Genomic DNA, 144,179 nt, shown 5'->3' on the forward strand with positions numbered 1-144,179 from the left:
CTTTGAGGAATTTGACCAGATGAGTCTTGAAGATTTTCACTAAGCGTTCTTTGTCTTAGGTTCCAGAGTTGTATAGATCAAAGATCCACACAATTGAGGAATCTTGAAGAAAAATGATGCTTAGAGAAACGAATCAAGAACAGATGACTTGTGAGGTGTTCAGTGTGTGAAGATATGAAGAAAAACACTTTTGAAGATTTTGTAGATAATCATTTGAATCAACGAGGGCAGTAAAAGTAACTTTTATTTACCCTGGACGAAGAACACGACGAACTAGAGTGAGGAGATGTGAAGTTCGTCTGTGCAGATCTTCCACGCCCTAACTTGGCGGAGGAAGACGGCTACGGCGGCGGCGGAGTGCATATGTCCGCGATCGGCGCGAGTACGTCGGCGATGAGGTCGAGGCAGTGAAGCTCTTCCTCACCGGCGGCGATGAAGTAGCGGCGGCGCTAGGGTTTGAGAAGCTCGAGCTGGAGAGAGAGGTCGAGCGGAGTAAAATAAGTGAGGAAGGAAAGGAGGGGTATTTATAGCCACGGTGAAAAACTGCTCGCCCGAAGAAATTGGACGAACGTGCCCCTGACCCTTCTCATTTGCATGACATGTGTCACCCACGTAGTGAGATGTGGAGATCGTGTTAGATCGTGGGTGAGTGGATAAGTGTATCATGGGATGCGGAACGGTTCGAGCGGCAAAGCCGAAAATTTAGATAAGATAGATTTTAAAGTTCCATTCGCAATTTCTTCAGCTGACAAGGACACAGTGAAGATTTTGAACGAGTTTCAAATAGAATGCACATGAAGAATTTGTGAACAGATTGGGTTGAGTATAGCATAGAGGGGAAGGGTCCGATCACATTCACTTTGTAGAAAACCAACTTGAAGAAATAGCAATAAGTGAATGCTGTAGAGGACATAAACTCATATATATATATATATATATATATATATAGCCAATGAAGAAAACGACGGAACCAGTGAAGACTATGCAAAGTTGAAGAATATGAATAATTTGAGGAATTTCAACTTTTGGTGGTGGCGTGACCCACCGTATAAGAATGATGATTTCAGACACCGCGTACAATTATTGTAGGGTTCTGAGAATAGAATTCTTCGTTAATTTCTTCACACTAAGAGTGTTATTCTTCATTGATTGAAGTAAAACGTTTCTTCATGTGTTGCACATCTAAGTCATCAATTTTGCATAAGTGTTAGGATGAGTGTCCTTTTCATAGAACATTCGAAGATTCTAGTATATTTAGCTCACACCGCAACTTGCTAAATCTCTTCTCATCCAAGTGTTGGTGTGTGAGCTAGATATCGAAGAATATGCTTCACAGCCTTATGGTGTGATTCCTTCGGTGCAGCTTGAAATCGGGCACACATGCAAACACTAAGCATTATATCTGGCCTAGATGCACATAAGTATAATAAGGAACCTATCATGGAGCGGTATACCTTATGATCGAAGTCAATACCATTTTCATCAGTGCACATATGGCCATTTGTGGGCATAGGAATTTTGACGCCTTTGCAATCTTGCATGCCGAATTTCCTCAGTACATCCTTGAGGTATTTCTCCTGAGATATGAATATGCCATTGTGTTGTTGACGAATTTGAAGACCTAAGAAGAATTTCAACTCTCCCATACTAGACATTTGATATTCTTCACTCATCATATAGGCAAATTCATCACTATAACGTTGGTCAGTACAGCCAAAGATTATATCATCAACATATACTTGGCACACAAACAATTCACCATCATAAGATTTTGTGAAAAGAGTAGGTTCGAGTGAACCGGGTTTGAAGCCTTTATTCATGAAGAGTTCCTTCAAAGTATCATACCAAGCCCGTGGGGCCTGCTTGAGGCCATAGAGGGCCTTGTTGAGTCTGAAGACTTTGTCAGGATTCTTTGGATCTTCAAAACCTGGGGGTTGAGCAACATATACTTCTTCCTCAAGCTTACCATTGAGGAATGCACTTTTCACATCCATTTGATATAGAGTGCTATCATGATGGTTAGCATAAGCAAGTAACATGCGAATAGCCTCAAGTCTAGCAACAGGTGCAAAAGTTTCATCGAAATCAGTTCCTTCAACATGTGTGTAGCCTTGAGCTACAAGCCGTGCCTTATTCCTCACCACAATGCCATTTTCATCTTGCTTGTTGCGGTAGATCCACTTTGTGCCGATGATATTGTGCTTGCGAGGATCTGGACGTTTGACCAGTTCCCAGACATTGTTGAGCTCGAACTGATGTAATTCTTCTTGCATGGCCTGAATCCACTCAGGCTCTAGAAATGCTTCATCTACCTTAGTGGGCTCTGTAATAGAGACAAAAGCATACTGCCCACAAAAGTTAGACAAATGTGAAGCTTTTGAGCGTGTGAGAGGACCTGGCGCTTTGATGTCATTGATGATCTTTTCAACTTGCACTTCTTTTGCAATGTGAGGATGAGCTGGTTGTCGTTGAAGAATTTGATCAGCATTTTCTTCAGCACCATTTTCTTCAGCATTTTCTTCAGGTGCATTAGCCCGACGTTCTTCATGTTCTAGAATGAATTCTTCAGCAGATTCTTCAGTAGGAATGACATCCTCAGTAGCCTTGAACTTGATAGTTTCCTCAGGTGCTGGTTCATCTATCCCAGTAGGTAGGTGCTCTCTTTGCGAGCCAGTAGTTTCATCGAACCGCTCATCTATAGTTTCAACAACTTTGTGAAGAACGTTGTTGAAGACTCTGTAGGTGTGCGAGTCCTTTCCTTAACCAAGCATAAAACCTTCATGTGCTTTTGGTGCAAATTTTGAGTTGTGATGAGGATCTCTAATCCAACATTTAGCATCGAAGACTTTGAAATAACTTACATTGGGTTTCTTATCAGTGAGGAGTTCATAGGCAGTCTTTTTGAAGAATTTGTGAAGATATACTCTGTTGATGATGTGGCACACAGTATCAATTGCCTCAGTCCAGAAACGACGAGGCGTTTTGTATTCATCAAGCATAGTGCGAGCCATCTCAACAAGAGTCCTGTTCTTGCGCTCCACGACGCGATTCTGCTAAGGAGTGTAAGGAGCAGATAACTCATGAGTGATACCAAGTTCATCAAGATAGTCATCGACACCAGAATTCTTGAACTCAGTGCCATTGTCACTTCTGATGTGCTTGATCTTCACACCAAAGTTGGTTGAATCCCTCGAGGAAAATCGTTTGAAGACTTCCTGCACTTCATGTTTGTAAGTAACAAGGTGTACCCATGTGTAACGAGAATAATCATCAACAATAACGAAGCCATATTGAGATGCTTCATTTGAGATAGCAGAATAATGATTAGGACCAAAGAGATCCATGTGAAGTAATTCAAATGGGCGAGTGGTGGTCATGATAGTCTTCACTGGATGCTTGTCCTTGGTCATCTTCCCAGCTTCACAGGCTCCGCATAGGTGATCCTCGAGGAATTTGACATTCTCGATGCCAATGACATGCTTTTTCTTCGCAAGAGTGTGCAAATTCCTCATGCCTGCATGACCAAGTCGTCGATGCCAGAGCCAGCCTTCTGAAGCTTTTGCAAGTAAGCACACGGCTGGTTGTGGTCCTGTAGAGAAATCAACAATATACAGGTCTCCTCTCCTAAAGCCTTCGAAGACTTTGGAATTGTCAGCTTCCATAACCACAACACAACGGTACTTGCCAAAGACAACAACCATATCAAGATCACAAAGCATTGAGACAGACATAAGGTTGTATCCTAAGGACTCAACAAGCATGACTTTGTCCATGTGTCGATCCTTTGTAATCGCAACCTTACCTAGACCCAATACCTGACTTTTTCCTTTGTCAGCAAAGATGATATGCTTCAGATGCGATGGAGCATCCATCAATAGATTCTTGTCACCAGTCATGTGGTTTGTACATCCACTATCGAGGACCCACTCAGTGGCTTTGGGTTGATCATCCTGCAGACGAATTAGTGCACTTACAAAACTCATATACTTCATCAGTGAAGGATATGACATCAACTCATCAGATCAATTTCATCAAGTAAAAGAACTGATAAAGCAATATGAGGACATGAGAAATGAAAGTTAATTTCTTCATGATTAGCCTGCGTCCTATCAGGCATGCTCGGGTCTCTAGCAAATTATTCAGACGATTACGTGCGTCTGGAGACCTGACCCTGCAGAAGAGATTAGTTCTTTTTCTTCACCACCCACATCTGAAGGGGTGGCAAAGAGTTCATCATTCTGCGAGCTCCATACGAGAAGGATGGCATAGAAGCCAGTCCATTTCGTTTCACATAAGAGGGGTTAGAGTAAGCATAAGAGTATGCAGAGAAATTCTTCAAGGACTTATGGACATAATGATTTGAAGAATAATGCACATATCCATAATCCTTAGATCTTCCCTGCGAAACAGAAGGGTTAGCACGATGATGTTCATATGAGGACTTTGATCCTTTTGAGGAATTTGATCCATGTGAGGAGTTTGGTCCTTATGAGGACTTGGATCCATACGAACAATTTGATCTGGGGTTCCTATTCTTCACAGGTTGCGTCATGATGACATTCACCTGAAGATTTTCAAGGCATCTTTTGGGAACCCAGATTTTCTTCATAGGGGGACCGTTCCTACAGTTAGTGCCAGCATATCTAGCAAATACTTCACCATTCTGATTTTTGAATAGTTTGTAGTTGGAGTCAAATGACTCATCATCAGAATGAGGAGATTCACATGCATATCCAGATAGGTCAAATGGATCAACTGGAGGTCCATTTGTAGCAACCCATGTAGTTTTGGGGTACTACTCAGGCTACCAATATGTACCATCAGCCTTGAGTTTCCTCTCAAAGGCGATACCCTCTTTCCTAGGGTTCCTGTTGAGGATATGCTTTTTAAGCACATCACAAAGCGCCTGATGCCCTTTGAGGCTTTTGTACATGCCTGTCGTGTACAATTCCTTCAGCCCTGCATCGTCAGTGATACTAGCAATGTCCTCAGATGAGGAATTAGTGATAGCAGAGGCATGTGAAGAATTTGAAACATTAGCAGCATTTGAACATTCAGGTGAAGAATTAGCAGATTCATGTTCAATGCACTTCAAGCATGGAGGAACAAATTCTTCCTGAGATGCGCTGATTTGTTGAGCAAGTAATGAATCGCGCTCCTTCTGAAGATCTTCATAACTCGCTCTTAGCTTCTCAAGGTCTTGCTTTCTTTGAAGAAATTCATAAGAAAGCTTCTCATGATCTGATAAGAGAGTGTTATGATGACTTTGAAGTTTGCCAAGCTTGGACTGAAGTCTCTGAAGATTTTCAGTCAAAGTTTCATTGAGATCCATTTCTTCACCCAACATATCATCACTTTTATTTAGCATGTTTTGAACCTTTTCTAAAGCCCTTTGTTGTTTTAAAGCAATCTTAGCAAGTTTAGAATAGGTGGGCTTAAGATTTTCATCAGATTCATTCTCACTTGATTTAGATGAGGTATATTTGAGTACCTTGGCACCCTTTGCCATGAAGCAGTAGGTGGGAGCGTAGTCATCATCCCCTTCATCAGCTTTGTTGGTGAGGTTATTTTCTTCAGTTTTGAAGATAGACTTGCTGACGAATGCAGTAGCGAGAGCTAGGCTCGCCACTCCGGATTCGGACTCCTCAGATGACTCCTCTTCCTCATTTTCTTCAGATTCAGCTTCAGAGTCCATTTCCTTGCCAATGAATGCCCTTGCCTTCTTGGAGCTGCTCTTCTTGTGATATGAAGGTTTTGAGGATTTTGATGATGAGGATTTTGAGGATTTCTTCTTTTTCTTCGCATCATCAGAACTGTAATCCTTGTATTTCTTCTTCTTTGATTCCTTTTCCCATTGAGGACAGTCTTGAATGTAATGTCCAGGCTTCTTGCATTTGTGGCAGAGCCTCCTCTTGTAGTCACTTGATGAGGAATCATTGCTCCTTGAGGGTCTTCCAAGGCGACCATGTCTTGAGAACTTTTGGAACTTCTTCACGAGCAGAGCCAGATCATGGCTCAGTTCTTCAGGACCACCAAGGCTGCTATCAGAGTCTTCATCTTCGGACTCAGATACTGCCTTGGCCTTTAGTGCACGTGATCTGCCATAGCTTGAACCATAGAGATCTCTCTTTTCAGCAAGTTGGAACCCATGAGTATTTAGCCTCTCGGGAATATCAGCGGGATCAAGTGACTTGTAATCAGCACGTTCTTGTATCATCAATGCCAGAGTGTCAAATGAGGAATCAAGCGATCTCAGCAATTTCTTCACCACCTCATGGTCGGTGATGTCAGTGGCACCAAGTGCTTGAAGCTCATTTGAGATGTCAGTGAGGCGATCGAAGGTTTGTTGAACATTTTCATTGTCGAGTCTTTTGAAGTGGTTGAAGAGATTGCGAAGAACATCAACTCGAGAGTCACGCTGAGTTGAGACTCCTTCATTCACTTTGGACAACCTGTCCCAGATAAGCTTTGCTGTCTCCAAAGCACTCACTCTGCCATACTGTCCTTTGTTCAGATGGCCACATATGATATTCTTCGCTTGAGAGTCAAGTTGCTTGAATCTCTTCACATCAGCAACATTCAGAGAAGGTGTGACTGAGGGAACACCATTTTCCACAACATACCAGAGATCGTTATCAATTGCTTCAATATGCATTCGCATCTTATTCTTCCAGTAGGGGTAGTCCGTCCCATCGCAGGTAGGACACCCAGCAGAGACCTTGAACATACCTGCGGTCGACATAACTAAAACTCCAGGCGGTTAAACCAAAATCACACAGAACAAGGGAGTACCTTGCTCTGATACCAATTGAAAGTGCGTTATATCGACTAGAGGGGGGTGAATAGGCGATTTTTATGAAATTCTTCACAGAGGAATTTGCCGGCGAGGAAATTCCTTAGCAAAGAACTACTAGCAGCGGAATACGTACTCAAAAGTAAACACAACAGAATACAAGCATAGTCATCATGATGAAATCAAGACAGGCACAGAGTACATGAAGCATAATCACAGGATAACACAGGATGAAGACAAACAAACTGAAGAAATTGAACTGAGGAAATTGAGAAAGTCTTCAGTCAAAGTCTTCAAACACAGATATGAACAAACATAGAGCACAGTTATGAGGAAATGAAAGAGTTGAGGAAATAGAACCAGTAAGCTTGGTGAACACAATGATTTGGTAGACCAGTTCCAACTGCTGTCTCAGTTGTACGTCTGGTTGGAGCGGCTGAGTATTTAAACTCGAGGACACTCAGTCCCGGACACCCAGTCAAGGACACTTAGTCCAAGACACCTAGTCCTCACCGTATTCTCCTTGAACTAAGGTCACACAGACCTCGTCCAATCACTCGTGGTAAATCTTCAGGCGACTTCCAAACCTTCACAAACTTGGTCACCCGGCGATCCACAATTCCTCTTGGATGCTCTAGACCATGACGCCTAACCGTCTGGAAGAAGCACAGTCTTCAAAGGTAACAAGCATCGGATCCACTCAACATCAATCTCTACAGTGATGCTCAATCACTTGGGGTTTGTAGGTGTTTGGGTTTTGGGTTTTTCCTCACTTGATGATTTTCGCTCAAAGTCCTCGGAGGATGGGTTGCTCTCAAATGACAAATGTCAGTTTCTCTCGGAGCAGCCAACCAGCTAGTGGTTATAGGGGGCGGCTATTTGTAGCCTAGGGAGCAGACCGACATGATAAGACATAAATGCCCTTCAATGATATGACCGTTAGGTGGTTTAGATATTTTGGAACAGCTGGAGCATAGCACAGCAACGGTCAGAATTTTGAGTAGCAAAATCCTCAGGGCTATCATGTTCCTCACTGTGTAGGCAATCCGCACTGCCGAATTCCTAACTCCTCAGTCAGGACAAATTCCTGAGGGACCACAAGAACTTCGTCTCTGTCACTGAAGAAATTGACTGATATGTAAGAGATTTCCAATGGCTTCACTCAAAGGGATTGGTAGGTGTAGGATTTTGAGTTGAGCATCACATGGAAATTTTTCCTTAGTATTTCCTCGACCCCCTTTAACAGTACGATGTTTCCTATGACTCAAGAAAGAGAAAAACAAAACTATGAAAACGAAAGTCTTCAAGCTTCATATTCCTCGCATGAATATCAAGTCTTCACGGACACACCAATTTCTTCACTTTCAAAGTCTTCATGAAAGTCTTCAGAAATACCAAAATCTTCAGTCGAAGATATTCATTTTTAGGGGTCAACTTTTCCTGTAAATATCAAACTCCTTATAGACTTATAGACCTGTGTGCACTCACACATGCATTAGTCCCTTAACCTATAAGTCTTCAATACACGAAAATCACTAAGGGGCACTAGATGCACTTACACGCCTGCCCGTGCCGAGGAGCCCTTCCACGCCTCGAAGCGGCCGACAGCCACCTCTAACCAGTCGGCAGTCCGACTAGGGGTGCGCAGAGCTGGAATGCCTGGCCAGAGGGCGGAAACCACTTGGGCTCCGATGCGCTGCAGACGGCGGAGTGCCCGATGAGCCGGCTGGAAATGAGTTTGAACGGCAAGAAGCTGCTCGACAAGGGTCCGAGGGGCGTTGGGCACAATTTCTGCTCCAGCTTGTCTTCGCTCGCCGGGACGAGCTTTGATGGCTTGGCGGGCAGAGACGGCGTGGCCAGGGAAATACTCTGCCCGAGAAGAAAAGAGAAGCATGAAGCCGGAAGCCGACTCATATGACAGTCGGCAGATGAAAGAAAGGAAAATGATAACTTACCATCGAGCATGTCCTCAATCTCGCCGTAGCCGTCGGACAGAGGTTTCTCCGTCTCGGCCCAGCCCGAGCGTTCAGTCTCGAACTCGGCCTGGAGGGCGGCCTCGTTGTCCTTCACCTTCTGGAGGTTCAGCTTATGTCGGTCTGCCTGGTCAGCCATCTCCTTGACCAGGCGGTCATGCTCCTGGGCTGCCTTCCTGCACTCCTCCTCCTTGGCGCGCAGTGAAGTTTGGGCTTCGCCCAGCTGCTGCTGCAAGGTGGCGCTAGCTCCTGCAAAGGCAAAGAAAATGGGACAATCAACAAGTTGACCAAAAAGAAAAGTGGTTGCAGGGAGATCCGGCCAGACTGCTCAGCAGTCGGACCGAATCTCGGGGGCTACACCCAGCGGGTGCGCTGACGTGCCCCCGCAAGAGAGAAAAGTTGGATGCTTACTCCGGCTGTCGGACAAGGCGGTGGTCCGCTTGGCCAGCTCCTGGACTTGGGTGTTGAAGGCGGCCGTGCAGATGTTGTGGTAGTCCTATAACGAAGACAACAGAAGGAAAGAATAAGTCAGCACTCGGAACTTACCTTTAAGTTCCGAGCCGCCTGCTCAGCATCCGCCCCGGAACTCTGGCGCCCCCATGGAATATTGCAAGAATCAACAATAAAGCAAGGGAGCATACCCGTACGGCCGCTCGTATCGACAAGAATGCCTTCATGAGTTGCTGGAGGGCGGCGCCTTGGGCCTGAAGCTGGGCTTGAATGTCTTGCGCCGCCTTGTTCAACACGCCCGTCCCGCCCCAGGCGTCCATTCTGGCGGGATAGCGCTGGTGACCTTTGCGTCTGGGCCGACGAGCTCGCCGCCTCAATCTCATGCGGCCGTGGCGTTGAGGTCGCCTTCACCATGTGCCGGTGTATCGGAGTGCGCGCCACGGGGGTTGCCCCCACCACTAGCTCGCCACCGACCGGCGGCGTAAGTGGCATGCCTGGCCGAATGCCTTGGGCCTTGAGAGTCAATGCTTGCGGGGGCGCCTCCGCCCCCAGGATGATGGCGTCTCCTCCTCCCCTCTCCACGACCGGCTGTTCGTCGTCGGCTCCTCTAGTCGGCGCCTGGGTGTTTGGAACCGGTGGCACAACACGCATAGGGATGACGAATTGCGGAGCCTGGCCACGTGCGACCTCTTCCACTTGCGCCTCGGCGGCCGCATCCGCCCGGGCCTTGGCTGCGGCATCCGCCTGGACCTTGGCTGCGGCGTCGGCTTGGGCCTTGGCCGCCGCATCCGCATCCTCCCGCGCCGCCTTGGCCGCCGCTGCCTTCTGCCGCTCCGCCTCCTCCCGCTCCTCGCGCGCCTTCCGCGCGTTCCTCTCTGTCGCCTACCAGAGGTCAGCAAGTGGGTCCACGTGGCGGGTGTTGGTGGAGCCCTCCGCCACCCCGATCATGGAAGCAGAGGCGGCCCGCTCAAGCGAGAGCGGGGCCCTGCTCAAAAAAGATAAGAAGAAACTCAGAAAGGAAGAAAAGAAAGAAGAAAAGAAAACGCAAGAGAAAGCAAACACTTGCGCGGACACCATCAGAGGCTACATCGGGGCCCTTTGAAACTGGGCCGCCTTCGGGGCGGCCTCCCGCCGTCTGATGGCAGCGGCCGTGTTCTTCGGCTTCTTCGGCCGGCTACCGAACAGTAATGACTCGGCTCCGCGCTTCGGCGCGCCGTGTGGTGCAGTTGGCGCGGCCAAGGAGCTCGCGCCTGCCTTGTCAGCGCCGTGCAGGTGGCGCGGCTCTGCCTCCTCCTCGTCATCATCTAGCCAACCCTCGATGCCACCTCCTCCGGAGCCGCCTGCTCTGCCACCGCCGACTGTGGCTTTGTCTTCTTCCAGGGTGGCCGCCCCCAAGTTCAGGTCGTCCGCGTCTCTCACTGCCCGGTCCGGCAGGTACTCGTGACCCTGCTCCTGGGCGTCGGCTGCCGACTGGGTTGTGAAGATCTTCATCGTGACCGAGTGATCAGGTGGCAAAGCAGAACCCGACAAATAGGGAGAGAGAAAAGAGCTAAGGACTTACCGCGGTCGGCGGGTGTGCGTGGGAGTACATCCGCTTGCCGAACTGCCACTCCGCCTCGGAGAGCTTGCAGTTCAAGATATGGTTCACCAGTCGGGCCACCTCCGTGTCCGGCATCTCTTTGGTGCACATCCAGCACGGGTCTCGACGCCCTCTCATCCGACTGATCATGTGAGGCCGAGATTGAAGAGCAAGCACCCGGCGCGCCACGAAGGCGGTCAGCAGGTTCGAGGCGCTGAGGCCCTCCGACTCCGTCATCACCTTGAGCCGGGCAATGGTGGCGGAGGAGGCGGCCGACAGTGTCTTCGGCCGGAATGTCCAGTTGGCGCTGTGCTCAGTCGGTAGGCCGACCGTATAATCCGGCAGATTGACGAAGTCAAGCGTCAGGTGGACGTTCTTGACATAGAAGTAAGATTTTTGCCACAGCTTGACTGACTCTGTCAAGCTGATGGCTGGGAAGCAGTTCCCGGCGCCTGGACGCCACACCGCGATGAAGGCTCCGCACTGAGCCACCTCCTTCTTGGTGGCGGTGCCAAGCTTGGTGTAGAAGAATTCCCCCCAGAGCTGGAGGGTGGGGAGAACACCGAGGTAGCCCTTGTAGAGCATGACGAAGGCCGACAGCAGCACCACAATGTTCGGTGTGAGGTGTGGCGGCTGGAGTTGATAAAACTGAAGGAAAGAGCAAAAGAAACTATTCGCCGGCAGGCCGAGTCCGCGGAGGAAATGTGATCGGAAGACGACGCGTTCGCCATCTTCCGGTGCCGACGAGATCTTTGTCTTGAGCGGAACGCGAACCCGTACGTATTTCTCGCCAGGCAGCTGGAAGTGCAACTATCCCTAGGTGGTTTTCGTAATTCCTAACAACATATAGATCATTGAGCTAATGCTATTTCAAGATTAATATTTCAGGAAAGCTCAATCATTGGCATATCATGGATGAGAAAAGTGGACCCCTCAAAATGCTAAAGACAAAAGGATTGGCTCAAGCTCAAAGCTCAAGACTCTACATTTTCTATTTTAGTGATCCAAGATCACATTGAGTCTATAGGAAAAGCCAATACTATCAAGGAGGGATGAGGTGTTGCTTAATGAGGCTCTTGCCCAAAATGCTTAGTGATATGCTCCAAAGCAATCAACTACTTTCTCACATCCACATATGACCTAAACCAAAAGTCAAACTCGGCCCCATAGATTCTTTCTATCCAGCACCACCGAGTTCAGATGTCATAGCCACTGCCACAAACCCGAGGCAAATCGGTCTCACCGAGATGGGACTGTAATCTCTCTGTTTCCCTTTGTAACATTTCGGTCCCACCGAGATGAGCGATCGGTCCCACCAAGATTGCAATGTAAACTCTTTTCCTTTCGTAACATTTCGGTCTCAATGAAATGAGCGAATCGGTCCCACCGAGTTTACGTGACCAACTCTCTGGTTAGCTTATTACCAAAAATCTCTCTCACCGAGTTTGTGTAATCGGTCTCACGAGATTACGTTATGCCCTAACCCTAACCATATCGGTCCTACTGAGTTGCATGTCGGTCCCACCGAAAATTCTAATGGTCACTAGATTTGCTGAATCGGTCCGACCGAGTTTACCAATTCGGTCCCACCGAGATTGGCAAGTTGGGTGTAACGGTTAGCTTTTGTGTTGAGGCTATATATACCCCTCCACGTCCTCTTCATTCATGGAGAGAGCCATCAGAACAAACCTACACTTCCAACTTACTTTTTCTAAGAGAGAACCACCTACACTTGTGTTGAGGCCAAGATATTCCATTCCTACCATATGAATCTTGATCTCTAGCCATCCCCAAGTTGCTTTCCACTCAAATCTTCTTGCCACCAAATCCATATCCTGTGAGAGAGAGTTGAGTGTTGAGGATACTATCATTTGAAGCACAAGAGCAAGGAGTTCATCATCAACACACCATTTGTTACTTCTTGGAGAGTGGTGTCTCCTAGATTGGCTAGGTTGTGGAGTTGAACCAAGGAGTTTGTAAGGCCAAGGAGATCACCTATTTCGTGAAGATCTACCGCTAGTGAGGCAAGTCCTTCATGGGCGACGACCATGGTGGGATAGACAAGGTTGCTTCTTCGTGGACCCTTCGTGGATGGAGCCCTCCGCGGACTCGCGCAGCCGTTACCCTTCATGGGTTGAAGTCTCCATCAATGTGGATGTACGATAGCACCACCTATCAAAACCATGACAAAAACATCCGTGTCTCCTATTGCGTTTGAATCCTCCAAACCCTTCCCTTTACATTCTTGCAAGTTGCATGCTTTACTTTCCGCTGCTCATATACTCTTTGCATGCTTGCTTGAATTGTGTTAAAATTGCTTGACTTGTCCAAAGTTGCTAAAATCTGCCAAGAACTAAAATGTAAACTTTTATTTGGTCAAGTAGTCTAATCACCCCCCTCTAGACATACTTTCGATCCTACAAGTGGTATCAGAGCTTTGGTCTCCATTTGCTTTGATTTCCATAGCTTTTGGTAGTCATAGCCTTGGTTTCACAACCTAGCAGAGTATGGCGTCTAGCGAGGGAGATTACCACTGTAGAGGTCCTTACTTTGCTGGTACTAATTTTGCTAGTTGGAAGCATAAGATGAAAATGCATATTCTTGGACATAACCCCGCCGTATGGGCTATTGTGTGTATTAGCTTGCTAGGTGAATTCTTTGATGGGAGAGAACCGAACCGTGAAGCTACCACAGAAGAGATGAAGATGCTGCAATACAATGCTCAAGCTTGTGATATCCTCTTCAACGGATTGTGCACCGAAGAATTCAACAAAATCAGCCGTCTTCAGAATGCAAAGGAAATTTGGGATACTTTGATTGATATGCATGAATGTACTGACTTCATCAAGGAATCCAAGTTGGATGTGCTTCAAAGTCAGCTTGACAAGTTCAAAATGAAGGATGGTGAAGTTGTCGCTAAAATGTACTCTAGGCTTGCTCTTATGACAAATGAGATCGCCGGCTTAGGAAGTGAAGAGATGACCGACAAATTCATCATCAAGAAGATCCTAAGAGCTTTGGACGGAAAATATGATACCGTATGCACATTGATCCAAATGATGCCCAATTACAAAGATCTCAGGCCAACGTTCATTGGAAGAATTGTTGCTCATGAGATGTCACTCAAGGATAAGGAGGAGCTCCATAACAAGTCAAGTGGTGCTTACAAAGCCTCATGTGAAGCTCCCACATCATCAAGTGAGAAACAAACCTTCAATGAAGAATTGAGCCTAATGGTGAAGAAGTTCAACAAGTTCCACAACAGTAGAAGCAAATAGAGAACTTCCAAGTCAAGGTCCTACAATGACAAAAGATCTTCTATTCGAGAGAAAAATTGATACAATTGTGGAAGACCCGGACACTATTCCAATGAGTGTACGTCACCCTACAAGAGAAGAGAAGATTCTCCAAAAAGAAGAAGTAGAAGAGAAGAATCACCATCAAGAGAGAGAAGGAGTAGAGATGATTGTTATGAACGGAGAACATCCCAGAGAAGCAAGGATTCAGAAAGGAAGGACAATTCATCAAGGAGCTACACAAAACGAAGACATCAACCTCATGTTGGTGAATGGGTATCCAACTCCGACTCCGACAATCACTTTGAGAGAAGCTATCACTCTGATTCTGAATATACTCAAGATGAAGGCGTTGCCGGTCTAGCACTTGTGTCAACCAACTCCTATGACATATTTGATTCACCAAATGAAGGACTTGGAAGATGCTTCATGGCTAAAGGCCCAAAGGTATCACACCCCGAGTATGTTGATTTCAATAGTGATGAAGATGACTTGTTAGGTGATGATGATTTACTTGTTGACAACTCGAGTGATGAATAATATGATGAAACGTCAATTAATCATGCTAATCAAGATAAAACGAATGACAATGATAAGGAGAAGATTCAGTTACTAAATAAAGAACTAAACACTCTTAAGTTAGCTCATGAAAATATCTTAGGAGATCATCGAGAACTTTTAAGGACTCATGAGAAATTACGTTTTGAAAAGCTCAACCTTGAGCAAGAGCATGAGTTCTTAAAGGCAATCAATGATGATCTTCGCAAGAAAAGTTCTTCTTGCATTGCCAAGCGTTTACTCTTATCCACTTACGTGCCTCAAGTCAAGTCTAGTAACAAGAACAAGAAAGATTCTTCCTCTAGTAGTAACAATAATCATGCTAAATCCAATGTTATTGCTTCTAGTAGTTCTCTTGATTCCAGTAATGATTCTCTTAGACAAGTTACACTTGAGCAAGAAAATAGCTTATTGAAGGGAATTATAGAGAAAGGTGTTTACAAGAGCCTTGCCAGGAGTAAGAAATTCGAGGAAATTGTACGCAAGCAAGGAAGGCACCGGAAGAACCAAGGTGTTGGTTTTGAACAAAAGTTCAATGCCAATGGAGTTGAGTGGGAAGAGGATCAATACCCCAAGACAAAGTTTGTTCCTAAACAAAAGAAGTATGATCCTACTTCCTTCAAAGGGACACAAGCTCAAGATGATCTTCCACCACAAGACCACAAGCAAAAAGGCAAGGATAAGCTTCAAGAGGAGATTAATGCATTTGAAGAAGCTCCTAAGGCCTTGGTCAAGTGGGTTCCCAAGACTACATCAAGTTCTACTTCATCAAGTACGACTACAACTCCAAGGATTCCCATCAAGATGATGTGGATCCCGAAGAAGAAGAACTAGAGAATTCCTAAGGCTGACTCCGCCAACATACTTCAATCTTATCATTTTGGCAAGAACAAGTGCAATCAACTTCCACATCTTGCACTAGTTCAAGGAGTCACAAACCCTCTTGTTGGTAAGGCAAGGGACAAGGTAACCTAATGCTTTCATAGACATCATCTTGTGTGTGCATCACTCTATGTCTATGGATATCCTTGTTTGTTCCTTGTCGGACTAACCCGTGTAGGTATTGAAAGTGCAACTCACTCCAAAGGATTGCTCCAAATGATCTACATCAACATTGAGCATCCGCATCTTCAACACCTACATGAAGTCATCATCGAAAAAACCCAAGGTTAGTTCATCCCTCTTAGGGGGGGATCTCACATCTAGGGTGAGCTTTACTCTAAGAATTGAGCTAAAGCAACTCTAATGGTGTGAACACAACAACGCTTTATGTAAAAGTGGTAACTCCACTTGTGCTTAAACGATGAGTCTGACCTATGATCAAATGTTCTCATTTGACTCCTAAGTCAATATACTCATATATAGATGACCTAGTCATCGCCACTTGCTTGATAGATGCTAGAATTGGTTGTGCATGCTTTGCCACATATTTCATTTGCCATTTTATTGTGTGAGCATGTTGGTTGCATAATTTACTCATTCAAGGACATCCACTTGTTGTTTTGATTGTTTGCTTCCTTTTTCTTTTGCCAAGTGGATGGACAAGAACGCCTAAGAACCTTCTCTAGCCATCTATGCTTTTCTCGTCTCAAACTCTATTCATGCTACATCACAAAGTTTGATCAAGTCAGATTCGAACCACTCTGTGTGAGGAGCACTCGGAGTCCCCGATTCATCATAGATTTAAACATCCAAAACTTCTTTGTGCGTTGGTCTGACTGATTCATCCATTTCGGTCATAGCGAGATCACTAAATCGATCTAGGTTTTCAATCTCGGTGCAACCGATTTGAACTTTTCGGTCACACCGAGTTGCAGTAATTGCTTGCAGTTCTGCATGTCGGTGCCACCGAGTTGTTCCACTCGGTCACACTGATAGGGTCAGGCTATATATATCCCCAGGCCAAAATTTGGAAAATTCTCCGAACCCCTTCGCCCGCGCTTAGCCTTCTCTGCCTCCCTGGGTCTCCGGATCTTCCTCCTCATCGCCAGCTGCCTCCCGCCGCTGGTCTCCGCCGCCGTCAACAGAAATCGTCTCCGCCGTTGCCGCCGTAGCAGGTCCATCGCCGCACTTAGGGTATGGACTTGATCCTTGTGCTAATCTCACTCCGATTCCTATCACATTGTTTTGCCATGTATCTTGCCACGATTGAGATCACTCTATCCAGCGAAATCAGTCCGTAGTTTAGTTGGGGATTGAAAATTTAGGGTTAGGTTTCCGCCAAAATCATCTCGGACCAACCGACTTGTTGAAATCGGTTCCACCGATTTGGCTAAGGCCATTGCACATGTGATTCTCGGTCTGACCGAGAATTGCAAATCAGTGTGACCGAATTCAATTCTTTGTGAAACCCTAGCAGTCTCGGTGCCACCGAACTGTGACTCAGTCTGACCGAGTTCACTAGTTTAGGTTCCAAAAGCTGCTTTGGTATCACCGAGTTTTCAAATCGGTAGATCCGAAATGCTTTTTGTGGAAAACTAAAACTAAGCTTTTGACTCATTCTTTTGCAAAAACCTCTGCACTTTGTGATGCTCATCCAATCTATCTCATCTATATCAATTCACAGGGTCTGCTGTCAGTGTTTGCATCATGGCAGACCAGAGTGATAGTCAGAACAAGTCTGAGGAGCATGTTCACATGAGTGAGGGCACTAGTCCCTCTAGCAGCTATGATGATGGAAGCAGGAGTACACCCAGCAACTTGCCTAAGGCAGCCACCAGGGCCAGAAAGAAGAGAACCTCAGATTCTGAGGATGAGGACTATGTGGCTGTTGAGGAAGAGGCCACCTCAAAGAGGAAAGTTCTAAAAAAGGAATATGGCACTGCTACTACAACTAAGCCAGGAATGAAAACAAAGATTCCAGCAAGAAGACAACCCATGTCTCAGGCAAGGAAAGTTGCCACAGGAGAAACAATGGAGTTCACTCTTGAACCCAAGGAAACTGGAGATGGTAAGAAGAGGAAAGAAAGGGTCAAGAAGACCATTGCCAGAGTAATTGGGAAGCCCTCAATGATGGAAGAGGTAGAGGAAGAGGTTGTTGCACGAGCACCTAAAGCTCAAAAGCTTATGGGAGATGCTATAAGATCAGGGGCTGCTCCATCTAAGCACAAAGAAGCTCCCAAGGCAACTGCTCCAAAACCCAAAACTGCACCCAAGAGGAGTACAAGGAATATTCCAGCTTCAGAGAAGAACAAGGCCCCAGTGCCTAAAGCTGCTATAGAAGAAGAAGATGATGAGTCACATGTCTTGAGGAAGTTGAAGCCCAAAATTCCATATCGCAATGATGCTCATCCAGTAGCTGAGGACATGAAGCTCAGGAAGGATGCAGGACTCAGACAGTGGAAATTGACTGGTCCCTATGCAGTCAGGAGAAAAACTATTGTGGACTACAGGTTCCATACAAAGGAACAACATGACTTCTAGAGACAATGTTGCCTGACAAGAAGCCTATAGTCTGTGATATGAGATGGGTGGACTGGGAGTACATCAGGGAAAATGGACAACACTATCCTGGAGTCTATGATAGTTTCAAGTCTTGTGGAGTAGAGGACTTTGTTGGGCAGAAGCTCACAAAGTGGAATGATGAGCTTATTATGCAGTTCTACTCCACAGCTCATTTCTACCCAGATGGAAGGATGTCTGAAGGTACTAGGTACCAGTCAACAGTTGAAGAATGGGCAAAATTGATCAATGCTCCTAAGGAGAATGAAGATGACTTGGATGTCTATGCCAAGAAGAAGAAGGATCACAACACCATGGCACCTATGTACAGAGAGATGCCAGATGCTGCTCTTGAGACACACAAATTTGGCTCAGTACATTACCTTCTGTCAGGTTTGCCAACAATCAACTGGATCCTCAAGAACACTCTATTGCCAAAGTCAGGTGATCACAAGATGATCAGAGGCCATGCAATTAACCTGCTTCACATATTTGATGTGCCTCAAAAGTTCAAAATCATGAGCCTAATTGTGGAAACTATAAAGCGAATAGCTATAGATCAGAAGAGAAGTTGTGGGTATGCCCCATAGATCCAGGAGCTAATAAACTCCAAGATGGGCACTGGCACATATCTCTTGGACAAGGAACATATGCCCATCTACCCAGACTTTGAGGACAACACTATGGTGATGGATGAGAATGAACCATCTTCTGTGCAAGCACAAGCAAAGAGGGAGAAGGCAAGACTGAAAAGGCTGCAAAGATGCCAACCATTGATGAGGCATCTCAGTATCTTTTGAAGAGCAAGCGAGATTAGCTTGGCTACTTGATTGCCTCCACTCTGAGGATTGAGAAGGGATTGGCCACCCTGACTCAAAACCAGGAGAGCTTGGAGAGGATCATGGAGCAGAAGTTCTATGATTTAGATGTGAAGGTCGCAGAGATACAGTCAGTTGTTGAGCAACTTCGGGATGAAGTGCAGGAGAAGAAGGGCAAGTCTACCACTGATGCTTTTGCTAGAGTGCCCAGAGGACAGAGATCTACTGCAGTGCCAGTTACAGACACCAGAGCAACTTCATCTGCACCAGCTACAGCTTCAGTGGCACCAGCTCCAGCACCCACTCCACCAGCTCCATCTACATCAACTGATGCCTTCATCCTTGGAGTTTTATCTACACCACCACCTGAAGACCAAGCCTGAGAGTCGATCTAACACTATGCATTTTTATGAACTTTTTGGTAACTTGTTGCCAAAGGGGGAGAAGATGTATAGATCATAGACTTCGAGAGGGAGTGTTGCTCTTTGTTCTCTCTTGTTGTTTGGTGGTTGAACATTGTTATTTGCTTGGTTGAAATACTTTATGCTTTTGTGTGATACTTGGATGATCATGTGTTTGATCATGTGCTACCTTAATGCTTGTTGGATGACATTATCCTTTTATATCCCCATATGATCATTCACTTTGCTTGGTGATGAGTGCATGTACTTAATTATTATCATTTTGAGCGCTCCACCAAGATGTATGTGACATGGAAGAGTAACCCATGATCCTAACTCATTGTGCATTTGCAGTCCAAAGCAAATCTTAAACTATGCACAAATTTAGGGGGAGCTCTTGCTTTTCACATACTTCTCAAAGCGACAATGTTTTTCATTCTTATTATCATTTGTCGAAGCTTTGATCTATATGTTGTCATCAATTACCAAAAAGGGGGAGATTAAAAGTGCAACTATCCCTAGGTGGTTTTGGTAATTCCTAACAACATATAGCTCATTGAGCTAATGCTATTTCAAGATTAATATTTCAGGAAAGCTCAATGATTGGCATGGCATGGATGAGAAAAGTGGACCCCTCAAAATGCTAAGGACAAAAGGATTGGCTCAAGCTCAAAGCTCAAGACTCTTCATTTTCTATTTTAGTGATCCAAGATCACATTGAGTCTATAGTAAAAGCCAATACTATCAAGGAGGGATGAGGTGTTGCTTAATGAGGCTCTTGCTCAAAATGCTTAGTGATATGCTCCAAAGCCCTCAACGACTTTCTCACATCCACATATGACCTAAACCAAAAGTCAAACTCGACCCCACCGATTCTTTCTATCCGGCGCCACCGAGTTCAGATGTCATAGCCACTGCCACAAACCCTAGGCAAATCGGTCTCACCGATAGGGATCTCGGTCTCACCGAGATGGGATTGTAATCTCTCTGTTTCCCTTCATAACGTTTCGGTCCCACCAAGATGAGCAATCGGTCCCACCGAGATTGCAATGTAAACTCTTTTCCCTTTCGTAACATTTCGGTCTCACCGAAATGAGCGAATCGGTCCCACCGAGTTTACCTGACCAACTCTCTGGTTAGCTTATTACCAAAATCGGTCTCACCGAGTTTGTGTAATCGGTTTCATGAGATTACGTTATGCCCTAACCCTAACCATATCGGTCCTACCGAGTTGCATGTCGGTCCCACCAAAAATCCTAATTGTCACTAGATTTGCTGAATCGGTCCGACTGAGTTTACCAATTCGGTCCCACCGAGATTGGCAAATTGTGTGTAACGGTTAGATTTTGTGTGGAGGCTATATGTACCCCTCCACCTCCTCTTCATTCGTGGAGAGAGCCATCAGAAAGAACCTACACTTCCAACTTACTTTTTTTGAGAACCACCTACACTTGTGTTGAGGCCAAGATATTCCATTCCTACCATATGAATCTTGATCTCTAGCCTTCCCCAAGTTGCTTTCTATTCAAATCTTCTTTCCACCAAATCCATATCCTGTGAGAGAGAGTTGAGTGTTGGGGAGACTATCATTTGAAGCACAAGAGCAAGGAGTTCATCATCAACACACCATTTGTTACTTCTTGGAGAGTGGTGGCTCCTAGATTGGCTAGGTGTCACTTGGGAGCCTCCGACAAGATTGTGGAGTTGAACCAAGGAGTTTGTAAGGGCAAGGAGATCGCCTACTTCGTGAAGATCTACCGCTAGTGAGGCAAGTCCTTCGTGGGCGACGGCCATGGTGGGATTGACAAGGTTGCTTCTTCATGGACCCTTCGTGGGTGGAGCCCTCCGTGGACTCGCGCAGCCGTTACCCTTCGTGGGTTGAAGTCTCCATCAATGTGGATGTACTATAGCACCACCTATCGGAACCACGACAAAAGCATCCGTGTCTCCTATTGCGTTTGAATCCTCCAAACCCTTCCCTTTACTTTCTTGCAAGTTGCATGCTTTACTTTCCGCTGCTCATATACTCTTTGCATGCTTGCTTGAATTGTGTTAAAATTGCTTGACTTGTCCAAAGTTGCTAAAATCTGCCAAGAACTAAAATTGGGAAAAGGATAACTTTTATTTGGTCAAGTAGTCTAATCACCACCCCTCTAGACATACTTTCGGTCCTACAGCAGCCGCCGTGTCTGGCGGAGGAAGGCGAGGTGATCCTCGTGGACGGTGGAGCCATCCCATGCGCCCGGCCTCTCGCGCGCCATGAAGGTCTGAGCCCGACGGAGGCACGGTGCGGCGACGAATGCGCGAGCTTGCAGCAGAGCTGTGGCGCTACAAGGAAGATGGGTTCGGCGATGGCGGGCTACTGCAGCACTTCGGCAAGAGGCAGAGTGCTGCGGCGGTAGTGAGAGGAAGGAGAAAGGAGAGGGGCGAGGAGGGCACGCGTGCGTCTGACGTCCCCTCCTCCCCCTACTTATAGCCCCAGGCAGCGGAGCTGGGGAGGCGCGAACATGGGGGTCATGGGATTAACTGCGCCCACTCCCCGCACGATCCCACGATTGTCACGCCAATTAAGGCGCGTGATAACTGTCGCGGGAGCACAACCGCTCACCTCGGCCGCACCGGATCCGCGCGCGTGCCGAGGCCCTATAGTGGCAGGCCCCAGCCTGCGGCGACGTCCCGTCGCGCGCATGGGCTTGCAGGTTGGCCCAGCCTGCTGGCACCACATGGTGGGCAAGCAACGGGCGATGGGCCAACCATCCGGTTGGCGAGCCACCCGACTCACTGCGAATGTTTCGAATTCACTAGGCGGCCTGCTTGAATACGACCGACTCCTAGCTGCCGGCACTCCAAAAGACGGATGAAGAAATACTTTTAGACCATTTGGAGTAGGAAGCTGCCCGGGCTCCTCGCCCCTTCAGCCGCGGCTCCCCACCAGCCTCGGGGACTACTGTCGGAGTAAATGACCACGGGTAGCCTCATCTGCCCCCCTTGGTATTTCAAGACATCGGGGCCGGCTGCGCCCCTCAAAGCCTCAAAGACAATGAGCCGCCTCCTTTGGGTCAGCTGGTCCAAGCAGCCGGCTGCTAGAAGGCAGTGGAGCCTAGAGGGTGGCCATGAGGTGGGCCGATTCCAAGCAGGAGGCCTCCAAAGAGGCCTGCTCCTAGCAGGCGGCCCCCTCCTTTCCCTTGAAGTTAGCACCTAATAACGATGACGAGATGAGGCGTGGCCACAGTGTGTCCTGCTACCCCCGAATCCAGGGCAGAGCGAGCCACAATGCTTCATACTGGGCGGACATCCCTCACTCGATGCAGCACTATTGCCACGTAGCCCATGACGTCACCTACGGCCTAGGGGGCGGCGCCCCCACAACGGGCTGTCGATACGGCCCGCAGGCGGCGGGCCCTACCTGTGCATGAGAAGCCAGCAGGGGGCGGGCCCTGACCAGCCGGCACGGGGTTGGCTGACTCCTAGCAGGCGGCCCTCCCCTTCCCTCAAAGTCTGTGCGCCATTAATCAGAAGAGATGGGGAATGCCTACAGTAAACGCCCGCCAGGCGGCGGCATTGTAGCCACACTCTTCTCGACAAATCACACATCATTAGTGGTATTGCTATAGTACCAAGCAGCCGGCAGGACCCGTAAGCGACCGGTGCGGTCCGTTATCCAAGTACAAGATAGCTGGCGGGACCCACCAGGCGGCGGGCCTGTGGCACCCGATCCGCATGGAGCAGGGGGCCTTCGCACGTCAGCCCAGGATAACACTTGACACACGATAGGTCCATAATACAGCATTCCATGTACAAGAATATTCAGCAAATACATGTATAGAAGATTACATCATTGACGAATACAATTATCTGGCATAGCTCTAAGGCTATTTAAATGGCAGCGGAAATCTATTTAAATGGCAGCGGAAGTCTTGGTTTGGCAGCATAACAACTCTGGCTCGGCTCCACAACTCACAGGACTAGCAAGGTTACGGCCTAGCACGACGGGTCAAGTGAACACTTCGGGTATGACCTACAAAACTGGCATGCCACACCAGGTCAGTACATTGAATGTACTTGCAAGACAACCAAATACATAGCATCCAAACAAGCATAAGACAAGGCAAGAAACAAGTGCATGCAACAACCTATCTCATATAAATTACTAACCATGGCATGATCAAGATCAACTAATCTTGAACCTCATAGCATCTACTATCATGGCAATAACATGGCATATCAAAACATGCTTCTAACATGGCAATAGCAAAACATAGCATATCATCTCAATCATGGCATAATCCATCCAAGCATGGCATGGCATCATGAAACTATGCTGAAAATAAACTACCGATCATATTCAATGCAGACATAACATGTTAACTTTATGCAGCCATCTTCTGTTCTGCCATGGTTCTTTAAATGCAAATGACAACATATTACTCATGCAATGCAATCAAACTTGTGCACTGAGTCCCTCAGACTCTCTTACCAATGGGTTGCCTCGCAACCAAATGGTGATTTTTCCGGCGATCACAACCACGACCAACACTTGGTCTCAAATGGTGATCTTTCTGGCGATCACAACCATAACCAACACTTGGTCTCCAACACTCTCCGAGACCTCATCTCGTGATCATATCAAAACATCACCGTGACTTCTCACGACTATCTCATAGTCCAAATCACCACATTCTTGTTATCACATTAATTTACTTAATTATTTTAGGTTTATCCTCCATTTCGACCAGGACCCAATAGTGTGACCTACTACGAACTGTTTTGCTATCGATAGACTTTATAAACACTCTGTAGAGGTACCGCACTGTACCCACACCATGGAACCCATGGCCTCATCATCCCATTCGGGTGGACCAACGACATTCCGAATCCGACCTACTGCAATGACACTCTCCCAGCCACTCCGACTCACTCCCCACTGGGCTAGTCCTGGGTGGCCCCGTGTCTACCAAAGACACAACGACTACCGTCATGGACAAAACATAAATGGTCCCAAATGGGGACCCGGTACCATAACAACAACAATGGGCACACAAGGCTTATGTCCACCTACCTGATTAGGGTTGCGCGCGCCCATAACCTTCCCTCTTTGGAGGCACCGGTGAGAGGCATGACAATAGATCGCATTAAGGCCTTCCCATAAAGGCAAAAGTGTCCACTGAAAAAGTTTGATTTGATGGCACTATGACTCGATCCCATCGACGACGGAGGAGGTTGTTATCTTTAAGTCATTTTTATTATCTTCTCCATCATCATGAACATATTTAACATGAATGCAACAATGAGCATGCATCATACAAATGCTTGAATAGAATACCAAGCTTTTCCAGTGAACAACTATAGCACAAAGAACATGACACTACAAAGTACTAGCATATCAACGGTGCCTTACAATCATCATGGCATTTTATGACGATGACATCAAAATAAAGTAGAGTAGTGACATGGCATTAACAATAACAACATTCTAATTAGCATGGCAAAAGATATCATGAAAACACAAGCATGCAAGATAAGCATAACGGAATGACTACAAATGAAAATGAAAGGAAACAACTGCAACTACACACACACAAGGTGCAAGCAAAGTCAACATGAAAGTTCGGGGCTCATGATAAGAGGTTGGCTTGCCTGGGGGTCGACAAATACTCCGGAAGAAGTGTGAAACGATCACGGAAAGATTTGCCGGAAACAATTCTCTCTCGGAAGGGGCTGTTTACGGGCAAGGGCAAATGGTCATTTTCAGAATGTGCAAACATCAAGAAAATGGTCCCATCGAAAAGGGCTCGACAAACAGAGAAATTGACCGTTGGAATCACCTCATTCGGAGTTACGGGTAAAAAGATACGGACGTTTAAAGCTCATGGACTAGTCTATAAAAATACTTCTACAAACTGTCCCTGTTAGTTTAAACAGAACGTGTCTTTTCTGAGAATACGTTTTCCAGAGAGGAAACCGTATTCCCGGCCGAAGAAGAGGAAGAGTACGTTTTCGGCGATTGAAAGCACACTTCCGAGGAATACGCTTTCGCGTGGGGAAAGCGGCTTCGCGGCGGGGGCGCCACCACTTATCCACGCTAGCAAAACCGGGTCAACAAGGCAGCTGCGAGGCCGGGCACCTGGGTCGCTGCCAAGTGGGGTCGGGGAAAAGGCATGGGGCCCGCCTGGCCAGGTCAACGCCTCCTCCTGTCTTCTTCTTGCTCACGATGCCGGTAATAGAGGGAGCCGGACGTCGGCCTGGCCGTCGTCTCGCTGCTCCCAGGGCTGGCCGACAAGCGGAGGGGCTCCGCCACTCAACGCCGCACCCACCAGTGGCCGCGGGGCCGCTCGGTAAGGGCTGCTGCGCAGGGACCAGGGGAAGCCTGCGGCGGCCAAAACCTTCAATGGGGAAGGCACGCCGACAGGGCTTCCCGGAGTGAAGAAAGGGTGGTGGCGGCTACACAAGATCCATGGGAGGACTGAGGGCGCAAGGGAATGGAGGGGAAAGGCCACAGTGAAGAAACGACCGTGGGGGATCAGTGGCGACGGTTCGGCCATTGGAGGGGACATGGGAGCTCCAAGGCTTCGAGGAGGAGCTGTGGGGGTTGGGAAGGGGTTCTGGACTGCGAGGGAGCCCTGGGCGTGTTTAGATAGCCACGGGGAGGGCTCGATGAGGAGTGGAGGAGGTGGCACGCGGCATGCGACGTGTCTGTGCGTCAGCAATGGTGTAGTGTGGGCAGGCGCGACCAAGGCTCACGGGAAGCGGCGGGAAGGCGACGAGGAGGAAGCAGCCGAGCTGCAGAGGCTCACGGAGCAACGGAATGCCAAGGAGGCTCAAGGAGGAAGAAAACAGAGGAGGAAGGTGACGGTGCACATGAGTGCTCACTGTTCGGTCATTGGCATGGCTCACCGGAGAAGAAAACGGAGGGGGCAAATTGTCCAGCGGGAAGAGGACGGCGAGGGGGAACTGTTGGGCATTAATGGCGAGGCCAGAGCTGGTCGGAGCAGCGACGCCGACGCGAACAGTGGCTAGACCACCGTTTTGGGCTGGTTACACCCGTGGTCACCATGGACAAGGCGCGCTCCGGAGTTTTCACTGATGCCAAATCATGTCTACCGCATAGTCCATTCAAGATAGATTGTTACTACGGTAAAGGATCAGGCAGAGACAAATGGGGCTGAGTAAACCAAGCTTCACAAGTTTGTTGTTGCAAACTTGGCCACACTCTAGAAAGTAAACCAGAGAGGGTAAAAGGTAAATTTGATGTCTGTGAGGCTGAGGGTAGCAAGGACTACGGTTCTAGAGATTATGAGGTAATTTGGACAACTATTTACCATAGTTGCTGTACAACTACCAAATCTGACCCAAAAACTGAATCATGAAAAAGCACTCACTAGGAGTGATGGATTGAGCTAGAACTTGCAAAGCTTGATGATTTGAACATGCCCTGATGCTGTACAAATTTCATACCAAATGGGCTTGCCAAAATGGTATTTCCTTCACAGCTATTATTTCTGCCCAGAAAATTCAGAAAAACCCTCAGGGAAAATGGCTAACTGAAATGACCCAAAATATTTTGGGCATGGATCATATAGATAGGAGAAATCCAGGGAATATTTTCAGCCATAATGGAGCAAGATAAAATGCACTTGCTTCACGAACTGAGAATTTTGACAGAAACCAAGAATTGCTCCTGTGCTCTCATAGTTCAATGAAATGAACTGAATTTAGGTGGACGCTAAAGATTTGAGATACTTGAGAAGACGGAAAAGTTTCATCCCATTTGGAAACTCTATGAAGGTACTACCTTCACAAAGTTGTATTCCGGTCAGAAACTTTGAAAAAATTGCACAGGGAGCTAGGATGAATGGATTGAGCTCATATTTGGCCTCCATGGGTTATTTATCCATGTTAATCACCCTGCCAAATTGCAGCTCCATTGGAATTGGGAATAAAGCACCTCCTTTGCAAAATTTCAGAGAATGCAGAAACTTGCATTGGATCATGTGCCCAATTTTTGATCTGTCGAACATGAGATAAGGATGGAACTAGTGATTATATAGCAAGGACAAGCTCCACAATTCATGTGGGAATTTTCTCTGCTATAAAAATAGTAGTTCTTTTGGAAAATGGCAGAAATGCAATATTGGCATTAAATAGAAAAAGGCAATTTTCCTTATATAATTATGGCCAATATATTTGCCAGAGCTTGGATTAGGCATAAGCATCAACTCCACCAATTCTCATAAATTTAGGAGATGGCTAGTTATGCCTTTGGATTTTATACCTCAGAAAGGCAAGAAAGGAATAAATCACAATTCAAAAATATTGCATGGGACTTAGCAATATTTTTGCACATCCAAGCATCAGAAAGATAGGAGGATCTCTGGGAACAATTGGGAGGATCAACAGATAAAGGAAAATGATGGCTCCTTTGTAAGCACAGAGGACATATTCAAATTCCAAAAATTTGGAATTAGGGTTTGAGAGGGTTGATATGATGTAAATGAGGGCTTGCCCAATGACAAATACATGAGCAAGGTTTTTGAAAGGTTGAAAATGACAAGAATTGTCAGAGTCATCCAGCAAACTCAGGAGAAAATTTTGAAAAATGAGTGCCAGAAAGGAATAACAGCACAAAAATTGATAACCCAATTTTGGGGCTGTTACAACTCCCCCCTTAAAAAGAATATCGTCCTCAAGATTTCTAGGGTTACAGCACAGCTGAAACGATAACCACTCCAGGAAAAACTGCGGGGTTAATTTTAACACTTTGTTAAAATTCCAACGAGATGGGGGCACTGATAATTGGTACACCTGGGGAGGGATATGGCAAACCTGGATATATCCACTGCTAGGGGCACTCGAGACCAGACTCCCGAAAAATGCTAGATGCACCCAATGAACAGTGGTTTCATCTGCTGACACGTGGGTCCAGGGCCCACTGGCAGCCTCCTTCTTCGACCTCCAGCTTGCTGCTTCTTCTTCTTCGTCGCTGCTCCATGTGCAGCTTGGCGCAGTGCGCATCTAGATCCTAGGGCGATGAGGACTCTAGTGCCATAGTGCGCGGCGTGCACGGCGCCGGTGCAGCGAGCACTCACGTCACGGGCCAGCACCTTGTCGGCACTGCTCGCGGATTTGCCTCCTAGACGCTGGTGATCGAGCGACGAGCGGTTTTCCTGGACCTCGCTCACCATACACCAGGGTTGGGCCATAAAAAAGGGCAGCGCGGCTCTCCTCCAACACACCAACACAATGCCGTTGTACTACCTCTTCGGTTTGGACAAGATCGAGCCGAGCTCCTTCGGCGAGGAAATGTTCTTGGCGGCGCTGCGGTTGTTCCTTGTGGCGCTGCTGGGAATGCTCATCGGCTCATCGATCCTCCTGCTGATACTCATCAGGAATGATCGGGCTCGGGACAATGCGCGGTTGGGAGCGGTGGCTCGAGATGCAGGAGAAGGTGGTGCGCTGCATGGTCCTCTGCCACGCTTGATCCTCCGTCGCTTTGCGCCGGCGGAGTAATCGCGTGTGGGGGTGGAGCGGGGTGGCAACTTGCCTGCGCCACGCTAGGTACAAAAGATGGTGGGGATGGGGTCCAGATGTAGGTGAGGTGGTTGCGCCAGCTCCGGAAGCATATGGTCATCCACCCTTGATGAGTGGTCTATTTTTTACTAAATCTTGATAGTAGTGATACACATGTTCATAGTATTGAAGCCAAAAGATGCAGAGTTGATAATGATAGCGCAACTTATTTGTGGCACTGCCGTTTGGGTCATATTGGTGTAAAGTGCATGAAGAAACTCCATTCTTATGGACTTCTGGAATCACTTGATTATGAATCACTTGGTAATTGCGAACCATGCCTCATGGGCAAGATGACTAAAAATCTGTTCTCCGGAACAATGGAGCGAGCAACAGAGTTATTGGAAATCATACATACTAATGTATGTGGTCTAATGAACATTGAGGCTCGTGGCAGATATCATTATTTTCTTACCTTCATATATGATTTGAGCAGATATGGGTATATCTACTTGATGAAACATAATTCTGAAACATTTGAAAAGTTCAAAGAATTTCAGAGTGAAGTGGAAAATCATTGTAACAAGAAAATTATGTTCCTACGGTCTGATCGTGGAGGTATATATTTGAGTTATGAGTTTGGTCTTCATTTGAAACAATGCGGAATAGTTTGGCAACTCACACCACCTGGAACACCACAACGTAATGGTGTGTCTGAACATCATAACCGCACTTTATTACATATGGCGCGATCTATGATGTTTGTCACTGATTTACCGCTATCGTTTTGGGGATATTCTTTAGAGACGGCTGCATTCACGTTAAATAGGCACCATCAAAATCCGTTGAGACAACACCTTATGAACTGTGGTTTGGCAAGAAACCCAAGTTGTCATTTCTTAAAGTTTGGGGCTGCGATTCTTATGTGAAAAAGCTTCAACCTGGTAAGCTCGAACCCAAATCAAAGAAATGTGTCTTCATAGGATACCCAAAGGAGACTGTTGGGTACACCTTCTATCACAGATCCGAAGGCAAGATATTCGTTGCTAAGAATGGATCCTTTCTAGAGAAGGAGTTTCTCTCGAAAGAAGTGAGTGGGAGGAAAGTAGAACTTGATGAGGTAATTTTACCTTCTCCCTTATTGGAAAGTAGTTCGTCACTTAAATCAGTTCCAGAGATTCCTACACCAGTAAGTGAGGAAGCTAATGATGATGATCATGAAGCTTCTGATCAAGTTACTACTGAACCTCGTAGGTCAAACAGAGTAAGATCCACACCAGAGTGGTACGGTAATCCTGTTCTGGAGGTCATGTTACTTGACCATTATGAACCTACGAACTATGAGGAAGTGATGATGATCCCAGATTCTGCAAAATGGTTTGAGGCCATGAAATCTGAGATGGGATCCATGTATGAGAACAAAGTGTGGACTTTGGTTGACTTGCCCAATGATCGGCAGGCCATAGAGAACAAATGGATCTTCAAGAAGAAGAGTAACGCTGACGGTAATGTTACTGTCTACAAAGCTCGACTTGTTGCAAAAGGCTTTCGACAAGTTCCAGGAGTTGACTACGATGAGACCTTCTCACCCGTAGCGATGCTTTAGTCCGTCCGAATCATGTTAGCAATTTCTGCATTTTATGATTATGAAATTTGGCAAATGGATGTCAAAATTGCATTCCTTAATGGATATCTTAAAGAAGAGTTGTATATGATGCAACAAGAAGGTTTTGTCGATCCAAAAGGTGCTAACAAAGTCTGCAAGCCCCAGCGAGCCATTTATGGACTGGTGCAAGCCTCTCGGAGTTGGAATATACGCTTTGATAGTGTGATCAAAGCATATGGTTTTATACAGACTTTTGGAGAAGCCTGTATTTACAAGAAAGTGAGTGGGAGCTCTGTGGCATTTCTGATATTATATGTAGATGACATATTGTTGATCGGAAATGATACTGAATTTCTAAATAGCATAAAAGGATACTTGAATAAGAATTTTTCAATGAAAGACCTCGGTGAAGCTGCTTATATATTGGGCATCAAGATCTATAGAGATAGATCAAGACGCTTAATTGGACTTTCACAAAGCACATACCTTGATAAAGTTTTGAAGAAGTTCAAAATGGATCAAGCAAAGAAAGGGTTCTTGCCTGTGTTACAAGGTGTGAAGTTGAGTCAAATTCAATGCCCGACCACTGCAGAGAGAAAATGGAAGTCATTCACTATGCTTCAACCATAGGCTATCATGTATGCAATGCTGTGTACCAGACCTGATGTGTGCCTTGCTATTAGTTTAGCAGGGAGGTACCAAAGTAATCCAGGAGTGGATCACTGGACATCGGTCAAGTACATCCTGAAATACCTGAAAAGGACTAAGGATATGTTTCTGGTTTATGGGGGTGACAAAGAGCTCGTCGTAAATGGTTACGTCGATGCAAGCTTTGACACTGATCCAGATGACTCCAAGTCACAAACCGGATATGTATTTTTATTAAATGGTGGAGCTGTTAGTTGGTGCAGTTCCAAGCTGAGCGTCGTGGCGGGATCTATGTGTGAAGCAGAGTACATAGCTGCTTCAGAAGCAGCAAATGAAGGAGTCTGGATGAAGGAGTTCATATCCGATCTAGGTGTAATACCTAGTGCATCGGGTCCAATGAAAATCTATTGTGACAATACTGGTGCAATTGCCTTGGCAAAGGAATCCAGATTTGACAAGAGAACCAAGCACATCAAGAGACGCTTCAATTCCATCCGCGATCAAGTCAAGGAGGGAGACATAGAGATTTGCAAGATACATATGGATCTGAATGTTGCAGACCCGTTGACTAAGCCTCTCTCACGAGCAAAACATGATCAGCACCAAGACTCCATGGGTGTTAGAATCATTACAATGTAATCTAGATTATTGACTCTAGTGCAAGTGGGAGACTGAAGGAAATATGCCCTAGAGGCAATAATAAAGTTGTTATTTATATTTCCTTATATCATGATAAATTTTTATTATTCATGCTAGAATTGTATTAACCGGAAACTTAGTACATGTCTAAATACATAGACAAACAAAGTGTCACTATTATTCCTCTACTTGACTAGCTCGTTGAATCCATGATGGTTATGTTTCCTGACCATAGACAGGAGTTATCATTTGACCATAGACAGGAGGAAGGAGAGGCCGGCGGCTGCGGTCCATGAAGCAATCGAGGCGCGGGCTCCAGGCCATGGCGACGACGAGGCGGGTCGAGGGCGGCTGCGCTCCTGGTCCCAGCGAGAGGAAAAGCATCCCAGGCACTGCTCGGGAGGCTCGACGAGGGGTGGATCGATGATCGGGGACGGGCGCGTCCTGCTGGTGGTCGGCGGCGCGGCGCCATGGCCGAGGCCGAGGTCAGGGCCGAGGGAATCGGGCGTCGCCCTTGGAGGCGCTTGGTCGATCGGGCACGGGAGCGAGAGGTGGGGGGTATCGAGCAGGGAGAGAGATGGCGGCGCGTGTGGGAACGAAGGTTGGAGAGATCGAAGGAGAGGGGGTCGGCCTAGGATTTAGGAGGGGGGTTCGGCTGGGACTTGGCCTAGTGGCCGGCGGCTACAGGAGGCCCAAGAGGTTTGGCTCGGCTCTTCCTCTCTCCCTTATTCCCTTTAGAAGAAGAAAAAAAATAGAGAGAGAGGTCAAAATAATTAAGAGAAGAGACCATGAACAAGAATTAGATGGTGGGACATATTTTGTAGGGCTTAATGAAATATTTCCAACCCAACAAAAATGGTTCCGGCAAAATCAGGGAAGTTAAATCCAAAATTATGTAACTTGCACCAAAGGAGTTTGAATGGAGTCTAGGATTTTGGCGTGTCCAAAAATGTTGAGAATTTAGACAGAGCCTCGATAATAGGGAAAATAAATTATGGGCAAGGGTAGAGAGTCAAAACTTGAAGAAGGAAAAGCCAATGAATTTAACATGCACGTGTGTTGTGGTAAATTCCAAATTAATGGAATATTTAGAATAGCTCTCTAATAATATTGGGAGTGTAAGTTATATAGAGAAATCACCATGTGAGTTTCCTCAATTTAAATAGATCAAAGATCTATGCATTTAATTTAGTTGAGTTTAAAAAAAATGAAATGGCATGATGGCATGATGACATGATGCAATGCTCAAGATGCAAAGATGAATGCAACAGACAAAAGAAATCACCCGACGAAACTCGGAAAACATGGAAGGCATCTGAAGCGTCGGTCTCGGGATGTTACAATAGGTTAGTCCCAAAAATCATATAAAATAGTATATTAATGCATATAAAACCCATAAATCGCGTGTGTACATGCAGCCACGCGAGGTCGTTATCAGGACCACTCGTGCCCACATGATTCGTGCTACTACAATACGCCATTTCCGTATAACATTTTCCGGGTCAGCGTACACCAGCTGGTATAGTGCTCGTATTGCCACTACAACCCCAGTAAATGGCCCACATGGCAGCCTCATGCATTGAAACGATAGACGCGTCAACGGGAATTGATTGCATGACATTAAAGCCTCATATATTGATGACCACCATTCCGCAACGACAACTTCACCGACAAATAGTTTTTCTCCTCCCACCTTCATCACGCTGCAACATATCTCTTATTTACTGTCCTTCTCCTGTTCATCTCCTATCTCTCTCTTTCTCTCTCCCCCCCCTCAATGCCTCATGACAGTTCGTTGGCTCCTGCATCACTTCTACTCCTCTAGCACAGGCACGACCATGGTGTTGTGTTTCTATAGCACAAATCCTAATCTCAAGCTAGTCTACGTGAGAGTAAACCACTAAGATTGGAAACTGCTGAACACTGAGAGCAGTTGCTCTGTTCAAGGATCCAAACCCAGCTAGAAAAGAAGTAAAAAAACCACCAATCCATACTCTAGACTCACTAGAATATCTCCTAGCCTAATAAAAAGAACAACAGTTGAACGCACTACTCCATACTCCACTGACCCATGCCACTAATCCCCGTCTGGAAGCTTAATGCCATGTCTACCTTCTTGTTCTTGACTCTTCAAGTGGTAGGTTGATGATGGATGTACAGTGAGGTCTTGGGTGACGACAGGTGCATGCTACAATTTGTCAGTAATTTTAGTTTTTGCTTTACAAAACAACATTCTATCATGCACTTCGCATGCAGAAGATACATGCTACAGTTTCCTTTATTATTATTTTCATATTCTTTTCCCGAACGGATTTGTTGTCTAAATGTTGGAACCCTTTACTATGGAATACTCATCTTCCAAACAGATCTGAAGGAGAAAAATATTGATGCGATTCAATTTAATCGCCATGCAAAGGACAAAACAAAGAGAAGTTACTTTGGTTCAAGGAGACTTGCTTTTGTTGTAATGTTGTTAGCACAAGTTCAAAACCAACTCTTGCTAGCAATAGAACATGAGGGATGCAATTTTCATCTGGTCAAAAAAAGGTTGCTTTGGTAAACCTGCTATTGCAATACAAGGTTGTGGGTGAACATGCATATGCAAGCAAGAACTGGATCAACCACTTTCTCTGTCCGATGAACTTGATCCGATGTGCTAGGTTGACGAAAAGGTTCTGGGTGAGTAATTTGTATTTAACTAGGAGCATGCCTCATTTACTATGGCCCAGGTCACAGACGTTAATTGCATTGAATGGTAACCTACAGCCCTGCACCCTGATCATAAAACACACCAGTAGTTGGCCCACGTTGAATGTATTAACGTTGTGTACTTGCTAGCTTATCCTTGTGTATTGCCGTAGTATCCAGTTAATCACTATATTAAGTGCGAATCGCTAGCATCAATCATCGGTCAGGATAACATCCTCGCGTGGTACCATGTCCCAAAAATTCGCGTCAATATAAAACATCCAAAACAGATAATATAATAGCATGGAACAATCAAAAATTATAGATACTTTGGATACATATCAGGCATCCCCAAGCTTAATTCCTGCTCGTCCTTGAGTAGGTAAATGATAAAAATAGAATATTTGATGTGGAATGCTACCTAACATATTTATTAATGTAATTCCCTTTATTGCGGCATGAATGTTCAGACCCGTATGATTCAAAAAAAAGTTTAATATTGACATAAAAACAATAATACTTTAAGCGTAGTAACAAAATAATTATGTGTAGTGACCCGACCTCAAACGGTCAAGTCTCTGTGCTTCAGTGTCATCCCAGGATCGGTAATGCTGACACACACAGTACTCGAGGATTTATAACAGAGTAGCAATCACACATTTATTACATCGAATGTCTTCAAAGAGAACTTATTACAATAAATATGGCTTAAGGCCATCTAATACAATAAGAGCGGAAGGCTTGGAAGATAAAGTGAGTCCATCAACTCCAACGGCATAGCTGAGCTACACGGCAACGACCTAATGAACCTTACTCTTCGTCTGAAAAGTCTGCAATATAATACGTTGCAGCCCGAAAACGGGTCAGCACATGGAATATGCTGGCAAAGTAACACAGTAGAGCAAGAACAGAATAATGCTATCACTACATGCATATTTGGCTGGTGGAAAGCTCTATGGTTATAGTTTTTGCGAAAAGCCAATTTTTCCCTACAACAAAGGAATAGATTTTAATTTAACTATCATGGTAGTTGAAACATCATTGAGAAGGTTCCTCCAACTCAATCCCAATTAAGGTAATTAACAACCCAACAATATTAATTTAGAGTGATGAGATACTTAAGATACTCCAAGTACTAGATACTCAAGATTGTCCATAACCGGGGACACGGCTAACCATGATTAGTTTGTACACTCTGCAGAGGTTTGCGCACTTTTCCCCACAAGACTCGATCGCCTCCGTTGGATTTCTCGCACTACATGGTGTTTGAGAAATGGATGACCGAGACACAGTCTTTCAGAGACATTAACTCTCTACTCTGGGCAGACCATACCAAACCTACAATCCCACTACCTGCTGATGCACCTCTTCAAGAGCTTCACGTAACTTACTCAACTATGCTAGAGCCCATAATAGCTTGTGGCTGCACACGAAAGTTTCTAGCATGAATAATCTCAGTTCCCTTTGAGCCTGGGTGGCGGTCCATAGGAAGATCACACGGGTACTCTGGGATTTCCAAAAATATACATGCAACACTGGGTACTCCAGGTGCCTCAATCCACCCAGATGTGTATTTAAGTTGCCACCTTAAGTTGAACCATTAATTAACAATCTCACATCTGTCATGGATTTTACTCTGCCAAACCACGTCTACGAGCATAGCATAGCAATATAAGCAACACGTAGAAGTAACTCCCAAGGGTTTGTATGTAACAGGGTAATAGGTTCTACCTCATCAACTACTTCCCATCCCACATGTTAATAACATCCTAGTCATGCAATGTTTGAGGATTGGAACTAATGCATAAAAACTGGGTGATAAAGGGGTATGATCAAAGTGTTACTTGCCTTGCTGACGATCCGCGTAACCTAGAGACTCCAAATAACACGCTTCGCACTCCGGGAATTCTGTCGCAAACAAACAATAGCATACATAAGCAATCGAGCAAAGAAGCACGGGTAAAACTCAAATAAGAGGATCTAACTGGAAAATTCAACTTAAGAACTCTGGTTTGCAAAAAGAATCAAATCAAACGGAGCAAGGAAACTCAAACGGCGAAAGAAACAAGATCCGTTTACTAATCTAGACCTAGGTCTAATTTTACAGTAGCAAAAACTTGTGCAAGTTGGTTAAGCGGAAAGAGGGTCTCGAGGCGAAGATCTAGGCGCTTGAATCGCCTTATTCCGACTAATGAGCGAAAAGATAAACTAGAACGAAAATCGGATCAGAAATCGCGATCAGAAATAACCGTGAAAAATAAATCCGATAAAGAAAATTGACAAATAGGCTAACGAACGAGCGTTCGTTATCTGTAACTAACGAGCGAAAACCGTTCGTTTAAACGAACATCTAGACGAACGTCCGCTAAAAAGAAAAAGCGGAGAAAAAAAACCGGCGAACCGAAAAAATGGGTTAGGGGTTTTCTAAAAAAACCAAATCGGTTTTCTAAAAAACTGACGGCGACGGCCCGTTACCTTGTCGGATCCGGCAGGGTGCGGCTCCGGCGGGGATGGCGGGCGGCGGGGCTCAGGCGGCGGCGGCGGCAGGCGGCGACGCGGGTGACGGGGCTCGGCGGCGCAGGCGGCGGCAGCGGGGCTGGCGGGCGGTGGTGGTGGCGAGGGGGTGGGGGCGGCGCTATTTAAAGGGGGTGAGGGGGCGGCGTGGCTTGGGCGAGGGGGCGCCCGGGGAGGAGTCCGGCTCGGACTCCCCTCAACGTCCGTGCTACGCACGGCGGCGCGCGCGAGGGATACGGCGGCGGAACGGGCCGGCTGGGCTTCGGCCCAGCTTGGTCCGGAAACTTTTTTTAAAAAAATTCCGCCGAAACTAAGAAAAATCCTAGAAAATAAATTAAAAATCTAAAAATGCCAAAAATAAATTTTCACCGTCTAAATGAAATATTTAGAACGAGATGAACATTTTCTTGGCCCTAAAATGCAATTTTGAAAACGTGCAATTTTTCTAATGCAAACAAAGTTGCAAATAAAATCCAAATAAAAACAAATATTGATTTTAATATTTTTCCTCCAATATGTCATTTATTTTGGAGAAGTCATATTATCTCCTCTCATATATTTTAATAGGAAATATTTTTGGAGAGAAAAATAATTAAAACCAAAATCCTCGTTTCGAAATTTGATACAATCAAATTTCAAAACCGGGGAAATCCCCAACTCTCTCCGAGGGTCCTTGAGTTGCTTAGGATTCGAGGATCGCGAGACGAAATGCAATAAAATATGATATGCAAGAATGATCTATGTATAACATTCCGAATTGAAAATTTGGGATGTTACAAACCTACCCCCCTTAAGATGAATCTCGCCCTTGAGATTCGGGTTGGCTAGAAAATAGGTGTGGGTGGTCTTTGCGAAGATCATCCTCTCGTTCCCACGTGGCTTCATCCTCGGTATGGTGGCTCCACTGAACTTTGCAAAACTTAATAACCTTGCTACGGGTGACTCGACCGGCAAACTCCAAAATCTTGACTGGCTTCTCCTCATAAGTCAAGTCATTGTCCAACTGAATCACCTCCAAGGGTACGGTATCTCTTAGCGGTATGTCGGCCATCTCAGCATGGCACTTCTTTAACTGGGAAACGTGAAACACATCGTGAACTCCTGACAGTCCTTCAGGCAACTCCAACTTGTAGGCCACTTCTCCCATCCGTTCCAAAACACGATACGGTCCTACAAATCTCAGGGCTAACTTTCCCTTAACTCCAAAATGTTTCACTCCTCGCAAAGGTGATACTCGCAGATATGCTCTATCTCCAATTTCATAGGTTACCTCCTTGCGGTTCGAATCTGCATAACTCATCTGTCTGGACTGAGCTATCTTTAGTCTATCCCGAATTAGTTTAACCTTCTCCTTAGACTCGTTGTATTGAAATCCAATCTCGTTCCCAAAGTCTGGTGCAGGTGATGCCAAAACTTTGAAGTAAACTATGTTCCTCTATCTGATACGATGGTCCTCGGAACTCCATGCAGACATACGATCCTGGTCATATATATCTTGGCCAACTTGGCACTGGTATAAGTTGCTTTCACTGGGGTAAAGTGTGCCACTTTGGTCAAACGGTCAACTACTACCCATATAGAATCATATCCTGATTTGGTCCTGTGAAATCCGGTGATAAAATCCATGCCAAGTTTATCCCACTTCCATTCGGGTATCGGCATAGGCTGTAAGAATCCTGCTTGCTTTTGATGCTCTGCCTTCAGTCTCTGACATACATCACATACGACCACATACTCGGCGATATCCTTCTTCATCCCTGTCCACCAGAAACGTTCCTTCAAATCCAAATACATCTTGGTGTTTCTGGGGTGTATCGAGTTTGGTGAGTCATGAGCCTCCTGAAGTATTAACTTCCTAATCTTTGTGTTATTGGGCACATAAACACGATCCTCAAACCACAGGGTGTCGTGGTCATCCTCACGAAAACCTTTGGTCTTTCCTTCGCTCATTTTCTCCTTTATCTCGGCAATCTCTTTGTCACCCTTCTGAGCTTCTCGAATTTTTCCCAACAATGTAGACTGCACCTCCATTGTTGCAACAAAACCTCTAGGAACAATCTCCAATTGAAGTTCCCGAAGATCCTCTACTAACTCCTTCGGCAATCCCGTGCTTATTAGGGTATTAGCGTAGCTCTTCCGGCTCAAAGCGCCGGCTTTGACATTGGCCTTGCCTGGATGATAATGAAGCTTCATGTCATAATCCTTTATGAGCTCCAACCATCTTCCCTGCCTAAGTTTCAGTTCCTTCTGGGTGAAAATGTACTTCAAACTCTTATGATCCGTGTACACATCACAATGGTGTCCAATAAGGTAATGTCTCCAAGTTTTCAACGCATGCACTACGGCTTCTAGATCCAAATCATGCGTGGCATAATTTAACTCATGTGGTTTTAGTTGTCGTGAGGCATACGAAACAACTCTTCCGTCCTGCATAAGCACACTTCCAAGTCCTAGGCGAGAGGCGTCGCAATACACTTGAAAATCCTTACGTATATTTGGCAGTGTCAGCACTGGGGCTGTAGTCAAACGTTTCTTCAGCTCCTAGAAACATGCCTCACAATCTTCCGTCCATTTAAACTTGGTATCCATCTTCAATAATTCTGTCATGGGCTTCGCAATCTTGGAAAAATTCTCAATGAATCTACGGTAGTATCCTGCGAGTCCAACAAAACTGCGGATCTCGCTAACTGAAGTGGGTGCCAACCATTCAGTGACTGACTGAATCTTGGTGGTATCTACCACTATACCTTCTCCCGATATAACATGTCCAAGGAATCCGACTTCCTTCAACCAAAACTCGCTTTTGCTGAACTTAGCATACAACTGATGTTCCCTGAGTTTATCGAGAACTAAACGCAAATGCTCCTTGTGTTCCTCTTTGTTCTTCGAATATACCATTATATCATCAATGAACACCACAACAAACTTATCCAAATATTCCATGAATACTTTGTTCATCATGCTCATGAAATAGGCAAGGGCGTTAGTCAGTCCAAATGACATGACCGTATATTCGTATAGCCCGTACCGTGTGGTGAAGGCTGTCTTTGGTATATCCTTTTCTCGTATCTTCAACTGATGATATCATGATCGCAGATCGATCTTCGAAAACACCTTAGCTCCTTGCAGCTGGTCAAACAGATCATTGATCATCGGCAATGGGTACTTGTTCTTAATCGTCACTTCATTCAAGGCTCGATAATCAACAACCATTCTTAGGGATTTATCCTTCTTCTCAACCAAAAGCACTAGGGCTCCCCATGGTGATGAACTCCGTCGAATGTAACCTTTCTCCAATAACTCCTTGATATGTTTCTTAATCTCCTCCAGATCATTCGCGGGCATCCTATATGGTATCTTGGATATTGTCCCTGTGCCTGGCAATAGCTCTATCAAAAACTCAATATCTCGGTCCGGTGGCATGCCTGGTAACTCCTCTGGGAAAACATCCGGGTAATCCTTTACTACAGGCACTTCTTCCTAAACAACTCCCATGAGGGTATTTACTTGGCTACTTCTTGGCGCATGCATGGATACATACTTGATCCTTTTTCCCTCCGAGGTGGTGAGACAAATTGACTTACTAACATAGTCAATGCTTCCTCCGTACCTTGACATCCAGTCCATTCCTAATATCACATCCAATCCTTGTGACTCCAAGATAATTAGGTCGGACGGGAAAACATGGTTGCCAATGGTTAAGGGTATCTGGTCACACCATCGACTAGCCATATACTCTGCTCCAGGTGAGCTTACTAACAGAGGGGCCCTAAGGGTTTGGGTCGGTAGTTTAAACTTATCCATGAATTCCCTTGATATGTATGAATGCGATGCACCAGTACCAAAAAGAACAAGAGCGGTAAATGACTTAACCAAAAACATACCTATAACCGCGTCTGGCTGCTCTTCAACCTCCTCCACGTTAACGTGGTTCACTTGTCCTTTGTTGAATGGATTAGGCTTCTTCCCAGCGCTCCCATTTCCATTTCCATTCTTCCCTTCAGGGCACTCCGTGGCATAGTGTCCAGTCTTCCCGCACTTGAAACAAGTAACGTGGCTTAGGTCTCTCTTGGTGGGTGTGGCTGGATTGGGGCGGTTCTGATTGTTGCTTGCTCCATTCCCATTCCCATTCCTAGGGCCAGTATGATTATGGTTACTTCCTTCATTATGGGTGTGGCCTCCATGGTTATGAACAAGTCCTCCCGTGTTCGGGGTTAGGCGAGGCTTCTGCTGAGCTGCTGAGTTATACCTCCCTTGTCCATACTTCCTCTTACGGCTCTCAATCTACTGCTGCTTCCCTTCAATCATAAGAGCCTTATCTACCAACTCTTGGTAGTTGGTGAATGTTGCCACCATCAACTGCATACTCATCTCATCATTCAGCCCTTCCATAAGCTTCTCCTGCTTTGCGGCATGTGTGGCCACATCATCTGGGGCATAGCGAGATAACTTGCTAAACTCATCTGCGTACTAAGCCACAGTACGGTTCCCATGGCGTAGGTTGCGAAAATCACGCTTCTTCAAATTCATGGCTCCCGTTGAGACATGGGCTGTACGGAAAGCTTGCTGAAACTGGTCCCATGTCACCGTGGCTATAGGGTAGGTGACAGTGTAATTCTCCCACCATGAGGCTGCTGGTCCATCCAACTGATGTGCGGCAAAACGCACCTTCTCAGCATCAGTACATCCTGCAGTGGTTAACTCCCTTCCAATCCAGTGGAGCCAATCATCTACTACTATAGGCTCGGTGCTACTTGAAAACACCGGCGGCTGCAACCTCAGAAAATGGGCTAAGTTGTCCACTGGTGGTGGTGGTGGATTGTTGTTGTTGTTGTTGTTGTTGCCTTGGTTCTGAACTAACAACTGCATCAGGGTATTCTGCTGCTGGATCAACTGAGTGAGCTCCGGTGGGAAAGCAAATCTGGGGTCACGTCTCGGAGGCATCTGATGGGTTTAGAGGGGAGAGATTAGAATAGAATGAGGTATAATGAGAAAGCACTACCCATATGCACATGAGACAAACACAAACATTTCACTCAATCAATCAAGCAAGGCATACAATCGGTCTAACTATCATAAAAGTGCTCGGACTATACTATTTACATGGTGTAATATTACTACTGATGTGGTGGTCTACTAAAAATATTCCTCGGTTGCAGACTCCATGATATCTGCTCCAGCTTCGTCTTCAAAGTCATCATCGCTAAGGTCGGAGTCGGTGTCGTTGATGATGATGTAGTCCTCCGGGCGAATCTCCTTGGGTTCTTCGTCTTCTTGTACTGGTGTGGGGTCTCCCATGAATATTCCGATCTTCTTAATCAGGTCGTCATTCTTCTCCACTAGTACGACGATTTCCTCCTCATAATCTTCACACATAGCCTTGAGTTCCTCCACCAGTTCCGTGATCCTAGTCATTGCCTTCTTCAGATCTATCATGCCTGCGCACATCTGGTTCTCTTGGCGTCGAATGTGCTAGTTTTAGTTCCTGGATGAAAGCTGCAATTGATCTATCCTTCCTGGTGCTGATCATCTCCCATTGCTCATCTCGGCGCCCACATATCTGGTAGATAGTATCCTTAAGTTCCTTGTGATAAACTTCTCCAATGCGTCCCATGGTGATGTGAGCTGCCATACTCTTTCCTAGACTCCAGGTTGGTGCATCGAAGGAAAACTCTATGGGTTTAGTGACAGGCATGAAGGTTGTTCCTGTAATTTGAAATTGAATCATCCATCGCTCCTCTTCTGGTAAAGTGGCGTTGTAGGTCCCGATGAAGCTTGGTATTCCTATGTTCAGGTACCTAGTGACTTCCTTCAAGTGTCATCCAAAAGGTGCTTCTTCATTCGGTTGTGCAAACTTGTTGATTGCGTCCGCTATCCTAAAGAGTAGAAAATGGAGAGAAGTCAGAAATGAGAAGAGAATAGTGATCTATGGTTTTAGCTTAGTGGTCGTGTCCTACACTCGGCGTGTGCTCTGATACCATCTTGTGGCGACCCAACCTCAAACGGTCAAGTCTCTGTGCTTCAGTGTCATCCCTGGATCGGTAATGCTGACACACACAGTACTCGAGGATTTATAACAGAGTAGCAATCACACACTTATTACATTGAATGTCTCCAAAGAGAACTTATTACAATAAATATGGCTTAAGGCCATCTAATACGATAACATCGGAAGGCTTGGAAGATAAAGTGAGTCCATCAACTCCAACGGCATAGCTGAGATGCACGGCAACAACCTAACGAACCTTACTCCTCGTCTGAAAAGTCTGCAACATAATACGTTGCAGCCCGAAAACGGGTCAGCACATGGAATATGCTGGCAATGTAACACAGTAGAGCAAGAACAGAATAATGCTATCACTACATGCATATTTGGCTGGTGGAAAGCTCTATGGTTATAGTTTTTGCGAAAAGCCAATTTTTCCCTACAACAAAGGAATAGATTTTAATTTAACTATCATGGTAGTTGAAACATCATTGAGAAGGTTCCTCCAACTCAATCCCAATTAAGGTAATTAACAACCCAACAATATTAATTTAGAGTGATGAGATACTTAAGATACTCCAAGTACTAGATACTCAAGATTGTCCATAACCGGGGACACGGCTAACCATGATTAGTTTGTACACTCTACAGAGGTTTGCGCACTTTTCCCCACAAGACTCGATCGCCTCCGTTGGATTTCTCGCACTACATGGTGTTTGAGAAACGGATGACCGAGACACAGTCTTTCAGAGACATTAACTCTCTACTCTGGGTAGACCATACCAAACCTACAATCCCGCTACCTGCTGATCCACCTCTTCAAGAGCTTCATGTAACTTACTCAACTATGCTAGAGCCCATAGTAGCTTGTGGCTGCACACGAAAGTTTCTAGCATGAATAATCTCAGTTCCCTTTGAGCCTGGGTGGCGGTCCATAGGAAGATCACACGGGTACTCCGGGATTTCCAAAAAAATACATGCAACACTGGGTACTCCAGGTGCCTCAATCCACCCAGATGTGTATTTAAGTTGCCACCTTAAGTTGAACCATTAATTAACAATCTCACATCTGTCATGGATTTTACTCTGCCAAACCACGCCTACGAGCATAGCATAGCAATATAAGCAACACGTAGAAGTAACTCCCAAGGGTTTGTATGTAACAGGGTAATAGGTTCTACCTCATCAACTACTTCCCATCCCACATGTTAATAACATCCTAGTCATGCAATGTTTGAGGATTGGAACTAATGCATAAAAACTGGGTGATAAAGGGGTATGATCAAAGTGTTACTTGCCTTGCTGACGATCCGCGTAACCTAGAGACTCCAAATAACACGCTTCGCACTCCGGGAATTCTATCGCAAACAAACAATAGCATACATAAGAAATCGAGCAAAGAAGCACGGGTAAAACTCAAATAAGAGGATCTACTCGGAAAATTCAACTTAAGAACTCTGGTTTGCGAAAAGAATCAAATCAAACGGAGCAACGAAACTCAAATGGCGAAAGAAACAAGATCCGTTTACTAATCTGGACCTAGGTCAAATTTTACAGTAGCAAAAACTTGTGCAAGTTGGTTAAGCAGAAAGAGGGTCTTGAGACGAAGATCTAGGCGCTTGAATCGCCTTATTCCGACTAACGAGCGAAAAGATAAACTAGAACGAAAATTGGATGAGAAATCTCAATCAGAAATAACCGCGAAAAATAAATCCGATAAAAGAAAACTGATGAACAGGCTAACGAACGAGCGTTCGTTATCTGTAACTAACGAGCGAAAACCGTTCGTTAAAACGAACGTCCGGACGAACGTCCGCTAAAAAGAAAAAGCGGAGAAAAAAACCGGCGAACCGAAAAAAACGGGTTAGGGGTTTTCTAAAAAAACCAAATCGGTTTTCTAAAAAAACCGACGGCGACGGTGCGTTACCTCGTTGGATCCGGCGGGGTGCGGCTCCGGCGGGGATGGCGGGCGGCGGGGCTCAGGCGGCGGCGGCGGCGAGGCGGCGGCGGCGAGGCGGCGGCGGCAGGCGGCGGCGCGGGTGACGGGGCTCGGCGGCGCGGGCGGCGGCAGCGGGGCTGGCGGGCGGTGGTGGTGGCGAGGGGGTGGGGGCTGCGCTATTTAAAGGGGGCGAGGGGGCGGCGTGGCTTGGGCGAGGGGGGCCCGGGTAGGAGTCCGGCTCGGACTCCCCTCAGCGTCCGTGCTACGCACGGCGGCGCGCGCGAGGGAGACGGCGGCGGAACGGGCCGGCTGGGCTTCGGCGCAGCTTGGTCCGGAAACTTTTTTTTAAAAAAAATTCCACCGAAACTAAGAAAAATCCTAGAAAATAAATTAAAAATCTAAAAATTCCAAAACAAATTTTCACCGTCTAAATAAAATATTTAGAACGAGATGAACATTTTCTTGGCCCTAAAATGCAATTTTCAAAACGTGCAATTTTTCTAATGTAAACAAAGTTGCAAATAAAATCCAAATAAAAACAAATATTGATTTTAATATTTTTCCTCCAATATTTCATTTATTTTGGAGAAGTCATATTATCTCCTCTCATATATTTTAATATGAAATATTTTCGGAGAGAAAAATAATTAAAACCAAAATCCTTGTTTCAAAATTTGATAAAATCAAATTTGAAACCGGGGAAATCCCCAACTCTCTCCGAGGGTCCTTAAGTTGCTTAGGATTCGAGGATCGCGAGACGAAATGCAATAAAATATGATATGCAAGAATGATCTATGTATAACATTCCAAATTGAAAATTTGGGATGTTACAAACCTACCCCACTTAAGATGAATCTCGCCCTCGAGATTCGGGTTGGCTAGAAAATAGGTGTGGGTGGTCTTTACGAAGATCATCCTCTCGTTCCCATGTGGCTTCGACCTCGGTATGGTGGCTCCACTGAACTTTACAAAACTTAATAACCTTGCTACGGGTGACTCGACTGGCAAACTCCAAAATCTGGACTAGCTTCTCCTCATAAGTCAAGTCATTGTCCAACTGAATCGCCTCCAAGGGTACGGTATCTCTTAGCAGTATGTCGGCCATCTCAGCATGGCACTTCTTCAACTGGGAAACGTGAAACACATCATGAACTCCTGACAGTCCTTCAGGTAACTCCAACTTGTAGGCCACTTCTCCCATCCGTTCCAAAACACGATACGGTCCTACAAATCTCGGGGCTAACTTTCCCTTAACTCCAAAACGTTTCACTCCTCGCAATGGTGATACTCGCAGATATGCTCTATCTCCAATTTCATAGGTTACCTCCTTGCGGTTCGAATCTGCATAACTCATCTGTCTGGACTGAGCTATCTTTACTCTATCCTGAATCAGTTTAACCTTCTACTTAGACTCTTTGATCAAGTTTGGTCCAAACAACTGTCGGTCTCAAACTTCATCACACATCAACGGTGTTCTGCACCTTCGGCCGTACAGGGCTTCAAACGGTGACATTTTCAAACTGGCTTGGTGACTATTGTTGTATGAGAACTCTGCGTAAGGCAAATTGTCATCCCAACTAGACCCATAATCTAGCGCATAGGCTCCCAACATGTCCTCCAGAATCTGGTTGACTCTCTCGGTCTGTCCATCCGTCTGCGGGTGAAATGTTGTACTGAACTCCAATCTCGTTCCCAAAAGTCTGGTGCAGCTGATGCCAAAACTTTGAAGTAAACTATGTTCCTCTATCCGATACGATGGTCCTCAGAACTCCATGCAGACATACGATCCTGGTCATATATATCTTGGCCAACTTGGCACTGGTATAAGTTGTTTTCACTGGGGTAAAGTGTGCCACTTTGGTCAAACGGTCAACTACTACCCATATAGAATCATATCCTGATTTGGTCCTGGGAAATCCGGTGATAAAATCCATGCCAAGTTTATCCCACTTCCATTCGGGTATCGGCATAGGCTGTAACTAACGAGCGAAAACCGTTCGTTAAAACGAATGTCCGGACGAACGTCCGCTAAAAAGAAAAAGCGGAGAAAAAAACTGGCGAACCGAAAAAAACGGGTTAGGGGTTTTCTAAAAAAACCAAATCGGTTTTCTAAAAAAACTGACGATGACGGCGCGTTACCTCGTCGGATCCGGCGGGGTGCGGCTCCGGCGGGGATGGCGGGCGGCGGGGCTTAGGCGGTGGCAGGTGGCGGCGCGGGTGACGGGGCTCGGCGGCGCGAGCGGCGGCAACGGGGCTTCGGCGGGGATGGCGGGCGGCGGGGCTCTGGCGATGGCGGCGAGGAGGCTCGGCGGCGGCGGCAGGCGGCAGCGCGGGCGGCGACATCGGGGCTGGCTGGCGGTGGTGGTGGCGAGGGGGTGGGGGCGGCACTATTTAAAGGAGGCGAGGGGGCGGCGTGGCTTGGGCGAGGGGGCGCCCGGGGAGGAGTCCAGCTCGGACTCCCCTTGGCGTCTGTGCTGCGCACGGCGACGCGCGCGAGGGAGACGGCGGCGGAACAGGCCGGCTAGGCTTCGGCCCAGCTTGGTCCGGAAACTTTTTTTAGCCAAAACTAAGAAAAATCCTAGAAAATAAAATAAAAATCTAAAAATGCCAAAACAAATTTTCACCGTCTAAATAAAATATTTAGAACGAGATGAACATTTTCTTGGCCCTAAAATGCAATTTTGAAAACGTGCAATTTTTCTAATGCAAACAAAGTTGCAAATAAAATCCAAATAAAAACAAATATTGATTTTAATATTTTTCCTCCAATATTTCATTTATTTTGGAGAAGTCATATTATCTCCTCTCATATATTTTAATATGAAATATTTTTGGAGAGAAAATAATTAAAACCCAAATCCTCGTTTCAAAATTTGATAAAATCAAATTTGAAAACAGGGGAAATCTCCAACTCTCTCCGAGGGTCCTTGAGTTGCTTAGGATTTTGAGGATTGCTAGACGAAATACAATAAAATATGATATGCAAGAATGATCTATGTATAACATTCCAAATTGAAAATTTGGGATGTTACATTATGTCTTCTCAAAATGACATGGGCAAAGAAAGCTTATCCCTACAAAATCATATAGTCTGGCTATGCTCCACTTCATCACACAAAATATTCAAATCATGCACAACCCCGATGACAAGTTAAGAAATTGTTTCATACTTTTGATGTTCTCAAACTTTTTCAACTTTCACGCAATACATGAGCGTGAGCCATGGACATATCACTATAGGTGGAATAGAAGGTGGTTGTGGAGAAGATAAAAATAAGGAGATAGTCTCACATCAACTAGGCGTATCAACGAGCCATGGAGATTCCCATCAATAGACGTCAATGTGAGTGAGTAGGGATTGCCAGGCAATGGATGCACTAGAGCTATAAGTTTATGAAATCTCAAAAAGAAAACTAAGTGGGTGTGCATCCAACTTGCTTGCTCATGAAGACCCAGGGCATTTTGAGGAAGCCCATCATTGGAATATACAAGCCAAGTTCTATAATGAAAAATTCCCACTAGTATATGAAAGTGACGATATATGAGACTCTTTCTCATGAAGATCATGGTGCTACTTTGAAGCACAAGTGTGGCAAAAGGATAGTAATATTGTCCCTTCTCTCTTTTCTCTCATTTTTTTGGGCTTTCTCTTTTTTATTTGGTCTTTCTCTCTCTCTCTCTTTTTTATTTCCTCACATGGGACAATGCTCTAATAATGAAGATCATCACAGTTTTATTTACTTACAACTCAAAAATTACACCTGATACTAGAACAAAAATATGACTCTATATGAATGCCTCCGATGGAGTACAGGGATGTGCGATGAATCAAGAGCGACATGTACAAAAAATGATGAATGGTGGCTTTGCCACAAATACGATGTCAACTACATGATCATGCATAGCAATATGATAATTATGGAGTGTGTCATAATAAACGGAACGGTGGAAAGTTGCATGGCAATATATCTCGGAATGGCTATGAAAATGCCATAATAGGTAGGTATGGTGGCTGTTTTGAGGAAGGTATATGGTGGGTTTATGGTACCGGCGAAAGTTGTGCGGCATAAGAGAGGTGTGAGTGTGTATAATCCATGCACTCAACATTAGTCATAAAGAACTCACATACTTATTGAAAAAATCTATTAGTCATTGAAACAAAGTACTACGCACATGCTCCTAGGGGGATAGAATGGTAGGAAAAGACCATTGCTCGTCCCCGACCACCACTCATAAGGAATACAATAAAAAAGTATCTCATGCTACAACTTCGTTACATAAAGGTTCACCATACATGCATGCTACAGGACTCACAAACCTTAACACAAGTATTTCTCAAATTCACAACTACTTAGCATGACTCTAATATCACCATCTTCATATCTCAAAACAATCATAAGGAATCAAACTTCTCATAGTATTCAATGCACTTTATATGAAAGTTTTTTATATCCCTCCTAGATGCCTATCATATTAGGACTAATTTTATAACCAAAGCAAATTACCATGCTGTTTTAAAGACTCTCAAAATAATATAAGTGAAGTGCGAGAGTTCATCAATTTCTATAAAATAAAACCATCGCCGTGCTCTAAAAAGATATAAGTGAAGCACTAGAGCAAATTTGCCTAGCTCAAAAGATATAAGTGAAGCACATAGAGTATTCTAATAAATCATGATTCATGCGTGTCTCTCTCAAAAGGTGTGTACAGCAAGGATGATTGAGGTAAACTAAAAGCAAAGACTCAAATCATACAAGACGCTCCAAGCAAAACACATATCATGTGGTGAATAAAAATATAGCCTCAAGTAAAGTTACCGATAGACGAAGACGAAAGAGGGGATGCCTTCCGGGGCATCCCCAAGCTTAGGCTCTTAGTTGTCCTTAAATTTTACCTTCGGGTGCCTTGGGCATCCCCAAGCTTAGGCTCTTGCCACTCCTTATTCCATTGTCCATCAAATCCTTACCCAAAACTTGAAAACTTCACAACACAAAACTCAACAGAAAATCTCATAAGCTCCGTTAGTATAAGAAAATAAATAACCACTTTTGGTACTGTTGTGAACTCATTCTTTATTTATATTGGTGTAATATCTACTGTATTCCAACTTTTCCATGGTTCATACACCCGATACTTGCCATAGATGCATCAAAATAAGCAAACAACATGCGAAAAACAGAATCTGTCAAAAACAGAACAGTCTATAGCAATATGGAGATTTCGAATACTTTTGTAACTCCAAAAATCCTGAAGAATTAGGAAGACCTAATAAATTTGTTTGTTAATCTTTTTCAAAAAGAATCAGTATTTTATCGCGCTTCTGCTAAAAATGAAACTAATGTTCTGAGCACAAAAGTTTCTGTTTTTCAGCAAGATCAAATCAACTATCATCGTAAGCTATCCCAAAGGTCTTACTTGGCACAAACAATAACTAAAACATAAAAACCACCTCTAACCAGAGTCTAGATAAATTATTTAATGCAAAACAGGACCTAAAAAGCAAGATAGATCTAAGTATTGCCATCTTTGGGTTGCCTCCCAACAAGCGCTATTGTTTAACGCCCCTATCTAGGCATAAAACACAGATAGATCTAAGTATTACCATCTTTGGCATGCAATCCATAAGTGGCTCTTATAATAGATTCATAAGGTAATTTAATTTTATTTCTTGGAAAGTGTTCCATGCCTTTCCTTAACAGAAATAGAAATCTAATGTTTCCCTCTTTCATATCAATAATTGCACCAATCATTCTAAGGAAAGGTCTACCAAGAATAATAGGACATGTAGGATTGCAATCTATATCAAGAACAATGAAATATACGGGCACATAATTCCTATTTGCAACAATAAGATCATCATTAATCCTTCCCATAGGTTTCTTAATAGTGGAATCCGCAAGATGCAAATTTAAGGAACAATCATCAAATTCATGGAAACCTAACACATCACATAAAGTTTTTGGAATCGTGGAAACGCTAGCACCCAAATCGCACAAAGCATGACATTCATAATCTTTAATCTTAATCTTAATAGTAGGTTCCCACTCATCATAAAGTTTTCTAGGGATAGAAACTTCCGATTCAAGCTTTTCTTCAAAAGATTTCATCATAGCATCAACGATATGTTTAGTAAAAACTTTGTTTTGATTATAAGCATGGAGAATTCAACATGGATTGCAATAAGGAAATAAAATCTATTAAAGAACAATTATCATAATTAAATTCCTTGAAATCCAAAAGAGTGGGTTCATTGCTACTTCAAGTTTTGACCTCTCCAATCCCACTTTTATCAATTTTTGCATCAAGATCTAAAAACTGTGAAATATTGGGACGCCTTCTAACTAAACTTGACTCATCTCCAGTCCCATCTTTATCAGGATTTATATTAGAAGACAATGATTCAATAGGAGTCATATCAATCACTTTAAGATCTTCATCCTTATTTTCACAGAAACTAGAAGAACACGCTTTTATAAACCAATCTTTTTTAGCACACATCTTAGCGGTTCTTTCTTTGCACTCATCAATGGAAATTCTCATGGCTTTGAGAGACTCATTGATATCATGCTTAGGTGGAATAGATCTAAGCTTCAAGGAATCAACATCAAGAGAAATTCTATCCACGTTCCTAGCCAAGTCATCAATCTTAAGCAATTTTTCTTCAATCAAAGCATTGAAATTCTTTTGCGAACTTATAAATTCTTTAACACCATTCTCAAATTCAGAGGGCATCTTATTATAATTTCCATAAGAATTGTTGTAGGAATTACCATAATTATTAGAGGAATTACTAGGGAGCGGTCTAGGATTAAAATTACCTCTATACGCGTTATTACCGAAATTGTTCCTACCAACAAAATTCACATCCGTAGATTCATTATTATTCTCAATCAAAGTAGACACAGACATATCATTAGGATCAGTAGGAGCACTCTTGCTAGCAAATAATTTCATAAGCTCATCCATCTTTCCACTCAAAACATTAATCTCTTCTATATCATGCACTTTTTTTACTAGTGGAAATCTTTCGGTATTGCCATTGAGAATAATTAACCATAATATTATCTAGGAGTTTAGTAGCTGCTCCTAAAATAATTTCCATAAAAGTACCTCCCGCGGCCGAATCTAAAAGATTTCTAGAAGCAAAATTCAATCTGACATACATTTTTTGTATAATCATCCACAAATTCAAACCATGAGTAGGGAAATTTCGTATCATCAATTTCATCTTCTCCCAAGATTGTGCAACATGTTCATGATCAAATTGCTTAAAATTCATAATATTGTTCCTAAGGGAGATGATCTTAGCGGGAGGAAAATACTTGTAAATAAAAGCATCTTTACACTTATTCCATGAATCAATACTATTTTTAGGCAAAGATGAAAACCAAGTTTTAGCACGATCTCGAAGTGCGGACGGAAATAGCTTCAATTTAACAATATCATTATCCACATCTTTCTTCTTTTTCATATCACACAAATCAACGAAATTATTAAGATGGGATGCGACATCTTCACTTGGAAGGCCGGAAAATTGTTTTTTCATAACAAGATTCAGCAAAGCGGCATTAATTTCACAAGATTCCGCATTAGTAGCAGGAGCAATCGGAGTACTATTAAAATCATTGTTGTTAGTATTGGGAAAGTCACACAATTTGGTATTATCTTGAGCCATCGTGAGAAAGCAAGCAATCCAACACACGAGCACACAAAAGCAAGCAGAGAAGAGGGATGCTAGAGGGGCGAAGAAAAGGCAAATATTTTCAAAAATCATTTTAGAAGCGGGGGAGAGGAAAACGAGAGGCGAATGACAAATAATGTAATGCGAGGGATGAGAGTTTATGATGTGTACTTGGTATGTCTCAGCTTGGCGTAGATCTCCCTGACAATGGTGCCATAAATTCTTCTTGCTACCTCTTGAGCTTGCGTTAGTTTTTCCCTTGAAGAGGAAAGGGTGATGCAGGAAAGTAGAGTAAGTATTTCCCTCAGCTTTTGAGAACCAAGGTATCAATCTAGTAGGAGACAAGGCACAAGCCACTGAATACCTGCACAAACAAACACCAACTTGCACCCAATGCGACAGAGGGGTTGTTAATCCCCTCACAGTTATTTGCAAAGTGAGATCTGATATAGATGGATAAATGGTAAAGTAATATTTTTGGTATGTTTGGTTTATAGATCGGAAAATAAAAGATTGCAAAGAAATTAAATAGGAAACTAAAATTATAGATCGGAAACTTATATGATGGAAAATAGACTCGGGGGGGGGGGGGGGGCGGCATAGGTTTCACTAGAGGCTTCTCTCAAGATAGAAAAGAATACAGTGGGTGAATAAACTACTACCGAGAAATTGATAGAAAAGTGCAAAGTTATGACGATATCTATGGAAATGATCATGAATATAGGCATCACGTCCGTATCAAGTAGTCCGAAAATGATTCTGCACCTACTATTATAACTCCACACATCGACCGACTCCTGCCTGCATCTAGAGTATTAAGTTCATAAGAACAGAGTAACGCATGAAGTAAGATGACATGATGTAGCGGGATAAACTCAAGCAATCTGATGAAAACCCCATCTTGTTATCCTCGATGGCAACAATACAATACGTGTCGGTTCCCCTTCTATCACTAGGATCGAGCACCGCAAGATTGAACCCAAAGCTAAGCACTTCTCCCATTTCAAGAAAAACCAATCTAGTTGGCCAAACCGAATCGATAGTTCGAAGAGACTTGCAAATATATCAAATTGTTCATAAAAGAATTAAGTGGAGATTCAAATAATATTCATAGTTAAGCTGATCATAAATCCACAATTTATCGGATCTCAGCAAGCACACCGCCAAAAGGAGAAGAAGCCATCTAGCTACTAGCTATGGACCCGTAAGTTTGTGGTAAACTACTCACGCTTCATCGGAGAGGCAATGGTGTTGATGTAGAAGCCCTCCGTGAATCCCCCTCCGACAGGACGCTGGAAAAGGCCCCTAGATGGGATCTCATGGGTACTGAAGGTCGCGGTGGTGGAAAAGTGGTTTTGTGGCTCCCCTGGAAGGTGTTGGGGTATTTTAGAATATATAGGTGGAAGAAATAGGTCGGTGGAGTCACGAGGGGTCCACAAGGGTGGGGGATGCGCCCTCCATTCTTGTGGGTGCCTCGTGGCTTCCCTGACGTGTACTCAAAGTCCTCTGGATGTATTCTGGTCCAAGAAAAATCATCGCGAAAGTTTCATTCCGTTTGGACTCCGTTTAGTATTCTTTTTCAGCGAAACTCTAGAACAAGGAAAAAACAAGAAGTGGCATTGGGCTCTCGGTTAATAGGTTAGTCCCAAAAATCATATAAAATAGCATATTAATGCATATAAAACATCCAAAATAGATAATATAATAGCATGGAATGATAAAAAATTATATATACGTTGGAGACGTATCAACCTTATCTACAAATGTGGAGAGGGTTGCGGGTATCTTTTTGCAAAATTGCCATAGTTTTCTTTCTATCCGTCAGATATAGATCAGATGGTCTATAATGCAGGATGGCGGGCACACCATCATCACCAACTCGTACTTTTATAAGGTAGTACTAGCAAGATGCCCGTGCGTTGCACGAAACATCAAGATGCATTTGTATGAGTAGTTTATCTTATGGGAGAAAATGATGAACGAGGGAAGGCCTTATTTGCAAATTTGGAGAGGGGTGTGGGTATCTTTTTGCAAAATTGCCATAGTTTCCTTCCAACCCGTCAGATATAAATCAGACGGCCTATATTGCAGGATGGCAGGCACACCATCATCACCAACTATGTTTTTTTATAATTACTAGCAAGATGTCCGTCACTACAGGAATCAGGCACTTTGCCGTCTGCCATGGCTGATGGCAAATGCATGCCTAGTGGACGGCAAAGGCCTTTGCTGTCCGCCAGCACACGACATCAGGTCTGGCTGAATAAGCTATGGTAAAGGGTTCTTTGCCGTCTGCTGGCGGACGACAAATATGAAATGGTCTTTGTCGTTTGCCAGCAGACGGCAAAGAGCCTGGATGGCACACGTGGCAGGTTAGGTCCATTAGGGGGTTAACGATGTGATTTGCCGTCTGCTGGCGGACGACAAAGACCTTTGCATCTTTGTCGTCTGCCAGCGGATGGCAAAGTGCCCATGTAGGCCAGCCCAGGTAGCTGCCACATGGCATGCTATGCTGTTCGCTGGCAGACGGCAAAGATGCAAAGGTCTTTGCCGTCTGCCAGCCAACGACAAAGCAACCATATAGGCCAACCCAGTGCCCCCAGGTTGCACAGGTAGCTTCCGTGTGGTAGCTTTGTCATCCGCTGACTGATGGCAAACCTCTTTGCCGTCGGCCAGCAGACGGCAAAGAGCCCGTACAACCCCTGTTTTTTCTTAAATTCATTCAATTTGACAGAATTTCAGAGATACATACCAAATCATAACAACACATATACATACCAAATCATATCCCTGCCATATGGATATGATCATCCAACACATATACATACTAATGAAAAGTCCATATGCAACGTATATAGCTAGCCAACATATCCAACAACAAGCATACAATGGTTTCATCCATACATACATACATATATAAGTAGCAAGTTTCACATTGTTCATCCTACAAAATCAAAACAAAAAGGAAGCACAAGGAAAAGAGTAGACTCCATCAACGCAAGCTTCCTCATCGAAAGCAAATCTGCAAATTGGGAAAGAAGAAAGTTAGAAGATGAAGAAGACTAGAAGAAGAAGACTAGCTAGAAGAAGAAGATTTTTTCCTCTCTTTTTTTCTCCTCTCCACTTCTTTATGTTCTTCTTCTAACTAAGGTAGGTAAAATGCCATTTTTATCTAACTTCGGTAATTATGCCATTTAGGAGGAAAGTAAGCTAAGTATGCATTTGTTAAGCAAAACACTAGATAAAACTTACCCTCATCACAACAAATGCGATGAAGAACGCAACTAAGGTAACAATTGATCCAACGACATAATGATACCAAGCCTAATTATCAATGGCATATTTTCTAATCTTCTTAATCTTCAAGCGCATTGCATCCATCTTCAGGTGCATTGCGTTCATCTTCATCTTTTGATCATTGATGACATCGGCAACATACAACCCCAATGTCATCTTCTCTTCTTCAATTGTTTTAATTTTTTCTTTCAAATAATCATTTTCTTTTTCAACTAAATTTAATTTCTTGACAAGAGGGTCGGTTTCAAATTCCAGTTCACATACCTCCTAGATTAAAATATCTCTATGTCAACTTGATGGCCATAATTTTCATAAATGCAAAATGCAACAAATAGTTATTAAAGAGAATTTACCACATCCGAATCATAAAGCGGGTGAGGGCCGACGGGGACGGACATCAAGACCATGGAACTATGAATAAGAAACAATCATACAAAGTAAGAGAATTATACAAGTAACTATATAAATCATACAATCATACAAGTAACTATATAAATCAAGTACAACATAAAAAATTGAATACCTAATAATAATCTGGATCGTCGGGCTCAATAAATGCTCCGAGATCAATAAATGCATCATCATCATCACTATCGGTAATGACGTGCTCATCATCATCATTAGTAAATGCATCATCATGTGGAAGGCTACCTTTATGTAATCGGTCAAGCATTGACAGGTCATCCGCAGCAGTAACCTCTTCTAGTTCAGGCTCTTCTTGTTCCGGCTCAGGGGTGAAGTCGGGTTCACTGTCGCTATCTACTTCAATGTTCTGGGGTGAAGTAGAGCGGTTCTTGAAACTTTTCTGGAAAGACGTGTTTCTTGGAAGAATTCTCCTTCATATGTGCCTGGGTTAATGTGAGGTTCATAATCCTCTTCATTTGGGGGAGGTGGTCTAACATGTGGCGGCACTTCATAGACGACATCCCAACCATTGAGAGTTGGATCACTTTGACAAGCCCACGGTAGATAGAAAACTTGGGTTGCCCGTTGAGCCATAATATAGACATCGGGAACATCTAAATGGGTGCTTTGTTTGATTTCCACTAGCCCTAAGTGTCATGAGTCCTTCTAGTCTCCTTCAGCTGGAACCAATAACATTTGAAGACTACGACGTTTGGTGGGTTTGCACCATAGAATTGAAGTTCATAAATTGCTTCAACTCTTCCATAAAACTCGGTATCTCCTTCGCCGTAGCAGAGACACAACAATTTGTAGACTTTCGGTCGGCCATAGATAGCTCTTTGCCATAGGTACGAAAGCGATATCCGTTGATGTCGTATTTGTCAAATTTACGGACCTTAAAGTCAAAACCATTAGCGACTTGTCCCAATTTGACGTCCATAAACTCTGAATTAGCCTACAAGTTTAATACAAAAGGGATTGTTGCATTAGCCACAAATGAGATGAAGAAATTAAATGATCTAACGGAAATTACCGTTTGTTTGAACCAAGAGATGAAACCGGGATAGCCGCTCCATGCTTTGCCAGAAGCTCATACTCTTCGACGGAATCCTTTTGGATCACCGCTCCATACGAGAATTTGGCGACGTATCGACTGTATCAATTTTATCAGGGAATAAGAGTAGTTCAAAGGAATTAGAAGTTGCGAAACAATGTACCGAGAACTTACTCGATGTACGGCCGCACTTCTGTTCGGTTGGTGAAGATATACAACGAAATGATCTGCCATTCTTTGAAATCCAACATTAAGGAATTAGAAGGACCAGCTGGTGCGAGATCCCCTTTGAATAGGCTGAGGTTGGATCCACCCTTTTTAGGGTCATCGAGATTGTACCGAGGCTTCGGATTATGCAAATGACGATCTTTGGCTTCGTAGTGTGCTGTCACGAAGTTTGTCGCCTCCTTAGTAATGAATGCCTCAGCCATCAATGCTTCAATTCTACGTTTATTTTTACATTTTGCTCATAGCCTCTTCTGCATCCTCTCAATTGCGTAGCACCAAAGATTTTACACGCCCCCCAATCTTGCCTCGGTTGGGAGATGCAAAATCAAGTGCTGCATTGGATTAAAGAAGCCCGACGGAAAGATCTTCTCTAACTTGCAGATCAACTCCGGTGCCAACTCTTCCATTTCTTCTAGCAGGCCAGGTGATAGTTCTTTCACACAAAGAACACAGAAGAAATAGCTCAGCTCTGTTAGTACTAGCCATTCATCCTCAAAGATGAAGGCATGCAACATCACCGGCATTACCCGCTCAATCCATATGTGCCAATCATGACTCTTGAGACCAAATATCTTCAATTTATCAAGACTTGCTCCCCTCTTTAGATTCGCTGCATACCCATCGGGGAACATAAACTGCTGTGGGCACATAATTACCCATCGGGGAACATAAACTGTAACCATGAACATGTGTATCACTACTATCAAGATTTAGTAAAAATAGACCACTCATCAAGGGTGCATGACCATAAAAGATATTATTCATATAAATAGAACAACCATTATTCTCTGATTTAAATGAATAACTATCTCGCATCAAACAAGATCCAGATATAATGTTCATGCTCAACGCTAGCACCAAATAACATTTATTTAGGTCCAAAACTAATCCCGAAGGTAGATGTAGAGGTAGTGTGCCGACGGCGATCACATCGACTTTGGAACCATTTCCCACACACATCATCACCTCGTCCTTAGCCAATCTTCGCTTAATTCGTAGCCCCTGTTTCGACTTGCAAATATTAGCAACGGAACCAGTATCAAATACCCAGGAGCTACTGCGAGCATTAGTAAGGTACACATCAATAACATGTATATCAAATATACCTTTCACTTTGCCATCCTTCTTCTCCGCCAAATACTTGGGGCAGTTCTGCTTCCAGTGACCAGTCCCTTTGTAGTAGAAGCACTCAGTCTCAGGCTTAGGTCCAGACTTGGGCTTCTTCACTTGATCAGCAACTTGCTTGCCGTTCTACTTGAAGTTCCCCTTCTTCCCTTTACCCTTTTTATTGAAACTAGTGGTCTTGTTGACCATCAACACTTGATGCTCCTTCTTGAGTTCTACCTCCGCAGCCTTTAGCATTGAGAATAGTTCATCACGAAGCTCTTGTAGCTTGGTGGCAGTGATTGAAGAACTCTGTCAATGACACTATCATCAGGAAGATTAACTCCCACCTGAGTCAAGTGGTTGTGGTACCCAGACATTCTGAGTATATGTTCACTGATAGAACTCTTCTCCTCCATTTTGCAGCTGTAGAACTTATTGGAGACTTCATATCTCTCAATCTGGGCATTTGCTTGAAATATTAACTTCAACTCTTGGAACATTTCATATGCTCCATGACGTTCAAAACGTTGTTGAAGTCCCGGGTCTAAGCCATAAAGCATGGCACACTGAACTATTGAGTAGTCATCAGCTTTGCTCTGCCAGGCGTTCATAACATCTGATGTTGCTCCTGCAGCAGGTTTGACACCTAGCGGTGCTTCCAGGACGTAATTCTTCTGTGTAGCAATGAGGATAATCCTCAAGTTACGGACCCAGTCCGTGTAGTTGCTACCATCATCTTTCAACTTAGCTTTCTCTAGGAATGCATTAAAATTCAATGGAACAACAGCATGGGCCATCTATCTACAACAACATAGACATGAAAAATACTATCAGGTACTAAGTGCATGATAAATTAAAGCTAAGTTAATCAAATTACTTAAGAACTCCCACTTAGATAGACATCCCTCTAATAATCTAAGTGATCACGTGATCCATATCAACTAAATCATGTCCGATCATCATGTGAGATGGAGTAGTTTACAATGGTGAACATCACTATGTTGATCATATCTACTATATGATTCACGCTCGACCTTTCGGTCTCAGTGTTCTGAGGCCATATCTGCATATGCTAGGCTCACCAAGTTTAACCCAAGTATTCCATGTGTGCAAAACTGGCTTGCACCCGTTGTATGTGAACGTAGAGCTTATCACACCCGATCATCACGTGGTGTCTCGACACGACAAACTGTAGCAATGGTGCATACTCAGGGAGAACACTTATACCTTGAAATTTAGTGAGAGATCATCTTATAAAGCTACCGTCGAACTAAGCAAAATAAGATGCATAGAGGATAAACATCACATGTAATCAATATAAGTGATATGATATGGCCATCATCATCTTGTGCCTTTGATCTCCATCTTCAAAGCACTATCAGGATCACCATCGTCACTGGCTTAACACCTTGATCTCCATTGAAGCATCGTTGTCATCTCGCCAACTATTGCTTCTACTACTATCGCTACCTCTTAGTGATAAAGTAAAGAAATTACATGGCAATTGCATTTCATACAATAAAGCGACAACCATATGGCTCCTGCTAGTTGCCGATAACTCTGTTACAAAACATGATCATCTCATACAATAAAATTTAGCATCATGTCTTGACCATATCACATCACAAAATTCCCTACAAAAACAAGTTAGACGTCCTAAAATTTGTTGTTGCAAGTTTTACGTGGCTGCTACGGGCTGAGCAATAACCGTTCTTACCTACGCATCAAAAACCACAACGCGGTATAGTGATTGCTTTTTGATCTTCTGAAAGAACCCTGTCCATTGAATCCGATTCAACTAAAGTTGGAGAAACTGACACCCACTAGCCACCTGTGTGCGAAGCACGTCGGTAGAACCAGTCTTGCGTAAGCGTACGCGTAATTAGGTCTGAGCCGCTTCATCCAACAATACCGCTGGATCAAGAATCAACTAGTGATGGCAACCAATATCTATATACCGACACCCACAACTCCTTTGTGTTCTACTCGTGCATATAACATCTACATATAGACCTGGCTCGGATGCCACTGTTGGGGAACACAGTAATTTCAAAAAAAATCCTACGCACATGCAAGATCCATCTAGGTGATGCATAGCAACGAGAGGGGAAGGGTGTTGTCCATGTACCCTCGTAGACCGTAAGAGCAAGCGTTATGACAATGCGGTTGATGTAGTCATACGTCTTCACGATCTGACCGATCCTAGCACCAAAGGTACGACACCTCCGCGATCTGCACACGTTCAGCTTGGTGACGTCCCGTGAACTCTAGATCAATCCGAGTGTCGAGGGAGAGTTTCGTCAGCACGACGGCATGATGACGATGATGATGAAGCTACCGGCACAGGGCTTCGCTAAGCACTGCAACGATATGACCGAGCTTGAAATCTGTGGAGGGGGCACCGCACACGGCTAAACAATCAACTTGTGTGTCTATGGGGTGCCCCTCTCCCGTATATAAAGGAGTGGAGGAGGGGGAGGGCCGGCCCCTCTATGGCGCGCCCAAGGGGAGTCCTACTACCACCGGGAGTAGGATTCCCCCCCGTCCCGTACATTGCTATATATGCATCGGTTTTGAATTGTGTCTTTGGTCAATAGTTGGGTTGCCCGGCTCCTGTGCTTGCCTCCTATGTCCCGCTTTGTTCGGCTAGGTGTGCAAAGGGAGAACCACTGCGATTGTGCTTCCAGCTCGAATGGTTAAGCACCTCAGTGGAGAAAGCCGAAAACTGACTGTCACAATGGGCAAAAATTGGTCAGCGATCCGATGATGGTGTCAAACTATAGATCAATACCGATTACCCCATGATAAATGATGGGCCTTTCATAACATTGGCCGAATTGTTAATGGCTAAACTTTAGTCGGTGCCGAACACTAACCAGAGGCTTGTAGCTAGCTTCCCCAGTTTAAAGCTCCTATGACTAAGTGAAAGTTATAAAGCCGCATATCTGATTGCCTTGTTTCCGCTAAGACAGCCGCCTCCGGGCACCAAGACGTCGGCCAAGGGTTGTCTTGTTACTACGAAAACACCCTGCATAGCATCTACAAAGGGATAGAAGCCGACGATGGGCCACTTTCAAATGATAAACGCTCGCAACGGAGTCAAAATAAATATCATCAGCGTTTGTATTCATTATACAAGCGTTGCCTTCCGTAATTATCGTTATAGTGACCTAAATATGCATCAATTTGACATAAGATTTTGGCAAGCTGGGTTGCCTGGCTCCTGTGCTTACCCCTACATTCTCGATTGTTCGGCTAGGTAGTAAAGGGAGCACCTCTGTGATTGTTACTACCGGGTCATCCGAGTTAGTACCTCATACTGGGTGAAGCCGAAAGCTAGCAATCTTAAAGGATATAATTGGTCGGAATGACGGAAGTGAAAATTTAGGTTCGCTAAGGCCCACATAGTTCAGGAACTTTCCCCAGACTAAATCCTCAATATTTTTCTCCCACATTGATCGGAGGTGAGGTTTCATGATCATGGTCGGCATGACAATCCAAAGAAAGGAACCGATAGCGGGACTATTTTCTTTGGAAGATGTTTCTTACATTAAATACTAATATAACATTCTCTTCGCATACCTTTGTTTATAAAACCGCATGGCCGTATTGCCTTGTTTGTCGTAAATCTTTGCCCTCATAAAGGCTTTATAAAGTGGGACAAACACTCCCCAGCTACTGGCCGAGGAAGTTGAAGATCACGGTCGGTCAACAAAGTTTTGTACAATGCGGATCCGAGCATTAATGATGTAGAGTACTTGGATACATAGAATCATTACACATAATTTGTGATTTTACTCCAGACATCAATCCTTAATTCGGCCACTCATGCCCACATTAAGGCTCGGGGGCTACTAGGCTTCGGGCTTATAATTTACTAATATGAAAGGGGCACATCGACCCCCTGATCTGGTGTTGCCACCCGACCAGTGTCTCGGGGGCTACTGCATTGCCTATTAAATACAGAAAATTCAAAGTGCTCAGTGTTCGGCTTGACCGAACTATGGGCAAATGCATCTTCGGATAACAATAGGTACCATTTGGGACTTATCTGGCATGAAACTAATATATTATGGTGACTTCTCAAAACCCTCTCTTAAGGGCCCGTCCGCCGATCACTATCTCCTCTAATGTGCATCTCGGATTTTTGGCCGACACACACCTTGAGGGCTACTGGCTATACATCTTGGCAGAGAATACATTGCACAAATCGGAATTAAATCCATAGAGGGCATCTTCGGCATTAAGTTCAGTTGAAACCATTTAACTTTTTCAACACTGAGGTAATCTATGACACCTCGGATACAGTCCGGTGTTGGATCTCGGATACATTTCGGCGTTGGAGCTCGGATACATCCTGGCGTTGGAGCTCGGAAGCAGTCCAATGTTGGTGCACGGCTACAAAAGATACCTCGAATACAGTCCGGCATTGGAGCTCGGAAGCAAGAGGATACCGCCGCACGGGAACAATTTCAAACCCAAGGTGTGGCATAAAAATAACAAGGCATTGATAAAGGCCAAGAACTTAAAGGGGCTCCTCTAATACTCGATGTGTAAACTCTTTGGATTCACTTCGGCGATCCTCAAGATCAAAGATGAGAAGATTAGTTGAACCAGTTTTCAAGATCAACGATCAAAGATGAAGAATAGTTCAGAAGAATCAAGGAGCATCCCCAACTTGAAGACCGGTTCAGGGGGCTACTAACAGTGTCCTGGACTAGGGGGTACTCAACACGTCGTCTCCCGAACAGGTGTATCGGACCGAGGACCCCATGGCGGTTCACTCATGGGCCACTTCGAGCAGCCCATGCCGCATACAAGGAGGATTCCACAAGACTTGGCGCCCAAGACAAGGACTCATCTAAACCCTAGGTGTCCGGTGTGTTATATAAATCGAGGCCAGGCTAGTCAATAGAACATCTTATATTCATTAGATCAATCTCGTCGTAGATACATGTACCCTGTACGACACCCCATATGAATACAATCAAAAGGAGGACGTAGGGTTTTACCTCCATCAAGAGGGCCCAAACCTGGGTAAAATCCCGTGTCCATGTTACCATTGAGGGAGTCCTGGATTAGGGGGTCCTCGGACAGCCGGACTATATCCTTCGGCCAGACTGTTGGACTATGAAGATACAAGATTGAAGACTTCGTCCTGTGTCCGGGTGGGACTCTCCTTTGTGTGGAAGGCAAGCTTGGCAGTTCGGATATGTAGATCTCCTCCCTTGTAGCCGACTCTGTGTAACCCTAGCCCCCTCCGGTGTCTATATAAACCGGAGGATTTAGTCCGTAGGACAAGAATAATCATAATCATAGGATAGCTTCTAGGGTTTAGCCTCTACGATCTGGTGGTAGATCAACTCTTGTAATACTGATATCATCAAGATCAATCAAGCAGGACGTAGGGTCTTACCTCCATCCAGAGGGCCCGAACCTGGGTAAACATTGTGTCCCATGCCTCCTGTTACCATCCGCCTTAGACGCACAGTTCGCGACCCCCTACCCAAGATCCGTAGGTTTTGACACCGACATTGGTGCTTTCATTGAGAGTTCCACTGTGTCGTCACCGTAAGGCTTGATGGCTCCTTCGATCATCGGCAACGATGCGGTCCAGGGTGAGGTTTTTCTCCCCGGACAGATCTTCGTATTCGGCGGCTTTGTACTACAGGCCAACTCGCTTGGCCATATGGAGCAGATCGAGAGCTATGCCCCTGGCCGTCAGGTCAGGTTTGGAAACTTAAACTATACTGCCGACATCCGCGGAGACTTGATCTTCGACGGATTCGAGCCCGTGTCAGGTGCGCTGCACAGTCACGACGAGCATGACTTAGCTCGGCCGCTGGATGGTGTTCGGGAGATTACACCTGTGGCTACTCCGACCCTCAATCTAGAGCAGCTCAAGCCGTTTGAGGATGGGTGGATGGACCCCGCCACGGAGGCCGCACACCCAGCGGCGATAGAGCCGAATACTGACTTCACGCCCTATGAGACCTGTGTTGCCGGACCCTTGGATTCGTCCTCGGCCACAGGCTCTGAACCGCCTGCGTCCATGCCTATCGAATCTAATTGGGCGCTGATCATGGAGTTTACCTCCATGGATATCTTTCAGCACTCGCCCTTGGCGGACGTACTAAATTCATTGAGGTCTCTCTCCTTGTCAGGAGACCCTTGGCCGAACTATGTCTGGCTTGAATGGGAAGCGGACGACAAAGAAATTCATTCCCCACCTTCCACCCCCTTAATAGCCACTGTCGATGACTTAACCGACATGCTTGATTTCGGCTCCGAAGACATCGACGGTATGGACGACGATGTAGGAGAAGAACGGGAACCACCGCCCACAGGGCGCTGGACAGCCACCTCATCATATGATATATACATGGTGGACACCCCCAAAGAAAGAGATGGCAATAAGGCAATAGAAAATAATCCCCTCGAGAAGCAATTTAAGCACCGGCGTCATCGGCGTCGCTCTAAGCCCCGCCATAGCAAAAGCAGCGATACCGGTACAAGAGACAATAATGCTGCGGACAGTGCCGAAGACGAAGACAATCCCCTCCAGCCAGACTTCGAGCAGGAGGATGGGCAAGCTAGCCCCAAGGAACAAGTAGTAGACAGAGAATCAGAGGATGAAAATTACATGCCCCTCTCCGATGACGAGGTGAGCCTCGGCGATGAAGAATTTATCGTGCCTGAGGATCCCGTCGAACAGGAGCACTTCAAGCGCCAGCTTATAGCCACAGCAAAAAGCTTGAAGAAAAAGCAACAGCAGCTTCAAGCTGATCAAGATTTGCTAGAGGATAGATGGACCGAGGTACTGGCAGCCGAGGAATAAGGACTCGAGCGCCCAACCAAAAGTTACCCAAAGCACAGGTTGCTACCCCAACTTGAGGAGGAAGCATTAAAGCCTACACCACCAGCGTATGATGCGGCTGACCGGCCACCTCGTGGCCGAGACAAAGCGGCATATCAGCCTGAAGTCTAGACCGCACCCCGTCGCCAGTCAAACAAAAATACCAAGGCCCGGGGTAACACGCAGGACCTGCGAGAAGTATTGGAAAACAAACCGGGACATAAAAGATCGATCTATGGATCATGGGGGCGTGCCCCAACGCGCAACGACAACCGTCACGCCGGATATAGTAAAAGCAAATCCGGCCAGGCCGAACACATCATACAAGACTCGTATGAACTGCGTCGTGATAAAGCCCGGCACAGAGGTGCTGCACACCCCCTATGCTTCACTAATGAAGTAATGAATCATGAATTCCCAGAAGAGTTTAAACCCGTAAACATTGAATCATATGACGGCACCACAGACCCCGCGGTATGGATAGAGGATTTCTTCCTCCACATTCACATGGCCCGCGGGGATGATCTACACGCCATCAAGTATCTCCTGCTAAAGCTCAAAGGGCCGGCTCGGCATTGGCTGGATAGCTTGCCGGCAAACTCCATCGGAAGCTGGGAGAACCTGGCAGACGCATTCCTGGACAACTTCCAGGGCACTTATGTGTGGCCACCGAATGTTGACGATTTAAGTCACATAACACAGCAGCCCAGAGAGTCAGCCAGGAAATTCTGGACTCGGTTCCTAATTAAAAAGAACCAAATTGTCGACTGTCCGGATGCCGAAGCCCTAGCGGCCTTTAAACATAACATCCATGACGAGTGTCTCGCCCGACATCTCGGCCAAGAGAAGCCAAAATCCATGGCAGCCCTCATGACACTCATGACCCGCTTTTGCGTGGGCAAAGATAGCTGGTTGGCCCGTAGCAACAACACAGCAAGCAACCCTAGCACATCAGAAGCCAGAGATAGCAACGGCAAACCACGACGGAACAAACAAAAGCGCCGCAAAAATGGTGGAAACGCCGAAGATACGACAGTCAATGCCGGATTTAAGGGCTCTACATCCAGTCAGCGGGACAGGCCACTCACAAATGACAATTCAGGTCCGTCCAGTCTGGACCGCATACTTGACCGCCCATCCCAAATTCATGGCACCCTAGGAACACCAGCCAATCATACCAACAGAGAATGCTGGGTCTTCAAACAAGCCGGCATGTCAGGTGCCAAAAACAAAGATAAGGGTTCTCAAAGCGATGAGGAGCCCAGATCACCGAGTACAGGAGGGCAAAAGAAATTTCCCCCACAAATCCAAACGGTGAACATGGTAAACGGCACCTACACTCCCAACCCGGACCAGACGCACACCCTTAGGGATGTTGACTTAACGGAACCAGTCGTCCCACAATTTAAACTAGGGCCGATCACCTTCAACCGCACGGATCATCCAATTAATACTAATCAGGGCAATCCAGCCGCACTAGTCCTCGACCCAATAATTGACTGGTTCCACCTCACGCTAGTCCTTATGGATGGAGGTAGCAGTCTATACCTGCTTTACCAGGACACAGTGCGCAAGATGAGCATCGATCATTCGGTGATCAAGCCCACTAAAACCACCTTCAGCGGTATTATACCAGGTGTGGAGGCCTGCTGTACAGGCTCCATCGCCCTTGAGGTAGTCTTCGGATCACCAGACAATTACCGTGTCGAAGAGTTAATCTTCGACATCGTCCCCTTTCGCAGTGATTATCAGGCACTGCTCGGACGAACTACGTTCGCTCGATTCAACGCAGTCCCACATTATGCCTACCATAAGCTCAAGATGCCCGGTCCGCGCGGCGTCATCACGGTTAATGGCAAGGCTTAATTTTCCCTCGGCACCAAGGAGTATACCGCTGCTTTAATAGCAGAAGCTACAAGTAGCACCTTCCAACCGAACCTCGATTCAACGGGCCGACTCCTGGACACCGCTAAAGGACTTCAAAATACTTCACGGCAGGATAGCCCGGCTAGTCCAGAGCTCAATTAAACACTCCGGTGAAAGCCAGGACAGGCCACATACCGCGGCTCAACCGCTCTGCGGCACACAAGCATTTCTTACATTTTGTTTGCAGGTTGAACTTTGCGTAGACCAGGACTGGCGATATGGAAGTAGCTCGAACACGCAAGGGAATCCTTAGATATTCCCCACGATGACCATACGGCTATACTTCGGATCCGCACACAGCTTCTTCCCCCTGGTCTCAGCAGGTTCCACAGTCATATTTCTTTTTTACCACATTACCTGTACTCACACGCATCGACGTACTAATCAAATACAACATGTGGATTTATATAACATTTATCTGCTGTTATTTCTTATTGAAATCCTTTTATCAAGTGGCATCCGTACACCGCGATATGCGTTAAATATGCCAGGGGCTTAGTTTTACCCATAATACGACAATAAAGTCCGAACACCTTCATGGAAGTTCGGCACCCCAAACTTATAGCATTATATGCATCAGCTCCGAATCATGTCTTCGGTCAAATGTTGGGTTTGCCCGGCTCCCATGTTTCGCTACCTTACGTTCTGCTATATCGGCTAAGGCAGCACAGGGAGAACTACTGCGATTGTGTCCCGGTTCTTCCGGACGAGCACCTCAGTAGAGAAAGCCGAAAACTGACTGTCATGATATGGCGAGAGCTGGTCAGCTGTTCGAGAGGTTGTAAAATCTTTATGGATTTCTCCCGCATAATGCCATAACCAATGCAACGTGCGATGGATCAGCCTTTCTTCCGATCAGGTTCTTATAGAGCCCCTCGTACGGTCTTCTGAACACCAGGGGCTGCGCCTACCTTCCTTTTATAAAGCTCCTATGGCTAAGTGAGAGTAATAAAGCCCTATAGTCCGATTGCCTGGTTCGTTGTGCTGAACACCTCCTTCGAAGGACCCAAAAATGGGATAAAGAGTGATCAGGTTTATCCCGAACACCCCCGTACTTCCTACGTGGGGGCAGAAGCCGACGACTGGCCAACTCTCAGGTTTAATATATAAAACGGCCGCGCAGGAGGATACACTTTTATATAAATAATAGAAATGACCTTGTTCAACATTACAAAGGACAACATGATTGTATTCATGGAAATATATTATCCTTGGTGCATTGCTCCGCCGCTAGGCAGGATCCTTTTAGGACACTTTCATAATATAATTCGGGCTTGCGGTGCTCCTTCCCCTCTGGCGGTTCCCCGGTCATCTTCTTTTCAGCATCCATCTTCCCCCAGTGCACCTTTGCACGGGAGAAGTCCATTCACGCACCCTCTATATAGATCGACCGCTTGATGACGTCAAGTCGAGGGCAGGCTCTCACAAGCCCATTCACGATCCGGAAGTAGCTGCCCGGAATCGGCTCGGCAGGCCATAGCCGAATAATCAAATCCTTCATGGCTAGTTCGGCCGCCCTATGCAGTTCGATCAGCTGTTTCAGTTGGTCGGCAAAAGGCACCGGATAATACGGTGCCAGATACTGCGACCAGAAGAGCTTATCCGCAGTGTTCCCTCCTTCGGCCCAGTAGAATTGGGTGACATCTGAGATGCTGCGGGGCAGTTCCGCAAATACCCCTGGAGAAATCTGAACTCAAAATTAGATACATGATTTTCTCCTCAAATACTTGCTTTACATGGAAAAAAGCCTTACCCGCCGCGATTGTCCTCGCCTCTTGGATCTCCTGCAGGGCGTCTTGGGTTTCCCCCTGGGCATCGCGCGCGACCTGATGAGCCCTGGCGAGTTCGGATTCTTTCTCCGTTAAACTCTGCTCCAAGGTCTCACATTTCTTCATGGACTCTTGAAGATCCTGCTCAGCTTCAATAACCCTGGCCTCGTGCTTCTCACGAAGAGCATGCTCTGCGGCTGCCTTTTCCTCGGCCTCGGCAACAGCCCTCCTCAGAGCCTCGACTTCGGTCATCGTCCTTGGCGCAAATAATGAAACATATGTTATCACACTGAGAATTTGTTAGCACTGAATGCGAACAAGGGTCGCGCATACCTTGTTTATCCTCCAACTGCCTTTTCAACTGGCCAAGTTCTTCTTTGGCCCGCTCCAGAATTTGATTCAGTCCGGAGACCTCCGCAACATGAGAGGCAGCAGCCGCTTCAGACGCCTGCTTATAAAAGAAGAGAGATAGATGTCATCAAGTGAGTCTTCCTGCGAAAATAAAATTGATCCTCTGTCCGGTCCTTTCTTGACCGAACAGTGTATCAGGGGCTACTACCCATACTATGACACTCTTCGAAACCTCATAAAACATACCTCAAAGCCTCTTATAAGGCTGATAGAGGCTTCATTCAGTCCACTCTCAGCAGACTGAATCTCCTTAATCACCGCACCCATCAGGGCACGATGTTCATCGATGATGGAGGCGCTCTTCAGCGCCGCCAACAAAACATCCGACACCTCTAGCTGGACAGAGATTGCCGGTGGAACAGGCACGCCCCCTCCAGCTGAGGGAGGCCGCCTGCTTGATTCGGGAGCCGTATTGGTCTCCGGAATTGCGTCCGGCTGGGAGCCGAATTCAAGATGGCTCCCGCCGTCGACTCCCATGGGAATCTTCTCCCCCATGTCTCCGCCCCCCGAAGTTTGACCTCCAGGCGCTGCTTTCACAATCTCTTCCCCCCTCCTTGGCCGGGGTCCCTCTAGGACGAAGCCTCTGTGTTATGCACATATTTGGGGGAAGGGGCCTTCGGGGGCTGTGGGACCTCGCCGGACTACAGAAAATATAGCTCAGGTTAAAATATTATGCCATGACGAGTCTGGACGCATAAGCGTGTTCAGATCCTATACTCACGAATTCACTTGGGGCTGGGCCCTGGGATCCCACGCCGGGCTGCTATCGGCGGCGGCAGTGGACTCTTCCGGAAGAGGAGCTTTTCCCCTTTTAGGCGACTCGGCCTCCAAGTGTATGGAGGCCGCCCTCTTCTTTCTTCCCCCCGCTGGGGATTCATCTTCCTCCTCCTCCTTGTCCTCTTCGGAGACAGAACGGACATTGGAGCCTTTGGATATTGTGTCTGAAGTGCCGCCGCGACGAAGGCCGCCCCGGGTCTTTTGGGCCTCCTTCTCGGCCTTCTTCTTCGGCGCCTTGTACGGCGCCGGGACCAACATCTTCGTCAGAAGTGGGCCGGCCGGTTCTTCTGGCAACGGGGCCGGACAGTGGATCCGCCCCGCCTTCTTTGTCCAGCCCTAGGGGAGTTGAGGAAAACACATTGAGCATTTCCCTTGGGTTATGTGGGTAAAACGCGTAAAAACTTACTAAGCTTGCAGGGCTGGACAGTTGATACCCGCGGTCCTCGGCCGAGTCCGGCCATGATTTGCCGGACTTGAAAAGCACCTTCCAGATGTCTTCGTGCGAGGAGCCAAAGAGCTTTCACAGGGTCTGGTGCTTGGCCGAATCGAATTCCCAGAGATTGCAAGTCCGGTGCTGACAAGGCAGGATCCGGCGAACTAACATCACCTGGACTACATTGACAAGTTCGATTTTCTTGTCTTCCATATCTTTAACGCGCGTCTGGAGCATAGACAGTTTGTCGGACAAAGACCAGTTCAGGCCCTTCTTGGGCCAGGACGTAAGCCGCAGAGGGGCTCCGGATCGGAACTCTAGAGCAGCGGCCCATTCCGTGCCGTGCGACTCAGTAATGTAAAACCACTGCTGTTGCCACTCTTTGACAGAATCATTAAAGGAACCTGTCGGCCATGTGACGTTGGGCATCTTGCTCACCATGGCGCCCCCGCACTCGGCATGCTCGCCGCTCACCACCTTGGGCTTCACATTAAAGATCCTCAGCCATAAGCCGAAGTGTGGCGAGATGTGGAGAAAAGCCTCGCACACGATGATGAATGTCGAGATGTTGAGGAAGGAATTGAGGGATAGATCATGAAAATCGATCCCGTAATAATACATGATGCCGCGGACGAAAGGGTGGGGGGAAAACCTAGCCCATGGACAAAGTGAGGGAGGAATACAACCCTCTCTTGGGGTTCCGGAGTGGGAACAATCTGTCCCGCTGTCGGGAGATGGTGGCCGATTTTTTGGGCCAATTACCCGGCCTCTCGAAGCTTTTTGATATGCTTCTCCTAGACGGTAGAGGCCATCCACTTGCCTCCTGCTCTGGATCTGGACATTTTCGGAAGGCCTTTGTGGGCGGAGAAGACGAACGCTCGGGCGCTGGAGCTTGGGCGAGGGGGAATGGGCAGGGAAGAAGAAGGCGTGGGTGAAAAGGAGGAGTCCTTGTCCCTTTATAAGGGCGGAAGAAACTATGTGCCTCCCCATTTGCCTGGTAAACTCGCTTATTCCCCAAGCACCGTAATTGATGGCGCGGTTGGGTTACCCACACCCATATTGATGAGAATCCCGTGATAAGGGGACACGATCTCTGCTTCGACAAGATGTGCCACGAAAACCGCCTCGCAATATGTGTAGTAGCTGGTTGAGAAAAACGGTTCGAATAATGACCGGGCCATGGTGTGATGTCACGTTATGAAAAGTTGTCAGCAGATTAGATTTGTGGAAATATTATACTCTCTACGGTGGTATGTGGAATTTGTTTTGCAGAGCCGGACATGATCCTTGTGTTCAAAAATCTTCTATGGAGTATTCGGAGGAGGAACCCTCTTTGCAATGCGAAGACAATCTGCGTGCCGAACTCATCGTCATTGAAGCCAGGTTCAGGGGCTACTGAGGGAGTCCTGGATTAGGGGGTCCTCGGACAGCTGGACTATATCCTTCAGCCGGACTATTGGACAATGAAGATACAAGATTGAAGACTTCGTCCCGTGTCCGGGTGGGACTCTCCTTTGCGTGGAAGGCAAGCTTGGCAGTTCAGATATGTAGATCTCCTCCCTTGTAACCAACTTTGTGTAACCCTAGCCCCCTCCAGTGTCTATATAAACCGGAGGGTTTAGTCCGTAGGACAACAACAATCATAATCATAGGCTAGCTTCTAGAGTTTAGCCTCTACGATCTCGTGGTAGATCAACTCTTGTAGTACTCATATCATCAAGATCAATCAAGCAGGACGTAGGGTATTAAGTCCATCGAGAGGGCCCGAACCTGGGTAAACATTGTGTACCCTGCCTCCTGTTACCATCCGCCTTAGACGTACAGTTCGGGACCCCCTACCCGAGATCCACCGGTTTTGACACCGACAACGATTGCTCCAAGACGCCTAGCTTAGGACCCCTACTACGAGATATGCCAGATATATAACTGACACCTGGCGACTTTGAAAAATTTCAATGTAACTTGGCTGGCGACCCTTGTGTTGAATGTATGACATGTGCCATGAGTGCCAACCTTGGGCCAAGTATGCTGGTGAAGCTGAAAGCCATCTATTCCTTGAAGGAAAAATTATATGCTGGAAGTCTTCGCACTCTTGTGGCTGCCTCAAATGGCAAGAAACCACCACAGCTTATGAAAGATGTACTGGATCAGTTATCAACAATGCCCGCAAAATTTGAAGAACTAAAGATGTCAGCCGCTCGTGCAGGAGCAATAACTTCACTAAGTTGGGCCAACACTTATCAAACAGAGCTGGGCCCTCAAGATATGGCTGGCGGGTTTCCAGAATATAAACATGACATTCTATATTCAGTGAAGCAGATTATGCTAAGTGTATCAGGGAAATGCGGCCATTGGTGTGTCAACTTGCACAATAACTTGATCTGAAGAGTACCAGCTGGCTTATGAGAGCAACAACACTCAAATCAAGGCGCCTTCCTTTGACATTGTAGATATGAGTCCTCAAAGGAGTAACCATATTTTTCCCCCTGATATAGACCCTTCCTCTGTCATCAACGATGAAGAAATCTTTGAGACTTTAACTGGTGTCGACTGGACCTCGGACTATCTTCAGATCAGAAACAAAGAAGAGCCGGCTCAGGATGACCCAGGGACCTCTACTACAGGGCACCAGCAAGATGTTAATCTAGAGAGCACCAACCTGGATGACACAGAGGCCGGCTCAAAGGAGTAACATAACTCCTAAAAACTTCGCGTGAAACTTTTGGGCTCAACTGAAGCCTTGTAATAGGCTTAGTTAAAATCACTTCGTGCACCTCTTTTGAACTGATGATCCAGCAACTACATTATTAATCCTTCTTGTATTTTTGATATAATCTGATATGCATCCTTTCGTTGCACCACCCATTGAACAAGGGAGCCCATCTGATATTTTGACGTATAGGTTGTAAGGGGTTGTAATAATAACCCAACAATTATTATAATGGCGACCTATAGTCACAATATTTATTACTCAGAAGCAATAACGGGTTAATAACCTGATGACTCATGGTCATCAAAATCTTGAGGTGATAACCTGGTGGCTCATGGACATAATAAGCTCAATACTGATCAATGCTAACATGGACTTCCTTTGACTCGGAGACGTATAGTCTGCATATAAATATGATCAAGAGAGTAAAATTGCTGCAAAGACAGAAATAGGGAATACAAATATGTATATCTCAATATTTAAAAGTTGGCCTTTAAGGCTCGACAAAAGACTGGCCTTTAAGGCTCAGATCGTGCTTCAATGAAGCTTGGCTTGATAGCCTTAATTTACTTTTACTTCCCGTAAGCCGGCTCTCACATGACATAAGCTGCCATTTTAACCTTGACTAGTTCAAGGACATAAAAGATTGACTGTCAAGAGTACGGCAGGTCCCTTTCGGAGAAGCAACAAGCAAACATGTGAGTTTATCCTCGCTTTCTGTAAGTCGGATCTCACGTGACATAAGCCGCCGTTTTAACCTTGACTAGTTCAGGGTCATAAAAGGGTGACTATCAAGAGTACAACGGGTGACCTGTTGGAGTAGTATCAAGCACACATGCAAGTTTAACCCATATAGTGGCGTTTATATGCCGTTCAAGAGGGTAAGATAGCTAAAATGGGTGAGTTGGAAGCCCCCAAGTGACCTTATGATCAATTAATGAAAGACCCATGCACAATATATGAGATGAAATGACAGAGGCCCCGAGTTTCAGGGATGTCGACTTTATTACGTTGATCATAAAAGATATAGACATTGATATGTATGTACAATGATTGGAGCCAGTGGCTCAAGTATAGTAAGGCCGTAGATGAGCAATATTCCAAGGCCTGTTGGTCTCCTCAGAGGTACGTGATTTATTGTGTTCACGATGTTGATGAGATAATATGACCCGTTGTTGAGATTTTGTTGACCATAAAAGGCCCTTCCTGGAACGCCCAACGTCGAACTCTGCGGCTATGATAGCGCTGCAGGTCTTGTTGGTAAATCGCCGATCGAGCTGCTGCGAGATCACGTTCTTCATCCAAGGCACCTAGAGCGTTTTGACACGCCGTCTTGTTTTCTGATCCAAGGTAAGGCGCCACGCTGGGCAAGTCATGAAGAATATCACTTGGGAGAACCACCTCTGCACCATAGACTAGGAAGAAGGGCGTGTAGCCTGTTGACCTTTTGGGGGTGCTCTTGATACTCCAAAGGATTGCAGGAAGCTCTTCAACCCAACAACCCGGTGTATGTTCCAAAGGAACTATGAGCCGGGGTTTGATCCCTCGTAATATCTCATGGTTAGCACATTCTGCCTGACCATTGGACTGTGGATGAGCCACCGAGGATACATCAGGAAGGATGTGTTCTCATTGACAGAACTCCTTCATAGCACCTTTAGACAGATTTGTCCCATTATCAGTGATGATACTATGAGGATAACCAAAGCGGAAGATCAACTTTTTCACAAACTGAACTGCAGCCGCTGCTTCACAATTGCTAACTGGCTCTGCTTCAATCCACTTCGTAAACTTATCAACTGCCACCAAAAGGTGGGTCTTTTGTCTTTAGACCACTTGAACGGCCCGACCATATCAAGCCCGCAGACCACAAACGGCCAAGTGATTGGGATCGTCCGCAACTCCTGAGCTGGCACATGACCTTGTCGTCCAAACTTCTGGCATCCATCACACTTGCTAACAATGTCCTCTGCATCAGCATGAGCCGTCAACCAGAAACCATGATGAAAAGCCTTAGCCACTAAAGATCATGACCCGAAATGATGACCACAATCACCTGCATGAATTTCTTGTAGGATTTATCGTCCTTCTTCAGGGGAAACACGGCGTTGGAAGTTGGAACACACCAGTCACACTATATCTGTGTAACTCGCCATTGACAATGGTTATGGACTTAGACCGCCTTGTGATTTATCGTGCCAAATTTTCATCTTCTGGCAACTCACCTTGAGTCATGTAAGCCAGATAAGGCACCGTCTAATCTAGAATAGAATGCAGAGCTGCCACAACCCGTCCTTCTGGGTCAGGAACAGCCAGGTCTTCCTCCGATGGTAATTTGACAGAAGGGTTATGCACGACATCAAGGAACACATTGGGAGGAGCCGGCTTATGCTGAGACCCAAGACAGGACAACGCATCAGCCGCCTCATTTTTCTGCCGGTCTATGTGATCCAGCTGATAACCTTTAAATGGACCGGCAATATTATTCATCGCTTGACGATAAGCCGCCATTAACGTGTCTTTTGAATCCCACTTCCCTGATACTTGTGTGCAACAAGGTCTGAGTCGCCTAGACATCTGACCCGGCTCAAGTTCATCTCCTTGGCCATACAGAGCCCATATAACAAAGCTTCATACTCAGTTGCATTGTTAGTATAGGGAAACATAAGCCTCAAGACATAGCAAAACTTATCACCTCCCGGGGAAGATAAAATAACGCCAGCGCCCGGGCCTTCCAATTGCCTGGATCCATCAAAATGTATTGTCCAATATGTATTTTTTGGCTTTTCCTCAGGTGTTTGTAGCTCTATCCAATCATTGATAAAGTCCACCAAAGCCTGAGATTTGATGGTTGTTCTGGGCACATATTTCAGATGATGAGGCCTAAGCTCAATTGCCCACTTAGCAACCCGGCCAGTATCTTCTCTGTTTTGAATGATATCCCCTAAGGGTGCAGAACTGACCACAGTGATCAGATGTCCAAGGAAATAATGCTTAAGTTTGCGGTTGGCCATGAACACTCCAAACACCAGCTTCTGCCAATGTGGGTATCTTTGCTTGGACTCTGTGAGGACTTCACTAACATAATAAGTTGGCCGCTGGACTAGATACTCTTTGCCCGCCTCCTTGTGCTCCACGACAACCGGCACACCGACGGCTTTATTATTAGCCGCCATGTACAGGAGCAAGGGCTCTTTGTCTATTGGGGCACCCAAGATGGGCGGCTCAGCCAACTATTTCTTAAGCACTTCAAATGCTTCATCAGCAGCATCGCTTCAGACGAAGTGATCTTTCCATTTCATCATCTGATACAGGGGAGTCGCCTTCTCACCTAGGTGGCTTGTAAACCGGCTCAAGGCTGCAATACGACCCGCCATTCACTAAAAATCATTGATACACGCCGGCTTAGAGAGAGAGGTAATAGCCTCAATCTTCTCCGCGTTAGCCTCGATGCCCCTTTCAAATACTAGAAAACCTAGCAATTTTCCTGTTGTCACACCAAAGACGCACTTGGCCAGGTTAAGCATCATCTTGTACACCCAGAGATTGTCAAAGCTTTCCTTCAGATCATCAAGTAAGGTTTCCTTCTTCCTTGACTTAACCACAATGCCGTCCACATAAGCATGGATGTTGCGCACAATCTATCTATGGAAGCAATTCTGAACACAACGTTGGTAAGTCGCCTGAGCACTCTTAGGCCCAAAAGGCATAGACACATAACAAAAAGCTCCAAAGGGTGTGATGAAGGATGTCTTCTCCAGATCTTCCACTGCCATCTTGATCTGATGATAACCAGAATAAGCATCCAAGAAACACAAATTCTCACAACCTGTCATGGCATCAATAATTTGGTCAATGCGAGGAGAGCAAACGGATCAGCTGGACACGCCTTGTTAAGATATGTGCAATGTGCACACATACGCCAAGTGCCATTCTTCTTAAGCACAAGCACATGGTTAGCCAACCACTGAGTGTGAAACACTTCAATTATAAACCTGGCAGCTAGGAGTCGGGCTACTTCTTCTCCAATAGCCTGACGCCTCTCCTCACTAACAATGGAGGAACTGGCGAACAGGTTTAATCTTAGGATCAACATTAAGGTGGTGCTCAGCGAATTCACTCGGTACACCCGACATGTCAGAAGGTTTCCATGAAAAGATGTCCCGATTCTCATAGATGAACTCGATGAGTGTGCTTTCCTATTTGGGATCCATCCCTGTCCCAATGGTGAACTGCTGAGAAGAATCACCAGGGATAAAGTCAACTTGCTGTGTATCCTTTGCTGACTTAAACTTGGGTGGCCGGTCTGTCTCTGTGGTAGGCTTCTTTAGAGGGGTCATATCAGCCAAGTCAACATTATCTTTATAATACTTGAGCTCCTCCTTAGCATAGGCCGACTCTGCGTAAGCCGCATTTCCTTCCTCACACTCTAGGGTGAGTTTGCGGTTCCCAATTACGATGATCATCCCTTGTGGCCCTGGCATCTTAAGATGTAAATAGACATAACAAGGGTGAGCCATGAATTTAGCATAAGCCGGTCGTCCAAACAAGGCATGATATGGACTCTTGATCTTTACCACCTCAAACCTTAGCGTCTCTGCTCTATAATTGTACTCATCATCGAAGGCCACTTCTATTGATATCTTTCTAATAGGGTAAGGCGACTTGCCATGCACCACTCCATGAAACACCGTGGAGGGCGGCTTGACGTCCTTGTCGGTCAGACTCATCCGACGAAAAGTATCATAGTACAATATGTTGATGCTACTGCCACCATCCATAAGTACCTTTGTAAATTTATAACCGCCCACTTGAGGGGCTACTACCAGGGCTAGATGACCCGGATCATCAACCCGAGGCGGGTGATCCACCCTGCTCCATGTGATCATCTTCTTTGACTACCTTACATACTCAGGCACTGCCGGCTCAACCATGTTGACTGCTCACTTATGGACCTTCTGGTCATGCTTGCACGTGTTCGTAGTGAACACATGATACTAGCCACCATTGAGCTGCTTAGGATTACTCTGGTATCCTGACTGATTGTTTTGTCGTTGATTACCATGACCAGGCTACTGATTATGACTACCATGGTTACCCTGACCCTGATAGCCAACATTTGAACTGCCACCGCCAAAACCGAAACCCTGAAAATCAGAGCCTGACCCACCGGGTGGCCCATTACCATTACCATTATCCATCTGAAGATTCTGGTCCCTAAACTCCCTCATGATATAACAATCCTTCCAGGCATGAGAAGACGATTTGTTAGGATAGCTGTGTTTTGGACAGGGGTCATTGAGCATTGCTCAAGATTTATAGGCTTTCCTCCACTAAAAGGCGGCTTGCCATTACCATTATGACGTTGATTCTTGAACCCGACATTGGTGTAAGCCAAAAAATCTGACCCGCCGTCGGAGTACTTACGCTTCCCCCCATTACCTTGGTTATTCTGATTACCATGCTAAGCCAAGGCATGTTGCTGCTGGCCCTTGCCACCTCCGTTTTTCTTTCCCTTGCCAGATTTATCATCATTAGAACCTGGATTCTTTGTAGTATCAGAGTCGCCATACCTGGTGAGTACATCCATAAGCTTGCCCATGTGTGTACACTTGCGTTTAAGCCGTCCTAGCTTCTGCTTAAGGGGGTCAAAGTGACTGTTTTTCTCCAAGAGCAGCACAACTTGAGCAGCCCCAATACTATTTGAAGAGTGTATGATGGTCATGACCCGATGAGCCCAATGGTGGGCTGACTCATCATCCCGCTGCACGCAATGATCCAAATCAACAATTGTCATCGGCTACTTACAATTTCCCTGATAGTTCTTGATGAAGTTGTCCTTCAATTCCGCCTAGGTATTGATAGAGTTGGGGGCAGGTTTTTAAGCATGTATGAGCCGACCCCTATAACATCACAGTAAAATACTTGGCACATACCGCATCACTAACTTCCAACATGTCCATGGCTAACTCATAGCTCTCAATCCAAGCTGTCGGCTTAAGATCCCCGTGTAGTTGGGCACCTTCCGACGGCCCTTAAAGTCCTTGGGCATGCGCTCATTGTGTGAAGCCGGCACTAGACACGGTACTCCAATAGTCCTAGAATTTGATCCGGCTCCCACAGAAGCATAAGGGGTCACCGAGGGCTGCTGATAAGCCCCCTGGTTAGCCGCCTCTGCCTGGCAGGCTCGTGCCTCATCCATGATTGCTTGAGCATCTACCCTCAGATTAAGGGGCGGGTACGATGTCGCTCACTACTAGAGACCGCGGGCGACTCAATATGCCGACTATAACTCTGGCTCGGGAGGGGAGTTGAGTGCACACGATCATGACTGTATGAATAATTCTCCTGCTGTGCAATCGCCATTTGAAGGAGTTCAATGGCGTTCTATGCTTCTACTGCAATGGGCGACTCACCACCTTAATGGTGATAGTATGTTTGCTTTAACCACCTTAATGGGGACTGCGGTCACGATGCAAAACCAAGCAGAGCGTAACACGGAGATCGCGGAGCTTAGGGAGCAGATGACCAAGGCCCAGGAAGATATCAATGCTGAAAACGCCCGGATGGCAACAGTACAGGCTCATAATGCTGACTTGGAGAGCCTGAACGCCGAGGCTTGGCGTTTAAGTCTGGATCATAATGCTGAAAACGCCCGGATGGCAACATGACTGCATTGGAGGCGTTTTGATCCAGACTTAAACGCCAAGCCTCGGCGTTCAGGCTCTCCAAGTCAGCATTATGAGCCTGTACTGTTGCCATCCGGGCGTTTTCAGCATTGATATCTTCCTGGGCCTTGGTCATCTGCTCCCTAAGCTCCGCGATCTCCGTGTTACGCTCCGCTTGGTTTTGCATCGTGACCGCAATCCCCATTTGAAGGAGTTCAATGGCGTTCTATGCTCGTAGTGGTCCGAAATACTATCACCATCGAAACAGACCGCAAGACCACCGTTTTGAAGCTGGTAGATTGACTCCGTCTCTCCAGTCGAGGACTCATCACCTGAGTAGATGAGAGTCTCTCCTCTAGCTGCGGAATTCTCCGCAAGTTGCATACCTTGCGCGACGTGCTTCCGGGCGGCTTGAATCCGGGTGGGTTGCATGCGCCAAGCCGGCTCGACGAGGTCGGTGCAGATGTCCGTCTCAGGCTTAGATCTCGCGATCTTGCTGATGAATACGTGGATTCCGCTGAAGGGGAACCGGTACCCATACTCGATTGACACTACAAAAAAATACACTTCTGTGATGATATATGTTTGTCACAGTAGGTCACGTTTTCTATCATGCATGTACATCCATGACGATTTTATGACAGAATCAAGATAGTCATAACTGTGCTGTCGTAGAAGTGTTCCATCACATTACCAAAATTATCGTCACAGAAGTGTCCACTTCCATAACGATAAATCGCGCGTCATGGAAGTGCTTTCGTCAAGGGTAACCGACATGTGGCATCCATCGTAACGGGTCGCCATTAAGATATCGTGTCCGGTTATGAATCCGATAACCCGCTAACAGCCACGACCAATGGTGATTTTCCACGTGTAAAATTCTCATTGGCCAATGGAAACACGTGTCAGCTTCGCGTTGGCACAGATGTCACTCATCCAATGGGCGAGATGCGCCTATGATATGTTGACACGTGGACCGGCCCAAAAGTGGCCCATAAAGATTAAATGGGCCGACCAAACTAAAGGACCACAAGATTTTGCAGACCATAATGGGCCGACCCAACTAAAGGCCAACAAGATTTTGAAGACACTACAGGGCCGGCCCACAGAAAGCCTTTTAACGGCATGTTCGCATATAGCCAATTTATAGCTCGCTAACTCAGGGCCCATTACGGCCTATCCGAAGTAGGCCTAGTAGCATCATCTAGGCCGTCCAATATGATTCCAGCCCGTTGTAACTTCTAGCCAATGTATGTCCCATGATGTCTCTCGGCCCATATGAGGCCCTTTGTAACTCTTGGCCCATTAATGGCCCATGGTGAAACTGGCCCGTAATGAATAGTGCATAGCTTTATACCCATCAATGGCCCGTTATTCCATTGGGACATTTCCAGACTGTGTTATCTTTCGGCCTTCTCAGGGCCCATTTATTCTTGGGATCATTTCCAGCATTCGGTTACTTAGGGCCCGTTACTAGCCTTTTCTTCTTGTGGGCCAAATCCAGCCCGTGGTTACAGTCGGCCCATTTGTGGCCCATTAATCCGTTGGGCCATTTTCATAGCGTCATCAAATATGGATGATTAAATACGGCCCATTATGGTCGGCCCATGAACTTACGATTCCACCTCTAGCCCATTTACAGCCCATAATGCGGTCTGTTATTAGCCCATGTTTGGCCAATCGATCATACGACCCGTAGAAGGCCCATTGATGCTATGACCCGTAGAAGGCCCATTGTTTCTACAGCCCGTAGGAGGCCCAGGGTCACTATAGTAAATATGTAGCCAATGGTTATTGTGGTCTAGTTTTGAAAAATAGGTTATTGCGGCCACTAGCAAACCACGGAAAAAGAACTACACTAACTACAAGCAAACAAATAAACAAGACAACAAGGAAATAAATAAGCAAGCAACTTACGCTAGGCTATCATGGCTATTACACATATTACATCCACTGGGCATCAAAGTTCGCCACCAGTGCAAATATAGGGAACAAAGCAGCATATCACATACACTGGTTGTCAAAGTTGGCGGCCAGTGCAAATAAACGCCACATCAAAACAAGTCCAGAACTGAAACCACTATAGAAGAGCTCAAGAAACAATATCCTGGGTACCCATAATGCTGGCAAGATGCTTAGTAAGCTTATTAACTTTCTCTTGTTGGCGCTTAAATCCTCCAACGCTTGCTGTTGCACCAGAAAGTATGCATCTGAATTCTGCAGGGACTTCCTCACTCCTTCGGCTTCCTATCATAGAACATTTGATTGATGTCTTTCAACTTGAAGTTGAGACTCAAGAAGCCGAACTGATTCAGGTAGCAAGTTCGAACAGCTGGTGCTAGCAGTAGTGGCTAGTAACTCCAACACTACATCAAGACAGGAGTTTGGTGTTGTCTCAGTGTCTTGAATATAGTTTTTATCAGGTTTCTTGGAGACCAATAGGGATGTCTCACTATCTTGAACCTTATTTGCATAACTTCCTTCACCATTGCATAACGTGGTACTCTTCTCCAATATTTTATCCGCATTCTAAAAGAGAAACAAACAGACACATCACATGTTTACCATGTTGTATATGAAACTCATTTTGGTAAACCAGTTCGGTAGTAAGGTGGATAGGATAACAACATGAAACAAACATATATCTATGTAGTATGGTCACTGTATGGTCTGTATCATTCTAGTTTATGTTGCCAAATCAAGATAGCGACAGTTCAGATCATATCTATTTAAGACAAAGCAGCATAGACAGAATATAAGTGTGGGAAACTACACAGCAATAACAACACTTGTAATGTGCATGTCATGAGAACATAGTTGTTTATTCAATTGAAACTGAAATTAACATAGAGCAAGTTACAACAGCAAACACATTAATGAAACAGCTTTAAAACATACATGTTGCGCCATTGGAGTTTCAATTGCATCCTTCAAATTTGAAATTAGTTGCTATGAGTAAATACAGTAATGCAAGAGCAAAGGAGTATGAACCATAGCTACAGAACCTGACCTGAGAACAATTCTTCTTCTGCTTTAAGTGTTGACTTGGGGTTCGGATTGGTGGTCCTTGTGCTTTGGGCACTATAGTTGCCTTATTAATTGCTCGTGTTTGGGTGCTCTCTGGTGGAGACGGTGCTATGTCAACTGGAACTGGGTTATCTGCTGGGGTTGGGGTTAGAAGGGGTGTAGCTGGTTCTCTGTCCCTGGGTAGGGGTACAATCTGTGTGAGCCTGGGTTATGTGTGGTGGGGCTGGTTCTGTGCAAGTATAACCTCGATTCTATCTGCATCGATAGGTAGCACGATATTTTCTAAAGACTGTGTTTTTACTCCCACTAATACAACCATCACTCCATCCAATTCAAATGGCTGATAAACACGAAAAGTAATTGAATGCACAGACATTGTAAGATAGACAAGTGCAATGGATAGTAGGGAAGAAAACATGGCATGAAATAATTCACATTTATGTTGTCTGACCAAGCAGAATAGCATAATTTCACATATATGATGGCTAATTAAACATGATAGCATGACACAATTTCACATGTATGATGCCTAACTAAACAAGATAGAATGACATACTTCAAAATATCATGACTATGTAAACATGATGACATGATATAACTATACGATGTGTCTATTGAAGTGGTTGGCATGCCATAATTCACAAACATGTCGTCGATGGAAACATGATGGCATGATATAATTCACGGATAGAATGACATAATTCAAAATATGTTGAGTATGTAAACAGGATGAGATGATATAACTATATTATGTCTTTAGAAAATGTGTTGGCATGCCATAATTCAGATACATGCCGTCAATGTAAACATCATGGCATGATATAATTCAAATATATGATTTATATACTAAGTAAGTGAGGAGAGGGAAATCGCATATATGATGTGTCAACTAAGGAGATGTCATTCAATATTGTGTATATGATGTAAAAACTAAGCATTGCAAGGCAACATATGCATGGTATGAGTAATATAACCCTGCCAAGTTTGAGCATACACCTCAGGGGGGTAATAGGACTGGTCATCTGCCTCTGAATCCTACTCTGAGGAGCTATCTGTAACCAGCAAGATATCTGCTTCAGTAGGTAGCATTGTCTGCTCTGAAGACCTTGGTTTCACTCCAGATTTCTCCATCACCAATTCAAATGGCTGATGCACAGGAAGCGCAGTTGAATATACAAACATTGTCGACAAATGCAATGAGTAATACAAAAAAGGACGACATGATATAATTCACTTATATGACGCTTGGCTAAACAACATGGCATTGCATAATTCACATACATAATGCCTTACAACAAGATAACATTGCATAATCCACATATATAATGTCTTACAACAAGATGGCATTGCAAAATTCACATACATGGTAATTAGACACGAAACAGGTGGCATTCACACAAAGCATGTCTAAACTAAGCAAATGACATGCCAATGCAAGACACCATATGCACGATATGAGAAATATAACCATGCCAAGTTAGAGCATGCACCTGGGGGGGGGATATGACTGGTCATCTGTCTCTGAATCCTCCTTCGAGGAGCTATCTGTAACCAGCAAGACATGCACTTCGTCAGATAGCATTGTCTACTCTGAAGACCTTGTTTCCACTCCAGATTTTTCCATGACCGTGTCGAATGGATGATGCACATGAAGAGTAATTGAATGTACTAAAATTGTTGAAAAATTTAATACGTAATAAAAAAATGATGGCATGATATAATTCACATATAAGATGATTGGCTAACCAGGGTGGCATTTCAAAATTCACATATATGATGCCTGTCTAAACAGGATGTCATTGCATGATTCACATATACGATAAAGAAACTAGATAGATGGCATTAACACAAAGCATGTCTAAACTAAGCAGGTGACATATTTGATGTATAAAGTAAGCAATGCAAGGCACCATATGCATGATGTTACCAACATCAGCATGCCAAGTTAGAGCAAAGACATCAGGGGTAAATAGGAGTGGTCTTGTCCTTCTGAATCCCCCTCAGAACAGTTATCTTCCTCTTGATTACAATCCGAAATGGGTGGAGGGGGGCTTCCTTTGCGCGCACCATGGAGCGACGCCTGCATGCAATTTTATTGCCATGCAAGGCTCGTCTCTTTTGCTCTACATGTTCAATTCCATTGTGTACAATTACTGACATGCATAGGAATAAAACATAGTGAGATTATGTAAGGAGTGCATGCACAAATCCAGAGTGATGGTAGCAAACTGTGGATAGACCCAAAACCAATGATAGCAAGCAGATAATAGCTTTAATTAAAAAATACAGACAATGGCTCTTTTAATGTTTGTTTCCACCCAACATGAAACTCATAGTAGACACCCAAGATTAACCAGATAGTAGACAGATAGTATTGATTGTTGCCCCAATATGTACCCCACAACCATTTAAAAACTCAAGTTTGAGCATTAGTTTGGACCTGACTCGGAGTCTAATAGGTGAACAGGACGATAAAGTATCATGTCATCATATTAAGCGATGCATAACGTAAGCAGACACGAAAGAGTGCGACCTCTCTTGCGGACCCATGTAGTCCTCAAGGTCATCTGCTCAGTTGATGATGGTAATGCAGTTGTCGTGGCTGCCGATGGTGGGGAAGAAGATCTGAGGCGGCAAAAGACAGTGGTGAACCCTTCCGTCCTTGGAGCAGCTGAGCTAGAATGGAACATAGCATAGCAGGAGAGGGACAAACCACACAAGATTTTCTTTGACAACTATCTTTAAGAGAAGTAATTGTGTAAGGGCTTGATTGAATTTGAGGATTCTAACAATGCAGGGATAGGTTTGGTTCACAAGAATTGGAAGATCATAGGATGCAAAGAAGCATGGTGAGATTAAGTCATACCACAAGAAAATGTACGGTTATAATGCTATTATGCTACTATCTCTTAGTCTTGTGCTTCATGAATAGGAATTTGAAAAGGAGGACAAGTGGATATTAAAATTCCTACGGTTTTTCTTTCAAGGAGACACTAAAGAAACAAATCCTACAGTTTTCCTTTGCTCCATTCCATTGAACCAAATGCATGAATAGTAGTACCATAGGAAAATTTCCAATTCCTATGTTTTTCCTTCAGTTTTCCTTTCAAGCATTGGCGATTCTAGTAGGCAGGCATGAGCAGGGAAAAGCCTACACTCAAAAAATGTTTTTTTGCTACTTCTACTACTTTCAAACCAGGCCACTGCCCTACTAGCTTAACTCCCAGGCCCATCAACAAATGCACAGCTCAAATGCGCAGAGATAAATAATGATGGCATTCAAGGGAGTCCATCACGGATAGCTAAGTTGCCTGGTACCTCACTGCTTGTCATATAGTAGGAGAAACTGATCGTATTTCATGTTACTACATGTGCTTAGTGGAATATATACACACACACACACACACATATATATATATATATAACATGTAGAGTAAAAAAGCGATGCATTAAGTGTACAACCTCTTTGGTGAAGCCATGTCGATCTCAACATGTTTGGGTTGGTCAGTGAGGATGCTCCGGCTGATTTGGATGTCGGAGGAGGGGAAGAAGATATTTGGTGTCTGGAGATGGAGCCCGGGTACTGCTCCACTATGATGTAGGGTTTCGTCGTTGGAGCAGCTCCAGTGAGTGGTACGGCGGCGAGGCTGAAGCAGGACAAGAGAGACAATGTTAACTTGAGTGGAATTCTAATAGCATCTCCAATAGATGACGTAAAATACATAACCACAAAGTGCTAGATGTAAAACACACCAAAGATCATCTCTGAACTTAACCGTCAAAACTGAATTTAACTGTCGAGTCTAAATTTTGCTATCGAATCTGAATTTTACTGTTGAAACTAAACGCACTAGTAGAAGAAATGCAGTAGCACTAGCAGCAGCGCCCGGAGTAGCAGCGCGTGCAAGAGCCGAGGCACCTGGTCGTGTCGCAGCATCTCGGGTAGCAGCTGTAGGGGCTCGAGGGAGAGCTGGATCTGCTGCTCGTGCAGCAGCAACGCGCGCAAGAGTAGAGCAGTAACGCAAGCAAGAGCAAGAGGAAGAGAGAGAGAAGCAACACAAGCAAGAGCAAGAGTGAGAGAAACAACACAAGCAAGAGAAAGAATAGAAGCAGACCAGGCACGGGACCTAGAGCAAGAGCAGAGCAGCAGCGCGAGCGAGAGCCAAAGCAGCAGCAGCTCCTACTGATGTGGACGTCGCCGCCGTGGGAGCGACGCCTTGGAGGAAGTGGCCGATGGCTCCGTGTGGATGGAGCCGCGCCATGTCGGCTCGGGACCAAGTGCCGGCAGCACCGTGAGATCGAATCAAGAAGAAAATGTGGCGATTAGTGTAGAACCTCTTGGGTTCATCCAAGAAATCGGTGATGATGTTGCTCTTCCAGTGGTGCAGGTGAAGACGAGGGTGTGGGAATGGAGGTGACACGAAAGATGAGGGGAACGTTGGGGCAGCTCCTTGGAGGTGGAGGACGGGGTGGCTGAACCGGCGGGGTGACGAGATCAATGGCGGATCCACATCTGGTGTGGTAGATGAGGGACGTCGAGGTGTTGCTGTGGACGACGTCATCGGGGAAGAGGCTCCGGCTGGGTGGCGGACGGAAGAGGTTGTGGGGCTTCGCGGGTTTTCGCGGCCTCGGTGTACGAATGGGTCGACAGATGGGATGGGAGGGGGGAACCATGGCTTAGGGACGTGATTGTCTGAAATGTGGGGTAAGTTATGAAAGTACCCCCACCGATTTGAGCTAGGCGGTTCTTTCTGTTCAGGGGTATCACAGTAATTTCATGTGTCGGGATTTTGCAGGAGGTGGGAGTTTTCGCGCACGTTGTAATTTTGGGATAGAAAGGCACGGGTTGATATGGAGGGAGTTTTCGGAGCACAATGAGACAAAGATATATCTTAAATATTTCGGGGTAACAAGGCGCGGGTTGAAGAGGCAGGAGTTTCGAAGCACGATAGACGTAGATGCTAGGTTGAAATTTTGGCATAACAAGGCGCGGCTTGAAATTTCGGGAGAACAAGCTGAACATGTACAAAAAAGACAATTAGCACCTCATAACTAGAGAGAGCCATGTCCCATTTTACTATATTACTAGAAATCCCTTCAAATACAACAACAAAAAACTAAAAAAATCAGGACAACAAACATAACGTGTACGGTACCAAATCAATTTGCACTTCCCTCAACAATAAAAATAATAATTCGTGTTGTTTAGCATATGGACAAAATTTGAGTACATTTTCCCTGTTTGAATGGGATTGTGCTCGGGTTAGTTATACAACCATCTAAATATTATCTTCAAAACACATGACATGAATATAGGAGTAGTAAATTCCTATATAAACACGAACTACATGTTCATACAATCTTAAATTCAAATATATGTATCCATTTTATGTTGAATTCAAATCATAGTACATGTATGCTCTAGCTAGATGTTCGGAATCTAAACCATGTATGATACTACGTACAATGTGTTTAACACGCACAACACACACAAACACTATTTAGACTAGTAAGGTACACGTGCATTGCATGCATGACATTTGGCAACCAAATTATGAATAAATACCACATTATAGCATGTAAGCTTTGAGTCATATATGCATGATGTAGATGTTCGTTTAATTCTTATAGTTCATCTCATTCAAAATCATTTAGTTTTTATAAAAAAGCTAATATATTTTAAGATTCATGGAATTGTGCGTTGTAAAGCATAAAGTAAAAAAGAAATAATGGAAACTCATGTAGAAAAAAATTTGGGCAATTATGATATGGAAGATTCTAGAACAAAGAAGTGCTTGTGTTTTCAGGTTTGTGCATTATGCTTAAGTTCAACCATGGAGTCTTTTAGATTGTACACGTGGAAAAATCTGGTGGAATGTACGTAGATGGTATCCGATGGCCAGTAGTGCTCGGATTTGCCATCCCTGCACCGTCGGATTGGCTTCATCCAACGACCATCTTCCAAAGTTAAAGTTATTCGCACACTATATAAAAATATATAATATATATGGGTATAGCTATAGATATGTGATGCGAAAGCCACGGAATAGTGTGTCCATGCACGGATGCAATGTGGCCAAACGATGTCTGCCATCGGTATCTCAAATTCAAATCAGTCTAACCTTGTTCAATGTGTATACAGTATAGCATGCTCCTTTCCAAACCGCACCACACATATCTCAGTTATATTCATGCATGCATGGGTTTCAAACATCATGATCTCTTATATAAATATTTGAATTCAACTTTACATTGATTATGACATCACACAGTCGTCTTATCTTTATAATTGTACCACTAAGTTTGTCTCGTGCATGCATGCACACACACTACCACTCGGCATTATCCATCGCACACATCCAATCTTTCTCTTCAGGCCGGTCTCCCATGCATGCACACACACACACACAGACCTCCCCCTCTTCATCATATCGGGCATTCTTTATCTCTCACGTGCATGCGCAATGATCGATGTTCCTCTATGTGTGTGTATATATAGCTAGGTCTTTCCCAGTTTTCCACACAAACCGATCGATCTATATATCTAGTGAGGTCTCACCCTCTTTCCCACATACACATCGATCAATCTATACCTCTCTATATAGGATCACATAGCTAATATGCCCACATTAATTATATATCCAACGTCCCCTCTCATCATCAATGCCTTCCGCTTCATCTCTCAGGCGCGCGCACATTGGCGAAGATAGGGGCAGCAAGGGCCCTGCCCCCTCTAACATCACTATATATTGGGGCTAATATGAATGTGATCAGTAGATCAATTGCTGGTAAAATGGTTTAAGTTGATGAATTGGCCCTCCTCGTAAAGGATTAGCAATGCTTGGCCCCCTAGCTCATTTATTTTTCATGGCTCCACCACTGCGCGCAACAGCGCACGTTCTCTCCCCCTCTCTTTAAATATCGATCTCGCACTTGTGCACTCCTTCATAGTCTCCCTCCACTTGGCCCCTTGCACCATCTTCCAGCCCCCACCAGATTTTGCCACATGTACAATCCAGAAGACTCCATGGCTAAACTTAAGCATAATGCACAAACCTCAACACAAGTGCTTCTCCTTTGTTCTAGAATCTTCCGTATCATAATTGTCCAAACTTTTTTCTAGTTGAATTGCCATTATTTGTTTTTATTTTATGCTTTACAACACACAATTCCATGAATCATAAAATATATTAATTTTTTATAAATACTAATTGATTTTGAATGAGATGAACTATAAGAATTACATGCTATAGTGTCGTATTTATTCATAATTTGGTTGCCAAATCTGATGCGTGCAATGCACATGTACCTTACTAGTACTTCTAGTATGTGCAAAACACATAAATTAGAATTCCAATGGCACGCTACACACTGTTTCTCTTTCAGTTCACGAAGCCACGTGGCACATGTGGAGGCGTTGCCGCGACCTCCTTGTGTGGATTGATCACAGTGACGTGCTGCTGGTTCCAGAAGAATGTACTCATGCTCTCTCACGCACACTGGCAGTACATGCACGAAGCGAAGATGTGCATGCACACACTCATTCCCTCACACGCACACGTGGGTACACGGTGGGATACATTTTTCTATGAAGATCCACCCCATGTGATAATTTGACGCATGTAAAGTCGTTCACCTCATTGATGGTCAATTAATACAGCGCATGCAAATTGAGTGGGCGTGATTGAGGAACTAGTTGAGAAAGATATTACTACTCCACTGCGTGCATGCGAGTAGTTAAATCATGGGTTGCTACTTCCATTCGTCTCCTTTGTATCTTGTGCCAATTTTGACCATATTTTTAAGTAACATAATATTTATGCATGTCATAAAAAGTGGCACAAAAAGGGCCAATAAACCAGGACACAAGCAGCATGATCAATTTTTGCCAGGGCTACTGTTGGTGGCCTTTGTATTTAAATATGGACGGAGTGGAGTAGTACTATCTTTATCTTAGCCTCGTAGGGCTCTCCCAGCGCCTAGGCTCGCCTCCCTGCCTCGCCCACCAGATCCCATCATGGATAATCCCTTAGATCCCAGGATCCCGCGGGCTGCCCTCTCGCTGCGGCCCGCAACACTGCCACCTTTGAGCGAAACCCACATGTGTGCTAGAGGGGATCCATTGCTCTAGAGTAACATATCAGTCGCGTCGAAGGACATGCCAGGGCTACGTTTCAGGTGGTGGGCAACAAGGGAAAATCGGATCGAGGAAGCGTCACATTGATTGGAGAGAAGTTCGAATGAGCTGTGCCTGGTGCATCACAAGGCAGAGGCGCAAGCCGTTCTCAGGGGAGAGATGCTAAGGGATGTCAGCATCTGGCAGCGTCGTGTTGATTTCGAGCTAGGGCTAATGGCAGTGATCATATTCACGGAGTCAACTGCGGAGGAAAGAACACGCATGCATGTGGAATGGCATGAGCAGCCGATGCAATTGTTCAAATGGGCGGTAGGAGAAGCCCAATCGCAGGACCAGCTGCGGAGGCACCGCTGGGCATGCATCGTAGGCAAGGTGAGCTGCCCTCCTTCCCCGCCAGCGATGCAGTGACCTACTCGGTTGCTGCTGCAGTGAACTTGCGGCGCCATGGCGGTTTGTAACCGTGACAATCACTCCATCTATATGTATTGTATTCCTGTGAAAATACTTTGTCATTTGGAAAAAAGATGATAATTGATTTATCACTAGTTTTTGAATGCTTGGTCATGACAATCATCCGAAGCCACAACCAGAAGTCTCGAGCGCGTAATACTTATGGTCGGTCGCACCAATAGACGGTCGGTTGGACCCGTGACACGCATCAGCTTGGTCTGACATGTACGACTAGTTACATCACTGACTTGTGTGACCGCATTTGAGCAGTAGTACTTGAAATTTGTGTTCTAGGAAACTCATCGGGAGCCGTTTCAGGCCCGGAAACAAAAACCATCAATTAATCTTTAGCATGTTCCCATCACATTCCAAAGTGTATAGTATAATTAAGTGCACACCTTGTCACACCTAGGAGTAGTACATATCAAACCTGAACGTGTTCCCACTATGCAAGTTTTAGTACTAGTGCTAGTACTAGGTTATAAAAAGGGGAACTTGTCATGGAATTGTCACGGAAGATGTCCTAGTGAAAGGACTTAATCGTGGAGCCATCACAACTAGTAAGCTTAAAGGGGTTAAACGGGACAAAGGACACGAGAGGTTTATACTGGTTCGGCCCCTTGCGGTGAAGGTAAAGGCCTAGTCCAGTTGAGATGGTATTGCTCGGTTTCAATGACCAAGGAGTGAAACCTAGCTATCGATCTATTTTTTCCTGTCCTAAGCCGCTGTCGGGTCGTCCCCTTATATACGCGGGTTGACGCTCTGCGGCCTTCAGAGTCCCGACTGTCTCATACAATGTGTCCGGCTCGGTGACGTATCTTACATGCCTTAGATTACAAGTCTATTCATACATGGCGGTTTATACTTACGGGCCTTAAGCCGCCTCTGGGCTTGGGCCTATCACAAGCCTAACTGTGAAGCGCCACCTTGTATACTTCTGGGGCTTCATACCGGTGAACCGCCACTGTGGTTGACCCGGACCCTCCTGGGCGGGTCATATCTGGTAGTCATATCTCCAACATTAGGCCCCGGGTTGATTTGAACTTTGTTCATGCCAATCTTCAACACTTAGAAAAAATCCATCTACAACTGTTGTGAAAACCTTGTAACCCGCCATGACGTTACCTCCAAGAATTTTGGAAACCCACCACGATGTCATCTTAATGGATCTTTATCTTAAATGCCTTTCCGAAAATCGAGGCGTCCAATTAGCTAGGTAATCATCATTTTGGCCTCCTCGTCTTTCGCGCCTGCCTATCGCTCCTTTCCTTATAAATAGGATCCGAAGCCATCTCACACTTTTCTCCTTCTTCCTTCTCTCGGAACCCCTCTGCCGCTCGAGCTCCACTGCCGCCGCAGAGCACTTCGTCTTCATCGTCCTCGGCCGCTGCATCATCTTGAGTCGATCCAGATAATGGCGGCGACCCTCCACACAGATTGGTAGCTGTAAGTTTCTGCCTTTTCGTCCTCAGATCCGCACTAGGGTTTGCGAGCTTCTTTGTGTTCTTCGTAGTTCGTCGGAGTTTGTCATAGTTCACCCTCCAGGCTACACCACGAGCCTCTTTGATCTGACAACAACGTTAAACTGATGCGGTAGTTATTTTATTTCCACTTTCAGTATCAGTAGATCCCCTTTCTTGGAAGAAAAATCTTATGCAAGCTCATGAACTCATCTGTACTGTCTTTTAGGTCTAGATTTATTTTTCTTTTCTGAACAACCATTGATCCAAAGTAATATCTGCAATCTGTGAAACTTGTTTACCTCAGTACTTAACCAATTTTTTGTTGCTGGCAACTTTTGAATATTCTTAGGCATGGCGTCTTACCATGCCAGCTTATTTTTCCTTCATATACCATTAGCCCTTATTTAAGCCGCCATTGCACATCTGTATTGTAATCATTAACCTGTAATTCCACCAATTAACTTGAACCGGCAAATTACTTCCTTTTTAGCTTGTCTTTTCGCCATGCCGCTAAAGCCGACAACAGTTTGCAACCGGGTCCCTTCCACAGTCACTGAGGACACTCTGAAGGATTTTGTCATCGTTGGGTATTTACCAGAGAAGAGCGTCATGTCCTACCACGCCCCTGACCTGGCTGAAGAAAAGCCTCAACCAAAATATGGTGAAATCATCGTCTTTACTGATCATATGAACCGGGGTTTTGCACCGCTCGGCTCAAAATTCTTCAGAGAGGTCCTGCATTTTTTCAAGCTTCATCCGCAAGACATTGGACCGAATTCCATATCGAACATCTGTAATTTCCAAGTTCTCCGCAAGGTTTATCTTCAGGAAGAACCTACTGTTGAACTCTTTAGAGAGTAGTTCTATTTGAACCGCCAGAATGAATACACCAACGGCCCCAGCTTCGAACTTGGTGGGATTTCGATTGAGCGCAGACGGGATGCTGTCTTTCCTTTAGTAGTCTTGCCAAGCCATCCCAAGGACTGGAACCAAACTTGGTTCTATTGCAAAGACACGTCGCCAGCTGATGAAAAACCAATCTTGGGTTATCGCACTGAGCGTCTTGATGCTAAATGTTCACTCCCTGATAAGCTTTCTACCGCTGAACGTAAGAAACTCATCCCAACCATCAAAAGGGTTCAAGCCTTGCTAGGAAATTGCTTAACTGGAGTTGACTTGATCCGCTGTTGGATCACATGGCGGATCATCCCTCTGAGCCGCCGATCTGAGTTGATGTACAACTACACCGGAGGAGCAGACGATCCGTTACGTTATAGCTCCCTACGTTTGACTGAAGAAGCCATTGTTGAAATGTCAACCACCCTCGTCAACAAGAAATATGAAGACTGCAGCAAAGTAGGATTGAATCCTTTCTGCAAACTTAACCCGGCACCAGAGGTAAATCCCCTTGACTCTTTTTTCTTCAGCAGTTAAGTATTTGCATGAGTTTCAACCTGTTATTTTCCTACAGGCTAAATCTGACTTTTGGAAGGCCAAATATGATCATGAGGCTGCCAAAAAAGCTAGAGCAGCCGCAATAGCCGCCAAGAAGACGGCCAGAAAATCTAAGAAGAAACCAACTGCTTCTTACGTGTTCAAGTTGGATGACGTCTCTGAGTCGGACGTAGCCCTTGACTCTCTTGGCCTGCTTCTTAACAACCTTATTGACACTGACTATTATCAGGATGACACAGGGGCCAGCTAGGTAGTAGAAGAAGAGGTAACTATTATTTCCTCCGACTCAGAACCTTTGCCAAGGCAGAAACCTCGACGGGTAACCCGAAAAGTAAGGTTTTCACACCCCTTGGCTTATTTAGATCCCCATTTTCTTTTGAAAAAATAGCAACATGAGAGCCGCCGTCAGACCTGGACTAGTGCAGACGATGAGTTACCCTCCGGCTTACCAAAAACTCCTCGGAAACACCAGAATGAGGTTCTTTTACCTCTTAACTCTGATGAATGAATCACTTTTATAAATCACTCAACCATAATTCCATTTTTTACAGGAAATTGCTCGTTCCTCCTCTGGTGATTCCTCCCAAACTCAGCTGCCAGCTTTTAAGACCGCCCCGGGTAAAGATAATTATCCTTCTTCTGCACCTTTATGCCTGCATCATTATATTGACTCTTTAAATTCTCCTTAGTGGTCAAGCAAAGCCCAAGAAGGCCAAGGTGGCCAAACCGGCTGAAGACCCGAAAGTCGCTGAACCGGCGCAGCCGACTCTTGCCTCGGAACAACCTGAAGCACCGGAAGACCCTGCTGCCAACGTTCACTCAGATCTTTTTGAGCCATTTGTTGACGAAACCATCCCAATCCATCCACTACTGAGCTGTCAAGCTCAGCTAACCCGCCGGAGACTTACGACAATGATGTTTCAATCACTGGTAGCAGATTCGTTGAACCGGGTAATCCAACTGTGCTGGCAAGACACTTTGCCAAGCAAGAGGTCATGCAGAGGCATAAAGTGAGGTTTGATGTCTCCCACTACACCCATCTGAGTATTGGCGAAGTACTATCTGGCTATCTTAGCCAAGTCAACTCCAACCGCGACTCATAGATTGAAATGGTCAAAAAGTTGTATCAGAAATATGAGGTATGTCATCCGACTTATATATACATCCTGTCAGCCCCCAAGTCTTCTGATTATGAAAAAAACTTGAATAATCTGTAGACTTTGAAATGTTTAGAAGCTCCTGTCCTAGACTCCCTCCAAGTCCAGTTTATATACTGTAAACCCGAATTCTGATGATAGCATAACGTTGCATGTGTAGTCCCTAAGGGCCGGCTTAATCAGTATGAATGAGCCGGTTCTTAAGTAGGAAAAAACAACAATATACATTAGCCCCCAAGTGCCAAGTGGTTTTGCTTGCAAAGCACTTGGGACTTCTGAAAAAAATCCAATTCCTTTGATAATAAGATTGCGTTGACAGACATTAGCCCCCAAGTGCCAAGTGTTATTGCTTGCAAAAACACTTGAGACTTGCTTTTATAATCCACCATGAAACTAACAACCTTATTCGGTATACAGGCTGCAACCGCAGAACTAGAATCCAAATTGACTGAAGCCAAGACCCGGCTGTCAACTCAGGAGAATGAAACAAAGAAGATTGAATCCAAACTCCAGTTGAGTATGTCTGAAGCAGAGAAACTTAAGACCAGTTTTAATGCAGAGAGAAAGTCTTGGGCCGATGAAAAGACTGCCCTGACCCAGCGTGCTGAAACGGCCGAGGCGGCTCTCAAGGAAGTTACTGCTGAACTCACTGGTTTAAAGAACCATGTGTCTCAGATGGTCTCTGTAATCTTCGGTGAGTCACCTTATTATTTACTTAAAGTCTATTTTTGTCACCATAATGTGAGCCGCCTGCTTAACCTATTGGAAATACCTCACAGGTCTCCGGAGCAGCAATCTGAGTCAAAATAGCTTGATAAAGCTCAACGGGCTCTTGCCATTTTCTCCCCAGCTAACCAAGGGCCAAACTTATTGAGTGATGTCTTGATGAAGCTATCCATCTTACCCGCCAGGTTTCAAGAAGTCAAGCGTTCCTGTGCGAGAGCCGGAGCCATAACTGCTTTAAGCCGCTCCAAAGCCTGGGTACCGGAGCTAGACCTGGCGGACGTAGCCAAGGGGTACCCCAGCTTTAAGGAAGATGGGAGTCCCTTCGACCAAAAAGACTTTGCTGCTTGTGTAAAAGAGATTCGCCCTCATGCCACCATCATTCTCGAAGAAACCAATCTTACCAAGTATCAGCCGGGTTTTGATGCAGAAAATAAAAATATGGCGACTCCTTTGTATAAAGTGACGGATCTAATCCCGCCGTTTCGCCAGCACACCTTCACCCCGGAAATTGACCCGTCTGGTCTGATTGATGATGAGGCTGAGTTCATCACCCTTCATGGCTTTGATTGGTCCAATCCCAATTTCCAAACGGTGGAGGAGGATGAATCAGCAAGGGATGAGTCATAACCATCCAATCAACCCAGCCAGGATTGATGAGCCGGCTTTAGTTTATCATCTGCTATGAGAGTTTAAAAATAGCCTTATCCCTTTGGGCTCCAAGCGCCTTGTAATAGGCTAGCTTAAAACTTCATGTTCTGCTTATGCCATCGTGCATATTGTGCTGCGTACAACACTTTTATCCGTCATGTGAAGATATGCCTCACATCCTTTACAATATCAGTAGTGTTTGAATCTGTTCCTGCATGTAAGATATGAAAACTGTCCTGGCGGTTTATCGCCGGACGGATCAAAACGCCCAGTACACAACCATGGAAACCAACATAACTTTATAATTAAGGCTGGATGTAAGGATAATTAAGGCTGGAAAACCTCTGATTGAAGAAACACAAATATGCCTATTATGAATTTTAACGGCAATATCATACATGTGATCTTGAATCTGAACTGCCGGCTTACGTGACCCGAACAGTAAGGGTGGTAACCCAATCTCAAGAAGCCAATACTTCCATATGTATGATGACTGTCATACACTGGCGATTCATCGTCAAAAAACCAAGCCGGGTTAAATTGAAACCATACTTATACTTAGATCTAGACGAAAAAACCACAAAAACAAAGATTGACTTTCGAACAACGTAAGTCAAACACCAAGAAAAATTTGGAGGCTTTTGATTCGAATACGATCAGTAAACCGGACCAAAGGGGTTAAGCTAGGATTCAAATACGATCATGTAGCCCCCAGTGGCTTTGGCGTTGCGCCGATTAAGAGGGTACCGACAGCTATGTTCTCTTTGGTTCGAATACGACCTATGTTTGAACAGGAAGCCCCCAATGACCTTGAGAATTTTTTAACGACTCTGATTCGAATACAATCAAAGTCGGACCCAAAAGGGGTTAAGGTATGATTCGAATACGATCAAGAAGCCCCCTAGTGAGTTTGGCATTGCGCCGATCAAGAGGGTACCGACAGCTATGTTCTCTTTGGTTGGAATACGACCTATGTTTGAATAGGAAGCCCCCTAGTGATCATAAGGTTTAATGGCTAGATTCGAATACGATTATGAGCCGGACCAAAGGGTTAAGCTAGATTTGAACACAATCAACCCCTAATTGGTCATTTTGAAAGTATAATGATAAAAGACATGTGATTATTGAGAATGAAAAGGACAGAGGTCCTGCTTTATTACTTATCATAATATATACAACGTCAAAGTATGTACATCATGAGAGCCTGTGGCTCAAGTATAGTAAGGCCGAAGATGAGCGATATTCCATGGCCGGCGGGTCTCTTCCTCCGACTTACGTGAGTCTTTGTGTTCTCGAACATCGATGAGGTAGTATGCCCCATTGTTCAAGTTCCTGCTGACCACAAAGGGTCCTTCCCAAGGTGGGGACAATTTGTGTGCATCAGTTTGATCCTGGATGAGCCGGAGCACAAAGTCACCTTCTTAAAAGTTTCTGGACTTAACCCGGTGGCTGTGATAACGGCGCAGGTCCTGTTGGTAAATCACCGAGCGGGCTGCTGCTAAGTCACGCTCTTCATCTAACAGGTCAAGCGCATCCTGGCGGGCTCGTTCGTTATCAGCTTCAACATAAGTCGCCACGCGGGGTGAGTCATGACGGATGTCACTAGGCAAGACTGCCTCTGCTCCATAAACCATGAAGAAAGGGGCATAACCCGTAGACCTGTTAGGGGTAGTATTGATGCTCCATATCACAGAGGGTAACTCCTCCACCCAACAACCTGACGTTCGTTGTAAAGGAACCATAAGCCGAGGCTTGAGACCTTTCAAGATTTCCTGATTGGCTCTTTCAGCTTGACCATTAGATTGGGGGTGAGCTACTGATGAAACATCAAGCCGGATATGCTCACGTTGGCAGAATTCCTCCATAGCACCCTTGGACAGATTAGTACCATTGTCAGTTATAATGCTGTGTGGAAAGCCAAAACGAAAGATCACCTTTTTTATGAATTGAACCGCCGTGGCTGCATCACACTTACTAACCGGCTCTGCCTCAACCCACTTTGTGAATTTGTCAACTACCACCAAAAGGTGTGTCTTTTTATCTTTGGATCTTTTGAAAGGTCCAACCATATAGAGCCCCAGACTGCAAACGGCCATGTAATTGGAATCATCCGCAATTCTTGAGCCGGCACGTGCGCCCATCGTGCGAATTTCTAACAACCATCACATCTACTGACCAAATCTTTCGCATCAGCGTGAGCCGTCAGCCAGTGAAAACCATGATGGAAGGCTTTGGCCACAAGAGGCTTTGAACCAGCATGATGGCCACAATCTCCTTCATGGATCTCACAAAGAATTTCTTGATCTTCCTCAGGAGAGACACATCGTTGAAATGCACCGGTGACACTGCGATGATGCAACTCACCGTTAGCAATTGTCATTGATTTAGACCGCCGGGTTATCTGTCTAGCCAAGGTATCATCCTAAGGCAAGTCGCCCCGGGTCATATAAGCCAAATATGGCACTATCCAATCTGGGATGATGTGAAGAGCCGCCACCAATTGTGCTTTTGGGTCTGGAACATCCAAGTCTTCCTCTGTAGGCAACTTGATAGAAGGGTTATGCAGAACATCTCAGAAAGTGTTAGGAGGCACCGGCTTACGCTGAGACCCCAGCCGGCTTAAATCATCAGCCGCTTCATTCTTTCTGCGATTAATGTGTTCCACTTGGTAACCCTTGAAGTGTCCAGCAATGGCATCAACTTCGCGGCGATAAGCCGCCGTGAGAGGATCCTTGGAATCCCACTTGCCTGATACTTGTTGAGCCACCAAATCTGAGTCGCCAAAGCACCTTACCCGGCTCAAGCTCATCTCCTTAGCCATCCGAAGACCATGGAGCAAGGCCTCATACTCAGTTGTGTTGTTAGTACAGGGAAACATCAACCGTAGCACATAACAAAATTTGTCACCTCGAGGGGAAGCTAAAACAACTCCAGCCCCCGAGCCCTCTAATTGCCTGGACCATCAAAATGAATAGTCCAATATGTGTTGTCCGGCTTCTCTTCAAACATCTGCAGCTCTGTCCAATCATTGATGAAGTCCACTAGTGCTTGAGATTTGATGGCAGTGCATGGCACATACTTTAAACCATGAGGCCCAAGCTCAATGGCCCAATTGGCAACTCGTCTTGTGGCTTCTCTATTTTGAATAATATCTCCTAAAGGAGCAGAGCTAACCATAGTGATAGGATGACCCTGGAAATAATGCTTAAGCTTCCGGCTCGCCATGAACACCCCATAAACAAGTTTCTGCCAATGTGGATATCTCTGTTTGGACTCAATGAGCACCTCACTGACGTAGTAAACCGACCGTTGAACCGGATATTCCTTGCTAGCCTCTTTGCGCTCTATAACAATGGCCACAATGACAACACATGTGTTAGCAGCCACATATAACAATAATGGCTCCTTATCAATGGGAGCAGCAAGAACCGGCGGCTCAGTGAGCTGTCTCTTCATATCTTCAAAGGCAGAGTTAGCAGCATCACTCCAGACAAAATCATATGTATTCTTCATCATTTGATACAGCGGTATGTCCCTCTAACCTAATCAGCTTATGAACCGGCTTAAAGCAGCAACACGACCTGCCAATCGCTGAACGTCATTGATGCACACCAGCTTAGCCAAAGACGTAATTGCTTTGATTTTCTCCGTCATATGTTAGAAACCAAAAAACCCAAAAGCTTGCCAGTCGGCACTCCAAAAACGCACTTGGCCGGGTTAAGCATCATCTTGTAGACCCGAAGGTTATCAAAGGTTTCCTTCAGATCATCTATCAAGGTCTCCTTCTCTCTGGACTTCACCACTATATCATCCACATAAGCATGAACATTGCGCCCAATCTGATTGTGAAGATAATTCTGCACACATCGCTGATAAGTCGCCTAGGCACTTTTGAGCCCAAAAGGCATAGACACATAGCAGAAGGCTCCAAATGGAGTAATAAAAGCCGTCTTCTCCTGGTCCTTAACCGCCATCTTGATCTGATGATAACCAGAATAAGCATCCAAAAAGCTCAAACGCTCACAACCCGCCGTAGCATCAATGATTTGATCAATACGAGGGAGAGCGAAAGGATCAGCCGGACATGCCTTATTTAAGTCCATGTAATCCACACACATACACTAGGTGGCATTCTTTTTAAGCACGAGATCCGGGTTAGCCAACCATTCTGGATGAAAAACTTCAATAATGAACCCGGCCGCCAAGAGCTGGGCCACCTCTTCACCAATGGCCTTGCGCCTTTCCTCATTGAACCGCCGAAGAAATTGCTTGACCGGCTTAAATTTTGGATCAATGTTGAGGGTGTGCTCAGCGAGTTCTCTCGGTACACCCGACATGTCAGAAGGTTTCCATGCAAAGATGTCATGGTTCTCACAGATGAACTCGATGAGCGTGCTTTCCTATTTGGGATCCAGATTAGCACTGATACTAAACTACTTAGATGAGTCACATCGAACAAAATCAACGAGCTTAGTGTCATCAGCCGACTTAAACTTCAACAACGGCTCATGCTCTGTAGTTGGCTTTTTCAAAGACGTCATGTCCGCCGGGTCAACATTATCCTTGTAGAACTTTAACTCCTTTGTTGCACAAGCAGATTCAGCATAAGCAACATCACCTTCCTCACATTCCATGGCTATCTTCCGACTCCCATGAACTGTGATAGTGCCCTTATGACCCGGCATTTTGAGCTGCAAATAAACATAACATGGTCGTGCCATGAACTTGGCATAAGCCGGTCATCCAAACAGGGCATGATACGAGCTCTTGATTTTGACCACCTCAAAAGTTAATTTCTCGGCCCTGGAATCATGCTCATCTCCAAAGTCTACTTCCAGCTCAATCTTACCCACTGGGTATGCCGACTTACCAGGCACCACTCCATGAAAAACAGTGTTCGACATCTTAAGACTTTTGTTACTAATCCCATGCGACGGAAAGTCCCATAATAGAGGATGTTGATGCTACTGCCTCCGTCCATGAGTACTTTAGTGAATCTATATCCACCAACCTGAGGTGCCACCACTAAAGCCAGGTGACCCGGATTGTCAACCCAGGGAGGGTGATCCTCCCTAATCTATAGAATAGGCTGCTCAGACCATCTCAAATAACGAGGGACTGCCGGCTCAACAGCATTCACAGCCCTCTTATGAAGCTTCTGGTCCCGTCTGCACAAACTGGTGGTGAACACATGATACTGTCCACTATTCAACTACTTTGGATTGCTCTGGTATCCAGATTGTTGTTGCTGCTACTGACCTCCTTGGCCAGATTGCTAACTGTACCCGCCTTGATTTCCTTGAGAGCCTTGAAAATTCGAATTTGAGCCGCCGCCCGGACCATGAAAACCGCCGCCACCTGAGCCGCCGCCCGGCCCATGATTGCTATTGAACATGTTAGAGTTCTTGAAATCCTTCATGATTGTACAGTCCTTCCACAGGTGAGTGGCCGGTTTCTGCTGAGTACCGTGCCTTGGACAAGGCTCATTTAACAGCTGCTCAAGAGTGGGACCTGACCCGCCGGACCAAGGAGGTGGCCTCCCCTTACGTCGCTGATTGTTGCCCTGTGTATTGATGTTAGCCACAAACACCAAGCTACCGCCAGCCTTATGTTCATTATTGCCTCCCTGATTTGCCGGCTTATGCTGATGACCCTTGCCATTCTTCTTCCCCTTCCCCGTCTTCTCCTTGTCAGACTCGGGATCCTTGGTACTATCAGAGTCGGCATACTTGACTAGAGCCGCCATCAGCTGTCCCATGTCATTACAATCGCATTTGAGCCGCCCCAGCTTCTGCTTTAGTGGCCTAAAACGGCAACTTTTCTCCAACATTAAGACTGCAGAGCCGGCATCCATATTATCAGATGAATGTATTATGGCTTGGGCTTGGACTCTCCTTCCTCTTGTTTACAATTAGTCAAATCCACAATTGACATAGGCTGCTTGCAAGTGTCTTTAAAATTCTGAATAAACCTGGCTTTTAATTCTACCCATGAGCCGATGGAATTGGGTGGCAGCCCCTTCAACCAAGTGCGAGCCGTTCCATCTAACATCATGGTGAAGTACTTGGCAATTGCTGCATCACTGACCTCCAGTAGCTCCATGGCCATCTCATAGCTTTCAATCCATGCCTCTGGCTGTAAATCGGCCGTGTAATTAGGCACCTTTCGAGGCCCCTTGAAATCCTTTGGCAAACGCTCATTACGCAGAGCCGACACCAAGCAAGGGACACCTACTGTCCTTGTGGCCACGCCTGCCTCAACAGAGGTCGTCGGATAAATTGGAAAAGCCTGGTGAGCCGCCTGCTCAGCTGCCTGTTGAGCCGCCTACTCAGCCTCTTGGCGGATCCTGTCCTGGTCAACCAAGTTAAGAGCTCCATCACGTGCCGGGTCATGCCCACATGGTTGGTCACGGCGCTGGGCGTTGCTTGAAACGACTGCTGAATCTATGTGCCTACTATAACTCGGGCTCCGGCTTGGGCGAGGGGTCGAATGAATCCTGTCTCGACCATAAGAATATGCCTCCTGCTGCGCCAGAGCCGTCTGAAGAAGTTCTCTGACCCTTCGGGTTTCAACCACCGTTGGAGAGTCACCCTCCGCTGGGAGAGCTACCAATCGCGCCGCCGTAATGATCATGTTCTCCAAAGGGTTAGAATAATGACCCGGTGGTGTTGGTACATAAGGAGGTGGAGCAGTATTCATCCGAGGAGGTTCCATCACCCGTGGCTGAACCGGCGCCCCAGCCCCGGGCGTTGCCACCTGGTTCACCTCTGGCGGGTTACTGGGGCCTGCACCGAGTGTGCGGAAGAGGTTTCTAGGATCATAAGTCAGAGGCATACGTGATTGAGCCTTCTGGTGTCTTCTCCTCATGACCTCGTTTGATGCGTTTAGATCCATCGTGAGCTGAAAAGCCTCTGATTGAATCTGCTGAGCTCGAGCATCCAAAGCCGCCCGCTCTGCAGCCATCCTAACATCCTCCGTTGCTAGGTTTTCCTTGGCTTGTACTACCTCCTCATGTAACCGTGCCACTTCTGCATCGTGCTGAGCCTGATCCGCCGGGTTAACCACGGCAGTCAATAGGGCTGTCATCCTATCCATGAGATCCATCAGCACCTGAGCCAGCAGGCGCACAGGACCTCCTGCCCCGGCCGCTGCTGACCCGGAGGTTATTGGTGCCGCAGCCGTAGAGTTTTGAACGGGTTGCGTGCCAGTCATGAAGATTCCTGCTCTTCTTGGCGGCTCAAAGGGGTCCGGAATATTGCTGCCATCGGAACAGCCCCCAAGCCCACCGTCTCGCAATTGATACAATGAATCCGTATCACTTGTGGACGATCTACCGTCAGAGCAGATGGCTGTCTCATCGCCAGACATCGGTTCACGGATGCATCCCACGAAGGCACTCTTCACGGTGGGCTGAGCCCGGGCGGGTCTCGCGCGCTGAGCCATCTCGATGATGTCGGTGCAGATGTCCGGCTCAGGGCCCGGCTCACCGATCTGGCCAATGAAGACGTGGATTCCGCCGAAGGGGACCCGGTACCAGTACTCAATTGAGCTGGCGTCGGGGCCCTAGCCAGGGTCGTCGATGTAGAGCTTGCCACGACGACTCTTGGTCATCCGGCCCACAACATATCCCTTGAGCCCTTCGAAGTTGCCCTTCGAGAACTCAAATCCACCATGCGCAGGCCCCATGGTGGGCGCCAACTGTCGTGGAATTGTCACGGCAGATGTACTAGTGAAAGGACATAATCGTGGAGCCATCGCAACTAGGAAGCTTAAAGGGGTTAAACGGGACAAAGGACACGAGAGGTTTATACTGGTTCGGCCCCTTGCGGTGAAGGTAAAGGCCTAGTCCAGTTGAGATGGTATTGCTAGGTTTCGATGACCAAGGAGCGAATACGCTTAACCTGGCTATCGATCTGTTTTTTCCTGTCCTAAGCCGCCGCTGGGTCGTCCCCTTATATACACGGGTTGACGCCCTGCGGCCTTCAGAGTCCTGGCCGTCTTGTACAACGTGTCCGGCTCGGTGACGTATCTTATATGCCTTACATTACAAGTCTATTCATACATGGCGGTTTATACTTACGGGCCTTAAGCCGCATCTGGGCTTGGGCCTATCACAAGCCTAACTGTGAACCACCACCTTGTATACTTCTGGGGCTTCATACTGGTGAACCGCCATTGTGGTTGACCCGGCCCCTCCTGAGCGGGTCATATCTGGTAATCACATCCCCAACAGAACTAGTACCTAGCCGAAAATCACTCTACCTCTTCCTCCTCATAAGTCTTTCTTGTTCGTCCGTCCTTGCCATGGCCGGTGTGTAGAGCTCTAGGCTGAGAACTACTCGTAAAAAGGGAGCGGCAACCAAGGCCACGAAAAAAAGAGAGGGCACACCGGTTGGCAGGGACCTCGAAAGGTCTCTCACAGGCAGGCGAGGGCTCATAGGAGTGCCCTAGCCGCGGAGGCGAGTGCTCCCAGGAGCACCCTAGCCGCGGAGGCGAACATGCCGAGCTGGCGGCACTGGAGTCGTTATCCCTTGACGACATGCCCGATCAGCTTAATAAGTAGGAGGAGTTCATCGACGGCTTGATGGAGCTGCTGAAGGAGAGCCTCGATGACATGCCCGTTGAGCTCAATGAGCAGGGGGAGTTGACCGTTGGCTTGGTGATGCTGCTGAAAAAGAGCATTGCCTCAGATAAGATGGCGACCGGCTAAATCCTGCAACTTCAGGAGGACAAGGCAAAGCTCTGCCATGAGCTCGACCTGCTAAAGGAGGAGAACACCGGCTAGACAAAGCTGCATGAGAAGAGTAGTTCCTTGATGAAGATGCTGCAGGCCCTCGTCATGGAACAGGAGGAGTTGGCGAAGCTCCGCATCGAGCACCCGGCTGCTATCAAGGTACGTAATGCTGCCGTGGAACAGATGATGAAGGCTCGCGTCGAGAAATCCCGCATCATGGATAGAATGAAGAAGATGGTGGAGAAGATGTGCAAGGAGATGGATGTCGTGGAGGCGATGAAGAAACATTTACGACTCTGCAGCCAGCAACCCTTCATGTAGTAGAGAGCAGCGCCTTAGACTTGTGTGTGCGTCTTCCTTCTTTTTTGGGGGTGATAATCTTCCTTCTTCTTTTGCTCCTGTGTTTCTTCTTTTGCTTCGGGTGTTTGCCGTACGTGTCACGATCTCTGCGAGGCATGAATAGAAGAATGCTAATGAATAGTGGCGCCTTGGGATCAATGACTAGCAAATTAGATCATTTTTATCGCCATATCGCACTGGGCAGCCGTATTTCGTGCTCCTCCGTTGTACTAGTACTCCAGTGGAAAACTTGAGTATACCGCATGGTTCTTTGCTCCTCCTCAGGTCGTCGGCAATATTTATATGAGCAGTCAAATCACAAGGCCCCGCCTTCCAGCAGTAATGAGCCATCAAATCACAAAGGCCCTCGCCTCTCGTCAAACCAACCAAGCGAGAGTGCCCTGCCCTCTAGCCTTTTAAATGTATACTTTTTTACAATAGTAGTATCAATGGATTGCGCCATGGAGCAAATCTAACAAGATGAAATTAAAGAAAAAGGTGGTACATATAGAGAGTGCTCGTCGCCAAATTATGCATATAGTACTATTAGAAAAGCTAGTACGTGCTTAAATGGGGTGCTAAATCTATTATAGAAATTGCATACCTATTTAATTCTTGGGTTTTTATTATTTATGCCACTAGTTGTGTATCACTACTAAAATTTTCCATTAGAAGTTACAACTACTAAAAAATGCCATCGATCTGTGAGATTCTTGCTCAAAATTGCAATTAGATATCTCAAAAATGCCATCGTTCCATTAGATGTTTGCTCAAAAATGCCATTAGACATTGTTATTTTCATGTCAAACCCGTTGACCATGTTATATGACAAAAATAAGCCAATTCTCTCTATCTCCCAATGATAAGTGGGGCCCCGCTTGTCAGGAGTAACCAAGTGAATAATTTTATAGGAAAATAAGAACGCTGTTGGGATCAAGTAGGCCCCACACTTTATTGTACTATAGTGAGATAGAGGGAGAGCTGGCATGTTGGTCCATAGGTATTTGTGTCATTATAACATGGAAAAAGAGATTTGAGTCACAATAATGGTGTCCAGCACAACACACCCCTCAAATAAAACTAAGCATCCTGGAATTCTTTGACAACTAAACTGCTGGCTATATGATGTTGGCCATATATATTGTACGTATATAATGTGAAGAAACAAGTGGTAGTACTACCAACTACAAGATGAACTATAAGAAATACTAGTATGTACGTACTGAAGAGTTAAAGTAACGAGAAGGAACATAACATAGCTCTGATGGGGGCTCAACACAAGACACCCCTCAAATAAAACTAAGCACCCTGAAATTAAACTAAGCAACTAATCTGGTAGGCACTGCATTACAACCACCATGAGCAATGACACGGCCACCTTACTCAGACTCCTCATCCTCGTCCACGTGCTTGACTTCGTCCTTGTCCCTCTTCCTCTTGGCCAATACTTCTTTGCTTGAACCACACACTTGGCTCTCGCTCTTCATCCAACCCTTATAGATATTGAAACAAAAGTAGGCATCCATTGCAGCGTAATTGATGTGGTCTATATCTAGTACATTCCACTGCCATGCATGGCGAAACTCGGGTAGAGGTTTCGTCAGTTTACCGTACAAAGGATCAACCATGGCTGCTACTAAGGTCAGCATTGAAGGCTGACGTGAGGACGCCAGCACATTCCTCCGGAGGTCGAAGGGCTCGCCTACAATGATGCCTATCCGATGCAGGACTTCTTTGTTGTTCATAAAGTCTACAGAAACGAATTTGATTTTTCCGTCCCCGAGGAAGTTCATAAAATCCTCGCACTCAACGTCGGCATGGCATATGTGGTAGACCAAGCAGAAGTTATGCATGCAAATCTGGATCACGGCGGGCTTCTTCCTCTCTTCCTCCTTTAGATTCTTCTCTTTTCCCAGGACTGTGGTGTACTCAACATCTAGCCCAGCGACCCACTCATCATTTGACTTTTCGAACATGCATTTGAAGCGAGCAAGGCATCCTTTCACCGTCGGGGAAGAACAGGTGTAGATGACGTCAAACTCATCGCTGGTGATGGTTCTAACCTTGTACTCACCGCCGATCATGGAGATTTGGGACACCATGGATTTAGGAGGAGGGTTAGCATTAGTGTAACTGCTGTAATGTGAAAGGACGAGATGACTACGAGCAAACTACCGTAATGTTAAAGGACGACCGCGGACGAGTAGGAGCAAACTGCTAGCAGTTTTCTGATTGTAAAAATGCTGAGTGGGGCATGCGAACGGTAGGGTAGTGGGCTTTCCCGATGGATAAATGGATTCATGCATAGTACTATGGGGGCCCAATTAGATGTCATGTCTACTGGAAGCCCAATTAAATGGCTTCATGCATCTGCGTGTTCGCACATCAAGCGTCGGGGTAAATACAGGTGATACGAAGCTTTCCATGCTCCCATGATATGGGCTTCCGAGAGCCCTTGGATCTAAGATCGAACGGTTGCATGGCATGATTCTAGACTATGGGTGAATATCCTATCCTGGACAGTTATTCTGCAAATTTTTAGCAACATAGCATGCGACCGTTTGATCTCAGATCCAAGGGCTGTCAGTAGCTCATATCATGGTCGCGCCTAGAATGACCGTCACCTCGCTCGCGCGGTCGCGCCCTTGGAGATTTTAGATGGCTATAAATGGGCATGTTTCCCTACTTCGCATGCATGAAAATACTTCCTCCGTCTAGGTGCGTTAGGCTATCTGATGTTGGCATGTCATACAAAGTCATCACTTAGTCACTCATACAACAACGTTAGCTGTAAGGCTGGTCATAGTGGGAGTAACTTAGAAAGTAATATAGCGCATTCCAAGACAAGTTTGCTTATGTGGCATGTCGTTAATGAGGAGAGAGGTGTTTGGAGTAACATAACACATTCCAAAGCAAAATGAGTCTATAATGTAATAAATGCAATCATCTATGATACTACTTGCATGTTATACTTTGCACTATGAAGATAGTAACAAAGACTAGTGTCATATGCATGACACAAGTCTAAGTTACTCCCCACCATGACTAGCCTAAGGCTGGCTATAAGAGTAATTTTTTTACTTCTCTCTATCTCTTTGTTTGTACTTGTCCAATGCATGGGTGCTTAGATGAGGTGCTAAATGCATTAAAAATCTTAGCAACAAGTCTTCCCAATGCAAAGGTGCTTAGCTTTTGTAGCTAAGGTTCCCTTATGGAATTGTTTATTAATTAAACTCCCTCATGTATTGGTTGGTAGTCATTTTACATAGGTCCGCGTGCTTAGCATCATTTCTTCCTGGGGTCACCATAATGCCCTTTCTCCTTTGTAATTACTTTGACACATCACTTTTCTGCCTATGTGGCGTCCTTAGCACCTGTACACCTTGGAGCACTAGGAAGGGCCCAATACTTGGCACCTGTATACCATGGAGGTGGTCAGGAATCGGGATACTCATGCCGGTCGTAGTGCCGCAGTTAAAATGATAATGGCAAGTCAAATCACAGGGCCCCACCTGTCCAGCAGTAACTTGCCGTCAAATCACATAGCCCTACATTTGGAGCAGCCTACTCCCTCATCCTCTCGCTTCTCTGTCGAACCGACTAGGCGGAACTGCTCCGCCTACTGATGTCTACTACACAACCTTCTTCTTGTAGACGTTGTTGGGCCTGCAAGTGCATAGGTTTGTAGGACAGTAGCAAATTTCCCTCAAGTGGATGACCTAAGGTTTATCAATCCATAGGAGGCGTAGGATGAAGATGGTCTCCCTCAAGCAACCCTGCAACAAAATAACAAAGAGTCTCTTGTGTCCCCAACACACCCAATACAATGGTAAATTGTATAGGTGCACTAGTTCAGCGAAGAGATGGTGATACAAGTGGTATATGGATGGTAGATAATAGTTTTTGTAATCTGAAATTATAAAAACAGCAAGGTAACGAATGATAAAAGTGAGCGTAAACGGTATTGCAATGCATTGAAACAAGGCCTAGGGTTCATACTTTCGCTAGTGTAAGTTCCCTCAGCAATACTAACATAATTGGATCACATAACTATCCCTCAACATGCAACAAAGAGTCACTCCAAAGTCACTAATAGCAGAGAACGAACAAAGAGATTATGGTAGGGTACGAAACCACCTCAAAGTTATTCTTTCCAATCAATCCATTGGGCTATTCCTATAAGTGTCACAAACAGCCCTAGAGTTCGTACTAGAATAACACCTTAAGACACAAATCAACCAAAACCCTAATGTCACCTAGATACTCCAATGTCACCTCAAGTATCCGTGGGTATGATTATACGATATGCATCACACAATCTCAGATTCATCTATTCAACCAACACAAAGAACCTCAAAGAGTGCCCCAAAGTTTCTACCGGAGAATCACGACGAAAACGTGTGCCAACCCCTCTGCATAGGTTCCCAATGTCACGAAACCCGCAAGTTGAACACCTTAACATACATCAAGTGGCACGTGGTATCCCATTGTCACCACAGATATCCACGGCAAGACATACATCAAGTGTTCTCAAATCTTTAAAGACTCAATCCGATAAGATAACTTCAAAGGGGAAACTCAATTCATTACAAGAGAGAAGAGGGGGAGGAGAAACATAAGATCCAACTACAATAGCAAAGCTCGCGATACATCAAGATCGTATCATCTCAAGAACACGAGAGAGAGAGAGATCAAACACATAGCTACTGGTACATACCCTCAGCCCTGAGGGAGAACTACTCCCTCCTCGTCATGGAGAGCACCGGGATGATGAAGATGGCCACCGGAGAGGGATTGCCCCCTCCGGCAGGGTGCCGGAACGGGTCTAGATTGGTTTTCGGTGGCTACGGAGGCTTCTGGCGGCGGAACTCCCGATCTATTGTGCGTTCTGGAAGTTTTAGGGTACATGGAGTTATATAGGCAGAAGAAGCACGTCAGGGGAGCCACGGGGGCCCCACGTGGCAGGGGGCGCGCCCTGGGGGGGGGGGGCGCCCCCACCCTTGTGGGCAGCTCCTGTATCTTCTGACGTGGGGTCCAAGTCCATGAGGTGTGTTTCCTTCCAAAAATAACTTCTCCAGTTGATTTCGTTCCGTTTCGACTCCGTCTGATATTCCTTTTCTTCAAAACACTGAAATAGGCATAAAACAGCAAATCTGGGCTGGGCCTCCGGTTAATAGGTTAGTGCCGAAAGTAATATACAAGTGGATAATAAAGCCCAATATTGCCCAAAACAGTAGATAATATGGCATGGAGCAATAAAAAATTATAGATACGTTGGAGATGTATCAAGCATCCCCAAGCTTAATTCCTACTCGTCCTCGAGTAGGTAAATGATAAAAAGATAATTTTTGATGTGGAATGCTAGTTGGCATAATTTCAATGTAATTCTTCTTAATTGTGGTATGAATATTCAGATCCATAAGATTCAAGACAAAAGTTTAATATTGACATAAAAACAATAATACTTCAAGCATACTGACTAAGCAATCATGTCTTCTCAAATAACATGGCCAAAGAAAGTTATCCCTACAAAATCATATAGTCTGGCTGTGCTCCATCTTCACCACACAAAATATTTAAATCATGCACAACCCCGATGACAAGCCAAACAATTGTTTCATACTTTTGATGTTCTCAAACTTTTTCAATCTTCACGCAATACATGAGCGTGAGCCATGGACATAGCACTATAGGTGGAATAGAATGGTGGTTGTGGAGAAGACAAAAAGGGAGAAGATAGTCTCACATCGACTAGGTGTATCAATGGGCTATGGAGATGCCCATCAATAGATATCAATGTGAGTGAGTAGGGATTGCCATGCAACGGATGCACTAGAGCTATAAATGTATGAAAGCTCAACAAAAGAAACTAGTGGGTGTGCATCCAACTCGCTTGCTCATGAAGACCTAGGGCATTTTGAGGAAGCCCGTCATTGGAATATACAAGCCAAGTTCTATAATGAAAGATTCCCACTAGTATATGAAAGTGACAACATATGAGACTCTCTATATGAAGAACATGGTGCTACTTTGAAGCACAATATATGAGACTCGCTATATCATGGTGCTACTTTGAAGCACAAGTGTGGAAAAAAGGATAGTAGCATTGCCCGTTTTTTTATATTTATTTTTTTGGGCCTTCTTTTTTTTCTTTGGCCTTTCTCCTTTTTTGGGGACAATGCTCTATTGAATGATGATCATCACACTTCTATTTATTTATAACTCAATGATACAACTCGATACTAGAACAATGTATGACTCTATATGAATGCCTTCGGTGCTGTACCGGGATATGCAATGAATCAAGAGTGACAAGTATGAAAGAATCATGAACAGTGGCTTTGCCACAAATACTATGTCAACTACATGATCATGCTAGCAATATGAGAATGATGAATGTGTCATAATAAACTGGATGGTGGAAAGTTGCATGGCAATATATCTCGGAATGGCTATGGAAATGCCATAATAGGTAGGTATGGTGGCTGTTTTGATGAAGGTATATGGTGGGTGTATGGTACCGGCGAAAGTTGCACGGTACTAGAGAGGCTAGCAATGGTGGAAGGGTGAGAGTGCGTATAATCCATGGACTCAACATTAGTCATAAAGAACTCACGTACTTATTGAAAAAATCTACTAGTTATCGAAACAAAGTACTACGTGCATGCTCCTAGGGGGATAGATTGGTAGGAAAAAACCATCGCTTGTCCCCGACCGCCACTCATAAGGAAGACAATCAATAAATAAATCATGCTCCGACTTCATCACATAACGGTTCACCATGCGTGCATGCTATGGGAATCACAAACTTCAACACAAGTATTTCTCAAATTCATAACCACTCAACTAGCATGACTCTAATATCACCATCTCCATATCTCAAAACAATTATCTAGTATCAAACTTCTCATAGTATTCAACACACTCATAAGAGAATTTTATTATTCTTGAATACCTAGCATATTAGTATTTTAAGAAAATTACCATGCTATTTAAGACTCTCAAAATAATCTAAGTGAAGCCCGAGAGATCAATAGTTTCTATAAAGCAAATCCACCACCGTGCTCTAAAAGATATAAGTGAAGTACTAGAGCAAATGACAAACTACTCCGAAAGATATAAGTGAAGATCAATGAGTAGCTGAGTAATTATGCAACTATGTGAAGACTCTCTAACATTTAAGAATTTCAGATCTTGGTATTCTATTCAAACAGCAAGCAAAGCAAAATAAATTGACATCTAAGAATAGCAAACATCATGTGAAGAAGCAAAAACTTAGGATCAACCGATACTAACCGATAGTTGTTGAAGAAGAAAGGTGGGATGCCAACCGGGGCATCCCCAAGCTTAGATGCTTGAGACTTCTTGAAATATTATCTTGGGATGCCTTGGGCATCCCCAAGCTTGAGCTTTTGTGTCTCCTTAATTCCTCTGATATCACGGTCTCCCTAAATCTCAAAAGCTTCATCCACACAAAACTCAACAAGGACTCGTGAGATAAGTTAGTATAAACCATTGCAAAAACCTTATCATACTCTACTACACCAAATCACTAAAATTATTATTCAACATTGCATACTAAATTCCTCTGCATATTTAATAGTCCTATCCTCAAATAGAATCATTAAAGAAGCAAACATATGCAAACAATGCAAACATAACAGCAATCTGCCTAAACAGGATAGTCTGTAAAGAATGCTGCAACATCCATACTTCCCTAGCTCCAAAAATTATGAAAGAAAATTACCACTGTAGTAAATTTATCAGAGCTTAATATGAAAAATGTTTCAACATTTTATCCCATTCTGACTTTTCTAGGGAATTATTGCAACAGCGGTAAACTTTCTGTTTTCAAACAGCAACATGTATACTTGTAACATAGGCATAGTAAAGGCTATCAATGCCACTTTTATTGAAATAAAAGATGCAAAACATTGTTCTAAATAAAAGCAAGCAAATCCTAACAAAATAAATTGATGCTCCAAGCAAAACACATATCATGTGGCAAATAAAAATATAGCTCACCTACCGCGCGGGAAAAGCCCCGCCCTCGACTTTTACATATAATTTTGTATCCATGGATTGCGCCCTGGAGCAGAGCGTCAAGAAAACGGCGGTACACATGTATACATCACACCCGTCGTGTTCACGTCGCACCCCAGACGGTCGTTCTGTCTGGCACGCCGCTCTCCGAATGGAACGTGTGTCATATTTCGTTTGCACACACATGTGGGACTGTAATTGAGAACCAACCATAGGCACACTCCCCGGCCCCGCAAGTCGGCTGAGTGAATAGAAGAGAGAGACGAGCGATAGTACTAGAGCAGTGTTGTACATACATCGGTGCCTGGACGATCCCTGCATGACACAGAAGATCAGTTCATCCATGCATGTGACTAGACTCCAGCAGACGGCTGGATTGGCTATCATCTACATATAGTGCAGGTTGTGTTGTACATGGCTGTAATTCTGATGACAAATCAAAAAAAGGTTTCTTGTCATCTGGCAATATTAGGTGTCATGTTCTTCGGATCACTGTGAGGGTTAAACAACGACAGCTGAGTTCCTCCAAGGCGTTGGTCATTGGGGGCACATGCACGAAGACTACTCGGCTGCCATCTAGGTCAAGCCGGCTATGTTAATTAGGACATCTATCGATGGACCCCTTTTCTACGAGTTTATCTTTAATTTGAGCTTTGATCCTCGTCTAGTTTGTCCGTCGGGATTCATGTTGTCTCCTTGGGGCAGTGAGGTTATGGTTTCTTGTCACGTGGCATTTTTTTGTGTTATATGTTAATCTGGTGCTTTAGATCAAAATGATGACAACTGCACCTCCGGGACACATGCATGAAGACTTCTCGATAGTCATTGACGAGGTCAAGCCGACTCCGGTAGATAAAAGAAAACTACTCTACTATATAGACAGGAGCCTCCGCGCTTGCTTGCTAGTGTTTCTCTCTTCACACTGTCTCGTCCTCTCCAGATCTAAACATGACAGCGGTGGCCACACTCTCTCTCTCTACTCACCGCTGGTCACAGATCCAGCCGGATCCTCTCCGCTGGGGGCGGTGAGAAGGTGCAATGTTCATGTGGTCGTCCTCGACGACGGCTCTTACCCACTAACGGCATGTCCCGATCAGCGTGCCTTGCCGTTCTCTCCCACGCACCACAGGCTAGGGAGGGCCTTCGACCCCTTCTTCCTCGCTGCTGTAGTGTGGGCATATCCGGCCTCCCGCCGCTCACCCAGCGACATCCCGGCGACCCTCAGGTATAATAGGATCGATCGTCCATTCGAAAGCCACCTAAATTTTTACTGTTAAGAGGTAAAACTATTTCATGCAATCGAATCTAGTACTACTTGGTTCAAGTAGGGAAGAAAGGGGGTGGGGTGGGGGAAGAATTGTTACCTAAATCTAGGACTTGGTACAAAGAGGAAATAATGGGGGCAACATAGACTGGCTATCCAACTGGTCTCTTGGTCTAATAGGGAAATAAAGGGAAACACAGTACAAACTCAATATAAACCGATCTATTGGTTGAAAAAGGGAAGAAAGTGGGGACCGGGGGACAAGTCAACAGAGTATGTCCAGAAATGGGACCAACCCAGATATCCTGTTCTGATGTTTGTTGCCCCGAGCCCCTCTTATGTAATGCCACTAGTAAAATGTAGAAGTCGCACTGTTAAAAGTAAGGACACATTGAACCAATGTTGTTTTCAATGTAATGCCTCCAGTAATATGAATCAATGGCATTGTTTTTCATGTCCTGCTAAATTTCCCATTAAGATAACTTGCTTCTTTTCGTTAGAAATGCAACTGTCTTGGTCCGCCTACTCTCCCATGCCCAAATACCGACTCTATAGCAGCTGTTAATGTAATGTTCACTACTGCAGGATGCTGCTAACGCGACACTACGATCAGAGACCCTTCGATGAAACTGTGTGCGATGCCATAATCGCAAACCGTGGTGTAAAAAACCCGTCAAAAAGGTGCAAAACGTTTGCAATGGAGGATGCATCAAACACGGTTCAAATTTTAGTTGCGTGTGCGATGCAGGGCATATAGTTCAATTCAATCAACCGTTTGTGATGAGGAGGAACAAAAGAAACGGGCAGATGCATGAAGGTGTGTGCATGTACATCATACAGTTCACTCGGACGAACTTTTTGTGATTAGGCAACACAAAAGAAACGGCCAGCCAGATCAAGGTGTGTGCGATGTACAACATACGGTACACTTGGATGAACTATTTGCGTTCAGACATGGGGACAGAAACGGTTCAACTTAACAAGATGTGTGTGATATGTAGCAAACAGGTCTGTAATCAGAAATGTGTGTGAAGACCGATAATAACACAGACGATTTTTTCTAATAAGACGTATGTGACATGATCTGTCTACAAAACATCTATTGGCTGTTGGGGGATGGGCAGTCATCCGGATATGCCATAAGGATGCGAAGAGGCATCCTATATCAGCAAGGACTAGCTATTCCACCAGTAGCTCATGTAAGAGAAATCTCAAGTCAAGTGTGCTCAGGCTGGAGCAGCCATCAGATGGGTGACTAGATAGGAAGTTCTATTGATGTTAAATTAACTGATAGGATGGGTCGTATTTCTCAAATTAAATGGCTAATACGACCCATCCCATGAGTTAATTTAACCTCGAGGTCCTTGTTTTTTATTTTTTTATTTTTAACACATGTTAAAGAAGGTCTACCGCATTATTTTTTGATAATGTATGATACGTGGCATACAGTTGATCCATCCAACTTGTTTGTGATGGAATAAGCCGTGTGTGTTGTGGGCAAATGCTTGCTAGTATTCAACCGTTTGCGATTGATGAATTCATCACCTACGGGTTCCCTAGTGTGGTCTGTGTTCATCTGATCATCATCTACTTCCTGTGCAAGCTCGATGTTCCTTCTATGCTAAGTTTCCATTAATTGATGGCGTTTTATGAACACGCCACTGTTTCCCGCCATTTCCTTACCTATTTCCCGCCACCCAGCGGTATTGCGCATAAACCTAGGCAGCATGCGACACACGAAGTTGACAAGCGCAACCTGTAGCACATCCACCTTTTCCAAGCATGCCAACCCACCAAAGCGCCGCCTCTGCCCTCAACCTCGTCGATGAGGAAAACGAGCAGGCCACACGGCCCATCGAGGCCGAGGCGTTCCCCGGCAACGTGATGGACAACGTTGTGATGCGCGTCATCGCCAGGGTTGAGCAGACCTTTGGCACATGGCGCTTGAGCGCCGCGGATCAAGATAGGTATGTCAGCGCTGATAGGCTGCAGCTCACTACACAAACATGATCGATGGTGCGCCACAGAGCAAGCTAGGCACGTCCGCACCGATAAGTTGCGGCTCGCCGCATAGCGAGACCGTTGGAGCGCCGCAGAGCGAGAGGCGCGGCGCGCCAAACAGCAAGAGCGGATCCATCAGTGCTTGTCTGTTGTCGATACGACGTCGCAGCTGGGTACACGTCCCGTCAGTACCCCCATTCTTCTCTAGGAGTGGGTAGAGGCCTTCAGTGCCGTACTCGCACTAGAGGCTGGCCGCGTCGTACTTGCACCGGACGCCCGATGCGCCGTTTGCATGGGTGCCGCCGTTCGCCTTGTTCGCAGCCCGCTGGATGCCAACACGCTGGTCCGTAGGCTCGACCGCCTCCTTGGTCCAGGTGTCCACCTGGGCGCAGTAGAGGAACATGGCCGTCGCATCCTTGAGCTGGTGATCTCCGATGAAATAGCCAACTTGGAGCTCGAGATCGCGCTCCAGATGTACTGCGAGCGTGTCAACCGCTTAGATGAACGCATGCACGAGTTCAGGCAGAGCCAAGAGCTACCGTAGGCAAGGGCTGCTGGTCATGGTCTCATGGAGGCATTTTATTTTGTTGAGTCGTTTCGACGTGGATAGCTATGTATTCACAACCATCATAGTATTGCTTTGTTTATTCCTCTGTTTCAATGTGTGTACTCTGTTTTTCGTTCTTATATGTTCTGTTTCAATGTGTGTATATACGCTTTCCATTCTGTATATGTGGATGTTAACAGCTAGATTGAAATTAGTATACAAAAACATATAGAAAATTGAATTCATAATATATATATATATTAATTGTTCATTAGTTCATCAGGATATATATAATATCATCACATATACGTGATGATACTTAACTACTAGGCACAATGCATAAAATTGAAAACGAACAATACTAAAACTAATAATCCCTACCGGGGCCAGTATTCCGATGGCACATCGCCAGCAGCTCCCTGGTGCGCGGCATCTTCCTAGTGCGGAGGCAGTACTCCGTCTCCTCCGCCTCGCAGTGCTTGACGTACCGATCCGCCTCTTGCTGGTGGATGCGCGCGAACGATCTTGCCATTTCGTTGGGCGCCCACCGGAGCTCCTCGTCGGTGGCACGCTGGAGCTTATCATCCCACCTCCACGCAGCGATGAGGCGCCCAGCGCCTATGACCTTCCTCACGAAGTACCCGACTTCGTACACCTTCTCGGCATGATGACGCGCCCGCCCCCAAAGCTCCACTGTCTTCTTTTTCCAGGCGGCATCACGGGCTTCACAGGCCGCCTGGTACCTGGCTTCCTCCTCCGCCATATCCTTCTTGAACGCCACTTGCCTGGCTTTCTCAGCTAGCGACAGCGACTCCCACAAACAAAGATTGTACTAGCCCCAAAACCAATCCAAAGTTCGGGGGTCCGGCGCAACCTCGTCAAGCGGCGCGTAGGGGTCCTCGTCGCTACTATTCGAGTGAGCGCCCTCGGGGGGCGGCAACTCCTCGTCGGCGCGTGGGCAGACCAGCGGCGCCATGGCAGAGATTTGTGTGTGTGAGAGAGAGGGTGAGCGACGGGAGGATGTAGATGAGAATGCAGGAGGGATGACGTGAGCAAGGGAGTATCCATTGGCGGCCGGAATCTAGATCGACGGGGAGAGTGCACACGCCGGTCACCGGAATTTATGAGTAATGTAGTTTGAATTACACATGATTCCCGCAGCAAAATCCATGTGTGAACATAATAGCTGACTGTTTCCAATACAGAACCGTGTCTGATTAATGATCCCCGCCTCTCACCTTCCAATCCTCGAGCCGCGAGATAGAGGGCCAATCGTGTGGGGGCCGGTTGTCTTGCCAGATCTTTACATTTTCTTTTTTGAACACCAGATATTTACATCATCTGATCATTTTTTTAACTCGCACAAAAGTACACAAAAATATGATTTTTCAAACTGTTATGGTTAGGCGTTTCATATAGATGTAGTTCAAATTTGAATTACGATCATTAAATGATTAGAAAATCACTTAAATGTCTTTAAAAGGTCAAAATGGCCCCTAAAATTTTCCAAATTTTCACATGACAGTTCTATTAGTGCATGTTAAACATAGAAAAAAATTTGAAGGCTGTAAGAGGAAGGTATCTCCCGTTCGTCATTAAACATGCATTGTTCCCTCTCGGAACCAAGAACCTTCTAGTGAGTTTCTCCAGTTTGTGAGGGGTGTGTGTCCAAACTCTAGTCAAACATGCCAATTTTTAACCACATCATCTTGGTGGCATGACATTAAATCAAGCAATGTTTCATGTTTTTCTGATTATTTTTTTATTTTTTTGGAATTAAAATGCCATGGCACTCGATGCATGTGCCCATGCCTTGAGACCAATATGTTTGAAAATTCCTTCTAATTTACTGCACATGGAATTAACTCGCAGACAAGTCCACAAAAATATGATTTTTCAAACCGTTTTGCTTAGGCGTTACATGTAGATGTAGTTCAAATTTAAATTACAGTCTTTAAATGGTTAGAAAATCACTTAAACGTCTTTAAAAGGTCAAATGACCCCTGAAATTTTCAAAATTTTCACATGAAAGTTGTATTAGAGCATGTTAAACATAGAAAAAAACTGAAGGCCGTAAGAGGAAGCTATCTCCCATTCGTCATTAAACATTCATTGTTCCCTCTCGGAACGACGAACCTTCTAGTGAGTTGCTCCGGTTTGTGAGGGGTGTGTGTCCAAACTTTCGTCAAACATGCCAATTTCTTTACCACATCATCTTGGTGGCATGACATTACATCAACCAAGGTTTCATGTTTTTCCGATCATTTTTTAATTATTTGGAATTAAAATGCCATGGCACTCCATGCATACGTATGCATGTGCCCATGCCTTGAGACCAACATGTTTGAAAATTCCTTCTAATTTACTGCACACAGAATTAAATCGCACAAAAGTACACAAATATGATTCTTCAAATCGTTTTGGTTAGGCGTTGCATGTAGATGTAGTTCAAATTTGAATTACGCTCATTAAATGGCTAGAAAATCACTTAAATGTCTTTAAAAGGTCAAATGACCCCTCGAATTTTCCAAAATTTCACATTATAGTTGTAGTAGTGCACGTTAGACGTAGAAAAAAATTGAAAGTCGTAAGAGGAAGCTATCTCTCGTTCGTCATCAAACATGCATTGTTCCCTCGGAACCACGAGCCTTCTAGTGAGTTTCTCCGGTTTGTGAGGGGTGTGTGTCCAAACTTTCATCAAACATGCCAATTTCTTTACCACATCATCTTGGTGGCATGACATTACATCAACCAAGGTTTCATGTGTTTTTGATTTTTTTATATTTTGGAATTAAAATGCCATGTCACTGCATGCATACGTATGCATGTGTCCATGTCGTGAGACAAATATGTTTGAAATTTCCTTCTAATTTACTGCATGGAATTAACTCCCACACAAGTACACAAATATGATTTTCCAAACCGTTTAGTTTAGGCATTGCGTGTAGATGTAGTTCAAGTTTGAATTACAGTCATTAAATGGCTAGAAAATCACTTAAATGTCTTCAAAAGGTCAAATGACCCATATAATTTTCTAAAATTTCACATTACAGTTGTAGTAGTGCACGTTAGACGTAGAAAAAATTGAAGGCCGTAAGAGGAAGCTATCTCCCATTTGTCATCAAACATGCATTGTTCCCTCTCGGAACCACGAGCCTTCTAGTGAGTTGCTCCGGTTTATGAGGGGTGCGTGTCCATACTTTCATCAAACATGCCAATTTCTTTACCACATCATCTTGGTGGCATGACATTACATCAACCAAGGTTTCATGTGTTTCTGATTATTTTATATTTTGGAATTAAAATGTCATGTCACTTCATGCATACGTATCCATGTGTCCATGTCGTGAGACAAATATGTTTGAAAATTCTTTCTAATTTACTACACATAGAATTAACTCACACACAAGTACAAAATATGATTTTTTTTAAACCATTTTTTTTAGGCGTTGTATGTAGATGTAGTTCAAATTTGAATTACGGTCATTAAATGGCTAGAAAATCACTTAAATGTCTTTAAAAGGTCAAATGATCCCTAGAATTTTCTAAAATTTCACATTACAGTTGTAGTAGTGCATGTTAGACGTAGAAAAAAATTGAAGGCCGTAAGAGGAAGCTATCTCCCATTTGTCATCAAACATGCATTGTTCCCTCTCGGAACCACGAGCCTTCTAGTGAGTTGCTCTGGTTTGTGAGGGGTGTGTGTCCAAACTTTCGTCAAACATGTCAATTTCTTTACCACATCATCTTGGTGGCATGACATTACATCAACCAAGGTTTCATGTGTTTGTGATTTTTTTTTCATTTTTTAGAAATAAAATGCCATGTCACTCCATGCATACGTATGCATGTGTCCATGTTGTGAGACAATTATGTTTGAAAATTCTTTCAAGTTTACTGCACATGGAATTAACTCGCACACAAGTACACAAATATGATTTTTCAAACCGTTTTGGTGAGGCGTTGCATGTAGATGTAGTTCAAATTTGAATTATGGTCATTAAATGGATAGAAAATCACTTAAATGTCTTTAAAAGGTCAAATGACCCCTAGAATTTTTCCAAAATTTCACATTACTGTTGTAGTAGTGCACGTTAGACGTAGAAAAAATTGAAGGCCATAAGAGGAAGCAATCTCTGGTTCGTCATCAAACATGCATTGTTCCCTCTCGGAACCACGGGCCTTCTAGTGAGTTGCTCCAGTTTGTGAGGGGTGTGTGTCCAAACTTTCATCAAACATGCCAATTTCTTTACCATATCATCTTGGTGGCATGACATTACATCAACCAAGGTTTCATGTGTTTCTGATATTTTTTTATTTTTTGGAATTAAAATGCCATGTCACTCCATGCATACGTATGCATGTGTCCATGTCGTGAGACAAATATGTTTGAAAATTTCTTCTAATTTACTTCATGTGGGCCTCTGGCGCCACATTTACCATAGGTGCCGACCTCGCCCCAGATCAGGAAAAAGAGTTGGTGGACTTTTTGCTGGCGAACAAGGAAGTATTCGCGTAGGAACCCAAGCAGCTGGCTGGGGTTCCGAGAAGAGTGATCGAGCATCATCTGAGGGTATGCCCCAACATGCGCCCTGTGAAGCAGAGGGCAAGGCGGCAGTCCATGGATAAGCAGTCCTTCATCGTTCAGGAAACCCGCAAGCTGGAGGCAGCGGGTTTCATTCGTGAAGTTCGGTACCCAGAGTGGCTGGCGAATCCGGTCGTCGTGCCGAAGAAAGGAGGGAAGGAGTGCATGTGTGTTGACTTCACCAACCTCAACAAGGCTTGCACTCAAGACCCGTTCCCGCTACCGCGCATCGACTAGATTGTCGACTCAACCGTCGAGTGTGATCTGCTATGTTTCCTGGATGCGTTCTCAAGCTACCACCAGATCAAGATGGCGATGGGAGATGAGGAGAAAACAGCTTTCCTAACCCCATGCGGGGTATACTGCTACACTTGCATGCCATTCGGACTGCGCAATGCAGGAGCGACCTTCCAGTGACTGATGCACATCGCCTTGGGGCAGCAGCTCGGGAGAAACACTGAGGCCTACGTCGATGAAATTGTGGTGAAGTCTTGGGAGGCAAGAACTCTGATTCAGGACCTAGAGGAAACCTCCGCGAGCCTACGCCAGGTGGACCTGCGGCTCAACCCAGAGAAGTGCATGTTTGGTGTCCCTTTGGGCAAGCTGCTGGGCTTCCTCGTGTCTCACAGGGGGGTCGAGGCCAACCCGGAGAAGGTCAAGGCAATCGAAGACATGAGCCCACCGCAAAACCTCAAGGAGATTCAAAAGCTTGTAGGCTGCGTGACTTCGTTGGGGCGCTTCATCTCCAAGTTTGGGGAGCGCACCTTGCCGTTCTTCAAGCTGATGAAGAAGAAGGGTCCGTTCAAGTGGACCCCCGAGGCCGACCTGACATTTCAACAACTCAAGAGATACTTGACCAGCCCGCCGGTGATGGTGGCGCCTCGTGTAGGATCTAAAGTATGTCTAGAGGGGGGGGGGTGATTAGACTACTTGACCAAATAAAAATCTAGCCTTTTCCCAATTTTAGTTCTTGGCAGATTTTAGCTATCATAGCACAAGTCAAGCAATCTCCACACAATTCAAGCAAGCATGCAAAAGAGTATATGAGCAGCAGAAAGTAAAGCATGCAACTTCCAAGAATGTAAAGAGGAGGGTTTGGAGGATTCGAACGCAATTGGAGACACAAATGTTTTTTTCGTGGTTTCGATAGGTGGTGCTATTGTACATCCACGTTGATGGAGACTTCAACCCACGGAGGGTAACGGTTGCGCGAGTCCACGGAGGGCTCCACCCATGAAGGGTCCACGAAGAAGCAACCTTGTCTATTCCATCACGGCCGTCGCCCACGAAGGACTTGCCTCACTAGCGGTAGATCTTCACGAAGTAGGCGATCTCCTTGCCCTTACAAACTCCTTGGTTCAACTCCACAATCTTGTCGGAAGCTCCCAAGTGACACCTAGCCAATCTAGGAGACACCACTCTCCAAGAAGTAACAAATGGTGTGTTGATGATGAACTCCTTGCTCTTGTGCTTCAAATGATAGTCTCCCCAACACTCAACTCTCTCTCACAGGATTTGGATTTGGTGGAAAGAAGAATTTAGTGGAAAGCAACTTGGGGAAGGCTAGAGATCAAGATTCATATGGTTGGAATGGAATATCTTGACCTCAACACAAGTGCAGGTGGTTCTCTCTCAGAAAATGTGTATTGGAAGTGTAGGTATGTTCTGATGGCTCTCTGCACGAATGAAGAGTGGGTGGAGGGGTATATATAGCATCCACACAAAATCTAACCGTTACACACAATTTGCCAAACTTGGTGGACTGAATGGTTAAACTCGGTCGGACCGATTCAACAAACCTAGTGACCGTTAGGATTTTCGGTGGGACTAAGATGCAACTCAGTAGGACCGATATGGTTAGGTTAGGGCATAACGTAATCTCGGCATGACCGATTACACAAACTCGGTAGGACCGATTTTGGTAATAAGCTAACCAGAGAGTTGGTCAGGTAAACTCGATGGGACCGATTCGCTCATCTCGGTGAGATCGAAGTGTTACAAAAGGGAAACAGAGAGTTTACATTGCAATCTCCGTGGGACCGATCGCTCATCTCAGTAAGACCTAAACGTTACGAAGGGAAACTGAGAGATTACAATCCCATCTCGATGAGACCGAGATCCCTATCGGTGAGACCGATTTGCCTAGGGTTTGTGGCAGTGGCTATGACATTTGAAACTCGGTGGCGCCGGATAGAAAGAATCGGTGGGGCTGAGTTTGACTTTTGGTTTAGGTAATATGTGGATGTGGGAAGTTAGTTGAGGATTTTGGAGCATATCACTAAGCATTTTGAGCAAGCAAGCCATTAAGCAACACCTCATCCCTCCTTGATAGTATTGGCTTTTCCTATAGACTCAATGTGATCTTGTATCACTAAAATATAAAATGTAGAGTCTTGAGCTTCAAGCTTGAGCCAAACTTTTTGTCCTTAGAATTTTGAGGGATCCACTTTCCTCGTCCATGCCATGCCATTCATTGATCTTTTCCTGAAATATTAATCTTGGAATAATGTTAGCTCAATGAGCTATATGTTGTTAGGAATTACCAAAACTACCCAGGGATAGTTGCACTTTCAATCTCCCCCTTTTTGGTAATTGATGACAACATATAGATCAAAGCTTCGACAAATGATAATAAGAGTGAAAGATATTGTCGCTTTGAGAAGTATGTGAAAAGGAAGAGCTCCCCCTAAATTTGTGCATATCTTAAGATTTGCTTTGGACTGCAAATGCACAATGAGTTAGGATCATGGCTTAGTCTTCCATGTCACATACATCTTGGTGGAGTGCTCAAAATTATAAAGGTTGAATACATGCACTCATCACCAAGCAAAGTGAATGATCATATAAGGATAAGTAAGATAATATCATCTAACAAGCATAAGTGTAGCTTATGATCAACCACACGATCATCAATGTCTCACATATAATAGCATAGTATCTCAAGCAATCAAAAGACAAACAAAGTTCAACCATCAAAGCAAGAGAGAAAGAAAAGCAACGCTCTCTCTCGAAGCCTATGATCTATACATGTTTCTCCCCCTTTGGCAACAAGTTACCAAAAATTTCATAGAAAATGCATAGCACTAAAATGTCTCTCAAGCTTGGTCTTTAGGTGGTGGTGTCCGGAGAACTCCAAGAACGAAGGCTTTAGTCGAAGTAGATGGAGCTGATGGAGTAGGTGCTGGAGCCGGTGGCACTGAAGCTGTAGCTGGTGCAGATGACGTGGCTCTGGTGTCTGGAACAGGCACTGCAGCAGACCTCTAAGCTCTAGGCACTCTGGCAAATGCATCAGTGGTTGTCTTGCTCTTCCTCTCCTGCATATCATCTTGAAGTTGCTCCACAACAGACTGAATCTCAATTACCTTCACATCCAAGTCACAGAATTTTTGCTCCACGATTCTTTCCAAGCTCTCCTGATTTTGAGTCAGGGTGGCCAGTCCCTTCTCAATCCTCAGAGTGGATGCAATCAGGTAGCCAAGCTGATCTTGCTTGCTCTTCAGGAGATACTGAGATGCTTCTTCAGTAGTTGGCATCCTTGCAGCTTTTTCTCATTTTGCCTTCTCTCTCTTGGCATTGTGCTTGTACTGAGGATGGTTCATCTTCATCCATAACCACTTGGTTGTACTCAAAGTCAGGATAGAGAACAAAGTGTTCCTTATCCAACAGATATTTTCCTGTGCCCATCTTTGAGTTAATCAACTCCTGAATTTGTGGGGCATATCCACAACTTCTCTTTTGGTCTGCTGCTGTCCTCTTGATAGTCTCAACCATGAGGCTCATGACCTTGAATTTCTGTGGCACATCAAATATGTGTAGCAAATTAATTGCATGCCCTCTGATCATGTTGTGGTCACCTGACTTGGGCAAAAGAGTGTGCCCTAGGATCCAGTTGATCGTTGGCAGTCCTGACAGAAGAAAATGGACTGAACCAAACTTGAAAGTCTCAAGAGCTTTGTCTGGGATCTCCTTGTACATCTGTGACATAGAATTGTGATCCATCTTTTTCTTGGCATAAACATCCAAGTCATCTTCACTTTCCTTTGGGGCATTGATCAGATTGGCCCATTCCTCAATAGTTGATTGGTATCTCGTTCCTTCAGACATCCAAACTATTCTGCCATCTGGATAGAAATGTGCTGTGGAGTAGAATGGCATAATGAGCTCATCATTCCAGTTTGTGGGCTTCTGCCCAACAAAGTCTGCAACTCCACACGCTCTGAAGTTGTCATACACTCTAGGATAGTGTTCTTCATTTCCTTCATGTAGGTCCAGTCGACCCACCTCATATCACACACTATAGGCTTCTTGTCCAACAAGATTGTCTCATAGAAGTCCTGCTGTTCCTTTGTGTGGAACCTGTAATCAACAACAGTCCTTCTCCTGGTGGCACGTGGATCTGACTCTCTCCATAGCCTCAACCCTGAGTCTCTCCTGATCTTCATGTTCTCAGCCACAGGATGAGCATCACAAAATGCAGAGGTTTTTGCAAAAGAATGAGTCAAAAACTTGGTTTTAGTTTTCCACAGAAAGCATTTCGGATCAACCGATTTGTAAACTCGGTGATACTGAAGCAGCTGTTGGAACCTAAAGTAGTGAACTCGGTCAGACCGAGTCACAGTTCGGTGGCATCGAGACTGCTAGGGTTTCACAAAGTCCTGAACTCAGTCACACCGATTTGCAATTCTCGGTCAGACCGAAAATTACATGTGCAATGGCCTGAGCCAAATCGGTGGTACCGAGTTCCACAACTCGGTGGGTCTGAGATGGTTTCGGCGGAAACCTAACCCTAAATTTTCAATTCACGACTAAACTACGGAGTGCTTTGACTGGATAAGAATGATCTCAATCGTGGCAAGATACATGGCGAACACAATGTGCTAGGAATCAGATAGGGATAGCACAGTGATCGAGTTCATACCCTAGTTTGGCGATGAACTCACTACGGCGGCAACAGCGGGGATGATTCCCATAGACGGCGGCGGAGACCAGCGGCAGGAGGTGGCTGGCGACGAGGAAGACGATCCGGAGACCCTGGAGGCAGAGCGGGCTAAGCGCGGGACGAGGAGGTTCGGAAAGTTTTCCAAAATTTGACCTATGGGTATATATAGCCCGACCCTGTTGGTGTGACCGAGTGGAACAACTCGGTGGCACCGAGATTCATAACTGCAAACAATTACTGAAACTCGGTGTGACCGAAAGGTTCAAATCGGTTGCACCGAGATTGAAAACCTAGATCGACTTAGTGATCTCGGTATGACCGAAATGGATGAATCGGTCAGACCGAAATGCACAAAGAAGTTTTGGAAGTTTAAGTCTATGACGAAACGGGAACTCCGAGTGCTCCTCACACAGAGTGGTTCGAATCTAACTTGATCAAATTTTGTGATGTAGCATGAATAGAGTTTGAGACGAGAAAAGCATAGATAGCTAGAGAGGGTTCTTAGGCATTCTTGTCCATCCACTTGGCAAAAGAAAAGAAAACCAATCAATCAAAACAACAAGTGGATGTCCTCGAATGAGTAAAATATGCAATCAACATGCTCACACAATAAAATGGCAATTGAAATATGTGGCAAAGCATGCACAACCAATTCTAGCATCTATCAAACAATTTGCGATGACTAGGTCATCTATATATGAGTATATTGACTTAGGAGTCAAATGAGAACATTTGATCATAGGTCATACTCATCGTTTAAGCACAAGTGGGGTTACCACTTTTACATAAAGCATTCTTGTGTTCACACCATTAGAGTTGCTTTAGCTCAATTCTTAGAGTAAAGCTCCCCCTAGATGTGAGATCCCCCCTAAGAGGGATGAACTAACCTTGGGTTTTGTCGATGATGACTTCATGTAGATGTTGAAGATGTGGATGCTCAATGTTGATGTAGATCATTTTAAGCTATCCATTGGAGTGAGTTGCACTTTCAATACCTACACGGGTTAGTCCCATAAGGAACAAAGAAGGATATCCATAGACAGAAAGTGATGCACACACAAGATGATGTCTATGAAAGCTTTTAGGTTACCTTGTCCCTTGTCTTACCAACAAGAGGGTTTGTGACTCCTTGAACTAGTGCAAGATGTGGAAGTTGATTGCACTTGTTCTTGCCAAGATGATAAGAGTGAAGTATGTTGGCGGAGTCACCCTCAAGAACTCTCTAGTTCTTCTTCTTCGGGATCCACACCATCTTGATGGGAATCCTCGGTGTTGTAGTTGTACTTGATGAAGTGGAACTTGAAGTGGTCTTGGGAACCCACTTGACCAAGGCCTTAGGAGCTTCTTCAAATGCATCAATTTCCTCTTGAAGCTTGTCCTTGCCTTTTTGCTTGTGGTCTTGTGGTGGAAGATCATCTTGAGCTTGTGTCCCTTTGAAAGAAGTAGGATCATACTTCTCTTGTAGAGGAACAAACTTCGTCTTGGGGTATTGATCTTCTTCCCACTCAACTCCATTGGCATTGAACTTTCGTTCAAAACCAACACCTTGATTTTTCCGGTGCCTTCCTTGCTTGCGTACAATTTCCTCGAATTGCTTACTTCCGGCAAGGCTCTTGTAAACACCTTTCTCTATAATTCCCTTCAATAAGATATTTTCTTGCTCAAGTGTAACTTGGCTAAGAGAATCATTAGTGGAATCAAGAGAACTACTAGAAGCAACAATATTGGATTTAGCATGATTATTGTTACTACTAGAGGAAGAATCTTTCTTGTTCTTGTTACTAGACTTGACTTGAGGCATGTAAGTGGATAAGAGTAAACGCTTAGCAATGTAAGAAGAACTTTTCTTATGAAGATCATCATTGATTGCTTTTAAGAACTCATGATCTTGCTCAAGGTTGAGCTTTTCAAAGCGTAATTTCTCATGAGTCCTTAAAAGTTCTTGATGATCTCCTAAGATAGTTTCATGAGCTAACTTAAGAGTGTTTAGTTCTTTAGTTAGAGACTCAATCTTATCCTTATCATTGTCATTCGTTTTATCTTGATTAGCATGATTAATTGACGTTTCATCACAATATTCATCACTAGAGTTGTCAACAAGTAAATCATCATCACCTAACAAGTCATCTTCATCACTATTGAAATCAACATACTCGGGGTGTGATACCTTTGGGCCTTTATCCATGAAGCATGTTCCAACTCCTTCATTTGGTGAGTCAAATATGTCGTAGGAGTTGGTTGTCACAAGTGCTAGACCGGCAACACCTTCATCTTGAGTATATTCGGAGTCGGAGTGATAGCTTCTCTCGGAGTGGTTGTCGGAGTCAGAGCCGGATACCCATTCACCAACATGAGCTTGATGTCTTCGTTTTGTGTAGCTCCTTGATGACTTGTCCTTTCTTTCCGAATCCTTGCTTCTCCGTGAGGGTCTTCGTTCATAACGATCATCTCTACTCCTTCTTTCTCTAGATGGTGATTCTTCTCTTCTACTTCTTCTCTTGGGAGAATCTTCTCTTCTCTTGTAGGGGGCCGTACACTCATTGGAATAGTGTTCGGGCCTTCCACAATTGTAGCAGTTTCGCTCTCGACTAGAAGATCTTTTGTCATTGTAGGACCTTGACTTGGAGCTTCTCTCTTTGCTTCTACTCTTGTAGAACTTGTTGAAGTTATTCACCATTAAGCTCAATTCTTCATTGAAGGTTTGTTTCTCACTCGATGATGTGGGGGCTTCACATGAGGCTTTGTAAGCACCACTTGATTTGTTGTGAAGTTCCTCTTTATCCTTGAGTGACATCTCATGAGAAACAATTCTTCCGATGAATTCCATTGGCTTGAGATCTTTGTAATTTGGCATCATTTGGATCAATGTGCACACGGTATCATATTTTCCATCCAAGGCTCTTAGGATCTTCTTGATGATGAATCTATCGGTCATCCTTTCACTCCCTAAGCCGGCAATCTCATTTGTGATAAGAGCAAGCCTAGAGTACATTTCAGCAACACCTTCACCATCCTTCATTTTGAACTTGTCAAGTTGACTTTGAAGCACATCCAATTTGGATTCCTTGACAGAGTCGGTACCTTTGTGCATATCTATCAAAGTATCCCAAATTTCCTTTGCATTCTCAAGACGGCTGATTTTGTTGAATTCTTCGGGGCACAATCCGTTGAAGAGGATATCACAAGCATGAGCGTTCTATTGCAGCATTTTCAACTCTTCCGCGGTGGCTTCACGGTTCGGTTCTTTCCCGTCAAAGAATTCACCTTGCAAGCCAATACACACAATAGCCCAAACGGCGGGGTTATGTCCAAGAATATGCATTTTCATCTTATGCTTCCAACTAGCAAAATTAGTGCCATCAAAGTAAGGACCTCTACGGTGATAATTTCCCTCGCTAGACGCCATACTCTCCTAGGTTGTGAAACCAAGGCTATGACCGCCAAAAGCTATGGAAATCAAAGCAAATGGAGACCAAAGCTCCGATACCACTTGTAGGATCGAAAGTATGTCTATAGGGGGGTGATTAGACTACTTGACCAAATAAAAATCTAGCCTTTTCCCAATTTTAGTTCTTGGCAGATTTTAGCTATCTTAGCACAAGTCAAGCAATCTCCACACAATTCAAGCAAGCATGCAAAAGAGTATATGAGCAGCTAAAAGTAAAGCATGCAACTTGCAAGAATGTAAAGAGGAGGGTTTGGAGGATTCAAACGCAATTGGAGACACAGATGTTTTTGTCGTGGTTCCGATAGGTGGTGCTATCGTACATCCACGTTGATGGAGACTTCAACCCACGGAGGGTAATGGTTGCGCGAGTCCATGGAGGGTTCCACCCACGAAGGGTCCACGAAGAAGCAACCTTGTCTATTCCATCACGGCCGTCGCCCACGAAGGACTTGCCTCACTAGCGGTAGATCTTCACGAAGTAGGCGATCTCCTTGCCCTTACAAACTCCTTGGTTCAACTCCACAATCTTGTCGAAGGCTCCAAGTGACACCTAGCCAATCTAGGAGACACCACTCTCCAAGAAGTAACAAATGGTGTGTTGATGATGAACCCCTTGCTCTTGTGCTTCAAATGATAGTCTCCCCAACACTCAACTCTCTCTCACAGGATTTGGATTTGGTGGAAAGAAGATTTGAGTGGAAAGCAACTTGGGGGAGGCTAGAGATCAAGATTCGTATGGTTGGAATGGAATATCATGACCTCAACACAAGTGCAGGTGGTTCTCTCTCAGAAAATGTGTATTGGAAGTGTAGGTATGTTCTGATGGCTCTCTCCATGAATGAAGAGTGGGTGGAGGGGTATATATAGCATCCACACAAAATCTAACCGTTACACACTATTTGCCAAACTCGGTGGGACCGAATGGTTAAACTCGGTCGGACCGATTCAACAAACCTAGTGACCGTTAGGATTTTCGGTGGGACTAAGATGCAACTTGGTAGGACCGATATGGTTAGGTTAGGGCATAACGTAATCTCGGTGTGACTGATTACACAAACTTGGTAGGACCGATTTTGGTAATAAGCTAACCAGAGAGTTGGTCAGGTAAACTCGGTGGGACCGATTCGCTCATCTCGGTGAGACCGAAGTGTTACAAAAGGGAAACAGCGAGTTTACATTGCAATCTCCGTGGGACCGATCGCTCATCTCCGTAAGACCGAAACGTTACGAAGGGAAACTGAGAGATTACAATCCCATCTCGATGAGACCGAGATCCCTATCGGTGAGACCGATTTGCCTAGGGTTTGTGGCAGTGGCTATGACATTTGAAACTCGGTGGCGCCGGATAGAAAGAATCGGTGGGGCCGAGTTTGACTTTTGGTTTAGGTCATATGTGGATGTGGGAAGGTAGTTGAGGATTTTGGAGCATATCACTAAGCATTTTGAGCAAGCAAGCCATTAAGCAACACCTCATCCCTCCTTGATAGTATTGGCTTTTCCTATAGACTCAATGTGATGTTGGATCACTAAAATATAAAATGTAGAGTCTTGAGCTTCAAGCTTGAGCCAAACTTTTTGTCCTTAGAATTTTGAGGGATCCACTTTCCTCATCCATGCCATGCCATTCATTGAGCTTTTCCTGAAATATTAATCTTGGAATAATGTTAGCTCAATGAGCTATATGTTGTTAGGAATTACCAAAACCACCCAGGGATAGTTGCACTTTCACCTCGTCCTCGCGAGCCGTTGGTACTCTACATGTCTGCCACACCCCACTCCACCAGCACGACACTGGTGGCCCTCAGGGAGGGGCCCGAGGTCGAGGACCCGCCAAGTGGAGTCGCCAAGCAGGATGAGGCAGCTCAGCACCAAGGCGATGCTCCTGAGACAGCGGCTGCCCCGACCAGTCATCAAGCCCCAGGAGCTGGAAACCCACAAGAAACACCCTAGTCCCCGGGAGCCAAAAACTCCGTTAGCTCTCCCACCCTTGTCGAGCACCCAGTGTACTTCATCAGCACGGTCCTGCGAGATGCGAGGGCGCGATACCCCATGCCTTAGAAGCTCTTGCTGGCGCTCCTGGTGCCCTCACGCAAGCTGCGCCACTACTTCCAAGGTCACGCCATCAAGGTCGTTTCAGCTTACCCATTGGATAGAGTGCTCAGAAGCCCCAATGTTGCGGGAAGGGTCACCGAATGGAATATCGAGCTGCATGCGTTTGACCTGGAGTTCAGCACAACCATAGTCATCAAGGGGGCTGCACTCGCCGACTTCGTGGCAGACTGGACCGACACCCCGGAGTTTGAAGCAGGCGAGAACCAATCCCTCTCACCAGGAGGTGAAGCGCCAGATGGTTGGGTCATGTACTTCGATGGCGCATTTGCACGTCAGGGCGCGGTGGCTGGAGCTGTGCTCATCTCGCCCACTCAGGACAAGCTTTACTACGCCGTGGAGCTCTGCTTCCAGCGGGGCGAGAAGGTCTCCAACAACATCGCAGAGTACGAGGGTCTCATCGCTGGCCTCAAAGCGGTGGTGGCCCTAGGGGTGAAACGCCTCACCGTCAAGGGAGACTTGCAGCTCCTCGTCAACTTCTCCAACAAGGTGTACGAGCCAAAGGATGAGCACATGGAGGCATACCTCGCGGAGGTGCGCAAAATGGAGAAGCAGTTCCTGGGCCTAGAGCTACAGCATGTGCCTTGTGGCACCAACAAAGAGGCCGACGACATCGCCAGAAGAGCATCCAAGCGGCTGCCCCAAGAGCCTGGCATCTTCGAGGAGCGGCTCTTCAAGACTTTGGCAGAACCTCCGCCTGCGGAGCCGACGCCATCTCAGGAGGAGCTCCCCCAGCCACCAGCCTCGGGAGCCCCCGCCTGTGGCCCGACTTCAGCAGCACACCTTCTCTTAGCGCTCGAGCCTCAGGAAGGGTGCTAGACCGAGGAGTTCAGGGCGTACCTGACGAAAGGCACGTTGCTGGAGAAGGAGGAAGACGCGGAGCGCGTGGCCCGGCAGGCTACGGCGTACTGCATTCAGGATGGTGAGCTATACAGGAAGTGGCCAAATGATGTTTCTCTACGATGCATTTCCAGGGAACATGGGAAAGAGTTGCTGGCAGACATACATGGTGGAGACTGCGGGCACCACTCTTCGTCGTGCACCCTAGTCGGCAAGGCTTTCCGCAGCGGGTTCTACTAGCCCACGTCACTCCACAACGCAACCGAGCTGGTGAAATCCTATGGGGCCTGCCAGTTCCACGCCAAGCAGATCCACCAGCCGGCTCAGGGCCTCCAGACTATCCCGCTCTCATGGCCGTTCGTGGTCTGGGGGCTGGATATCCTGGGCCCGTTCCCTCGAGCGCCTGGAGGTTACCTCCACCTCTACGTCGCCATTGACAAATTCATCAAGTGGGCGGAAGTGGAAGCTGTCCGCACCATCCCAGTTGGGTCAGAAGTCAAGTTCATCAAGGGCCTCGTAACCGATTTGGGGTCCCTAATCGCATCATCACCGACAACGTCTCACAATCCACTAGAAATCTCTTCAAAACATATTTTGCTAATCTTGGAACGTAGATCTGCTACGCCACCGTGGCGCACTCCAGGAGCAACGACCAGGCTGAACATGCCAACGCAGAGGTCCTGAGGGGTCTCAAGACAAGGACCTTCAAGTAGAAGCTTGAGGTCTGCGGCAGGGGCTGGCATGATGAGATCCAGTCTGTGTTGTGGTCCATCCGCACCACCGCCACCAGGCCAACAGGCGAGACCCCGTTCTTCCTCGTCTATGGAGCAGAAGCGATTCTCCCACATGAGGTCAGGCATCGCTCCGTGCGGGTCCTAGCGTTTGATGAAACGCAATAGGATGCCATGCGAGGGATGGATCTCGTGCAGGGGGAGGAATGCCTCCATGAAGCCTTGCTCCGAGCTGCGAGGTACCAGCAGGCGCTGCGGCGGTACCACTGCCACAACATCCGCTCCAGGATGCTCGAGGTGGGTGATCTTGTCCTGAGGCAGGTGCTCTCCAGGGAAGGGCTGCACAAGCTCTCGCCCATGTGGGAGGGCCCGTTTCGGGTCGCCCATATCTCCAGGCCTGGCGCCGCGCGCCTGGAGACGCAGGATGGGTTCCCCATCTAGAACGCCTAGAAAATCCAGCACCTCCGGAAGTTCTACCAATGAAGCAAGGCCCGGTGCCTGTGAAACAAGGCCCAGTGCCTGTGAAGAATCTCCGCTCGTGACACTCTCACGTAATAATAAGTGGGGCTGTACACGCCTCGGAGTCTCGGGAGTGCCACCCTCAGGCCTCGGGGGCTCCCTCCCATGCCTAGTGGCAGCACTTAGCTCCGCGCTGGTGAGAAGACAAGAAGACTAGACTAGGTGCCGGACGCGGATTTTCATTTGCTTTCCGCAGTTGGTTTGCCCCCTCTTTTAAGTGAGAATTTGCTTTCTGGTGTTCCTTGCTGGCCTGGTTCCATTGTCCTTGTTGCCTCCTTTTTTGCCCTCAGTTCCTCATTTTTGAACCGTTCTCTTCCTCACGTGCCTTGCGAGGGGGCTGGACAGGCGCCCTCATGAGCATTTTCATTTTCTTGTCTTTCGCAAGGCACCCTCACTTGAGCTCGCAAGCTAGCGCACCCCTCTCAATCCGTGCCCCCCGGGTACCGCGATGCGAAGCACTGGGTTACGGTCGGCAGTGCCTGCGGCTAGGATCCAGAAGAATAAGGATTCCCTAACGAATTTTTGCAGTTCTCAGGCGCCTTCCGAGCATAGGAGGCCTCGTCAGGCATTGGGGAATGCACATCTCATGAGGCAGAACCTACTTCAGGCGCATCAAGCTAAGTTATTCCTACGCGCATACATAAAACATGACGCTGCAAGACAACACAGGAATGATAAACATAGCACAGCCACTTAGAAATCATAATTGTCGCACGCCCTAGCAGGGCCCCATACTTGTCTCTCTCTAATGCAGGAAGGAAAGGAAGAACGAAACAAAAGCGGAACGTGCTCCCACGGTAGGTCGTGAGGACGGGCCCATGGCGTTCTCCTAAGCTCATCCAGACCCCTCCTCGTGCTTCACCGGAGCACGGCGACGAGACAACCCGCTGCTACCTTCAAAGTGGGCGCGGCAGCGTGGCGGCTGGTCGTAGCCACCGCTGCTGGAGCTGTCGCGGGAAGAAGAGTCACCATAGCTAGACGAGACATGGCCGGCGCCGAGGGCGGGTCCGTCGTCACTCTAGTCGCAGCCATGACCAAGGCCGAGCACCTCATCGTCGTTGTTGTCCTCAGGGAAGCACCCGACGCGGCGACCATCTTCCCCAAATACCCTCATGAAGAGGGTCGCATCACCATCGTACTTGAAGTGGAGGGCACACCGCTTGCCCAGTCCACGCGCGCGGGCGAACGTCTGCTAGCCGCGAGCCAGGACTGCGTCGCCTACGGAGGAGACCTCGACCGCAACCCAAGAAGCCTTCCTGCAGCAGTCGTTCGTCTGCAGCCAAAGACCGCCTGCACCAGTGGCTGGCAGCTCACCAACAAAGAAGTGTGGGAGCTGAAGCCAAGTGCCGGCCGGGTTCTATGACCACACGATGAACTCCAGCAGCACTTCCCCAGAGTGGAAGCATGGCCTGGACGACCGCATGACCATGGCGCGCCTCCCTTCATCGACGGGGCCCCCACGACTCGGGCGGCCACCACCACGCGAAGGCGCCACCGCGACCACGAGGGGCCACGGCGGGGGTCACAGCGTGCTTGTGGGAACGGCCGCGCCCCCTTTTGGGCGGCGGTGAGCCGGTCCCCTCCAGGCGAGCCTGCCCTTTCTCCGCAGCCGAGAGCCTCTTCGCAGGCGCCATGGGTGTCGTTGCAGGCAAAGAAGCAAGGAATAAGAAGAAGCGGGAGAAGCAAAGGAAGAGATGGGTGACGGGGGCTCCGCCCCTTCCCTTTTATTGCCAAGGGGAGGCCAAGCGCTGGCCTCCATGATCTAAGGTAATAATGATCTTTTTCAGCATGCAGCAAGGACCCGTCAAGTCGGGCAGTTGCCGAGGCGGCATGGGGAAGCGGAGACGCCCACGTCCAATCAATCGACACGTGTCAAGCGGGGCCGCTGGCTATTGGGGCCCGCAACGCCCCGCACTTGCCCTTTGGCTTCGCCTCGAAGCCAAGCCCGAGCGCGCCTTGGGCCCGAGGGCTACTATCGGTGTTCTGGGAATGGGGGTCCCCAGACTTGCCTGCCTGCGGCCCGCCGAGTGGCTCCACCAGCGGCCCTGTACGGACCATCTTCACCAGCAAACACTTAAGACCCTCGCGAGGGGCCAAGCCTCGCGAGGCGGATGACGCAAGACCTACTCAGGGGCGGCCTCACCATGCTGGCTTGCGAGGGGCGGAGAGATCAAGGCGAAGGACACCTCGCGAGGTTTCTGTGATGCAAGCCATGACGACTGCAGCCAGGCGGGCGCCAGCGCGCGCAGTGTCCTCGTTTCCTCTTTGGTTCTAAAGGGGCAAGCGCAGGCGAGGAGTCCCGAGGCATCAGGCAAAGGTTTCCATATCGGTGCAACAAGACCAAGACCAGCAGGATGACAGGACGGAGGTCACCGTGGAGCCCAAGACGGCGTCACCACCAGAGCCTTTGGCAGGCGAAGACTACTTTTGTCTGGATAGCTTGTACTAGTTGTCTGTAACGCCCTCGATGCGGCTATATCTCCTACGTGTCGAAGCACGACTTAGAGGCATAACCGCATTGAAAGGAATGTCGTAAGTAAGGTAATCTTCACAACAATCCATGTAAATAGATAATAAGGGGAAAGGTACATAGTTGGCTTACACTCGCCACGTCACACAAAGTACATAAATAACATTACATCATCCAATACACTCATGGTCCGACTACGGTACCAAAATGAAAGATCAACCCCAACATGCGACACGGTCCCGATCGCCCCAACTGGGCTCCAATACTGATCATCAGGGAAAGACATATAGTAACGGTGTGAATCTTCATCGAACACCCACTTGAGCTCAAGCAAATCATCTGGAACGGAGTCATCGGGCCCTGCATCTGGTTTGGAAGTAATCTGTGAGCCACGGGGACTCAGCAATCTCGCACCCTCGCGATCAAGACTATTTAAGCTGTTCGCAAAAGAGAGCGATAAGAGAAGGCAAAGCACGAACGAAGAACTAGAGAAAAACCTACGGAAAACATTACTCCAACACCGTGTTCACTTCCCGGACTCCGCCAAGAAGAGACCATCACGGTTACACACGCAGTTGATTCATTTTAATTAAGTTAAGGTTCAAGTTATCTACAACCGGACATTAACAAATTCCCATCTGCCCATAACCGCGGGCACGGCTTTCGAAAGTTCAAATCCCTGCAGGGGAGTCGCAAATTAGCCCATGACAAGCTCTCACGGTCAACGAAGGATATACCTTCTCCCGAGACATTCCGATCAGACTCGGCATCCCGGTTCTACAAGACAACTTCGACAAGTTAAAACAAATCCAGCAACACCGCCCGAATGTGCCGACAAATCCCGATAGGAGCTGTACATATCTCGTTCTCAGGGCACACTCAGATGAGCGCTACATACAACTAAAACCAAACCTCGAGTTTCCCCGAGGGGGCGCTGCACAGGACTCTAGTTTGGACCAACACTCAGAGGAGCACTGGCCCGGGGTGGTTTAAATAAGATGACCCTTGGGCTCCGGAAACCCAAGGAAAAAAGAGGCTAGGTGGCAAGTGGTAAAACCAAGGTTGGGCATTGCTGGAGGAGTTTTATTCAAGGCGAACTGTCAAGGGGTTCCCATTATTACCCAACCGCATAAGGAACGCAAAATCCGGGAACATAACACCGATATGACGGAAACTAGGGCGGCAAGAGTGGAACAAAACACTAGGCAAAAGGCCGAGCCTTCCACCCTTTACCAATTATATAGATGCATTAAGATAATAAGATAATATAATGATATCCCAACAAATAAACAAGGTTCCAACAAGGAACGATCTCCAATCTTCACCTGCAACTAGCAACGCTATAAGAGGGGCTGAGCAAAGCGGTAACATAGCCAATCAACGGTTTGCTAGGACATGGTGGGTTAGAGGTTTGACATGGCAATTTGAGAGGCATGATAAGCAAGTGTTAGGCATCATAGCATAGGCATAGCAAAAGAGCGAGCATCTAGCAAGCAAAGATAGAAGTGATTTCGAGGGTATGATCATCTTGCCTGCAAAGTTGTCAGAGTTGACTGGATCCTCGAAAGCAAACTCAACGGGCTCCTCGTTAGCGAACTCGTCTCCCGGCTCTACCCAAACAAGACAAACAAGCAAAAGGAACACAATCAACCACGTGCAAATGCTCGAACAAGATGATGCAAACATGGTATGCTATGCGGGATGCGATATGTGATGCATATGCACGATTTGACAAGTAACGATTGAACCTGGCCTCAACTTGGAAATCCAAGAGTGCCACTGGAAAGGTGAGGTGATTTCGGTTGAAATCGATATAAAGATCGCCGGAATCGGATGCACAGTTTGGAAATGGCAAGCAAAACAAATATGGCACCGGTCTGCGATAACTAGCAAGTAGCCATCTAAATGTAACAAGTTAAATATGCTACATCACTTAAACATGGCAAAAAAATATATGGCAGGGATCCACTCATAGTGCTTGACAAAAGATGAACACTGAGCTACGGCCAATTCATCCATTAACAGGTTCAAACAAGCATGGCAAAAGTGCAATTGATAAACAGGTTTCAGACTTAGTGAAATTAACACAAGCCTGGAATTTCAGATCAGGTAGCACACTTTGGAGCATGAAATCTATATGCTACAGGAACTTAACATGCCAAATCAAGACATGACATGGAGCTACTCAAAGAGCTTAACAAAAGTCCCTTAGTGACCTTGAGCCAAAATGGATCAGAAAATACAATTGCAAGCATGTGAACATGGCAAAAACATAATCAGATCTCAGACTTAGAGAAAAACTGGAACATGCAAATCTGTTAACGAGTAGGCATGTTTACGAGCTCGATGCACTCACTAAAGAGCAAGGCATGACAATCTAAGCATACAACCATCAGGAATACACATTATATAAGCTAGACATGGCAAGAACAACAACATAGCATGCACGGATCAACAACAACATCCTCGGCAAAATCGCTAACAAGTAGACAATCTGCCAGGAATTACGAAATAGCAAAAGTAGAGCTCGATTGACTCAAGCTAGGGTGCTCCATAATTGAAAACAGAGACATGGATGGATAGATAACCACAATTTTATCAAATCATCCTTACTGATCATCCTCAAAAGAGGCACGGATCACTAGGAAACAACATGAACATATGGCATATTGATAAAAACAGATCAAGGACTTAGCGAAATTCTAAGTCCCTGAAATCAGCATTAATGAATGCACCACTTTGCAAGCTTGTGCTAGTCACCACACATGTCACAAAAATACATGTATATCACCTCTGTAAATATGGCATGGCATATAACAAAACTCATGTAGAGCTCAGGGGCATATCATGCACACATTAAACATGGCAAAAGTGACAAATAGCTATTTGGTGCAGCAGATCTAACAGTTAACTCAAATAGCTCTCTTCCAACAGCATTTCGAGCATCAAGATGAGCTCAAATGAAAATGATGCAATGAGATCAAATGATGTACTCTCTGAGGCAAACATTTTGATATGCTACACGCCCAAAACGGAGCTACGGATGCGGAGATATAGCATGACGAAGTTGCATAAAAAAATACTGAGAGAGGGGAAGAAGTCAACCGCTAGATCTAGGGTTTCACTATAGCTGACGCGCGCCCGATCCGATGCGGCGGTGGATCTCACCGGAGAAGCTGCGCGGGGCCGCCGGAGTTGTCGTGGTGGCCGGATCCGGGCGAGGGGAAGGCGAGGGCGAGGCCGGTCGTCACGGGGTGCTGAACGGCGGTGAGAGGGGTCGGCGCCGGCGACGAGGGGGGTGAGGAGCTCCGGCCGGCAAGCGGTCGGCGCGGAGGCGGCGTTGGCGCGTTGGGCGGCGGCGGCCGGCGACGTGGCCGTGCTCGGGGAAGAAGGCGGCGGGGCGCGGGCGCTCAGGCGCGGGGCGGCTCGGGCCGCGGGGGCCGGTTGCGGGCCTTCGCGGGCCATGGCGGGTGGCGGCGAAGTGGGGCTTGGGGCGCCACGTGTCAACACCTCAGTGGCCGCGGGCGGCGGCGGACGCGGTCCAGCGCGGTCCGGACACGTCCAGTTGCGCGGAGGAGCGGATCTAGGGTTTCGGGGGAGAAGAACCGTGAATTTCGGAGGAGGGGCTATTTATAGGCGTAGAGGGAGCTAGGAGAGTCCAAAAGAGGTGCGGTTTTCGGCCACGCGATCGTGATCGAACGCTCTAGATGATGGAGAGGGTTTTGGTGGGGTTTGGGCAAAATTGGAAAGGTGTTGGGCTGCAACACACACGAGGCCTTCTCGGTCCCTCGGTTAACCGTTGGAGTATCAAACAGAGTCCAAATGGTACGAAACTTGACAGGCGGTCTACCGGTAGTAAACCAAGGCCTCTTGGCAAGTCTCGGTCCAATCCGGAAATGTTTAACCCCCACACACGAAAAGAAGGTAGAAAGGACCACCAGAGGGGATAGGAGCGCCGGAATGCAAAACGGACAACGGGGAAAATGCTCGGATGCATGAGACGAACACGTATGCAAATGCAATGCACATGATGACATGATATGAGATGCATGACAACGACAACAACACACGGAGACAAAAACCCGAACTCGAGGAAATAAAATAACTTAGCGCCGAAAACGGCAAGAGTTGGAGTACATATAAGGTAAATTACATCCGGGGTGTTACAACACTCCACCACTATGAAAGGATCTCATCCCGAGATCTAGGACTAGAAAAACGCCGGGTACGTAGAACGGAGGTGATCCTCGCGTTCCCAGGTGGCTTGACGGTCGGAATAGTGTGACCACTTGACTTTGAGGAATTTAATTGACTTATTGAGAGTCTTGCGTTCAGTCTCTTCAAGAATAGCCACGGGGTGCTCACGATAAGAGAGATCTTCTTGGAGATCAATGTCTTCGAAGTTGACGGTGCGATCAGGAGTCTTGAAGAACTTGCGGAGCTGAGAGACATTGAACATGTCGTGCACATTTGCAAAGTTTGAAGGAAGCTCGAGTTGATAGGCGAGATCGCCTCTCTTGCTGACGATTTTGAAAGGACCCACGTATTTAGGGGCAAGCTTCCCTTTGATACCGAAGCGACGAGTACCTTTCATAGGAGAGACGCGGAGGTACACATGGCCTCCGATCTCAAAAGCCAAATCACAGTGCTTACTATCATAGTAGCTCTTCTGGCGCGATTGCACTGCTTTGAGATTATCACGAATGACTTTGCACATTTCCTCTGCCTCTGTGATCAAGTCATTTCCAAGAAGTTGACGTTCACCGGTTTTTGACCTGTTGAGAGGAGTACGGCACTTCCTGCCATACAGAATTTCGAATGGGGCCTTGCCCGAACTTGCTTGAAAACTGTTGTTGTAGGAGAATTCGGCATATGGAAGACAATCTTCCCACTTCATGCCGAAGGAGATCACACAAGCCCTGAGCATATCTTCGAGAATCTGATTGACACGCTCGACTTGACCGCTAGTTTGAGGATGCAAAGCTGTGCTGAAATGGATGTTGGTGCCCATGGCCTTCTGAAGAATCCCAAAACTTGGAGGTAAAGATGCTGCCACGGTCTGAAGAGATCGCCTGTGGAATACCGTGCAGAGAGACAATCCGAGAGGTATACAGCTCCGCCAATTGAGCTGCAGTGATAGACTCTTTGATAGGCAGAAAGTGAGCCACTTTAGTGAGTTTGTCGATGACAACGAATATAGCATCATTGCCACGCTTGGACTTTGGAAACCTAGTCACGAAGTCCATCTCAATGTGGTCAAACTTCCATTCTGGAATGACAAGAGGTTGGAGGAGACCAGCTGGCCTTTGGTGTTCTGCCTTCACTCTTCTGCAGACATCACATTCATTCACGAACTTAGCAATCTCGCGCTTCATTCAAGTCCACCAATAAGCCTTCTTGAGGTCCTGATACATCTTCGTACTCCTAGGGTGGATGGAGAGGAGTGAATTGTGAGCCTCATTCATGATAACTTTACGAAGGTCACCTTTAGGCACAACAATACGATCCTCGAAGAAGAGAGTATCCTTGTCATCAAGGTGGTAGCACTTGTACTTGGGTTGACTCTTGGCAATCCCAATCTTCACCTTCTTAACCATAGCATCAAGAAGCTGAGCCTCGCGAATCTGGTCTTCCAAAGTAGGAGAGACTTGAAGGTTGGCGAGGAAACCTTGAGGAACAACTTGCAAATTGAGTCTGCGGAAAGCTTCACAAAGCTCGGGTTGGTAAGGCTTGATAATCAGACTGTTGCAGTAAGCCTTCCTGCTCAATGCGTCAGCAATCACATTGGCCTTGCCTGGAGTATACTCGATACTTGGATTATACTCTTGAATCATTTCGACCCAACGAGTCTGCCTGAGGTTGAGATTAGGCTGAGTGAAGATGTCCACTTTCCTTCCCAATAAGAGATGTCTCCAAGTCAAAAGAGCATGCACAACTGCCGCCAACTCGAGGTCATGAGTGGGGTAGTTCTTCTCGTTGGGCTTCAACTGGCGAGAGGTATAAGCCACAACTTTCTTCTCTTGCATCAACACTGCACCAAGACCTTGAAGAGAGGCATCGCAGAAGACCTCGAACGGTTTGGATTCATCAGGAGGAGTTAGAACTGGAGCAGTGACCAATTTCTCTTTCAAAGTGTTGAAAGCGATGTCACATTCTAGAGACCAAACGTACTTGACGTGTTTCTGGAGAAGGTTTGAAAGAGGCTTCGCGATCTTTGAAAAGTTCTCAATGAACCTTCGATAGTAGCTTGCGAGACCAAGGAAGCTACGGAGTTGCTTCACATTCTGAGGTGGTTCCCAATTCACAATTGCAGACACCTTCTCAGGATTCACCGCAATGCCCTTAGCAGCGATGATATGCCCAAGATAAAGAACCTCATCGAGCCAAAA

This window comes from Triticum urartu, chromosome 7A (genome assembly GCF_056163025.1).
Source record: "Triticum urartu cultivar PI428250 chromosome 7A, HENAU_Tu73, whole genome shotgun sequence".
NCBI lineage: Eukaryota > Viridiplantae > Streptophyta > Magnoliopsida > Poales > Poaceae > Triticum > Triticum urartu.